Source organism: Pelodiscus sinensis, chromosome 22, assembly GCF_052426305.1.
Source record: "Pelodiscus sinensis isolate ZL-2025 chromosome 22, ASM5242630v1, whole genome shotgun sequence".
Lineage (NCBI taxonomy): Eukaryota > Metazoa > Chordata > Testudines > Trionychidae > Pelodiscus > Pelodiscus sinensis.
In genome coordinates, this window is record NC_143073.1 from 12,584,195 (window position 1) to 12,724,462 (window position 140,268).

Sequence of the window (140,268 nt, forward strand, 5' to 3'; positions counted from 1 at the left end):
CGGGAGCTTGCCCAGGACCGCAAGAGACGGGCACCCGCCTGGGCTAGTGCGGACATCGTGGACCTTGTCCACGATCTCCGCACTAGGCACAGGAAAGTGGCCATCTAGGGCAGGAGAGCTGCCAGCCTGGCCACCCAGGAGCAGGAGTGCATGAAAATCAAGGTGGTCCACTGAGACCCCCGACCCTGAGCCCTGAGCTTACAATGGCCGTCCTGGGTCAGACCAAAGGTCCATCTAGCCCAGTAGCCTGTCTGCCGACAGCGGCCAACCCTAGGGACCCTGGAGGGGATGGACTGGAGACAGTGACCAAGCCATTTGTCTCGTGCCATCCCTCTCCAGCCTTCCACAAACTTTGGGCAGGGACACCACTCCTACCCCCTGGCTAATAGCACTCCATGAACCCAACCTCCATGACTTGATCTCACTTCCCTTTAAACTCTGTTCTAGTTGTAGCCTTCACAGCCTCCTGCAGCAAGGAGTTCCACAGGTTGACTCTTTGCTTTGTGAAGAACAACTTTCTGTTACTAGTTTGAAGCCTGCTACCCATTCCTTTCCTTTGGTGTCCTCTAGTCCTTCTTTATGGGAACTAATGAAGAACTTTTCTGTATGCACCCTCTCCACCCAACTCCTGCTTTTAGAGACCTCTATCCTGTTCCCCCTCCGTCTCCTCTTTCCTAAGCTGAAAAGTCCCAGTCTCTTTAGCCTCTCTTCATATGGGACCTGTTCCCAACCCCTGATCATTGTAGTTGCCCTCCCCTCTCCCAGCCTCTCTCTTCCCCTCTCCCACCTCCTTTTCCCAGTTTCCCCCAGTTTTGTTCAATAAAGACAGATTCCATTTTTGAACACAATTGTCCTTTATTTTGTACATCAAGAAAAGGGGCTAGGGAAGGGTAAGTGGAAGGAGGTGAGGGAGGAATGGGGTACGAGTCCCCGATGGGGAGGACTGGGCTGGCTCTGCGGGCTTCTGGGGGTGGAAGCTCTTCTGCAGCCCCCCAATTGTCCCCTCTTCCCAGATGGCAGCCTGCGGCAAGTGCAGTCGGTCTGATGGCCGAGTGCTGTGATGTGTCCAGTGTGGGTAGTCCGGGCACTCCAAGCCAGGACTGCTTTGTAAGCGGGGCACCCCTGAGAACTGTCTGTCTGGGGTGGGGGTCGGGTCCCTTTAAGCGCAGCCCTCGGCTAGCCTGAGACAGCATCTCCACGCTCTAAGTCCTCCTCTGATGCCCTGCCGGCACTGCTTCCGGCCATCCTTAAGCCTGGTTCAGGGTCCACTCTGTGTGGACATGCTAGTTCGAATTAGCAAAATGCTAATTCGAACTAGTTTTTTAGTCTAGATCCATTAGTTCGAATTAGCTTAGTTCGAATTAACTAATTCGAACTAAGTTAGTTCGAATTAACGTTGTAGTGTAGACATACCCTTACTTTAATTAGTTTGTTTTCACTTCACTTAAATCCCTCTTTTTATGCTTAATGAAAACATTTGGGGTATGTCTACACTACCACCCTAGTGGAACGAGGTGTACAGATAGTTCGGAATGGCTTGCTAATTCGAACTATCTAGCCCGTGCCGCGTGTAGCCGCGCGGCACGGGGTTCGAAGAAGCTGGCATTTAAAAATGGCGCCGTCCGGCTTATGCAAATGAAGCCCGGGAAATTCAAATCCCGGGCTTCATTTGCAAGTGCGGTATGCCTACATTACCCCACTAGTTCGAACTAGCGGGGTAGTGTAGACATACCCTTGTTTATTATCAAATCCCATGTAAATAATTGTTACCTGAGAAGGAACAACCACTGTGCATCTCTCTCTTTCATTGACTGAGAGTGAACTTATGAGCTTTCTCTGTGTAAAACATTTATATAAAATAAGAAGGATTTAGGTCTCTTTTGAGGGCTGTACTCTTGGATTCTGGCAATTCTCTGTAGATGAACACTCCCAGAGTTGAGCTGGTTTGGTATTTGTTATTTAGCTGGGGAATTGTTATCCCACCTCTTTCCCTTGTCTGGGGAAGACCAGAGCAGCTGGCCCAGCACAACACGGTGAAGGAGCACCCCAGAGAGTAGGTAGACAAGCTCAGTGACATGATCAGCACACTGGATGAGAACCCTGAGGGGACCCCTGTGATCCAACCTGTGATAGGGAGTGTGTCCGAAAATGGGAAGTGCTGGGTGCATAGACACATGCCCTGCACAGGAAGAAACAACAGCTGCAGGATTGTGACATGGCCACGAGATCCAAAGGGGAATTCCAGATTCCTCCCATGGAACGGGATTGGTTTAACATATTTTTCCTCTTACCTCCCCTCAGGGATAAATCAGGTCCCCCCACCTGCAGACTGGCATTCCCTGGGTGCAGGATTCGGGCAGAGCAGCCTCCCACCTCCCTTCTCTGTGTTCTGGTCTCTCTGCAGGTGAAAAACATGGTGAAGCTGCAACTGTGGCTCCTCGTCTTCACTGGCCTCTCAGGAGCCATCGCCCAGACAGGTAGGGGCAGCGCTGGCGGCATCGGGGGACAAGACCTAGCTGGACAGAGAACACCCAGCTGAGCGTGAGCTCCAGAGGGTAACTAAATGTCTGTCTCACACTACCAAAGACACTGAAACCTGTGAGAAACACCCAGCCGTGGCTACAGCCTTGTCCCCAGTCTGCTGTGCTAGACCTCAGGGTGCGATGCACACTCTGTTCCTAGGGGTGGCAGCAGCGCCCTGTCCAGGCCTGGTGGGGAGCATTGGTGGGGCTGTGTGCAGTGGGGGTGTGAGGGAGCCCTGTGCAAACACGTCTGGCTGGGGAGCCCCAGGCTCGCAGCACGTCTAGGTCACCAAATCTGGCTCCTCTGTGCAGCGCCGCCAGCTCCCGCCATGTTCTCACAGACGGGATTGGTCGGGCTGGAACCGTCGGCCCATTACGTGAGGTGCTCTAAAAAATTGGAGCCCTCTGATTGGCTGCGTGTCCCACTTGTCCAACTCCTGAGGCAGACAAACCAATCACAGCTTCTGCAGCCAAAGCCATCCTCACAGTGTGGGAGGGAGGCAGGGAACAGGACCCAGCAGCTCAGGGCTCCTCTGTCCCCTCCCCTCCCGAGAGCTACTAGGGGTGGGATTATACCTCTGTCCTGGTCCACTGCTGTACCTTCCGGAGAGGGGCCAGAGGGGTGTGAGGATCCCCTTGAGGCACCCCCAGCCTGCCAGGGGAGGGCATCCAGCTCTGCAGAGGGGGCTGAAGAGACCCAGGAGGAGCAAATATGGGGCGGGGCCTGCACTGAGAGGAGAGATTGGGGGACAGTGTTAATTACTGGGCAGGGGATGGGCAGGCCTGGGGGGAGCTGCTGGGGCCACGTAGAATTGGGAAAGGGGAAAGAATTGACTGTGACCCTTGCACAGGGATAGCAGGGTGGGCAGACCAAAAACGCAGGGTAACCCTTCCGCTAAAGCGCCTGATTTCGGGGCTGCAGTTCATAGTTTCTGGTGTGTAGCTGTTGGCAGTCCTGCCTATGCCTGGGGGGCTTTGAACGATGTTCCCCAGATTTTGTGTGTGTCCCTTGATGTGTCTGGCCTCTGCACGCCCTTTCCACACTCCTCCCTCTGCTAGTGAGGGGCAGGACGTGAGCCCGGCTGGCTGCGTAGATTCCAAGACTCAATCGCCCTGATTAGCACAGGAGAGACCTGCCCCAGACTAAGTTTGAGAGCAGAGCTCTGAGAAAACGTCCACTTTTGATTTGAACATGGCTGGCAACGGAGGCTCCACTATGACCCTCGGGTCTCTGCTCCCCATGAGTGTGTTTCTTATAAACACATCCTCTCCCCGGGCATCTGCTCCAGTAGCCGAGTGGGAGGAGGCTGCCCATTAGATGCAGTTTTCCAGTTAGTTTCACCAAAAATACCGGAACCCCCCCCCCCCCCCCAAAAAAAAAGTGCCAGGAAAGTTTTCTGAAGCAAAAAAAAAAAAAAAAAAAAAAAAGCTGGGCAGCTAAAATGCAGCAACCACTTCTTGAGAGATGTCTGAAGCACCTCTGGAGATTGTACCCACATCTAATTCCTACTCTTCAGCCTCCTGCCCCTCCTCTGAGTCCCCCTCCCTCACTCAACCTCCACCTCCTCCCAGAGCCTACAACCCTCCCACATTCTCAGATCCATAGGTCCAGCCCTGAGCCCCATCCTGTACATAAAAAATTGCCCCCTGGAGCTCACACCCCCTCTCTCACCAGAATCCTCTGCCCCAGTTCAGAGCTCCTTTCTGGACCATGAACCCTTCATTTTTAAAACCTTCCCTGAGCTGACATCCCCAGCACAGAGTCCATACACTCTCCTATGCTCCAACCCTCTGCTCTTGTCCGGAGCCCCCTCCCACGCTCTGAACTTTCAGTCTCAGCCTGGAGCTTCCTTCTGTACCCCAAATCCTTCATGCCCAGTCCCACCCCAGAGCCTGCACATTCAGCCAGAGCCTTCCTGTCTTCCTCTAACTCAACCCCCAGCCTCGGTCTGGTAAAAATGAGTGAGGGTGGGGGAGAGGGAGCAACAGTGTGTGGGGGCAGAGGTAGAGTGAATGGCGGTGTGCGTTGGAGAAGGGCTGAGGCAGGGGCAGGAAAAGGGTGTTCAGTTTTCTGCAATTAGAAATTTGGGAATCCCGTCTTACAGAGCTGAGTACAGTCCCAGGGTTGGGAAGCAGGCGGAGGCCCAGGGCTGCAGTAGCTAGCTGCTGGGGAACATTAGAAAGTTGCATTAATAAGAACCTGTTGGCATGATGAGATCTCAGCCGTTGCCTTTCACGTCCCCACACAGATCTCGAAGGACAAGTCTTTGTTTTTCCCAAGGAATCTGCTGATGCCCACGTGATCTTGAACATGAATCACAACGGTCCCCTGCAGAACTTCACTGTGTGTCTCAGATACTTCACGGACCTGACCCGGCCCTACAGCCTCTTCTCCTATGCGACCAAAGCCAAGGACAATGAGATCCACCTCTTCAAAGATGAACCTGGGGTGCTCTTGCTGGTTGTTGGGGGGAAATGGGTGGACTTTAAATTCCCAGAAAATACAGGCACCAGCAGAGGCTGGAAGCACATCTGTGCCAGCTGGGAATCTGCCACAGGTATAGCTGAGGTCTGGGTGAATGGCAATCCCTTACCTAGGAAGGGGCTGCAGAAAGGTTACTCTGTCAGCAACCAGGGTATGATTGTCCTGGGGCAGGACCAGGACTCCTTTGGGGGTGGGTTTGATGCCTCGCAGTCATTTGTAGGGGAACTTACTGATGTGTGTATGTGGGACCTGGCCACCGCGAGGGATGCTGTGCGGGCTGCCAGCGCTGATTCGCAGTTGCCACCCTCTGTCCTGAGCTGGGGTGCTCTGCAGTATCAGATTAAGGGCTATGTGGTATTGAAACCCCTGCTGAGATAAGGGCCCTATTGAAATGCAGCCTGGCCTTAGGAACCGGTGTCTGACCATCTAACTCCAGACCCCAGGGGTGCACAGCAGAGAATGGCTATGAACATAAGTCTGTGGCTTCTGAGCAAAACTAGCATTAACCTCTACTCTTGTGATTCCTCCCCCTGGTGCCTGTTTCATTTGGGTATTTCCCTGTGTCCAAATCCTGGTCTGACTTTGTGTCCCAATAAATGAACTGATTTGCTGCCGTGCAGCCTGTGGCATATTGAGAATCCCAGCACAGCCTCAGTCGGTGCAATCTGAGGCTCTGTCTAGACTGCAGGCTTCTTTCGGATGACTCTTTTTTGGGAAGGGAACTTCCAAAAAAAGTCTTCTGAAAGAGAGCGTCCACATGGAAAAGCGCACCGAAAAAGTGATCTGCTTTTTCGAAAGATAGGGTCCACACTAAAGAGACGCTATCTTGCATTTCAGCTGTGATTACTGTGGACGGAGTGGACACCGGGGCACCTGTGCTTTTTCTTCTTTCCTCTTCTTTCGAAAGAACTCCCTGTGATGTACCGGGCTGCGTCTGGGCATTGCTGAGGGTGTCAGCTCAGAGCAAATTACTCAAAACCAGGGCTACGTACATCCTTCAAGTGGAGTCATGTCCCAAAATAGGCCACAAATCAGTCACACAAAGCGCTTCAGCTGCCAATCTGGGCAGCAGAAAGCCTCAGGAGCGAAGCCCTGGTTAGCAGGAAGCCCTCCAACACCTCAGCTGCCCTGTGCCACAAGCAGCCCCGGGCCCAACACACAATTGAGGGGTTATAAAACCCGATCTGATCAACTCTAAACAGATGCTACTCATGTACTTCCCGGCTCTCTGTCCCTAGCAAGGATGCATCTGGAATCAGGAGCAAGATTGAAGACAAGATGAGGATGCCTTCATGGCACTTTTATATCCCTGGTGTCTCCCAAGCTGGAGCTGGTCACGTGATCAAGTGACCTCTCTGTGATTCACATGCCAGCAGCCATGAGGTACTGGCTAGTCTGCAGGTTTCCAGACACATTCCTCGGGTGCGTATTGGCCACTCAGAGAGTCATTATCCATGTAGCAGGGCTAGTTAGCACAGCCATTCACTGAACAATCCTTCCTCACCATACCCAGTCCAGGCCCATTGCGCCCTCCCAGAACATTTACAGTACAAGAACAGAGCCCATATTCATAACTTCACGTACAAACATCAGACAAGTACATGAGTAGCAGACATAGACTCAGCAGAGCACAAGCTTTCATTTGACACCTCACATGGCCCACTCTGTACAGACTTTGGGGTAAACATCATCCATGGATGCAACAGTGATCTGTCTGCTCATTTAAAATCCAATAACGTGACACTCCCTCTTCCCCGTCTTTCAGAAAAACACTCTTCCTCGTAGAAAGAGGAATACCAATGCTGGAAAAATCCCTCCGTTCTTTTGATTTACTTTCAGAAGAACGCAACTGTAATGTGAACATAAACTCTAGTGTAGACATACTCTCAGAAAGGAACCCGGCTTGTGTCCTGTCTCTTCAATGGGCTCTGAGAGTTCAAGGCTCCTAATGTTCAAAGGAGTCAGCTGTTCCTTGGAAGAACGAACCCAGAAGATCCTGATCAATATTGAACACCCTCACTGGTGTTTAATGATAGAAGTGGGGCGGGGCCTGAACTGAGAGGAGAGGTTGGGGGACAGTGTTAATTTCTGGGCAGGGGATGGGTAGGCCTGGGGGAGCTGCAGGGACCAAGTAGAATTGGGAGAGGAGATAAAATTGACTGTGACCCAGTCAGGGATGGCAGGTGGGGCAGACTGAAAATGCAGGGTAACCCCTTCTGCTAAAGGTGCCTGATTTTGCAGTTCATGGTCTCTGGTATGTGGAAGTTGGCAGCCATGCCCGTGGTTGGGGCCTTTGGACAACGTTCCCTTGACGCTGTGTTCCCCCCCCCCCCCCCCCCCCGGTGTGTCTGTCCTCTCCACAGCCTTTCCACACTCCTCCCTTTGTTAGCGAGGGGCAGGACGTGAGCCACGCTGGGTTTATGGAGTCCAAGGCTCCATCTCCCCGATTTGCACAGGAGAGACCTGCCCCACGCTAATTTTGACAGCAGAGGGTTGAGAAAAGCTTCCCATTCTTGTTTTAAACAAGGCCGGCAATGGAGGCTCCACTATGAGCCTTGGGTGTCTGTTCCCCATAAATGTGTTTCTGATAAACATGCCCCTTCCCCCGGGGCATCTACTTTAGCTGCCGAGTGGGAGGAGGCTGCCTGCAAGATGCAGTGGCCGGGGAAAAGGCTGAGGGGAGCAGGGCTTTGGGGAGAAGCAACACTGGGATGTGGCAGGCCTGGCCTTTGACCCAGGGGCCTATGAGGGTGAGGAAGGGGAGACCTGGCCACACCTCCTGACTTAAACTGGTGTTGCGGGCCAGGCAAGAGCAGCTTCGGCTGAGATAAGTGTGGTCCCAGGCCTGACACAGCAAGAGCTGCACCCAAAGATTTCCCCTGTCAGTCGGGCTGCTAGGCATCCAGTTTTCGATCAGGACACCCGGGTGACCCTGGTGACTCTGGCTAACACTGCCAACCAGCCGGTTAAGTGATCTGTCTGCAGCAGGGAAGGAGCCAGCATGTCTAGCTCATAGGCAGAGTGGCTGCCATGTGGCTCCGTGTGCTGCCCCCACCTGCAGGCACCACCCTGAATGCCAGTACCGGAGCTTCCAGCTGCCTGGACCCACAGCCACTGGGTCTGACAGAGGTGGGGCCTGCAGGCCGGGGCAGCACACGGAGCCACCTGGCTGCACTTCTGCCTAGAGGCTGGAGGGAGAAGCTTCCACTTCTTGGGAGATGTCTGAGGTAAGAACCTCTGAAGCCTGGACCCCCAATCCTCTCCTACTCCTCAATCTCCTGCTGCAGCCTGCTACCCTCCAACATTCTGAACCCCTCAGCTCCAGTCCAGAGCCCCGTCCTCAGTGTTTCTATATCGTATTGCCAACCTTTCCAAGGCCAGCACTAAAAATTTCCCAAATCTGATGAAAAATTCCCAGATTATTTTTTGTGTGTTATAAAGGCTATTTTATGTATAGTTAATTCATTGGTTTTATTACTTTTATTTTGATATATATATAATTATTAACTCGAAATATATGACAATAATTTTGATGATTACACGATGCACCCTATAATTAAAAATATAATTTTATTAAAGCTGAGCTTTTCAGCCAAAAATACTTATTTGTTATGTATCCAAATATCCTTAATTACTTCATGGATGGTATTTCATAAAATGAAAGAATAATAAAACATTTTAATTATTGTACTCCTGCAAGATAAAATCAGTACAGTATAGACTTCAGTATACATTTCAGCTATATATGATAAATAAAGGAACTCGTCAAATATAAAACATTTTCATTTCATATAAAATGAATAGAATATTTAATACATAATACTGAACTTTCACAATGAGTTTTACTCATCAGATGAGTCATGACTTGACTCCTCACTAGAAATGTCATCACCAACATTAATATATTTATTAGTCTGACCGCCAGTTTTTCTGGCACATTCGTAAATATTTTTATTATGTAAACTTAAATGCTTCTTCATAATTACAAAACTAGAACATTTCTTTTTTTTTTTTACTTTAAAAGCTGATCTGACAATTACACTACAATTAAGTGTTTTAGTTTTCATACTATTCCTTTTCTTAGTTTTAATGTCTATAACCATTGAAAAAATTCTCTCACATTCTGCTTTTGAATGTGGCAATGCTAAAACCTTTTGAGCTAATTTACAAATGTTTGACAACAAACATTTTCCAGAAAAATCTTTCATTTTAGAAATTTCATGCCACATTTAATCAATAGGCTTATTCTTTAAACATTCAGTTTGAGTTGATTCTAAAGAAAATGGCAAGGCTCTGGGTTCACTCTGAGCAGAGCTCACATCTATCTTAAATATTGCACAAAGTTTTGTGATTTTTTTTCTTTATTTACATCAACATCAAGACACATTTTAGAATCTAGAAATCCAACCTCTGAGAAAACAACTGAGTCAAGTGGCAGCCTGCGCTGCATTTCTTGACAACAAGTGATGTAATAATGCTGAATTACTTTTCTTAAATTCATAGCTACACTAGGATCAATACATTTTAAGTACTCCTCACACTCTGGATCAGGATACATTTAATTAATTTTGATAAAATTAGAGGGGTGCGACACATTAACTTTCATTAATTCACGTTTTAGGAAATGTGGTTTTAAGTAATTTGTTGCAATTACTTTGAAAAGTTTCACTGACTCTGGTTTAATGCAATGAATGAGTGGAGATTTGCTTTGAAAGAGAGCATTGAATTTGTTCATGTCATCCAAAACATATTTCAAAAATAGTAGGCAGGCTTTAAGTTCTGGATTACATATTGCATCATATATTTCTTTTGCTTTTGGACTTTTTTGATCAATACACTCAAGGGCTGTGTCTAGACTGGCAAGTTTTTCCACAAAATCATCTGATTTTGCAGAAAAACTTGCCAGCTGTCTACACTGGCCGCTTGAATTTCCACAAGAACACTGACGATCTCATGTAAGATCGTCAGTGTTCTTGCAGGAATACTATGCTGCTCCCGTTCGGGCAAAAGTCTTTTTCCGAAAGACTTTTGCGCAAAAGGGCCAGTGTAAACATCATAGTACTGTTTTCCGCAAAAAAGCCCCGATCACGAAAATGGCGATCAGGGCTTTTTTGCGGAAAACTGCATCTAGATTGGCCACGGATGCTTTTCTGCAAAAAGTGCTTTTGCGGAAAAGCATCCTGCCAATCTAGACATGCTTTTCCGTTAAAAGCATTTCCGGAAAATCATGCTAGTGTAGACGTAGCCAAGTTGTATATAGTTAATCAGGGCTTTCTTCGACACTAATATTCTATTTACACAAGGGTGAACAGCTAACCACCTTGTTTGACTTGGTTTTAACATAGATAACTTTACATGGAGAAAATACTCAACCATCTCCTCAATTTCTTCTTTCTTTTTAACACTGTAACAAAAAACAGGACTATGTAGCGCTTTAAAGACTAACAAGATGGTTTATTAAGTCATGAGCTTTCGTGGGCCAGACCCACTTCCTCAGAGGAAGTGGGTCTGGCCCACAAAAGCTCATGACCTAATAAACCATCTTGTTAGTCTTTAAAGCGCTACATAGTCCTGTTTTTTGTTTCAGCTACACCAGACTAACATGGCTACATTTCTATCACTTTTTAACACTGTATGCTGGATAGCTAGTGATATTTGTTATAAACTGCTCTACGAAATCAGGCAAAACTGTAGAAGCTGACTTGATATCAGGGCTAATGTATGGCAAATACATCTCAGCAAAATAACATTTGGAACATCCTCTCATGTCTACACTGCCACCCTCGTTTGACAGGGTGGCAGTGTAGACATACCCTAAATTTAGAGAAAAAGGAATTCTTTGCTCCTATCATCAAATTTGCACCATCACAAGCAACACCCAAAATATTATACAATGAGATATTTTTTTTAACATTGACTCCTTGAATTTAGTATAAATGCCTTCTGCTGTACAATTTTTAGCATCAAGTTCAATGAGTTCTAATAATTGACAGGTAACTTTACCATTAGTTGGCTTTATGTACTGTACATAAGGTAGACTAATCTTGCCAGAGGTAGACTAATCTACAAATACACAAAAGTCATTTTCTTTTAACATTTCAACAAGTTCCTCAGTTTCAGTTTTAGCCAAAACATTGTTAATGATAGCTGTACACTTGTCTTTTTTCAATGTAACTGCCTCAGCAATTTTTCAATCAGGAAAACAATTTTGCACTCAGTAAAATGCTCTACAGATTGAACACAGACATTGTGCTCTGCAAAGTAAGAAGTAATTCTTATTTTAGCAGTTTTAACTTGTTCTTCAAATTTTTGAGCTTTATTAACATCAGTCATTTGCTCACTAAACATATGATCAATTTTTTTTGTGTTAGCTAATGTCTCTAAATTTTGCTTGTGTTTTTTACCATAAGCATGCTTGTGTAAATCATCTGTACCAGCTTGAATTTTTACATCACAACACTTACAATGAGCTAAATAATCGCTTCCATCTACTTTTTCAAGTCAGCCTTTGTATTTACCATCTAGCAGCCATGAATCTTGGAATCTTTTCTTGAAATTTGATGCTTTTTCTTTAGGAGGCATTTCACCGTGAGCCTTCAGTACTTTGTCTGGAATGCCATCCCTTTTTCTTCTTTTCTCTTGTGTGCTATCTTTGTCTCTGCAATTTCTTTTCCTTTTATCACTTGTCTTGCTGTTATCTTTATTCATTTTTTTAAATGCAAGTATAAAAAATGAAAAGACGTTTAAAACAAAATATGATTATTAGAAAAATATATGTATAATTTTTATGTAAATCAGAAGCAGAGTACAAAATATTTACCTAAAGCAAGAGTGAATATTTTAAATATTAGAAGGAAGATGCCATCACATGGGACACAAAAATTCCAACCTTATGATGGTCCAAGTTCTAATCTCTTTCTCTCATTAAACCAGAAACAGAGTACATAATCCTTTACAGAACAGTGTCTTACAGATCTAACAACACCCTTTTTATTGGTAAAAACTACAGTATAATGTAACAATAATAAAAACATGTACCTAATGAATGAACATCGAACATCGCTCCATCAGCGTGTTTTGTGCTGTTGACGCTGCTGTTGTGGTTGGTATACACTTGTCTGTCGCCGGTGTCAAGTAGTTCATTAAGTCACCGCCATGTACGGGAGAGCTGTGCAGCACATGACAGAGGGTAAAAGTCGCGTGACAATGTTGACCGAGAGCAGTTTTTGATAAATTTGAATTGTCCGCAAATTTTTATTCCAAAGTAACGACAAAATAAAAGAAATTTTAATTTCATTGAAAATTTCCCAGGATTTAACACTTTTCAAGAAAATTCCCAAATTCCCATTTTGACACATTTTACTCATAAATTTCCAGAATTCGGGAAATTTCCCAGAATATAGAAGCACTGCCCGCCCTGTACATAAAAAATTGTGCCTTGGAGCCTACTCTCCCTCCCTCAACACAATCTCCTGCCCCAGCTCAGAGCTCCATTATGGACCATGAACCCCTCATTTCTAATACCATCCCCGAGCCGAGATCTCCGGCACAGAGTCCATACCCCCTCCTATGATCCAATCCTTTGCCCCAGACTGGAGCCTCCTTCATGCTCTGAATTTTCAGTCCAAGCCTGGAGCTCCCTTTGGTACCACAAATCCCTCATGCCCAGCCCCACCCCGGCAGGGCAAGGGTATTTCTGTTTTCTGCAATTAGAAATTTGGAAATCCTGTCTGACAGTGCTGTGTACAGTCTGGGGCTGGGAAGCAGGACGAGGCCCAGAGCTGGAGTACATGAAGCATAAAGGATCTGCCATCAAAGGGTTCTGGGATCAGCAAACAGCTGATCGGTACAGCACAGCGGCCATTTTGATTTACATCGCTGCTTCATTTCCCTTTCTCATCCTGCCTCATCTACATGGCTCCGTCGATGGAGCAGTGTAGTCTAGACACACCCAAACGGTCACTGTTCCACAGCAAGATGGAATCCATTGGGTACAACTTGGAACTGGGATATGACTTATGCCCCCTTAAATCTTCACGCCGAGCTGTCTCTCACAATGCACGTACAACAACCCCCTATGGGAGCTCTTATCCCTCAGTATGACGGCAGGTGACACTCCAGACACCGCTAGATCAAATGAATGCTCCCTGAGCCTCTCACAAGAAATCACAAAGAGAAAGATCCCAGTAAATCTCCCAACTGCCTAACCAGGCACCTCAGAACTGTGCTGTTTTGTCTCGCTCAGAAGCCTGACCAGTGTAATTTCATTACCTTGCCTGACCTTCCCTCAATGTGGAGAGGGCACACACCCACCTTTGAACCTGAGCTCAGATTTCCCAAAAACTTCAATCAAAACTCAGCTGTAGAGTTGAGTCACAGGCTGAGCCCTACCCCGTTGTGGGTGCCTTTCTTACAGCACTCTCAAACCCTGGTTTCCAAATCCCCTGCTGAGTAATGGTCACCTGACACCAGTGCTTTTTTTGTAAAAATAAAGCTGCTGGAACGTGCAGCATGAGTGCTCCCAAGGCTGGCTGGGGGCTGTGCCAGAGGAAAGCATCGCAGTGTGAGTGCTCCCAAAAAAAAGGTGCCGGTACGCCATACAAAAAAAGTATTGCCAAAAATTCCTGCGAGTGCATCACCACTGAGCAGCAGAGACTCTCAAGCTTAGAAGGTCTTTCAGTAATAACCACACTGCACACAGTCATAACTTCAAACACACACTCATGCTTGAACTGACCGACGGATTTTAGTAGCTCACAACCTTTGATATGCTATTTTACATGGCAGGCTTTGTCTGAAATAGACCATAACTCTATGACAAGGGTGAATATTGGGGATCCAGGGTACTGCATGGAAGTACAAGGTGCTATGCCGAGTCTGTGCCAGAAGTGCCCCCTTTCTCTCCATAAAATCCCTGAGCCTGGCACCAAGTCCCGTTTTGGGGCCTGCCAGACCTAGAATGCTGGTGCAGTTATTGGTAGTTACGGCTCATGGAAGGGATTGTGAGGGAAGGGAAACGGTTGGCTCTGGATACACTGCTGCAGTTTAGCTACAATCCAGGCACAGGTCAGTTGCTTTTCCTTCCACATACTGCTCTGTAGCCTTTGCCTTTATTTGAAGCCAACTAGTGTAGGACACGGGATTGGCTTTGGCCATTACAACCTGAGTTCAACAAAGTTCTCTCTGATTGCCTTAGCTCCAGAGCCTATAGGGACACATGGAGCCACAGGCAAGTCACATCGACCATCACAAGAACAAGCTCCGTTGTCTTGTATCAATTGTATTAAAGTTACCAACAAAGCTACAAAAGTCCCAACTCCTAGATAGATCCATGCCCCACATCGAACCAATGTGGAAAAATCCCTGTGATATTATACTTTGTATTAAGATCTTGTCCTTTTAGATATATCTTTAAGTGTTCTTATAGAATCTCTGTAACATTTCTCCTAAAGCTTTGTATTAAGATATATAGATCTCGTAAGAAAAAATGTCTTTCGAGCTCTCCCCTTTCCTTGATTGTCCTGTTGAAATGAATGAGGTGTGAATGGAGACGGAAAGGGGAGCACCTCCAGCAGCAGTTGCAAGGGTGGAGAAGGTCTGGGAGCCAGACCCAAGACAATACCTGTAAAGTGAGCTCATTAGGAAGACTGGACAGACAGACGCATTGGGAGTCCAGCAGCAAGTGCCTGCCCTTGGAAGAACTCTCTTTGAAGCGTGATAGAGATGTAGCCGTGTTAGTTTGGGGTAGCTGAAGCAAAATGCAGGACAATGTCGCACTTTAAAGACTAACAAGATGGTTTATTAGATGATGAGCTTTCGTGGGCCAGACCCACTTTTTGATCTGAGGAAGTGGGTCTGGCCCACAAAAGCTCATCATCTAATAAACCATCTTGTTAGTCTTTAAAGTGCTACATTGTCCTGCATTTCTCTTTGAAGCAGCATTAAGAAAGGTGAGGTGATGACTAATTGGCTGCATGAGAGGGATAAATAGGAGGCATCTTGCAGAGGAACCCCAGGTTTTCGTCTTGTTAACATGGGAGCATCGATCCGGATCGGCAGAAGCCCAGCTCCACCCCCTCCCCCATCTAACTCACCTGGCCAGTGCGGTTAGAGGGAGCAACTTTTGGTAACAACAAGATGGAGTTTGCTTGTGTGTGTGAGAGTGCATGAGTGTGATGTATCATATGCATATGATAAGTATTGATTATTCTATGTGTGATCAATAAATGTGGCGTGTTGCCTTATCCCTCTGAAAAAGATCCCAAGTACTTCTTTTAAGTACAACAGTTGAACCACAGACAGACTCACAGCCTAGGTAGTGTGCGAGTCTGATGTCTCTCTCATGGATTGAGCATCAGGAGAGGAATGTTTCCTGCTGGAATTTGCCATAGGAAGCTCAGTTTGCCTGGGCAACGCCTTTGACAATGGGAGTCTGTCTGTATCAACATTCTGCGCCTGCCCATGTTAGTGACCACTCCTTCAGTCAAGCTAGAGAGCAACCTGGTCTCTCCTCCCCACACCAAACAGGAGCTGCCCAGGTAAGCGTCCCACACCGCAATCACCTGCCTCACTCTGAGCTGTCTCCACTCCTGTAGCTCCCACCTGTGTGAAGCAGACAGGACCAGTTGCAAACCTGATTGAGGTTGGCACTGATTGTATAAGCAGAAGAGGCCGACAGACACAACCAGAGATTGTCAGAAATGAGACGTCTGGGAAAGGAGCAGCAGCATTCTCAGATTGGAGCCTAGAGGTTTTTGAGGCCCCAGCAGTCCTGGTGGCCATGGTCTGATGTCCTCTCTGGACCCTTGCTTTGCTCTTCCTGATTCCTAAATTGTCCATCCCTGGCCTGGGTGTATGGAAAACGTTTCCTAAAGTTTGGAGGCAAATGGCTTGCACAAGGCAGAGGTGAGTTTTGGCAAAGGGCTCCCGCAAGAAATAACCAAAGGGGTGTGGCCAGCCATCAGCATCTTATTCTTAGGTCCCGTCAGAGATGGGTTCTGGTCCCCCTTGATAGAGCTCTGCTAATTCGCTGCCTTGGCAATCACTCAGCTGAGCCTGGCCTCGGGAATCTCAGACTTTGCCTTTTTGCAGCCCAAAGTCCATTGACAAAAAGCTTTTGGATTTTGCTCCTGCTTATTCCCATGGCACATTTACACAGCAGTGTGGTTATGGGTCTCAGTGACTCGGATGGGGGGCACTGTCGTTTGGAGTTCCTCCCAGAGACTGGGAGTGGTGCTGCCATCTTTTTCCCAACCTTGGTACCACTTGTTGGCTGCTGACTTGGTTAAGGGAAATCTTCAGTGCTCCTCTGACCACAGCAGGGAGTTGCCTCTCAAGGGGAGAGTCGCACACCTCCGACCCTAGGAGCAGGGCTAGATTAAGAAAGGAGCTTTAAGTTGTTCCTAGCCGGCCTTTCCTGGCAAGGTGAGAGGAAAGTGGCTCCTTCCACTGCCGTTCCTTCACTGCCCCTTCCGGCTGGAGCTGTGTCACAATGAGCACAGGGAAGCTCTGTCCCTACAGCTGCCATTGGCCTGTAATTATGGCCAATAGGAGCTGCAGGGGGGTGGTGCCTGGAGGAAAGCACATAAAAAATCATGGACTTAATGAAGACACTGGATTTAAGATTAATTCCAGCTACCTGAAATCCAGTAGCCATCCCTCTTCCTCCAATCTGCAGAGGGGATAACTGCCCTCTTCATCGTGAATGGTTTCCTATGACATGTTAATTCCTTATGCCCAACAAGCCGCCCCACCTTGTATTTACCCGTAACACTCAGAATGCCTTCCCCAGTGCTAAAGAATTCTGTGGTAGCACCAAAGGTTGTCCTTGTCCCCAACAGAAACTGGTCAGGTACAAGCTATTATTATCTGTCTCATATCCATGCACTAACATGGTTACAACAACATTGCTAAGAGCTAGACAGTCGGGATGATAGGCTCAATTAGAGCTTTGGAAATGGAGTCAGGGATTTCTACTGGTCTCCACTAGCGTTAGTATAGTAGCCATATACTAACCTCCAGACAGCTTTGCAGAGGAATCAAAACTCACACTTGAAATAGGTCAGTAATGAGAAGGTGAATTAATAGATGGGATGATGCAGGCTGAAGATCAGGAGTGCCTGTGTGAATGGGGAGTGGGTCACTATGTGCCCCTCTTTGAATGAAAATATGGTTTCAAATATTAATATGTAAAACTCAAATACGCTTTCTGCAAAACAGGTCAAGTAACTATCAATCAAGAGCCTGAGCCTCTCTCAGTGTGTATATTCTATTTGGGAGCGTGTGTCCTTCTTGTACCTGAAGCTAGAAACATGAAGTGCAACCTGCTTATTTGGAGTGAGAACCATTAGTGGAACTTCAGGGATTAATGGCCCCATGCTCAAGGCAATGATCTGTGAATGCCTTTGTTTGTCCTTGTGACGGGGCATGCCAGCCCCGCACTGAACAAGGGGAAGTAGAGCACGCCTATGGGGTGGAATATGCCCCTCCTCCACGACCTTGCTGGGCATGTTCCCAGTGCAGCCTGGGTATAAAAGCTTTCAGTGTAGTTCAGTTGGGGCTGACTTTGGGAGGGGAAGGAGATCCAGCGAGAGCACCAGAGCAGCTACTGCCGCCGGATCTGCCGACACCGTCCGGAAGACAATCTCTACTGCCTTGCTGGACACGACATGCAGCTAATCTCGCTGCCATCACCGCACACACAATTGCCATAGGACCAACCAACTCAGCCACTGATGCAGGTCCTGCACATGACGGTAGGGTCCGCGGTAGCCAGTGGGACGGGGTAGGAAGCAGCCTAGGGCAGGGCACAGGAAGAGACCTGGAGGGCTTGGCATGTTTTGGGGAGAGCTCCCTGCCGAGCTAGTGGTGGGAACCACCCACCACTGATAGGGCCTTGGGCTGGGGCCCGGAGGAGAGGGAGGGCCTGGGCCCCCCTACTCAACCCCTGGCTGCGTAGCTCCCAGACTTGGAGCTGAGCAACAGTGATTTGGCCTCAGAGCCTGCGGAACTGCGACTAGGCCTCTGGGCCTGCAGAACTGTGACTGGGCCTCTGGGTTTGCGGGACAGTGATTTGGCCTTGGGGCCTGCAAAGCAGAACCCGGAGCCCTGGGGTGCTGGGTCAGGGAGAAATCCGGGGTAAGGCCATCTGGTACAGTCCTAAAAACTCAAACTATGATTGGTTCTGCAAAGACATGTGATCATGCCACCTGCTGCTTTGAGTCTCCAGATGGTTGAAACAAAAATACTGAATACCCTCCCCTCCCCCCCACACCAAAAAAAAAAAAAAAAAAGGAAAAAATTCTGTTGAAGAGAAAAAAAGTGTGTGTGTGGGGGGGAGAGACCAAAGTTTTTGAGCAAAAAAATAAATACATAAATTAAAATAAAACAGCATTAAAACAGCACGTCCCCTTTAAGAGTGAATGCAGGGATAGGAATAGGGGAGATGTTGAGCACTAAGACCCAGGGGAAGCATTGCTTCCCCTTGCAGCCTTGCGGAACCAGGTAAGCATTGGGTCTGGGGTAAGGGGGCTGGGGGTTTTGGGAGCCAGCGGGAGGTTTGGGGGTGGGGGGAGGCCAGGTCCTAAGTGTTTGTAGGGTTGCCAGGTGCCTGGCATTTTCGCCTCCTGGCCGTTGAAAAAATCAGAAAATACTGGATATTTTAGGTGTCCAGTATTCTCTGAATTTTTTTACTGGACAGGAGACAAAAATACTGGACTGTCCGGGTGAATACCAGACTCCTGGCAACCCTACTGCTGCTGGAATCCATCTTGAATCTGATATTTTCCCCTGGAGAGGGGGAGAGAAAGCAAAGAGTTCTTCCCATGGGGAAATTTGGTTAAAGAATGGGAAACGCCATCTTTAGATTTCTTTATTTTGCCTTTTATTTATTCGCTGCACTCGATCTTCCAGAGTGTGATTTAGTGGGTCTAGTAAAGACAAGCTACATCAAACACTCTGGGTGCCCCTGTTGACAGTGGTACTCCTCACATCACGAGCAGTACTGGAATTCAACAGGAGCTGCAGAAGCTCAGTAGAGCTTCACCGTGTGTCTCAGATACTTCACAGACTTGACCCGGCCCTACAGTCGCTTCTCCTATGCAACCAGAGCCACAGACAACGAGATCCTCTTCTTCAAAGACAAACCTGGGGTGTTCTCACTGCACTGCCTGTTGGAGGGCAAGAGGTGGTCTTCATATTCCCAGAAAACACAGGCTCAGGCAAAGGCTGGGTGCATGTCTCTGCCAGCTGGGAATCTGCCACAGGCATAGCGGAGCTCTGGTTGACTGGCAATCCCTTATCTACAAGGGGCTGCAGAAAGGCTACTCTGTCTGCAACCAGGATATGATTATCTTGGGGCAGGAGCAGGCCATCTGCAAGATCAGCAGAGGCGGAGGTTAACAGCCTTCCATGGTTGAGATATGGTCTCACCCAGATGGTTTCCTGGGACTGAAAAAGGGGATCTTAGATCTGGACTTTTCACCCACACAGCATGGTAAGGAAAATACCCTCAGACTCAGCAGATGTATTATTAAACATAAGTCCCAAATAATTGGTTCAGGCTGAGTTGAGTAATCAGGACACAGGTTACAATAGACAACCACAAAAGCCCATGGAAACAAATTGACGTATATGATAATAAGTTAAGAGCAATTATACATTGACCAATACGAAAAGAACACTCCCCTACTGAATATGCATAAAACATGTTATCGTCAGCGTCACTTAGCACTTAGTAAAAAAGTGGGATCCCAGCCAAGGGGCGAGAGAGAGAGGAGCAGATGTCGTCCTTGGAAGGGCCAGAAGGATGGCCCCTGGTGATGGGAAAGGTGAAAATAATGAGAAAGATGATGGGCTAACACCTTAGATTGTTCTAGAAGAAGTGATGTAAGTACATGGTAAGGAAATATGGATGGACATTTCCTGTTTTATGGAACTGAGGTGTTTGTGACTCTGCTAACCATATTAATAAACTGTAAATATTGTAAATATACAAGCGTTTCCATATTGTGAGAGTTGCCACTGTGCACATCAGGGTTCCCAATCATAGTATCATTGAATACTGGGCCTGATCCTGGGACAAAGACCCTGTCAACTCTAAGGTGGGTAATTAGAATTTAAACATAATATTAGATCGGGTTACAACAGTGAGATGGGACTCATGGGGTCCATCTCGGAACTGGGGTACGACTATACCTCCTTAACTCCTCAGACTAAGCTGTCTCTCACAATGCATGAGCAGCAACCCCCTGCGGGAACTCTTATCACTCAGTATGACAGCAGGTGACACAGTTAGATCGCATGAATGCTACCTGAGACCTTCACAGATCACACAGAGAAAGATCGCAGTAAATCTCCCAACCTCCTAGCCTGGCACCTCAATTGTACTGTCTTGTCCTGCTCAGAAGCCTGACCAGTGTAAGTTCATTGCCCCTCCTGGCATGGCGCGGATGCTCTGAAAAAGTGATGCTGGTGCACCCTACCGGTGTGTACCGTCACAAAAAAACCCACTGACTAACACTGCTGCGAGTGGATCACCACTGAGCAGTAGAGACCCTCAAGCTTACAAGGTCTTTTAGTAACATCCACACTGCACACAGTCACTACTTAAAACACACACTCATACTTAGACTGACCGATGGGTTTTAGCAGCTCATGACCTTTCATGTGCTATTTTACAGGGCAGGCGTTGTATGAAATAGAGCATAACTCTACGACAAGGGTGAATGTTGGGGCTTAAGGGTGCGTGGAGGTAAAGGGTGCCACACCAAGTCTGTGCCAGGAATTCTCCCTTTCTCTCCATAAAATCCCTGAGCCCTGTGTAATTTCAACTCCCTTGGTCTCCAAATTCCCATTCTGGGGCCTGTCATACCTAGTTTGCTGGCTATTGCTAGACTATTGGTAGTTACGGCTCAAGGAAGAGATCATGACAGAAGGGAAACGTGGTTGGCTCTGGATACCCTACTACAGTTTGGCTACAATCTAGGCCCAACTCAGTCCCTTTCCCTTCACACACTGCTCTGTAGCCTTTGCCTTTATTTGAAGCCAAGTAGTGCAGGACATCATCGCGGGATTGGCTTTGGCCGTTACAACTTGAGTTCAACAAAGTTCTCTCTGATTGCCTTAGCTGTAGAGCCCATAGGGACACATGAAGCCACAGGCAAGTTACATCGACCATCACAAGATCAAGCTCCATTGTCTTGTATCAATTGTATTAAAGCTATCAGCAAAGATACGAAAGTCCCAGCATCCACAGCTCCTAGATAGATCCATGCCCCACGTCGAACCACAGACAGACTCACAGCCTAGGTAGTGTGCGAGTCTGATGTCTCTCTCATGGATTGAGCATCTGGATGGGAATGGTTCCTGCTGGAATCTGCCTTAGGAAGCTCAGTTTGCCTGGACACCCCCTTTGTATAACAGGAGCCTGTCTGTACTGACATTCTGCGCTTGTCCATGAAAGTGACCATCCCACCAGTCAAGCTAGAGAGCCTCCCCCCACACCAAACAGGAGCTGCCCAAGGTAAGCATCCCGCACTGCAATCACCTGCCCCACCCTGAGCCCTCTCCATCTCTGTAGCTCCCTCCTGTATGCAACAGACAGGACCAGTTGCAAAGCTGATTGAGGTTGGCACTGATTGGATAAGCAGAAGAGGGCGACTGACTCAACCAGAGATGGTCAGAAATGAGACATCCGGGAAGGGAGCAGCAGCATTCTCAGATTGGAAGCCTAGAGGCTGCTGAGGCCCCAGCAGTCCTGGTGGCCATGGTCTGATGTCCTCTCTGGACCCTTGCTGTGCTCTCCCTGAGTCCTAAATTGTTCACCCCTGGCCTGTGTGTAGGGAAAAAGCTCCCTACAGTCTAGAGGCAAATGGCTTCCACAAGGCAGAGGTGAGTTATGGCAAAGGGCTCCCTAAAGAAATGACCAAAGGGGTGTGGCCAGCCATCAGAATCTCAACCTCGGGTCCAATCAGAAATGAGTTCTAGTTCTCCCGATACGGATCTACTAATTCACTGCCTTGGCAATTGCTGAGCTGAGCCTGGCCTTGGAAATCTCAAAATCCATTGACAAAAACGTTAGGATTTTGCTCCTGCTTATTCCCATGGAACGTTTACACAGCAGTGTGGTTATGGGTCCCAGTGACTGGGATGGGGGCACTGTCCTTCAGAGTTCCTCCCAGAGACTGGAAGTGGTGCTGCCATCTTTTCCCCACTCCTGGCACCTGTTGTGGTGGTGCCTGGAGCACATCAAAAATCATGGACTTAATGATGACACTGAATTTAAAGTTAATTCCAGCAACCTGCCCCCACTAACCTCCCGCCTCCTTTCCCTAACATTTGCAGAGGGGGAATTCAATGGGAGCATTTGCTTCCATCAGCCTCCCACCGTGGAAGGGTGCCAAAGTTTGAATTAAGGTACGTTGACTTCTGCTACACAATGAACACACCTAGAGTTGTGTACCTTACTTCAAACTTCCACGTTAGTAGAGACATGGCTTAGTAACTTCTTTTGATCTGTATGTTTTCGTTTCACTTACATCCCACCTTTTATGTCCAATGAAAACACTTGTTTATATTCACATCCAGTGTAAATAATTGTTACCTGAGCGGGATGCACCACTGCGCATCTCTCTCTTTCACTGATAAATAGAGTGAACTTATGAGCTTTCTCTGTGTAAAATATTTATACAAAATAAGAAGGATTCAGGTCCCTTTTGAGGGCTAAACTCTTGTTTTAGCTGAGCTGGTTTGGTGTTTGTTATTTAGTTGCTCTGCTAGTGGGCTTTTACTCCACATTTGTGCCTTGTCTGGGGATGACCAGAGCATCTGGTCCAACAGAACAGGGTGGAAGAGCACCCAGAGGGTAGGCAGGTAAGCTCAGTGGCATGAAGCAAACTGGGTGACCCCTGTGATAGGGATGTGACCCCCGTGTCATAGGAAGTGTCTCAGTAATTGGGAAGTGCTGGGTGCACAGACATCTGCCCCGCAGAGGAAGAAACAACAGCTGCAAGATGGTGACATGAGCACAAGACCCAACGGGGATTTCCAGACACCTCTCTTTGGATGGAATTGGTTGAACATATTTCTCCTCCCACCTCCCCTCAGGGATAAATCAGGTCCCCGCGCCTGCAGACTGGCATTGCCTGGGCACAGGCTTTGGGCAGAGCAGCCTCCCACCTCCTTTCTCAGCGTTCTGGTCACTCTGCACGTGAAAAACATGGCGAAGCTGCAACTGTGCCTCCTCGTCCTCCTTGGCCTCTCAGGAGCCATCGCCCAGACAGGTAGGGGCAGTGCTGGCTGCGCCAGGTGTCAAGCCCTGGCTGGGCAGGGAGTGACCCAGCTGAGCGTGGGCTCCAGGATTAACAGAATGGCTGCCTCACACTACCAAGGACACTGGGTCCCGTCAGAAACACGCGGCCATGGCTACAGTCCTGTCCCAAGCCTGCTGTGCTAGACTTCAGGGTGCAGTGCACTGGCTGTTCCTAGGGGTGGCAGCAGCGCCCTGTCCAGGGCCTGGTGGGAAGCATTGGTGGGGCTGTGTGCAGTGGGGGTGTGAGGGAGCCCTGTGCCAACACCTCTGGCTGGGGAGCCCCAGGCTCGCAGCACGTCTGGGTCACCAAATCTGGCTCCCCTGCGAAGTGCCACCAGCTCCCGCCACGTTCTCACAGACGGGATTGGTCGGGCTGGAGCCGTCGGCCCATTACGTGAGGTGTTCTAAAAATTGGAGCCCTCTGATTGGCTGCATGTCCCACTTGTCCAACTCCTGAGGTAGACAAATCAATCACAACTTCTGCAGCCAGAGCTCCCCGCCATGACGACTGAAAGCCACCCTCGCAGTGGGGGAGAGAGAAAGGGAACAGGCCCCAGCAGCTCAGGTCTCCTCTGTCCCCTCCCCTCCTGAGAGCTACGAGGGGTGAGATTATACTACAATCCTGGTCCACTGCTGTCCCTTCCAGAGAGGGGCCAGAAGGGTGTGAAAATCCCTTTGAGGCACACCCAGCCTGCCAGGGGAGGGCATCCAGGTCTGGAGAGGGGGATGAAGAGACCCAGGAGGAGCAACGGTGGTGGCGGGGACAGCGTTAATTACTGGGTAGGCAATGGGCAGGCCTGGGGGAGCTGCAGGGGCCAAGTAGAATTGGGAGAGGAGATGAAATTGACTGTGACCCACTCGCAGTGTGTCAGGTGGGGCAGACCGAAAGCACAGGTAACCCTTCCTCTAAAGGTGCCTGATTTTGGGGCTGCAGTTCATGGTCCCTGGTGTGTGGAAGTTGGCAGACTCTGTGTATGTCCCTCTGGGTATGTCTACACTACAAAGTTAATTCGAACTAACGGACGTTAGTTCGAATTAACTTTAATAGGCGCTACACTAGCGCTCCGTTAGTTCGAATTTAAATCGAACTAGCGGAGTACTTAGTTCGAACTAGGAAAACCTCATTTTACGAGGATTAAGCCTAGTTCGAACTAACTAGTTCGAATTAAGGGATGTGTAGCCCTTAATTCGAACTAGTGGGAGGCTAGCCCTCCCCAGGTTTCCCTGGTGGCCACTCTGGGCACCACCAGGGAAACTCTTCTGCCCCCCTCCCAGCCCTGGAGCCCTTAAAGGAGCACAGGCTGGCTACGGTGCCCGTGCCAGGTGCAAGCCTGCCAGCACCCAGCCAGCAGACCCTGCACCTGGCACGGATCGAGACACCCACCCGATGCCCCCCAGCCCTCCCCCTCTTCCCAGGACCAGGCTGGCGGCTCCCGGGAGCTTGCCCGGGACCGCAAGAGGCGGGCACCTACCTGGGCTAGTGCAGACATCGTGGACCTCATCCACGATCTCCGCACTAGGCACAGGAAAGTGGCCGGCTAGGGCAGGAGAGCTGCCAGCCTGGCCACCCAGGAGCAGGTTTGCATGAAAATCAGGGTGGTCCACTGAGACCCCCGACCCTGAGCCCTGAGCTTAGAATGGCCGTACTGGGTCAGACCAAAGGTCCATCTAGTCCAGTAGCCTGTCTGCCGAAAGCAGCCAACCCTAGGTACCCTGGAGGGGATGGACCAAAGACAGTGACCAAGCCATTTGTCTCATGCCATCCCTCTCCAGCCTTCCACGAACTTTGGGCAGGGACACCATTTCTACCCCCTGGCTAATACCACTCCATGGACCCAACCTCCATGACTTGATCAAACTTCTCTTTAAACTCTGTTCTAGTTCTAGCCTTCACAGCCTCCTGCAGCAAGGAGTTCCACAGGTTGACTCTTTGCTTTGTGAAGAACAACTTTCTGTTATTAGTTTGAAGCCTGCTACCCATTCCTTTCCTTTGGTGTCCTCTAGTCCTTCTATTATGAAGAACTTTTCTGTATGCACCCTCTCCACCCCACTCATGCTTTTATAGACCTCTATCATATCCCCCCTCCATCTCCTCTTTTCTAAGCTGAAAAGTCCCAGTCTCTTTAGGCTCTCTTCATATGGGACCTGTTCCAAACCCCTCATCATTGTAGTTGCCCTCCCCTCTCCCACCATCTCCCTTCCCCTCTCCCACCCTCTCTCTTCCCCTCTCCCACCTCCTTTTCCCAGTCTCCCCCAGTTTTGTTCAATAAAGAGAGATTCTATTTTTGAACACAATTGTCCTTTATTTTGTACATCAGGAAGGGGGGCTAGGGAGGGGTAAGTGGAAGGAGGTGAGGGAGGAATGGGGTACAAGCCCCCGATGGGGAGGACTGGGCTAGCTCTGCGGGCTTCTGGGGATGGAACCTCTCCTGCAGCCCCCCAATTGCCTCCTCTCCCCAGATGGCAGCCTGCGGCAAGTGCAGCTGGTCTGATGGCCGAGTGCTGTGATGTGCCCAGTGTGGGTACTCCGGGCAATCCAAGCCAGGACTGCTTTGCAAGCGGGGCACCCCTGAGAACTGTCTGTCCGTGGTAGGGGTCGGGTCCCTTTAAGCACAGCCCTCGGCTAGCCTGAGACAGCAGCTCCACACTCTAAGTCCTCATCTGATGCCCTGCCGGCACTGCTTCCGGCCATCCTTAACCCCGGTTCAGGATCCACTCTGTGTGGACATGCTAGTTCGAATTAGCAAAACGCTAATTCGAACTAGTTTTTTAGTCTGGATGTGTTAGTTTGGATTAGCTTAGTTCGAATTAACTAATTCGAACTAAGTTAGTTCGAATTAGCGCTGTAGTGTAGACATACCCTCTGGTGTGTCTGGCCTCTCCACACCCTTTCCACACTCCTCCTTTTGCTAGCGAGGGGCAGGACGTGAGCCACACTGGGTGAGTCCAAGACTCCATCTTCCCGATTTGTACTGGAGAGACCGGCCCAATGCTAATTTTGACAGCAGAGGGTTGAGAAAAGCTTCCCATTCTTGATTTAAAGAAGGCCGGCAATGGAGGCTCCACTATGAGCCTTGGGTGTCTGTTCTCCATGAATGTGTTTCTGATAAACACGCCCTTCCCCCTGGGGCATCTGCTCTAGCTGCTGAGTGGGAGGACGCTGTCAGTGAGATTCAGTGGCCAGGGGAAAGGCTGAAGGGAGCAGGACTTTGGGGAGAAGTAACACTGGGATGTGGCAGGCCTGGCCTTTGACCCAGGGGCCTATGAGGGTGAGGAAGGGGAGACCGGGCCACACCTCCTGACTTAAACTGGTGCTGTGGGCCGGGACAGAGCAGCTTCTGCTGAGTTAAATGTGGGCCCAAGCCTAACCCAGCAAAGCCACTCCCAGTCAGGCTGCCAGGCATCCAGTTTTCGATCAGGACACCCGGGTGACCCTGGTGACTCTGGCTAACACTGCCAACCAGCTGGTTAAGTGATCTGTCTGCAGCAGGGAAGCAGTCAGCACGTCTGGTTCATAGGCAGAACGGCTGCCATGTGGCTCCGTGTGCTGCCCCCACCTGCAAGCACCACCCTGAATGCCAGCACCGGAACTTCCAGAGGCCTGGACCCACAGCCACTGGGTCTGACAGAGGTGGGGCCTGCAGGCCGGGGCAGCACACGGAGCCACCTGGCTACACTTCTGCCTAGAGGCTGGAGGGAAAAGCTTCCACTTCTTGGGAGATGTCTGAGGGAAGAGCCTCTGGAACCAGCACCCCCCAACCCGCTGATACCCCTCAGTCTCTTGCCCCTGCTCTGAGCCCCACACCGTCACGCATCCTTCTTTCAGCGCCTGCGACACTCCCACATTCTGAACCCCTCTGCTCCAATCCTGAGCCCCGTCATGTACATAAAAAATTGTGCCCTGGAGGCCACGCCCCCTCCCTCACCACAATCCCTGCCCCAGTTCAGAGCTCCATTCTGGACCGTGATTCCCTCATTTCTAATACCGTCCCCGAGCCGAGATCCCCGGGACAGAGTCCATACCCCCTCCTATGCACCAAACCTTTACCCCAGCCTGGAGCCTCCTTCCATGCTCTGAACTTTCAGTCCCAGCCTGGAGTTCACTTTGGTACCATAAATCCCTCATGCCCAGCCCCACCCCAAAGCCTTCCCGCCCTCCCGCATCCCATCCCCCTGCCTTGGCCTGGTGAAAATGAGTGAGGGTAGGGGAGAATGAGCAACGGTGTGCATGTTGGGGAATGGAGTGCATGGGAGTGGGCATTGGAGAAGGGCGGAGGCAGGGGTAAGGCAAGGGTGTTTTGATTTTCTGCACTTAGAAATTTGGGAATCCTGTCTGACAGTGCTGTGTACACTCTGGGGCTTGGAAGCAGGGCGAGGCCCTGGGCTGGAGTAGCTAGCCACTGGGGAACATTAGAAAGTTGCATTAATAAGAACCTGTCAGAATGATGAGATCTCAGCTGTTGCCTTTCACATCTGCACACAGATCTCCATGGGCAGGTGTTTATTTTCCCCAAGGGATCTGCTGATGCCCACGTGATCCTGAATATGAATCACAACCGTCCTCTGCAGATGTTCACCGTGTGCCTCAGATACTTTACAGACCTGACCCGGCCCTACAGCCTCTTCTCCTATGCGACCTGGGCCACAGACAACGAGATCCTCCTCTTCAAAGACAAACCTGGGGTGCTCTCGCTGACTGTTGGGGGCGAAGAGGTGGTCTTCACTTTCCCAGAAAACACAGGCTCAAGAGGATCCTGGGAGCACATTTGTGCCAGCTGGGAATCTGCTACTGGCATAGCCGAGCTCTGGGTGAATGGCAATCCCTTACCTAGGAAGGGGCTGCAGAAAGGCTACTCTGTCAGCAACCAGGGTGTGATTGTCCTGGGGCAGGAGCAGGACTGCGTCGGAGGTGGGTTTTCTGCCAAACAGTCATTTGTAGGGGAACTTACTGATGTATTTATGTGGGACCTGGCCACCGCGACGGACGCTGTGTGGACTACCAGCGCTGATTCGCAGTTGCCTCCCTCTGTCCTGAACTGGGGCACTTTGCAGTATCAGATTAAGGGCTATGTGGTATTGAAACCCCTGCTGAGATAAGGGGCCTATTGAAATGGATCCTGGCCTTGAGAACTGGGGTCTGGCCATTTAACTCTAGACCCCATGGGAGCATGGCAGAGAATAGCGATGCACATAGGCCTGTAGCTTCTGAGCAAAACTAGCATTAACTTCTCCTCTTGTGACTCCTCCCCCTGGTGCTTGTGTCATTTGGGTATTTTCCTGTGTCCAAAGCCTGGTCTGACTTTGTATCCCAATAAATGAACTGATTTGCTTCCCTGCAGCGTGTGGCGTAGTGAGAAGCCTAGCCCAACCCAGCCCAGTGGGTGCAGTCTCAGAAAGGGAGCCCGGCTTGTATCCCGTTCTGTCCGTGGGCTCTGAGAGTTTTCAGCTCCTAATGTTCAAAGATGTCAGCTCTTCCTTGGGAGAACCAGCCCAGAAGATCTGATCGATATTAAACACTTTCACTGATGTTTTATCACAAAAATAGTCCTTGTTCCACATTGAGATGGGACCCATGGGGAACTGAGGTGTGATTATGCCCCCTCTACTCTTCAGCCCAAGCTGTCTCTCACAATGCACCAGCAGCAACCCGCTACGGGAACTCTTATCACTCAGTATGACAGCAGGTGACACTCCAGACACAGCTAGAGCACACGAATGCTGCCTGAGACTCTCACAAATCAGACAGAGAAAGACCCGAGTAAATCTCCCAACCCACTAGCCTGGCACCTCAGAACTGGTGGCTTCATTTGGCGTTGGCCATTACAGTCTCAAGTTCAGAATTCTCTGACTCTGGCTTAGAGTTCTCTCTTCTTTCCTTAGTTCTAGATCCCATAGGGCCACATGGAGTCATAGGCAAGTCACATCAACCATTACAAGAACAAGTGCCATTGTTTTGTATCAATTGTATTAAAGTTACCAGCAAAGATACGAAAGTCTCATAGTCCCAAAGCTCCTAGATAGATTCACATCCTACGTCTAGCCACAGACAGACTCACTGCCTAGGTAGCGTACGAGTCTGATGTGTCTTTCATGGATTGAGCATCAGGATGGGAATGGATCCTGGTGGAATTTGCAGAGGAAGCCCAGTTTGCTTGTGTCGTGTAGTTCGGCTTTTGGATATGAGAGGAGCCAGTAAAAACACCTCAGATAAACTCTTGTTATCTTTATTATGCACAGAATAGTAAGGAAAGCAGTGCAAGGTTACACAGGTTTGTTTCAATAAACAAGATAGTTACCAGACAATAATATAACACCTACACCTAGGACAATACCCAAGATACTTGATTTTAAGGGTAGAGAGACACGTGCTTATTTTTATAAATCACACACAGTTCCACCGTTAAGACCCTTATGATTGTCAGATGATTGTGAGAAGGTAGGTCATGTCCTCGTCTGATGAAACAAACAAGGACATGACCTACCTTCTCAATGCATCAGTTGGTGGGAACAGGCACAGCTTCTAATTGCAGCAAGGTCATCAAGTCCAGCCCCCTGCTCTAGGCAGGACCAATCCCAACTAAATCAACCCAGCCAGGGCTTTGTTAAGCCGAGACTTAAACACCTCTAGGGATGGAGACTCCACTACTTCCGTAGGTAACCCATTCCAGTGCTTCACCACCATCCTAGTGAAATAGTTTTTCTTAATATCCAACCTTGACCTCTCCCACCACAACTTGAGACCATTGTTCCTTGTTCTACCATCTGTTACCACTGAGAACAGCCTTTCTCCATCCTCTTTGGAACCTCCCTTCAAGAAGTTGAAGGTTGCTATCAAATCCCCCCTCACTCTTCACTTCTGAAGACTAAACAGACCCAACTCCCTCAGCCTATCCTCATAGATCAATGTCGCCCTGCTACCTGCTCTATCTGCTGCCAGCTTAAGCTTTTTATGGTGTATGACAGTTAGAATTGCCTGCCTTTTTTAAAGCAAGACTGCACCATAGGTGAATTGCAGCAGGCTATTAGAACATATTTCAATAGTATCCCACTTAGGTACCAGTTGGTTGTCCAGTTTACAGGGTAAACCTCAATAATCTTGGATACTGCTTGAATTTGCAGCTTAGCAACACCACTTCTTGGGCAGTAAGGGCAATGGCATTGCAACAACACTCACACACAGGGGAAGAAGAATTACTTCCATCGCTCCAAACAACTATTGTGGTAGACTCTACACACAAACCCTCCCAGGAATTAAACATAACTATGGTATTTTCCTGATAAGACACAAGCACTAACTTCAGTATTGTCTAAACTACAGGGGTCTGAGAATAAGTGCTTAGTTTTACAATACCACTCATGCTTTTCCCACTTTGACAACCACGGTGATCACGTAAGTCATTTGATGGTAGAAGCCACTTGGTTGTCACTCTAGGTGCCCAGATACAACCCATTACAATCATGTGGACAGGGGCATACTGATAAGCAGGAACCACTTTAGTTTTCATGGGCACTGATTGAGCGTAAATATAGCCTGATAACCTGCGGGCACTTGAGGAAATAAACAGCAGCTTGCATTGTCTACACCATGTGGATAGTGACTGTGACAGGATCACATTGTGCCCGTTCTGCACCCACTCAGCTTGTCTCTCCTATTGGTAAATTGCAAAGGTCTGTGTACTAACACAGGCAATAGCCGTCTCTTCCTTTGTAGGCATGCCCTTTAAAGCTTGCTGGAGCATCTGAAATACTCCCGCAACTTTATGCAGAGGCTGGAGGGTGACTTGGAGGGTGTCAATGTGTGGAATGAAATCCAGCACTGTCCTGTACCACACCTTCCATATCTTGATGATTTAGCTGCCCCAATTTAGCCAATTTGTTTTTCACTGTTTCCAGGGCTACCAAATTTACTATTCCAGTACCCAGTCTAGCACCTCCCAAAACCAACCCCAAGTCTCCTTTGGCCTGTTGAATGCCTTCCTTATTTGTTATCCAGGCATTAAGTATGAGATTAGCCCATTTGCTAATTGGAATGCATTTGGGAAATATTAATATTCCATTTTAGGGTGACAAAATACTCAATAACCTCCAGTTAAAATACTACACAATCCTCAGGCATAGCATGCCCCAGGAGAGTGGGTACTTCTCCTGGGTTAGTGGGTTCAGTAGAAAGATAATACCGTGCTGTCTCCTCCCCATGCCAAACCCCATTTGTGTCCCTATGTCCACCCAATTAATTGTGCCCAATCACTGTTCATGGATCTCCCACATGCTTGTTCCCAAATATTTACACCAGTGGTTCCCAATTTTATTTGGCCACGGAACCCTTTTAAACTCAAAAGAATTTTGTGGAACCCCTAATAGCAGTCTTATATATGGAGCTAAAAAAGTAGACCACAAATAAGTAAGGATAATAATAAAAAAATGCTAAACAAGGTCATGAGATCGACACAAATGAAAACTGGTTTCAATAAAATTCATAAATGCTTAATATTTATTATTATTTTAATAACAACATGTTATTGTAATGGAATTTTCTCGCGGAACCCTTATTTTCACTTCGCGGAACACCATTTGGGAAACACTGATTTACACTATTGGGTTTCTGGGCACAGTCAACTGAACCATTCACACCTGCAATTTATAACCATGAATGTAAGCTGTAATCCATTTATGATAGAATGATTGCAAGTCCCATATACAGTCCCAGTCTGATTGTTTACTACTTCAGTAACATATTTGGCATCTTCTGTCCATAATGTCCAGTTTAGGTTATTTAAGACTGAGATATTAAATTCAAAAACAAGGTTGCCAGTTCTATTTGGGATATGAACACCCTCATGTTGTGTTCCCCAAATTGAAGCTGGTGATATTTGATCCGGGTGAACCCAAATGCATCCTGTAACTCCAAAGGGGAATTAGTGGTAAAGTCAGTAGTCCAGGTTACTTGATCAGTTGACTGCTCATAGTAAATTACCAAGGTTCTCACCCCATAAAGTCGCTGGGCCGTGGGAGGACAGGTTAGACTGACAGATATCAGGTATGGAGCAGGAAACGTTCTTTCAATCTCCTGTGCCCAAAAGGGCATATGCTGACTGACAATCATGTCCACCAATCAGAGATAGAGAATTAGCAGCATCTGATAAAAGAACACAAAACTATTCTCGGGGTTTCAGTCTTATCCCCGGCACAGAGATTACGTTATTTTCAGGGGTTAGAACCCAATAGGTGCATCCTGAACCTATTGCGATAACAACTCCAGGCTTCCATGTAGCAGCTTTGATATCTAAGTACATAACCTGCTTACGAGCCCAACCAGGGCTTTACAGCTGGGAGAGCATATGTTGTTTCTCATTGCTGTCCTTGGGTGCGCTTTAGAAATGGGGACCCTCCTTTGATCCACCTATGATCCATTTGCCACACCACTTCGAGCAGTCGTCCCACTCCTTCCTTTGGTCCTTACAGGCCAGGTGCAGCTTAGCCTTTAAAATTCCATTGCTGCGTTCCACCTTTCCAGCAGCCTGGGGGTAGTAAGGTATGCGGAAAACCCACTTGATTCCTGTCTGTGCAGCCCATTCTTGCACAGCTCCAGCAGTAAAATGTGAACCGTTATCACTCTGAGTTTCCCTAGGAGTCCCGTGCTGGTAGAAAATCTTTCGTTGCAGACCCAGTAAGGTACTGTGGGTGTTAGCTTTGCTGGTAGGCCACACCTCCACCCACCCTGAATACACATCCAATGTAATCAATTTGCCAGGCAAAATTAATTTTACTTTAAGATATTTTCCCCATAGGAATCTGAGCTTGCTGCTGCCGTTCTATTACAGCCACATACACCTGACATACACATAGTACGTTATGTACATGTAGCTCCGATACCTTAATCCCCTTGTCTTTTAGCCACTGCCAGGTGGACTGCGCTCCCAAGTGCCCAATCTTCTCATGCCCCCACTTAATTAATATGTCCTGGGTTTGAGTGCCAATTGTAATGGCATGGATCTGAGCAGCCTTGTCAGCTTGATTATTAAACTTCCAAGGCTCAGTGCTATGCTGTGGGCATCCATATGTCCAATTTCAATGGATAGGTTTCCAGCATGTTGTGCTAGGTGTTCCTAAATCTCTGCCCCCCAAATCAGGCGATTGTGCCTGCTCCATCCAGCAGCCTGCCGCTCCGGAGCCCAGACTACCAACCCGTTTGCTACAGCCCATGAGTCAGTGTGCACTATCACTCGGGGCTACTGTCTACAAATAGCTTCCTCAATTGCTAACTGTACCCCTTTAAATTCTGCATTCTGGCTTGACTGGCCCTCCCCCTCTTCCCATACCTGGTTCCCAGACTCAGTGTGAAAGGCTACGACTCGCCAGGGATGACTCCTCCCACCAGCCTGCAAGAGCTGTCTGTGAAAAAGGCAAAGTGCTTCTCCTCGCTGCTTAACTCAGCAAATGCCTTTGCCCATGCTGCCAGTGGAGGCAGATCCATCTTGAGGGGCCTGGGAATGACCAATTGTTCGGAGGTAATGGGCCATGTCGCCATTAGTTCTACTAACTGGGGGCTACTTCCCTTACCCAATCTGGCCCGATCCTGGAAAAAGGCCTTCTACTTAATCCATGTTGAAGCTAGTGCTCTTCCTTGGGGCTTTTCATTTCCAAATGGGGTTCCCAATATTGGATACTGGGGTACACGCTGTAATGGTACTGCCCCTACCATTCCCTCCACTCTGCCTGTTTTTCCAGAGGGGTATAATTTTCCTCACTACCTTTCCAAACTAGACTCCAAAGTCCCAGGAGGATTCCTCGTGACTCTCCAGGAATTTTCTGCCATAAACTCCAATATGGGCCTGCTTCAGTGTAGCCACTATATACCCTAGCATTAGCCTGATCCTGCCAGGGTCCTAAAGCAATTTGTTTGGCAATAGCTTGTTTCAGGCTATTAACAGCTTTTGTTGCTTACTTCCCCATTCAAACTCATTTTTCTTTTTTATCACCTGGTACAAAGGTCTACTTACATGGGCTGCATTCGGGATGTGATTTCTCCAAAACCTAATGGCTTCCCAAAACTTTTGTAATTCCTGCTTGCTGGAAGGTGCTTGCCAGCTCAAAATGTTATCAATGACAGCATTTGGGATTACACATCTGCCGCTGGACCAGAGAATGCCCAAAAATGTAACCTCCTGAGCAGGTCCCTGAATTTTACTAGCTTTAAACCTAAATCCACTGCATCAGGTGTAACAGAATAGCCTGCCCTGCTACATACTCTTCCACTGGGGTGTCCCCCCCAATCATGATGTCATCTACATAATGCCAGACTTTTACCCCTTCAGGGAGAGCTGTCCCGGCTAACTCCTCAGCAATAATACCATGGCACAGCGTAAGGCTATGCACCTACCCCTGCGGCAGTTGGGTAAATGCATACTGCACTCCTCCCCACTGGACTCCAAATTGTCCCCAGGATTTTTCATGGAAGGGGATGGCAAAAAATGCATTGGCAATCTCTATCACCACCATCCATTGGGCTCTAGCACACTCTATACCAGGGGTGGGCAATAATTTTTAATGGGGGGGGGGTCACTCCAAGTTTTTGGCAAGTGGTTAAGGGCTGCATGTCTACTGAGGGGTTTGGGATCTGGTACAGAGGTTAGGTGCAGAAGGGAGCTTGGGGTAGGAGACTGGGTGCAGGATGGGGGGTGGAGTCAGAGAGGGAGTTTGGGTGAAGGAGGGGGTTGTGATCTGGGGCAGAGGCTTGGGGTGCAGAGTCCAGGAGGGGGTATGGGTGCAGGAGGGGATTCTGGCCTGAGAAAGGAGCTCTAGGGGGGTGCAGGGTCTGAGAGGGAGTTGTGACCTGTGTGAAGGGGGTGCAGAGGGTTTGGGTGATGACTTGGGGCAGGGGATTGGGTGCAGGGGCAGGGAGGGGGTATCGGTGCCAGACAGGATTCTGGCCTGGAGGGAAGGCTGTAGGAGGGGGTGCAGGGTCTGGGAGGGAGCCGTGACCTGGAGGAAAGGGGTACAGAGGGTTTAGGTGGCTGCCTGGGGCAGGTAGGTGGAGGAGAAGGTGGGTGCCAAAGGCAGTCTCTGGCTGGGAGGCCCTTACCTAGGCAGCTGCCACTCAGCAGCCCAGCAGGCACCTGAAGGCTGCAGTTGCAAGCTGCTCCAGGTGACTCTGCTCCTGGCAAGGTGGGGGGGGGGGGAGGGAGGAGGAAGGTGGAGGCTTCCTTGGCTGTCCCTGCTGCCAGCAAAATCTCAGGACTGCTATTGGTCAGAAACTAGCCAATGGGAACTGAGATATTTTGTTGAGGGGGCGGGCAGAGCACAAAGCCACCCTCCTCTCTCCCAGAATAGAGCTGCTTCATTCAAAGCAGCTTGGAAGCCACGGCCCAGAGCCAGTGGCTTGGCAGGCCACATCTGGCCCGCTGGCAGCCTCTTGCCCACCCCTGCTCTATACTGTCAATAATCTCTTTAATGTGTGAGACTGCAGTGTTTAGTGGCTGGGTTTGCTCATTAAGGCTTCTAAAGTCCACTGTCAATCTCCAGGTATCATCTGGCTTTTGCACCAGCCAGATAGGGCTGTCACATTCTGCCTGCTGCTTTGCAACAATTCCTTCACTTTCTAGCTCATCGAGAATACCTTGGATTCCTCCTTTAGCATCAGGGGCCATTTTATACCGTTTCATTTGTACATTTTTCTTGGGAGGAGGAACAAAGAGAGGGCTTCTTTTTACCTGCCCATACACGTTCTCCTTTCCCTGATATAGTCCCTCCAATTGATTTAGTTGTGGGACTGCTGTAATACTGGCAATAGCTTTTCCAGTTGATCTTCCAGAGTGCAATTTAGCGGGTCTAGTAAAGACCAGCTATATGGAACATTGCGGGTGCCCTTCTTGACAATGGTACTCCTCATAACGCAAGAAGTAATGGAATTGAACAGGAATGTTTCTCCGATCAGACTCCCGCTGTGGAAATGGCGCCAAAGTTAAGATTAAGGTACTGTGACTCCTGCTACACAATTAATACACCTGGAGTTCTGTATCTTACTTCAAACTTCCACGTTAGTAGAGACATGGCCTTAGTAATTTACTTTGATCTGTTTTCACTTCACTTTAATTCCACTTTTTATGCTTAATGAAAACACTTGTTTATTATCAAATCCAGTGTAAATAATTGGTACCTGAGAGGGAACAACCACTGTGCATCTCTCTCTTTCATTGATAAAGAGAGTGAACTTATGAGCTTTCTCTGTGTAAAACATGTATACAAAATAAGAATGATTTAGGTCCCTTTTGAAGTTTGAACTTTTGGATTCTGGCAAGTCTCTGTACCTGAACTCTCCCAAATCTGAGCTTGTTTGGTGTTTGTTATTTAGCTGGGGAGTTATTATCCTCTCTGTGCCTTCTCTGGGGAAGGCCAGAGCATCTGGTCCAGCAGAACAGGGTAGAGGGGCACACCACATGATAGGCAGGTAAGCTCAGTGGCATGAACAGCACACTGGGTGACAACCCTGAGATGACCCCTGTGTTCCAACCTGTCACAGGAAGTGTCTCTGAAAATGGGAAATTCTGGGTGCACAGACATCTGCCCTGCACAGGAAGAAACAACAGCTGCAGGATGGTGACATGAGCACAAGATCCGAAGGGGAATTCCAGACACCTCCCATGGAACGGGATTGCCTGAGCACATTTCTCCTCCCACCTTCCCTCAGGGATAAATCAGGCCCCCGCGCCTGCAGACTGGCATTGCATGAGCGAAGGTTTCGGGCAGAGCAGCCTCCCACCTCCCTTCTTGTCATTCCGCTCTCTCTGCAGGTGAAAAACATGGTGAAGCTGCAACTGTGGCTCCTCGTCCTCGCTGGCCTCTCAGGAGCCATCGCCGAGACAGGTAGGGGCAGCGCTGGCTGTGCTGGGGGACAAGGCCTGGCTGGGCAGAGAATGACCCAGCTGAGCGTGGACTCCAGGGGTAACTGAATGGCTGCCTCACATTGCCAAGGACACTGGGCCCAGTCAGAAACACCCCAGGTGTGGCTACAGCCCTGCTCCGAGTCTGGTGCCAGGCTTCAGGGTGCGGTGCACTGGCCGTTCTTAGGGATGGCAGCCGCGCCCTGTCCAGGTCCTGGTGGGAAGCATTGGTGGGGCTGTGTGCAGTGGGAGTGTGAGGGAGCCCTGTGCAAACACCTCCAGCTGGGGAGCCCCAGGTTTGCAGCACGTCTGGGTCACCAAATCTGGCTCCCCTGCAAAGCACAGCCAGCTCCCACCATGTTCTCACAGACGGGATTGGTCGGGCTGGAGCCATCAGACCATTACATGAGATGCTCTAAAAAACTGGAGCCCTCTGATTGGCTGCGTATCTTACTTGCCACCTCCCATGGCAGACGAACCAATCACAGATTCTACAGCCAGAGCTCCCCGGCATGACGACCCAAAGCCATCCTCACAGTGGGGGAGAGAGAAGAGAACAGGCCCCAGCAGCTCAGGACTCCTCTGCCGCCTCCCCTTCTGAGTGCCATTGGAGGATGGGATTATACCACTGACTTGGTCCACGGTTGTCCCTTCCAGGGAGGGGCAGAAGGGTATAAAATCCCCATGAGGCTCCCCCAGCTTGCCAGGGGAGGGCATCCAGGTCTGGAGAGGGGGCTGCAGAGACCCAGGAGGAGCAAAAGTGGGGCGGGGCCTACACTGAGAGGAGAGATTGGGGGACAGTGTTAATTACTGGGCAGGGGATGGGCAGGCCTGGGGGGAGCTGCTGGGGCCATGTAGATTTAGGAGAGGGGATAGAATTGACTGTGACCCTCACACAGGGATGGCAGGGCGGACAGACCAAAACGCAGGGTAACCCTTCCGCTAAAGCGCCTGATTTCGGGGCTGCAGCTCATAGATTTTGGTGTGTAGCTGTTGGCAGTCCTGCCTATGCCTGGGGGGCTTTGGACGATGTGTGTGTCCCTTGATGTGTCTGGCCTCTGCACGCCCTTTCCACACTCCTCCCTCTGCTAGTGAGGGGCAGGAAGTGAGCCCGGCTGGCTGCATAGATTCCAAGACTCAATCGCCCTGATTAGCACAGGAGAGACCTGCCCCAGACTAAGTTTGAGAGCAGAGCTTTGAGAAAACTTCCACTCTTGATTTGAACATGGCTGGCAACGGAGGTTCCACTATGACCCTCGGGTCTCTGCTCCCCATGAGTGTGTTTCTTATAAACACATCGGGTATGTCTACACTACCCCGCTAGTTCGAACTAGCGGGGTAATGTATGCATACCGCACTTGCTAATGAAGCCCGGGATTTGAATTTCCCGGGCTTCATTAGCACAAGCGGGGAGCCGCCATTTTTAAATCCCCGCTGCTTCGAACCCCGTGTAGCGCGGCTACACGGGGCTCGAACTAGGTAGTTCGGACTAGGGTCCTATTCCGAACTACCGGTACTCCTCGTGAAACGAGGTGTACCGGTAGTTCGGAATAGGCACCCTAGTCCGAACTACCTGGTTCGAGCCCCGTGTAGCCGCGCTACACGGGGTTCGAAGCAGCGGGGATTTAAAAATGGCGGCTCCCCGCTTATGCTAATGAAGCCCGGGAAATTCAAATCCCGGGCTTCATTAGCAAGTGCGGTATGCATACATTACCCTCCTAGTTCGAACTAGGAGGGTAGTGTAGACATACCCATCCTGTCCCCGGGCATCTGCTCCCGTAGCCGAGTGGGAGGAGGCTGCCCGTTAGATGCAGTTTTCCAGTTAGTTTCACCAAAAATACAGGACCCACTCCCCCCCAAAAAAGTGCCAGGAAAATTTTCTGGGGAAAAAAAAATGCAGGTACCACTTTTTGAGAGATGTCTGAAGCACCTCTGGAAATGCACCCCCAACCAATTCCTACTCTTCAGCCTCCTGCCTCAGCCCTGAGCTCCCTGAGCTCCCTCAACCTCCTCCTAAACCCTACAACCCTCCCACATTCTTAAACCCTCAGCTCCAGTCCTGAGCCTCATCCTGTACATAAAAAATTGCACCCTGGAGCTCACACCCCCTCTCTCACCAGAATCCCCTGCCCCAGCTCAGAGCTCCTTTCTGGACCGTGAACCCCTCATTTCTAATACCATCCCTGAGCTGACATCCCCGGCACAGAGTCCGTACACTCTCCTATGCTCCAACCCTCTGCTCTTGTAAGGAGCCGCCTCCCACACTCTGAACTTTCAGTCCCAGCCTGGAGCTCCCTTCTGTACCCCAAATCCTTCATGCCCAGCCCTGCCCTAGAGCCTGCACATGCTGCCAGAGCCCTCTCACCTCCCACATCCCAACCTCCTGCCTTGGCCTGGTGAAAATGGGTGAGGCTGGGGAGAGGGAGCAACAGTGTGTGGGGACAGGGATAGAGTGAATGTGGGTAGGCCTTGGGGAAGGGCTGAGGTGGGGCAGGAAAAGGGTGTTCAGTTTTCTGCAATTAGAAATTTGGGAATCCCGTCTTACAGAGCTGAGTACAGTCCCAGGGCTGGGAAGCAGGCGGAGGCCCAGGGCTGGAGTATCTAGCTGCTGGGGAACATTAGAAAGTTGCATTAATAAGAACCTGTTGGCATGATGAGATCTCAGCCGTTGCCTTTCATGTCCCCACACAGATCTCGAAGGACAAGTCTTTGTTTTTCCCAAGGAATCTGCTGATGCCCATGTGATCCTGAACATGAATCACCACGGTCCCCTTCAGAACTTCACTGTGTGTCTCAGATACTTTACAGACCTGACCCGGGCCTACAGCCTCTTCTCCTATGCGACCAGAACCAAGGACAATGAGATCCTCCTCTTCAAAGAGAAACCTGGGGTGCTCTCGCTGACTGTTGGGGGGAAATGGGTGGTCTTCACATTCCCAGAAAGCTCAGGCACAAGAAGAGGCTGGGAGCACGTCTGTGCCAGCTGGGAATCTGCCACCGGCATAGCCGAGCTCTGGGTGAACTGGAATCCCTTACCTAGGAAGGGGCTGCAGAAAGGCTACTCTGTCAGCAACCAAGGTATGATTGTCCTGGGGCAGGACCAGGACTCCTTTGGGGGTGGGTTTGATGCCTCACAGTCATTTGTAGGGGAACTCACTGACGTGTATATGTGGGACCTGGCCACCGCGACGGACGCTGTGTGGGCTGCCAGCGCTGGTTCACAGTTGTCTCCATCTGTCCTGAGCTGGGGCGCTTTGCAGTATCAGATTAAGGGCTATGTGGTATTGAAACCCCTGCTGAGACAAGGACCCTATTGAAATGGAGCCTGGCCTTAGGAACCAAGGTCTGACCATCTAAGTCCAGACTCCAGGGATGCACGGCAGAGATTAGCGCTGTATAGAGATTTGTGGCTTCCGAGCAAAACTAGCATTAACCTCTACTCTTGTGACTCCTCCCCTCTGGTGCTTGTGTCATTTGGGTATTTCCCTCTGTCCAAAACCTGGTCTGGCTTTGTATCCCAATAAATGAACTGATTTGCTTCCATGCAGCCTATGGTGTCGTGAGAATCCCAGCACAGTGGTGCAGTCTCAGAAAGTGAACCCAGCTTTTGTCCCGATCTGTCTGTGGGCTCTGAGACTTCTATTCTCTTCACATGCAAAGGAGTCAGCTCTTCCTTGGGAGAACCAACCCCGAAGATCCTGATCGATATTATACACCCTCACTGGTGTTTAACGACACAAACTGTCCTTGTTCCACAGCGAGATGGGACTCCTGGGGTACAACTTGGAGCTGGGATACGACTATGCCCCCTTAACTCTTCAGCCCAAGCTGTCTCTCACAATGAACAAGCAGCAACCCCCTATGGAAATTCTTATCACTCAGTATGATGGCAGGTGACACTCCAGACACAGCTAGATCGCATGAATGCTGCCTGAGCCTCTCACAAGAAATCACACAGAGAAAGACCCCAGCAAATCTCCCAGGCTCCTTGCCTGGCATTTCAGAACTGGTGGCTTCATTTGGCGTTGGCCATTACACTCTCAAGTTCAACAAAGTTCTCTCTGTTTGCCTTAACTCTAGAGCCTATAGGGACACATGGAGCCACAGGCAAGTCACATCAACCATCACAAGAACAAGCTCCATTGTCTTGTATCAATTGTATTAAAGTTACCAGCAAAGATAGGAAAGTCTCATACTCCCAAAGCTCCTAGATAGATCCACGCCCCACGTCTCAGCACAGACAGATTCACAGCCTAGGTAGTGTGCGAGTCTGATGTCTCTCTCATGGATTGAGCATCAGGACGGGAATGGATTCTGCTGGAATTTGCCATAAGAAGCCCAGTTTGCCTATGTCATGTGGTTCGGCTTTTGGATATGAGAGGAGCCAGTAAAAACACCTCAGATCAAGTCTTGTTAACTTTATTATGCACAGAATAATAAAGGAAAGCAGTGCAAGGTTACACAGGTTTGTTTCAATACACAGGATAGTTTGCACAGACAATAATGTGACACCTACACCTTGGACAATACCAAAGGTACTGTATTTTAAGGATAGAAATATACAAGTACTTATTTCTAGACAGTTCCATCACTAAGGGTACGTCTACACTACAACGTTAATTCGAACTAACTTAGTTTGAATTAGTTAATTCGAACGGATCCAGACTAAAAAACTAGTTCGAATTAGTGTTTTGCTAATTCGAACTAGCATGTCCACATTAAGTGGACCCTGAACCGGGGTTAAGGATGTCCGAAAGCAGTGCCGGCAGGGCATCAGAGGAGGACTTAGAGTGTGGAGCTGCTGTCTCAGGCTAGCTGAGGGCTGTGCTTAGAGGGACCCGACCCCCACCACGGACAGACAGTTCTCAGGGGTGCCCCGCTTGCAAAGCAGTCCTGGCTTGGATTGACCGGACTACCCACACTGGGCACATCACACCACTCAGCCATCAGCCCAGCTGCACTTGCTGCAGGCCGCCATCTGGGGAGAGGGGGCAATTGGAGGGCTGCAGGAGAGCTTCCACACCCAGAAGCCCACAGAGCCAGCCCAGTCCTCCCCATCGGGGGCTCGTGCCCCATTCCTCCCTCACCTCCTTCCACTTACCCTTCCCTAGCCCCTCTTCTTGATGTACAAAATAAAGGACAATTGTGTTCAAAACTAGAATCTGTCTTTATTGAACAAAACTGGGGGAAACTGGGAAAAGGAGGTGGGAGAGGGGAAGAGACAGGCTGGGAGGGGGAGGGCAACTACAATGATCAGGGGTTGGGAACAGGTCCCATATGAAGAGAGGCTAAAGAGACTGGGACTTTTCAGCTTAGAAAAGAGGAGACGGAGGGGGGACAGGATAGAGGTCTCTAAAAGCATGAGTGGGGTGGAGAGGGTGCAACAAGAAAAGTTCTTCATTAGTTCCCATAATAGAAGGACTAGAGGACACCAAAGGAAAGGAATGGGTAGCAGGCTTCAAACTAGTAACAGAAAGTTGTTCTTCACAAAGCAAAGAGTCAACCTGTGGAACTCCTTGCTGCAGGAGGCTGTGAAGGCTACAACTAGAACAGAGTTTAAAGGGAAGTGAGATCAAGTCATGGAGGTTGGGTCCATGGAGTGGTATTAGCCAGGGGGTAGGAGTGGTGTCCCTGCCCAAGGTTTGTGGAAGGCTGGAGAGGGATGGCATGAGACAACTGGCTTGGTCACTGTCTTCGGTCCATCCCCTCCAGGGTTCCTAGGGTTGGCCGCTGTCGGCAGGCAGGCTACTGGGCTAGATGGACCTTTGGTCTGACCCAGGATGGCCATTGTAAGCTCAGGGCTCAGGGTCGGGGGTCTCAGTGGACCCCCTTGATTCTCTTGCACACCTGCTCCTGGGTGGCCAGGCTGGCAGCTCTCCTGCCCTAGCCGGCCACTTTCCTGTGCCTAGTGCGGAGATCGTGGACGAGGTCCACGATGTCCGCACTAGCCCAGGTGGGTGCCCGTCTCTTGCGGTCCAGGGCAAGCTCCCGGGAGCCACCAGCCTGGTCCTGGGAAGAGGGGGAGGGCTGGGGGGCATCGGGTGGGTGGCTCGATCCGTGCCAGGTGCAGGGTCTACTGGCTGGGTGCTGGCAGGCTTGCACCTGGCATGGGCACCGTAGCCAGCCAGTGCCCCTTTAAGAGGTCCGGGGCCGGGAGGGGGGCAGACGAGTTTCCCTGGTGTTGGCCAGAGTGGCCACCAGGGAAACCTGGGGAGGGCTAGCCTCCCACTAGTTCGAATTAAGGGGCTACACAGCCCTTAATTCGAACTAGTAAATTCGAACTAGGCTTAATCCTTGTGGAATGAGGATTACCTAGTTCGAACTAAGCGCTCTGTTAGTTAGAATTAAATTCGAACTAGCGGAGCGCTAGTGTAGCGCCTATGAAAGTTAGTTCGAACTAACGTCCGTTAGTTCGAACTAACTTTGTAGTGTAGACATACACTAAGACCCTTACTATTATCAGATGATTGTCAGACGGGAAGTTGTGGCCTTGTTTCCCCCCACACAGAGGCGTCCACAATACATCAGTTGGTAGGAACAGGCTCAGATTCTACTTGCGAGTAAGGTAGTAGGGACCCCTTATGATTGTCAGATGATTGTCAGACGGGAGGTTGTGGCCTCGCTGTTTCCCCACATGTAGAGGTGTCCATAATGCATCAGTTGGTAGAAACTGGCACAGCTTTTAGTTGCAACAAGTAAGGTAGTAGGGACCCCTTACTGAATCCCTCCCACCAATTACCTTTTCTACACCTACTTTTATAGCAAAGCGAGACTTGACTTGGTTGTTCTAGTAAAATCTACCAATTAATTATGTATTGTATCTGCCCCTCTTTTGTACACATCCTGCTAATCAAACTAGACTATAGTTAATTGATAGTTTTATGTCCGCATCAGTGATTTTTGCTCATTAGCATTGTTATGTACTAGTACCAGGTTACTCCCAATGTTCTTGGCAGGGTTTCTCTATCCCAATACTCTCAGCGCACTATTGTTTAATGCACTCCTGACTTTCACAGGTCAACCTTCAGCCTGACCCACATACACTGGGCTTGAATCAGGCCAAGTTTGCTTTGTTAGAAGCCTCTCTTTGGTGAAGGCAGCCATTGCTAGTGCGGTTCATGCAGGGCTGGAAACTGCAGATGCTATTATTCTGGATGCTCCCCTACAGCCTGGGCACACACTTTGTACAATGAGAGTCTGTCTGTACCGACATTCTGTGCTTGCCCATGAAAGTGACCATCCCGCCAGTCAAGCTGCAGAACCACCTGTTCCCAACCACACCAAACAGGAGCAGCCCAGGTAAGTGTTCCACACCTAATCTCCTGCCTCAGCCGTGAGCCCTCCCCACCACCCTACCTCCCTCCTGTGAGCAACAGATGGGGCCAGTTGCAAAGCTGATTGAGGTTGGCACTGATTGGGTAAGCAGAAGAGGCCGAGAGAGGCAACCAGAGATTGTCAGAAATGAGACATCCGGGAAGGGAGCAGCAGCATTCTCAGATTGGAGCCTAGAGGTTGCTGAGGCCCCAGCAGTCCTGGTGGCCATGATCTGATGTTTTCTCAGGACCCTTGGTGTGCTTTCCATGATTCCTAAATTGTTCACCCCTGGCCTGTGTGTAGGGAAAAAGCTCCCTAAAGACCAGAGGCAAATGGCTTGCACAAGGCAGAGGTGAGTTCTGGCAAAGGGCTCCCCAAAGGAATAACCAAAGGGGTGTGGCCAGCCATCAGCATCCCATCCTCGGGTCCAATCAGAGATGGATTATGATTCCTCTTGATACAGATCTGCTAATCTACTGCTTTGGCAATCACTCAGCTAAGCCTGGCCTTGGGAATCTCAAACTTTGGCTTTTTACAGCTCAAACTCCATTGACAAAAAATTTGGATTTTCATCATCATCATCCTCAACAACCATGGGCTCAATGTTTATTGGTGCCTAAAGCCTCCCTCACTATTTCCTTCCATCTTTCCCTGTCCAGTGTGGAATGGATAAATTTCTGTAGACTAGCTCTGCACCAATCTACTATATCACCTACCCATTCTCAGTGGGGTTCACCTCTCCTATTCGGACCATCCATTATGTTGAATATTTTGCTCCTGCTTATTCCCATTGTACATTTACACAGCAGTGTGATTTTGGGTCCCAGTGACTGTGATGGGGGACATTGTCCTTTGGGACATTGTCCTCTTTGAATGGAAATATCATTTTGAATATTAATATGTAAAACTCAAACATGCTTTCTGCAAAACAGGTCAAGTAGCATAAGCATCCCTCAGTGTTTTGGGAGTGTGCGTGTTTGGGAGTGTGCGTGTTTCTTGTACTTGAATCTAGAAATATGAAGTGCAAACCTGCTTATTTGGAGTGAGAGCCATTAGCCATACTTCAGGTCTTAATGGCCCCATACTCAAGGCAACGATCTGTGAATGGCTTTTTTTTGTCCTATAGTCTCAAATTGTGGTTGGTCCTACAAAGACATGTGATCATGCCACCTGCTGCTGGAATCCTTCTTGAAACTCATATTTTCCCCTGGAGAGGGGGAGAGAAAGCAAAGGGTTCTTCCCCTGGGGAAATTCTGTTTAAAGAATGGGAAGCCATCACCACCATCTTCAGATTTGTTTCTTTTGCCTTAGACCACATGTTCACTTCCGGATGATCAACACTGCAGTTGATCTTCCAAAGTGTGATTTAGTGGGTTCACTAAAGACCAGCTACATCGAACACTGTGGGTGCCTCTGTTGACAATGGTACTCCTCACATCCCGAGCAGCAATGGAATTCAACGGGAGCATTTACTCTCATCAGACTCCTGCTGTGGAGTTGGCGTTAAAGTTCAAATTAAGGAATTTTGACTCCTGCTACACAATTAACACAGCTGGAGTTGTGTACCTTACTTCAACTTCTGCTTTCATAGAGACATGGCCTTAGTAACTTATTTTGATCTGTTTTTGCTTCACTTACCTCCCACTTATTGTGCTTAATGAAAACACTTGTTTATTATCAAATCCAGTGTAAATAATTGTTACCTGAGAGGGAACAACCACTGTGCATTTCTCTCTTTCATTGATAGAGTGAACTTATGAGCTTTCTCTGTATAAAATATTTACACAAAATAAGAAGGATTTAGGTCCCTTTTGTGGACTGTACTATTGGATTCTGGCAAGTCTCTGTAGCTGAACTCTCCCAGAGTTGAGCTGGTTTGGTGTTTGTTATTTAGCTGGGGAGTTGTTATCCCACCTGTGTGCCTTGTCTGGGGAAGACCAGAACATCTGTCTCAGCACAACAAGGTGGAGGGGCACCCCAGAGGGTAGGCAGGCTAGCTCAGTGGCATGATCAGCACACTGGGTGACAAATCTGAGTGGACCCCTGTGATCCAAACTGTCACAGATAGTGTATCTGCAAAAGTGCTGTTCTTGGTACACAGACATCTGCCCTGCATAAGACGAAACAACAGCTGCAGGATGGTGACATGAGCACCAGATCCAAAGGGGAATTCCAGACTCCACCTCTGGGATGGGATTGGTTGAAGACATTTTTCCTCCCACTTCCCCTCAGGGATAAATCAGGTCCCGGTGCCTGCAGACTGGCATTGCCTGGGCACAGGATTTGGGCAGAGCAACCTCCCACCTCCCTTCTCTGTTTTCTGGTCTCTTTGCAGGTGAAAAACATGGTGAAGCTGCAACTGTGGCTCCTCGTCCTCGCTGGCCTCTCAGGAGCCATCGCCCAGACAGGTAGGGGCAGCGCTGGCTGCACCGGCGGACAAGGCCTGGCTGGGCAGAGAATGACCCAGCTGAGCGTGGGCTCCAGGGGGTAACTGAATGGCTGCCTCACATTGCCAAGGACACTGGGCCGAGTCAGAAACACCTGACTGTGGCTGCAGCCCTTTCCTGAGCCTGCTGTGTCACTCAGGTGTGGTGCATTGGGTTTTCCTAGGGGCGGCAGTGCCTGGTGGGAAGCATTGGTGGGGCTGTGTGCAGTGGGGGTGTGAGGGAGCCCTGTGCAAACACCTCTGGCTGGAGAGCTGCAGGCTCGCAGCACGTCTAGGTCACCAAATCTGGCTTCTCTGCGCAGCGCCACCAGCTCCCGCCATGTTCTCACAGATGGGATTGCTTGCGATGGAGATGTTGGCCCATTACACAAGATGCTCTAAAAATATCTGAGCTCTCTGATTGGCTGCGTGTCCCACTTGCCCACATCCTGCGGCAGATGGACCAATCACAGCTTCTGCAGCCAGAGCTCCCCGCCATGACGACACAAAGTCATCCTCACAGTGGGGGAGGTAGGAAGGGAACAGGCCAAAGCAGCTCAGGGAGGGGTGGGAGTATACCCTCTCCCATCCTGGGAGCTATGAGGGGTGGGATTATACCACTGATTTGGTTCACTGGTGTCCCTTCTGGGGAGGGGCCAGAAGAGAGTGAAAATTCCCTTGAGGTACCCCCCCCGCCTGTCTGGAGAGGGGGCTGAAGAGACCCAGGAGGAGCAAAAGGGTGGCGGGGCCTGCATTGAGAGGAGAGATTGGGGGTCAGAGTTGTTTACTGGGCAGGGGATGGGCAGGTCTGGGGGGAGCTGCAGGGGCCAAGTTCAAGAGACAGAAGGGATAGAATTGACTGTGACCCATACACAGGGATGGAGAGGTGGGCAGATCAAAAATGCAGGGTAACCCATCCAGTAAAGCACCTAATTTCAGGGCTGCAGTTCATGGTTTCTGGTGTGTGGATGTTGGCAGTCCTGCCTAAGGCTGGGGGGTTTGGATGACATCCCCCGGACTATGTGTTTGTCCCTGGTGTGTCTGGCCTCTTCACAGCCTTTCTACACTCCTCCCTCTGCTAGTGAGCCAGGCTGGCTGCGTGGATTCCAAGACCTAATTGCTCCAATTTGCACAGGCCAGAGACTTTCCCCACACAAATTTTGAGAACAGAGCTTTGAGAAAACTTCCACTCTTGATTTAAACACGGCCAGCAATGGAGGTTCCACTATGCCCATTGGGTGTCTGCTCTTGGGTTGCTGCTCTTGAGTGTGTTTCTTATAGACATGTCCCTGCCCCCGGATTGTTTGCTTCAGCAGTCGATTGGGAGGAGGCTGCCCATGAAATGCAGTTAGAGTTGCCAGATAGACTCATCAAAAATACCGGACCCCCACCCAAAAAAAGTGCCAGGAAAATTTTGTTGAGAGAGAGAAAAAAAAAAAAAGCAAATAAGCTGGGCCACAGAAATGCTATTGTGGCCCCTTTAAGAACCACAGCCACTTTCCCCGCCATGTGTCCGCCAGGAAAAATACCGGACATTTTCGATTTCTTTACTGGACAGAAGGTACAAATACCGGAAATACTGGACTGTTTAGTACTGGACACCTGGCAACCCGACATGCAGTGGCTGGGAGAAAGGGTGGGGGAGCAGGGCTTTGGGGAGAAGCACACTGGGATGTGGCAGGCATTACCTTTGACCCAGGGGCCTATGAGGGTGAGGGAGGAGACACCTGGCTACACCCCTAGACAGGTGCAGTGACCCAGGACAGAGCAGCTTAGGCAGAGATAAGCGTGGGCCCAGGCCTGAAACTACAAGAGGCGCACTGAAAGATTTCCTGACAGTTGGACTGCCAGGCATCCAATTTTCAACCAGAACACCTGGGTGACTGAGGACACTGGTGGCTCCGGTTAACACGGCCAACTGGCCCGTTAAGTGTTCTGTCTGCAGCAGGGAAGCCACCAGTATGTCTGGCTCATAGGCAGAGGTGCAGGCAGGTGGCTCTCTGTGCTGCCTCCCCTGTAGGCACTCACCTGCCCCAATTCCAGCTCCTGTGCCTCCTTTGGCTGGGACCCACAGCCAGTAGGTCTGACAGAGGTGGGGCCTGCAGGTCGGGGCAGCACACAGAGCCACTTGGCTGCACCTCTGCCTAGAGGCTGGACGGAGAAGTTACCACTTCTTGGGAGATGTCTGAGGTAAGCACCTCTGGAGCCTATCCCCAAATCCCCTCCTATTCCTCAGTCACCTGCCCCAGCCCTGAGCCGCCTCCCTCACCCAATCCCCTACCAGGGCCTGAAACCCTCCCATCCTGGAGCCCGTACCCCCTCCCTCACCACAATCCTCTGTCCCAGCCCAGAGCTCCTTTCTGGACCCTGAACCCTGGAATACCATCCCTGAGCTGACATCCCCAGCACACAGAGCCCGTACCCTCTCCTATGCTCCAACCCCCTGTCCCAACACGGAGCCCCATCCTACGCTCTGAACCTTCAGTTTCAGCCTGGAGCTCCCTTCTGTAGCCCAAACTCCTCATGCCGAGCCCCACCCCAGAGCCCGCACATGAAGCCAGAACCTGCCTGCCCTCCCGCATCCCAGCCCCCTGCCTCATCCTGGTGAAAATGAGTGAGGGTGGGGAAGAGGGAGCAACGGTGTGTATGAGGAATTAAGTGAATGTGGGTGGTACTTAGAGAAGGGCTGAGGCAGGGGTAGGGAAGGGGTGTTCAGTTCTCTGCATTTAGAAATTTGGGAATCCTGTCTGACAGAGCTGAGTACAGTCCCAGGGTTGGGAAGCAAGGGGAGGCCCAGGGTTGGAGTACCAGCTACTGGAAGACATTAGAAAGAATTGCATTAATAAGAACCTGTTGGTATGATGAGATTTCTGCCGTTACCTTTCACGTCTCCACACAGATCTCCAAGGGCAGGTGTTTGTTTTTCCCAAGGAATCTGCTGATGCCCACGTTGTCCTGAAGATGAATCACAACGGTCCTCTGCAGAACTTCACCGTGTGTTTCAGATACTTCACGGACCTGACCCGGCCCTACAGCCTCTTCTCCTATGCGACCAGAGCCAAGGACAACGAGATCCTCCTCTTCAAAGAGAAACCAGGATTGATCTCGCTATTTGTTGGGGGGGAACAGGTGGTCTTTACATGCCCAGAAAACACTGGCACAAGAAGAGGCTGGGAGCACGTCTGTGCCAGCTGGGAATCTGCCACCGGCATAGCCGAGCTCTGGGTGAACTGGAATCCCTTACCTAGGAAGGGGCTGCAGAAAGGCTACTCTGTCAGCAACCAGGGTGTGATTGTCCTGGGGCAAGAGCAGGACTCTGTTGGGGGTGGGTTTGATGCCAAGCAGTCATTTGTAGGGGAACTTACTGACGTGTATATGTGGGAACTGGCCACCGCAACAAAAGCCATGCGGGCTGCCAGCGGTGATTTGCGTTTGCCCCCTTCCCTCTTGAGCTGGAGCGCTTTGCAGTATCAGATTAAGGGCTATGTGGTATTGAAACCCCTGCTGAGATAAGGGCCCTATTAAAATGAGGTCTGGCCTTGAAAACCGGGACCTGGCCATCTGGCTCTCAACTCTAGGGCTGCGTCTAGACTGGCAAGTTTTTCCGCAAAAGCAGCCACTTCTGCGGAATAACTTGCCAGCTGTCTACACTGGCCGCTTTGAATTTGCGCAAGAACACTGATGATCTCATGTAAGATTGTCAGTGTTCTTCCACAAATACAATGACTCTCCTGTTCGGGAAAAAGCCCTCTTGCGCAAATGCTTTTGCGCAAGAGGGCCAGTGTAGACAACTGAGAACCGTTTTGTCCAAAAATCCCCGATGGTGAAAATGGTGATCGGGGCTTTTTTGTGCAAAACTACATCTAGATTGGCATGGACGCTTTTCCACAAAAAGTGCTTTTGCGCAAAAGTGTTCTTGCCAATCTAGACGCTCTTTTCCACAAATGCTTTTCCCTGAAAAACTTTTCCGTTAAAAGCATTTGCAGAAAATCATACCAGTCTAGACGCAGCCTAGGGTTGCATGGCAGAGATTAGGGGTGCATATAGACTTGTGGCTTCTGAGCAAAACTAGCATTAACCTCTACTGTTGTGACTCCTCCCCCTGGTGCTTGTGTCATTTGGGGTATTTCCCTCTGTCCAAAGCCTGGTCTGACTTTGTATCCCAATAAATGAACTGATTTGCTGCCCTGCAGTCTGTGGTGTAGTGAGAAACCCAGCACAATCCCAGTGAGTGCAGTCTCAGAAAGGGAACTCAGCTTGTGTCCTATTTTGTCTGTGGCTGTCAGAGTTCTAGGCTTGTAACGTTCAGAAAAGTCAGCCCTTTCTTGGGAGAAACAACCAAGAGGATCCTGTTCCATATCAAACACACTCACTGGAATGACATGGTCCCCATTCCACAGTGAGACAGGACCCAGGGGGTACAACTTGGAAGTAGGGTTCTGCTGTGCCTCCTTATCTCTTCAGCCCGAGTTGTCTCTCACAATGCATAAGCAACAACCCTCTACAGGCACTGTTATCACTCAGTGTGACAGCAGGCGATGCTCCAGACACAGCTAGATCATATGAATGCTCTCTGATCCTCTCACAAATCACATAGAGAAAGGCTCTAGTAAATCTCTCAAGCTGCAAGACTGGCAGCTCAGAACTGTGCTGTGTTGTCCTGCTCAGAAGCCTAACCAATGTAAGATCATTACCGCGCCTGTCCTTCCCTCAATGTGGAGAGGGCAAACACCCACCTTTGAACCGGAGCTTAGATTTCCCAGGCACTTCAATCAAAACTCAGTTGTAGAGTTGAGTCACAGGCGGAGTGATCCCCCGTTGTGGGTGCCTCTCTTACAACATTGTCAAACCCTTGTTTCCATTTCCCCTGCTGACTAATGGTCACCTAGCACTCATAGGAGTGGATCAACCCTTAGTAGTAGAGACTCTCAAGCTTACAAAGTCTTTCAGTAATAATCACACAGCACACAGTTATAACTTTAAATACATACTCATACTTGGACTGACCGATGGGTTTTAGCTGCTCACCACCTTTCAAATGCTGTTTTACAGGGCAGGCTTTGTATGAAATAGACCATAACTCTACGACAAAGGTGAATATTAGGGCTCCAGAGTACAGCATGAGGTACAGGGTGCCACACCGAGCCTGTGCCAGGAATGATCCCTTTTTCTCCATAAAATCCCTTAGCCTCATGTGAAGTCCCTTGGCCTCCAAATTCACTTTTTGGAGCCAGTCATACCTAGAATTCTAGTGCCGTTATTGGTAATGACGGTTCATGGAAGGGAACATGACGGAAGGGAAACATGGTTGGCTCTGGATACCCTGCTGCAGTTTGGCTACAATCCTGGCACAAGTCAGTCACCTTCTCTTCCACACACCGCTCTGTGGTTTTGCCTTTATTTGAAGACTAGTGTAGGACATCGTCATAGGATTGTCTTATATCTATTGTATTAAAGTTACCAACAATTATATGAGAGTCCCATCACCCACCGCTCCTAGATAGATCCATGCCCCACTTTGAACCACAGACAGACTCACTGTCTAAGTAGTGTGCGAGTCTTACATCTCTTGCTCATGGACTGAGCATCAGGATGGGAACGGTTCCTGCTGGAATCTGCCATAGGAAGCCCAGTTAGCCTTGGCACCTGCTTTGTACAATGGGAGTCTGTCTGTACCAACATTCTGCACTTGCTCATGAAAGTGACCATCCTACCAGTCAAGCTGCAGAGCTTCCTGTTCCCTCCCCCCACACCAAACAGGAGCTGCTCCAGGTAAGATTGCTCACACCCAATATCCTACCTCAGCCCTGAGCCCTCCCCCCACTCCTAGCTCCAGCCTGTGAGCAACAGACGGGACCAGCTGCAAAGCTGATTGAGGTTGGCACTGATTGGATAAGCAGAAGAGGCCGACAGACACAACCAGAGATTGTCAGAAATGAGACATCAGGGAAGGGGGCAGCAGCATTAGAACATAAGAACATAAGAATGGCCATACTAGGTCAGACCAAAGGTCCATCCAGCCCAGTACCCTGTCTGCCAACAGTGGCCAATGCCAAGTGTCCCAGAGGGAGTGAATTGAACAGGTAATGATCAAGTGATCTCTCTCCTGCCCTCCATCTCCAGCCTCGGACAAACAGAGGCTAGGGACACCATTCCTTACCCATCCTGGCTAATAGCCATTAATGGACTTAACCTCCATGAATTTATCTAGTTCTCCTTTAAACCCTGGTATAGTCCTAGCCTCACAACCTCCTCAGGCAAGGAGTTCCACAGATTGACTATGCGCTACGTGAAGAACTTCCTTTTATTTGTTTTAAACCTGCTGCCTATTAGTTTTATTTGGTGGCCCCTAGTTCTTATATTATGGGAACAAGTAAATCACTTTTCCTTATTCACTTTCTCCACACCACTCATGATTTTCTATACCTCTTATCATATTCCCCCTTTGTCTCCTCTTTTCCAAGCTGAAAAGTTCCAGTCTCTTTAATCTCTCCTCATATGGGACCCATTCCAAACCCTTAATCATTTTAGTTGCCCTTCTCTGAACCTTTTCTAATGCCAGTATACCATTTTTGAGATGAGGAGACCAGATCTGTATGCAGTATTCAAGATGTGGGCGTATCATGGATTTATATAAGGGCAATAAGATATTCTCCATCTTATTCTCTATCCCTTTTTAAATAAATCCTAACATCCTGTTTGCTTTTCTGACTGCCACTGCACACTGCGTGGACGTCTTCAGAGAACTATCCACGATGACTCCAAGATTTCTTTCCTGATTAGTTGTAGCTAAATTAGCCCACATCATACTATATGTATAGTTGGGATTATTTTTTCCAATGTGCATTATTTTACATTTATCCACATTCAGTTTCATTTGCCATTTTGCTTTTGAGTTCTCACTTAGTTTTGTGAGATCTTTTTGAAGTTCTTCACAGTCTGCTTTGGTCTTAACTACCTTGAGCAGTTTAGTATCGTCTGCAAACTTTGTCACCTCACTGTTTACCCCTTTCTCTAGATCATTTATGAATAAGTTGAATAGGATTAGTCCTAGGACTGACCCTTGGGGAACACTACTAGTTACACCTCTCCATTCTGAAAATTTACCATTTATTCCTATCCTTTGTTTCCTGTCTTTTAACCAGTTCTCAGTCCATGAAAGGATCTTCCCTCTTATCCCAGGACAATTTAATTTACTTAAAAGCCTTTGGTGAGGGACCTTGTCAAAGGCTTTCTGGAAATCTAAGTACACTATATCTACTGGATCCCCCTTGTCCACATGTTTGCTGACTCCTTTAAAGAACTCTGTGGGTATGTCTACACTACCACCCTAGTTCGAACTAGGGTGGTTAATGTAGGCAACCAAAGTTGCAAATGAAGCCCAGGATTTGAATTTCCTGGGCTTCATTTGTATCTTGCCGGGTGCCGCCATTTTTAAATCCCCGCTAGTTCGGACTCCGTGCCCACGGCTACACGCGGCATAGAGTAGGTAGTTCGGATTAGGCTTCATATTCCGAACTACTGTTACTCCTCGTTCGAACTAGGGTGGTAGTGCAGACATACCCTCATAGATTAGTAAGACATGATTTCCCTTTACAGAAACCATGTTGACTTTTGCCCAACAAATTATGTTCTTCTATGTGTCTGACAATCTTATTCTTTACTATTGTTTCAACTAATTTGCTCAGTGCTAATGTTAGACTTACTGGTCTGTAATTTCTGGGATTGCCTCTAGAGCCCTTTTAAAATGTTGTAACATTAGATATCTTCCAGTCGCTGGGTACAGAAGCTGATTTAAAGGATAGGTTACAAACCATAGTTAATAGTTCCACAATTTTACATCTGAGTTCTTTCAGAACTTTTAGGTGAATGCCATCTGGTCCCAGTGAATTATTACTGTTAACTTTATCAATTAATTCCAAAACCTCCTCTAATGACACTTCAGTCTGTGACAAGTCCTCAGATTTTTCACCTACAAAGGAGGGGTCATGTTTGAGAATCTCCCTAATATCCTCAACTGTGAAGACTGAAGCAAAAAATTCATTTAGTTTCTCTGCAATTACTTTATCATCTTTAAGTGCTCCTCTTGTATCTCGACCGTTCAGGGGCCCCACTGGTTGTTTAGCAGGCTTCCTGCTTCTGATGTACTTAAAAAACATTTTTTATTGCCTTTTTAGTTTTTGGCTAGCTGTTCTTCAAACTCCTTTTTGGCTTTTCTTATTACATTTTTACACTTAATTTGGCAGTGTTTATGCTCCTTTCTATTTACCTCACTAGGATTTGACTTCCACTTTTTAAAAGATGCCTTTTTTTCTCTCACTGCTTCTTTTACACAGTTGTTAAGCCATGGTGGCTCTCTTTTAGTTCTTCGGCTATGTTTTTTAATTTGGGATATACATTTAAGTTGGGCCTCTATTACGGTGTCTTTGAAAAGTGTCCATGCAGCTTGCAGGGATTTTACTTTAGTCACTGTACCTTTTAATTTCTGTTTAACTAACCTCCTCATTTTTGCATAGTTCCCCTTTTTGAAATTAAATGCCACAGTGTTGGGCTGCTGAGATGTTCTTCCCCCCACAGGAATGTTAAATGTTATTATATTATGGTCACTATTTGCAATAATCCCCGTTATAAGTCCTGTTATAGTTACCGCTTGGACCAGATCCTGCTCGCCACTCAGGACTAAATCGAGAATTTCCTCTCCCCTTGTGGGTTCCTGTACCAGCTGCTCCAAGAAGCAGTAGTTTAAGGTATCAAGAAATTTTGTCTCTGCATCTCGTCCTGAGGTGACATGTACCCACTCAATATGGGGATAGTTGAAATCCTCCACTGTTATTGAGTTCTTTATTTTGATAGCCTCTCTAAGGGTATGTCTACACTACCACCCTAGTTCGAACTAGGGTGGTTAATGTAGGCATTCAAACTTGCAAATGAAGCTCGGGATTTAAATATCCCGGGCTTTATTTGCATGTTCCCAGGCGCCGCCATTTTTAAATGCCCCGTAGTTCAAACTACCTACCCGCGGCTACATGCAGCACGGACTAGGTAGTTCGCATTAAAGCTCCTAATGTGAACTACCATTCCTCCTCGTGCAATGAAGAGTAACGGTAGTTCAAATTAGGAGCTTTATTTTGAACTACCTAGTCCATGCCATGTGTAGCCGCGGGCAGGTAGTTTGAACTATGGGGCATTTAAAAATGGCGGCGCCCGGGAACATGCAAATAAAGCCCGGGATATATAAACCCCAGGCTTCATTTGCAAGTTCGAATGCCAGTGTAGACATATCCTAATCTCCTTTAGCATTTCATAGTCACTATTACTATCCTGGCCAGGTGGTCGATAATAGATCCCTACTGTTATATTCTTATTAGAACATTCTTGGACTGTCAGCCTAGTGGTTGCTGAGGCCCCAGCATTCTGGTGGCCATGGTCTAATGTCCTCTCTGGGCCCTTGCTGTTGTCTCCCTGATTCCTAAATTGTTCACCCCTGGCCTGGGTGTAGGGAAAAAGCTCCCTAAAGTCTAGAGGCAAATGGCTTACACAAGGCAGAGGTGAGGTCTGGAAAAGGGCTCCTCAAAGAAATGACCAAAGGGGTGTGGCCAGCCATCAGCATCCCATTCTCGGGTCCAATCAGAAATGGGTTCTGGTCCCCCTTGATACAGATCTGCTAATCCACAGCTTTGGCAATCACTTAGCTAAGCCTGACCTTGGAAATCTCAAACTTTGGGTTTTTTCAGCCCTAAGTCTATGGACAAAAACTTTTGGATGTTGCTCCTTCTTATTCCTATGGCACATTTACACAGCAGTGTGGTTATGGGTCCCAGTGACTGTGATGGGAGGCACTGTCCTTCGGAGTTCCTCCCAGAGACTGGGAGTGGTGCTGCCATCTGTTTCCCACTCCTGGCTCCACTTATTGGCTGTTGGCATGGTTACGGCAAATCTTCAATGTTCTTCTGGTCCCAGCAGGGAGTTTCCTCTTCCAGAGGAGAGAGAAACACCTCTGATCCTAGGAGTAGAGCTTGATTAAGAAAGGAGCTTTAGGCTATTCCAAGCCAGCCCTTCCTGGTAGGGTGATGGGGAAGTGGCTCCGAGCACTGCCATTCCTTCCCTGGCCCTTCTGGCGGGAGCTGTGGCACCATGAGCACAGGGAAGCTCTGTCCCCAGAGCTGCCATTGGCCGGGAATCACAGCCAATAGGAGCTGCAGGAGGGTGGTGCTTGGAGGAGAACACACCAAAAATCATGGACTTAATGAAGACACTGGATTTAAGGTTAATTCCAGTAACCTGCCTCCACTAAAGCCCCTCCCCCTTTCCCTACCATCTGCAGAGGGGGTATCTGCCCTGTTCATCTTGAATGGTTTCCTACAAAACATTAACTCCTCATGCCCAATAAGCTGCCCCACTATGTATTTAGCCATAACGCTTAAACTACCTTTCCCGGAGCCCATGAGTTCACAGGAAGTACCAAAGGCTGACCTTGTCTCCAACAGAAACTGGTCAGGTACAACCTATTACCTATTATCCTCTTTATCTGTCTCATATCCTTGCTCTACCGTGGCTACAATAACATTGCTAAGAACTAGATATTTGTATTGAGAGGCCCAGTTAGAGCTCTGGAAATCAAGACAGGAGTTTCTACTGGTCTCCATCGGTGTTTGATGAAGCCATAGACAGCCAGATTGCTTTGCAGAAGAATAAAAAATCACACTGAAAATAGGTCAGTGTCCAGGAGGTGACTTGATAGATGGGATGGTGCAGGCTGAAGATCAGGAGTACCTGTATGAATGGGGAGTGGGTCACTATGCACCCCTCTTTGAATGGAAATATGGTTTTGAATATTAACATGCAAAATAGGTCAAGTAACTTATCAGTCAAGAACCCGAGCATCCATCAGTGTGTATATTCTATTTGGGAGCATGTGTCCTTCTTATACCTGAAGCTAGAAATATGAAGTGCAAACCTGCTTATTTGGAGCGAGAGCCATTTGCCAGACTTCAGGGTTTAATGGCCCCTGCTTAAGGCAACGATCTGTGAATGGCTTTTTATTGTCCTATAAGCCCAAACTGTGGTTGGTCCTACAAAGACATGTGATCATACCACCTGCTGCTGCTGGAATCCATCTTGAATCTGATATTTTCCCCTAGAGAGGGGGAGAGAAAGCAAAGGGTTCTTCCCCTGGGGAAATTCTGTTTAAGGAATGGGAAGCCATCACCACCATCTTCAGATTTGTTTCCTTTGCCTCAGGCCACATCTTCACTTCCTGGATGATCGATGCTGCTGTCGATCTTTCTGCGTGTGATTTAGTGGGCGTAGTAAAGGCCAGCGACAATGAACACTGTGGGTGTGCCTGTTGACAATGGTACTCCTCACATTGCGAGAAGTAAGGAATTGAACGGGAGAATTTACTCCCATTAGACTCTCACTGTAGAGATGGCGCCAAAGTTCGAATCAAAGCACTTTGACTCCTGCTACACAATGAACACACCAGGGCTGTGTCTAGACTGCACCCCTTTTGCGGAAAAGGGATGCAGATTAGACAAAGCGCAATTGCAAATGAAGCGGGGATTTAAATCTTCCCCGCTTCATTTGCATGAACATGGCTGCCGCTTTTTTCCGGCTCGGGGCTTTGCCTGCAAAAAGCTCCAGTCTAGACGGGGATCTTTCGGAAAATAAAGCCTTTTCCAAAAGATCCCTTATTCCTGATTTTAAGAGGAATAAGGGATCTTTGGAAAAGGCTTTATTTTCCGAAAGATCCCCGTCTAGACTGGAGCTTTTTGCTGGCAAAGCCCTGAGCCAGAAAAAAGCGGCAGCCATGTTCATGCAAATGAAGCGGGGAAGATTTAAATCCCCTCTTCATTTGCATTTGCGCTTTGTCTAATCTGAATCCCTTTTCTGCAAAAGGGGTGCAGTCTAGACACAGCCCTGGAGTTGTGTACCTTACTTCAAACTTCCACATTAGTAGAGACATGGCTTTAGTAACTTACTTTGATCTGTTTGCACCTCTCTTAAATCCCACTTTTTATGCTTAATGAAAACACTTGTTTTTATCAAATCCAGTGTAAATAATTGTTACCTGAGAGGGAACAACCACTGTGCATCTCCCTCTTTCATTGATAAAGAGAGTGAACTTATGAGCTTTCTCTGTATAAAATATTTATTCTAAATAAGAAGGACTTAGGTCCCTTTTGAGGGTTGTACTCTTGGATTCTGGCAAGTCTCTGTAGCTGAACCCTTCCAGAGCTGAGCTGGTTTGGTGTTTGTTATTTAGCTGGGGAGTTGTTATCCCACCCATGTGCCTTGTCTGGGGAAGACCAGAGCATCTGGCCCAGCAGAACAGGGTTGTGGGGCAACCAGAAGGTACTGGCAAGGGGCATGATCGGCACACTGGGGTGACAGCCCTAAGGGGACCCCTTTGATCCAACTTGTGACAGGGAGTTTTTCTGTCAATGGGCAGTGCTGGGTACACAGTTATCTACCCTGCACAGGAAGAAACAATGTCTGCAGGATGGTGACATGATGAGCTCTGGATCCAAAGGGGAATTCCAGACTCCACCCCTGGGATGGGATTGGCTGAGCACATTTCTCCTCCCACCTCCCCTCAGGGATAAATCAGGTCCCCGTGCCTGCATCCTGGCATTGCCTGGACACAGGTTCCAGGCAGAGAAGCCTCCCACCTCCCTTCTCTGTTTTCTGGTCACTCTGCCAGTGAAAAACATGGTGAAGCCGCAACTGTGGCTCCTCGTCTTCACTGGCCTCTCAGGAGCTGTCGCCCAGACAGGTAGGGGCAGCGCCGGCTGCACCAGGGGACAAGGCCTGGCTGGGCAGAGAACGACCCAGCTGAGCGTGGCCTCCGAGGGGTAAATGAACCCTGCTGCCTCATATTACCAAGGACAGTGGAACCTGTCAGAAACACCCAGCTGTGGCTACAGCCCTGTTCTGAGTCTCCTGTGTCAGGCTTCAGGGTGCGGTGCACTGGCTGTTCCTAGGGGTGGCAGCAGCGCCCTGTTCAGAGCCTGGTGGGAAGCATTGGTGGGACTTTGTGCATTGGGGGTCTGAGGGAGCTCTGTCTGAGCTCCCTCTGGCTGGGGAGCCCCAGGTCTGCAGCACGTCTGGGTCACCAAATCTGGCTCCTCTGCGCAGCGCCGCCAGCTCCCGCCATGTTCTCACAGACGGGATTGGTCAGACCCAGACCCGTCAGCCCATCACACAAGATGCTCTAGGAAATCAGATCCCTCTGATTGGCTGCCTGTCCCATTTGCCCACCTCCTGTGGCAGAAGAACCAATCACAGATTCTTCAGGAATGGTTCTCCCCACATAACAACCGAGAGCCATCTTCACGGGGGGTGGGCGGGGGGAGCTCGGAAGGAAGGGGCAGACACCAGCTGCTCAGTGCAAGTCTAGTCCCTTCCCTCCTGGGAGCTATTGGGGAATGGGATGGTACCTCTGCTTTGGCCACAGCAGCACCCTCATGGGAAGGACTAGAGGGGTGTGATCCTGCCAGGGGAGCGGATGCTTTTGCAGCCACATTCATGTCTGGCAAGAGAGCTGAAGAGACCCAGGAGGAGCAAAAGTTGGGCTGGGGGCCATACTCAGAGGGCGGAATTGGAGACAGCATTAATTGCTGGGCAGGGGACAGGCAAACCTGATGGGAGCTGCAGGGGCCAAGTACAATTGGAAGAGGGAGATAAAATTAACTGTGAGAAATAAGGGTGGTGGGGCAGGCAGAGCAAAAATGCAGGGGAACACTTCCACTATACGCGCTTGATTTCGGGGCTGCAATTCATGGTTGCTGACATGTGGAGGTTGACATCTGGGGGGGGGTTGGATGATGTTCCCCAGACTCTGTGTGTGTCCTCTGGCGTGTCTGGCCTCTCCACGCCTTTTCCACACTTCTCCCTCTGCCACTGGGGTGCAGGACGTGAGGCAGGCCAGGTCCGTAGATTCCAGAATTGGATCACCCCGATTTGCACAAGCCAGAGACCTGCCTCGCACTAATATCGAGACTAGAGTCTTGAGAAAACTTCCACTCTTGGGCCGGCAATGGAGGCTCCAGCATGACCCTTTAACGTCATCTCCCTCTGTTGCCCTCCTCCCTACATGAATGTGTTTCTTATAAACACGCCCCTCCCCCCGGAGGCTGCCCGTGAGATGCAGTGGCCAGGGGAAAGACTGAGGGGAGCAGGGCTTTGGGGAGAAGCAACACTGGGATGTGGCAGGCCTGGCCTTTGACCCAGGGGCCTATGAGGATGAGGTAGGGGAGACCTGGCTACACCCTGATAATTCTAGCTGGTGCGGCGGCCTAGGACAGAGCAGTTTCGGCAGAGATAAGTGTAGGCCCAGGCCTGACACAGCAAGAGCTGCACCCAAAGATTCCCCGAACTGCCAGGTGTCCAGTATTCATCTAGGACAGCTGGGTAAACAAGGACCCTGGTGGCTGTGGCTAACACCACCGACCGGCCCGTTAAGTGTGGTGTCTGCAGCAGGGAAGGAGCCAGCATGTCCGGCTTATACGCAGAGGCACAGCCAGGTGGTTCCCTGTGCCCCCCCACCTGCAGGCACATCCTCCCCTCTTCCCCGAAGGCCAGCTCCTGTGCTACCATTGGCCGGGACCCACAGCCAGTGGGTCTGACAGAGGTGGGGCCTGCAGGCCAGGGCAGCACATGGAGCCACCGGGCTGCACCTCTGCCTATAGGCTGGAAGGAGAAGCTACCACTTCTTGGAGATTGCACCCCCAACCGCCTCCTACCCCTCAGCTGCCTGCCCCAGCCCTGAGCCCCCTCCCTCACCTAGCACCTCTTATAGCCTACAACCCTCCCACATTCGGAACCCCTCGGCTCCATCCTTGACCATCCGTCCTGTACACAAACTGCCTCCTAGAGATCACATCCTCTCCCTCACCACAATCCCCGAGCTCCTTTCTGGACCCTGAACCCCTCATTTCTAATATCCCTGAGCCGACATCCCCAGTACAGAGTCCGTACCCCCTCCTATGCCCCAAACCCCACCCAAAAGCCACATTCTATGCTCTGAACCTTCAGTCCCAGCCTGGAGCTCCCTTCTGTACCCCATAGCCCTCACGCCCAGCCCCGCCCCAGAGCCCGCACATGCAGTAAGAGCCTTCCTGCCCTTCTGCATCCCAACCCCCTGCTTCGGCCTGGTGAAAATGAGTGAGGGTGGGGGTAAGTGAGCAATGGTGTCTGTTGGGGAGGATGGAGTGCATGGGGATGGGCCTTGGAGAAAGGGAGGGTACCTGGGGAAGAGCTGAGGGAGGGGCAGGACAAGGGAGTTTCAGTTTCTGCAATTAGAATTTGGGAATCCTGTCTGACAGAGCTGTGTACAGTGCTGGGGTTGGGAAGCAGGCGGAGGCCCAGGGCTGGAGTACTAGCTGCTGGGGAACATTAGAAAGTTGCATTAATGAGAAGCTGTCAGCATGATGAGATCTCAGCCGTTGCTTTTCATGTCCCCGCACAGATCTCCAAGGGCAGGTGTTTGTTTTTCCCAAGGAATCTGCTGATGCCCACGTTGTCCTGGAGATGAATCACAACGGTCCCCTTCAGAACTTCACCATGTGTCTCAGATACTTCACGGACCTGACCCGGCCCTACAGCCTCTTCTCCTATGAGGCCAGGGACAAGGGCAACGAGATCCTCCTCTTCAAAGAGAAACCGGGATTGATCGCACTATTTGTTGGGGGGGAAAAGGTGTTCTTCACATTCCCAGAAAACACAGGCACAAGCAGAGGCTGGGAGCACGTCTGTGTCGGCTGGGAATCTGCCACAGGTATTGCCGAGCTCTGGGTGAACTGGAATCCCTTACCTAGGAAGGGGCTGCAGAAAGGCTACTCTGTCAGCAACCAGGGTGTGATTGTCCTGGGGCAGGACCAGGACTCGGTTGGGGGTGGGTTTGATGCCAAGCAGTCATTTGTAGGGGAACTTACTGATGTGTATATGTGGGACCTGGCCACTGTGACAGAAGCCATGCGGGCTGCCAGCGGTGATTTGCGTTTGCCTCCTTCCCTCCTGAGTTGGGGCGCTTTGCAGTATGAGATTAAGGGCTATGTGGTAGTGAAACCCCTGCTGAAATAAGGGCCCTATTGAAATGGAGCCTGGCCTTGGGAACCAGGGCTTCACCATCTGGCTCTAAACTCTAGGGGTGCACGACAGAGAATAGTGATGCACATTGGCCTGTGGCTTCTGAGCAAAACTGGCATTAACCTCTACTGTTGTGACTCCTCCCCCGGTGCGTGTGTCATTTGGGTATTTCCCTCTGTCCAAAGACTGGCCTGATTTTGTATCCCAATAAATGAACTGATTTGCTGCTCTGCAGTCTGAGGCATAGTGAGAATCCCAGCCCAGCCTAGCCCAGTGGGTGCAGTCTCAGAAAGCGAACCTGGCTTATGTCCTATTCAGTCCATGGGCTCTGAGAGTTCTAGGCTCCTCACCTTCAAAGGAGTCAGCTCTTCCTTGGGAGAAACAGCCAAGAGGATCCCGTTCAATATCAAACACACTCACTGGAATGACATGGTCCCCATTCCACAGAGACAGGACCCAGGGGGTACAGCTTGGAACTAGGGTACTGCTGTGCCTCCTTATCTCTTCACCCCGAGTTGTCTCTCACAATGCACAAGCAGCAACCCTCTACAGGCACTGTTATCAGTGTGACAGCAGGCGATGCTCCAGACACAGCTAGATCACATGAATGCTCCCTGAGCCTCTCAAAAATCACACAGAGAAAGGCTCGAGTAAATCTCTCGAGGCCCCAGCCTGGCACCTGAGGTCTGTGCTGTCTTATCGTGCTCAGAAACCTGACCAGTGTAAGTTCATTATCCCTTCTGTCCTTCCCTCAATTCAGAGAGAGCACACTCCCACATTTGAACCGGAGCTCAGATTTCCCAGGCACTTCAATCAAAGCTCATTTGTAGAAGTGATCCCCCGTCGTGGGTGCCTCTCTTACAACATGATCAAACCCTTGTTTCCATTTCCCCTGCTCATTAATGGTCACCTGACACTTCTGGGAGTGGATCACCCCTTAGCAGTAGAGATTCTCAAGCTAAGAAGAGTGATAGAAATGTAGCCGTGTTAGTCTGGGGTAGTTGAAGCAAAATGCAGGACAATGTAGCACTTTAAAGACTAACAAGATGGTTTATTAGATGATGAGCTTTCGTGGGCCAGATCACTATTTGATCTGAGGAAGTGGGTCTGGCCCACGAAAGCTCATCATCTAATAAACCATCTTGTTAGTCTTTAAAGTGCTACATTGTCCTGCATTTTGCTTCAAGCTATGAAGGTCTTTCAGTAACAACCACACCGCACACAGTCATAACTTCAAACACACACTCATACTTGGACTGACCGATGGGTTTTAGCACCTTTCATATGCTATTTTACAGGGCAGGATTTGTATGAAATAGACCATAACTCTGTGACAAGGATGAATATTGGGGCTCTAGGGTACAGTGTGGAAGAACAGGGTGCCACGCCGAACCTGTGCCAGGAAAAGTCCCTTTTTCTCCATAAAATCCCTAAGCCTCATGTAAAGTCCCTTGGCCTCCAAATTCCTATTTTGGAGGCAGTCACACCTAGAATCCTTGAGCCATCATTGGTAATTATGGTTCAGGGAAGGGATCTTGATGGAAGGGAAACAGTTGGCTCTGGATACCCTGCTGCAGTCTGGCTACAATCAAGGCACAGGTCCATCGCCTTCCCTTCCACACACTGCTCTGTAGCCTTTGCCTTTATTTGAAGCAAACTAGTGTAGGACATCGTCACGGGATTGGCTTTGGCTATTACAGTCTCAAGCTCAACAAAGTTCCCTCTTCTTGCCTTAGCTCCAGAGCCCATAGGGACACATGGAGCCACAGGCAAGTCACATTGACCATCACAAGAACAAGCTCCATTGTCTTGTATCAATTGTATTAAAGTTACCAACAAAGATACAAAAGTCCCAGCACCCACAGCTCCTAGGTAGATCCATGCCCCACGTCGAACCACAGACTCACGGCCTAAGGAGTGTGCGAGTCTGATGTTTCTCTCATGGATTGAGCATCAGGACGAGAATGGTTCCTGCTGGAATCTGCCATAGGAAGCTCAGTTTCCCTGGGCACCCGCTTTGTATAATGGGGGTCTGTCTGTACCGACATTCTCCTCTTTCCCATGAAAGTGACCATCCTCTTTTCCTTATTGGCCTGATGTCCCCTAGACACATAAGGGGCCCTGACTTTTACAAGTTTTTGGTTTTCTTTATTTTCATTATCACTGACACACACTGCTTGTATCCTGTGGTTAAGACACATGTGGAAGACAGATGTGTCTCTACAGAATTTTTACGAGTTCAGATCAATCTTCTGGGTAATTTTTTGCCATATAGCTACTAGCTCCCTCTTTCCCTTTAATCTTAGGCACTAGGTTTTCTTCAGTCACTTACTTATGCCAGCATATCTGATCTCCAAGACCTAAAAGAGCTAAGCTAATACATGGCTCCCTCTAAATATCGATCTGTCTTATCCTGGTATCATCCTACAATATAACCCTATTCCACATACAATGAGGCTACGTCTACACTGGCATGATTTTCCAGAAATGCTTTTAACGGAAAAGTTTTCCGTTAAAAGCATTTTCGGAAAAGCGTGTCTAGATTGGCAGGATGCTTTTCCGGAAAAGCACTTTTTGTGGAAAAGCGTCTGTGGCCAATCTAGATGCGCTTTTCCGCAAAAAAGTCCCGATCGCCATTTTCGCGATCGGGGCGTTTTTGTGGAAAACAGAAGTATGCTGTCTACACTGGCCCTTTCGGGCAAAAGTCTTTCGGAAAAAGACTTTTGCCCGAATGGGAGCAGCATAGTTTTTCCGGAAAAGCACTGATGATTTTACATTAGATCGTCGGTGCTTTTCCAGAAATTCAAGCGGCCAGTGTAGACAGCTGGCAAGTAGACACAGCCTGACTGTATATGACATAGCATGCTAGTTAATTATAATGTCACACAACAAATGTACAATCAACCAGGCCTGCCAACAGTGGAGGCAAAGGAGGCAGTTGCACTGGGATTTGGTGATTCAAAGGGGCCCAGGGCTCCCAGCCGCTGCTGTTGCTCCTGTGGTGACAGCTGGAGTCTCAGGCCCTTTAAATTGCCTACAGAGCACCACCTTGCATGCTCCATGCAGCTCTTAGGGGTGGGGGAAGGGCAATGCGCTCCAGGCTGCATGGAAGGCTGGCTGCACAAGCCTTACCCTGTCTGGGAGCTGGCCCACTCTCACCTTGCCCAGGGGACTGCCGAGGCTGTTGGCTCTCTGCAATCAACCAAAATCATTGGCTACATGTCTGAGACAATGTCTGACTGGGACGGCCTGGTCTCCTCTTGCCAGTACAAAGCTGCTCCCACCAATCAAGCTACAGAGACACCTATTTCTGCACCCCCTCACTTCAAACAGGAGCTGCCCAGGTAAGTGCCCTACACCCCAATTCCCTGCCCCAGCTCTGAGCCCTCTCCACTCCCCTAGCTGCTTCCAAGAGCCTATACCCTGACCCCCCTCCTGCACCCTAACTCCTGACCAGTTTCCAGCCTCCCACCCCAATCTCCTGCCCTGATCCCACTTCTGCTCCCCAAAACCCTTGGCCCAGCCTGGAGCCCCTTCCTGCCACCCAAACACCTCATCCCTAGCTCCACTCCAGATCCCACCCTCCCAGCCAGAGCCTCCCAACCTCGAGCCCCCTCCTACACTCCAAATTCCTCATCCCCCTCCCCACCACAGATTGTCCGTGTGCAGAATGAGTTTTGTTCTGTGCACTAATATGGAGAGGATGTGTCACGCATCCTCTCTCCACATTGATGCATATAACAAAATTCATTCCACACATGGACATAAAAAATTAAAGGGAAACACCGGTGAGAACCCTCACAAATCTGGCCTGGGGGTTTCCCAAAGTCCCAGTGGGAGCTGGAGATTTGCTTGGGGCCCCTACCCCTTCTCCAGCCCCACAAGCTGAGCATCATTGGGTCCTCAGGACACTGGAAATGAACAGGCCGTGTTTAACAACCATATAATCATTAGCCCCTTAGCTCAGGGTTCTCCAGTCAAGGAGGAGATGAGGCAGAGCCGCATTGTTCATGACAAAGGCCAAAATCATCTGGGGACAGCAGGGTGTCCCGCGTGTGCACAGCCGTGATTTCCCCAACAAACGACTGATTTCGGTCGAACCCACATGCAGGGGAGTCGTGCTCCTGCTCAGGACAAGCACAGCCTGGGCGCCGACCGAGGAGCCTTCCCTTCCCCCCACCTGTCACAGACGTCACACCCTGGCCTTGTGCCTGCTTTTTTTTGGGACTTTGAAGGTGACGTGTTCTCCCCCTGGGTACAGCGTGAACTCCCCAGGCTTGGAGCTGAAGAGGAAGAACTTGTTGGGCTTGGTTTTGGTAGAACTAGGAAAGGAGGCTGTAGGCCCGGGTCAGCCCACAGCCAAATCTTACACACCCGGTGAGGTGGGCAGTTCCTGTCACCGTGGGGAACACAGACTCTTGGCCATGCCGATCTGCCAGGGAGACACAAGTGGGCAGTGAGCCTGGGTTCTGTGCCAGTGTCACAGCCTGGCTCATGTCCTGACCTGCCCCATCAGTGCCCCAGGGCTGGGCAAGCCAGGCCAGAGCAGCACTTCAGCAGCCCCTCTCTCCCCTCCCCCCCAAAGCCCAGCATAGAGCTGGGAGCGATTGGGGCATGGGGCAAACCCTGGGAGATGAATTGGGCAGGGGATGAAGGGGTACTGGGGGGATTTGGATGGGGGCTGGTTTGGGCACAGGGTGCGGTGGGGTTGGTTGGTGCTTCGGGAGCAGTTTGGGCAGGACAGGCAGGGTGTGGGGGTGCTTGAGGCGAGGCTGCATCCTGCTGCTCATCTCCCTGGGTATGTCTACACTAGAAAGTTAGTTCGAACTAACGGACGTTAGTTCGAACTAACTTTCCTATGCGCTACACTAGCGCTCCATTAGTTCGAACTTAATTCGAACTAACGGAGCGCTTAGTTCGAACTAGGCAAACCTCATTTTACGAGGACTAACGCCTAGTTCGAACTAGCTAGTTCGAACTAAGGGCTGTGTAGCCCTTTAGTTCGAACTAGTGGGAGGCTAAGGCTTCCCAGGTTTCCCTGGTGGCCACTCTGGCCAACACCAGGGAAACTCTATTGCCCCCCTCCCGGCCCCGGAGCCCTTAAAGGGCCACGGGCTGGCTACTCACTTTGTGCCAGTTGCAAGGCTGCAAGCACCCGTGCCTGCACAGCCTGCACCTGCCACAGGATGAGCCAGCCATCCGAGGGCTCCCAGCCCTCCACTGCTCCCCACGACCAGCCTGGCGGCTCCCGGGAGCCTGCCCGGGGGCGCAAAAGGCGGGCGCCCGCCTGGTCAAGTGTGGAGATCGTGGACCTCATCGAGGTTTGGGGGGAAGCCTCAAATGTCCACGATCTCCGCACTAGCCACCGGAACGCGGCCGTCTATGGACGCATGGCTGCCAGCCTGGCCGCCAGGGGCCACCAGCGCAGCCGGGAGCAGGTGCGCTGCAAGATTAAAGACTTGCGGCAGTCCTACTCCCGGGCCTGCCTGCCAGGGGCTGACCCGGAGGCCTGCCCCCACTTCCATGCCCTGGACCGCATCCTGGGGCCTCATGCCGTCCCTGCCCCCCGGGACGTGATTGACCCCGGGGCAGAGGGACCGCTCCTGGACACCGAGGAGGAGGAAGAGGGCTCTGAGAGCCAGGAGCCTGCCGCCAGCCTTCCCAGGACCCGGGACCCCCGAGGCACCCCACAGAGCCGCTCGCCTGCATCATCAGAGGCCGGGGAGGCGTCCACCTGTGAGTACCCTCGTGTTCCCCTTATGTGTACGGGGGGCTGGGGCGAGAGGGAGCCCCGGGACTGTGCGCCTGGGCCTTGCCCACCACGGAGCAGCAGCTGGGGATCCTGCAGGGGCCCTGGCCTTGCAGAGGGGAGATGGGTTTCACACACCTGGGCCCCTGGGGTAATTGACCGCTGGTCTTCTTGCACCACAGCTGCAGCACCGGGGCCTGCAGGGCGCACCACACCGCCTGCAGCAGCCGCCCGCGCCCGGGCAAGCAGGACAGCCAGGAACCAGGAGGACTACCAGAGGCGGCATCTCCGGTTCCTGGACCGACAGCTCCGTCTCCAGGACCACTGGGTCCAGGAGGACCTCAGGCTGCGCCAGAGGAGTCTGGAGGCCCTGGAGGAGCAGGGCCGTGCCCTGCGAGGCCACCTCCAGAGCCTGCTGGACCGCTTTCCATTTCCTCCTCCCCCTGCTCCCCCTCTTGCTCCCCCTCTTGCTCCCCCTGCTCCCCCTCTTGCTCCCCCTCTTGCTCCCCCTCTTGCTCCCCCTCTTGCTCCCCCTGCTCCTCCTGCTTCCGCTCCTGCTTCCGCTCCTGCTTCACACCCCCTGTCCTCTCTGCCCCCCCCTCCACAACCATTCCCCACCGACGCCCCCGGACCCGCAGTGTGGCGAGACGGGAGAGGCACCCAGACTCCCACCCCTGAGCTTTCCTTTCCCTTCCTCCCTTCCCTCCCCTCCCCTCCCCTTCCAGCTCCCTCGTCCCAGGTTTCCCCCTCCCTTCTCCCACCTTCATTCCTCCCTCCCCCACCCCAGTTCTCTGAAATAAACAGACGTTTTTGTTTGAAAAACAGGTGTCTTTATTGTACAGTAGATAGGGAGGGGAAAGGGGAAGGGGGGGGGGGTAGGGTGGAAGAAGGCCCCGGTGGGGCATGCAGGGAGAGGTCAGTCCTCCTCCTCCTCCACCTGGAAGCTCTCCCGCAGGGCTTCCCGGATCCGGATGGCCCCCCGCTGGGCTTCCCGGACGGCGGCGGTGCGGGGCTGACCGTAGTGTCCAGCCATGCGGTCAGCCTCAGCCATCCAGGCTGGCAAGAAAGCCTCCCCCTTCCGCTCACACAAATTGTGGAGCACACAACATGCCGCCACCACGGGAGGGATGTTGTGCTCGGCCAGGTCCAGACGGGTGAGGAGGCATCGAAAGCGGGCTTTCAGTCGCCCGAAGGCCCCCTCCACCACGATGCGGGCCCTGCTCAGCCTGTTATTGAAGGCCTGGCGGGAGGGATTGAGGTGCCCCGTGTAGGGCTTCATGAGCCAGGGCTGCAGTGGGTAGGCGGCATCCCCCACCAGGCAGACGGGCATGTCCACGTCCCCGACCCTGATGTGGCGGTCGGGGAAGAAGGTCCCGTCCTGCAGCCGCTGGCACACGGAGGAGTTCCGGTACACCCGTGCGTCGTGTGCTTTGCCGGACCAGCCCACATTTATGTCCGTGAACTGTCCCCGGTGGTCACACACGGCCTGCAGGATGACGGAGAAGTACCCCTTGCGGTTCACGTACCGGGACGCCTGGTGTTCCGGGGCACGGATGGGGATGTGCGTCCCGTCGATGGCCCCCCCGCAGTTGGGGAAGCCGAGGGCGCCGAATCCCCGGATGACGGCGTCCGGGTCGGCGAGGCGGACCACCCTGCGGAGCAGCACCCGGTTGATGGCCTTGACCACCTGCGGAGAGAGACACAGCAAAGCGTCAATCAGTGGGGCGCCCGGGTGGCTGGGAGCATTCATGCCCTGGCAGTGCCCCGCGCCCCACTCCCGGAAGCAACCCCCCTGGCGGCGTGTAGTACGGCCGGGACAGCCCGACCCCTCCGGTGCGGGGCGCCTTCGCCTCCTCCTCCCCCCCCCTTTGTCCCTGGGGCGGCCCATCCCCTCCTCGCAGCCCTCTCCCCCCCGGCTCGGTGGCTGACGAGCGCCGTACCTGCATGAGCACTGCTCCGACAGTGGATCTCCCCACGCCGAACTGGTTCCCGACGGATCGGTAGCTGTCCGGCGTGGAGAGCTTCCAGAGGGCGATGGCCACCCGCTTCTGGAGGGGGATGGCGGGCCTCATGCGAGTGTCCCTTCTTTGCAGGGCAGGGGCGAGCCACTCGCAGAGCTCCAGGAAGGTGTCCCTCCTCATCCTAAAGTTCTGGGTCCACTGTCGGTCGTCCCAGTGCTCCAGGACGATGCGGTCCCACCAGTCTCTGCTGGTGTCCAGACGCCAGATGCGGCGGGGCACGCCGGTGCCGGGGCGCCGCCGCGGCTCCTCCACGGCCCCCAGGGCGGCCAGGCGGAGAGGCAGGGGGCTGACGTTCCCCAGGTGGTGCCAGGCAGCCTCGAGCCATTGCTGGCAGGCTTGCAGCAGCAAGTCCAGAACGTGCACCAGAAGGTGCAGGGCGAGCCGTGGCTCCATGTTGCCACCTGCGGCGGCCCCCCCGAAGGGAAGCACCGACACAGACGGGCACAGAGACCGACGCTTTGCTGTCCCTCGGCGAGGTTGGCAAGCAAGCAGGAAAAGCTGAGAACCGGCTGTCCAGGGGGGGTCCCTTTAAGCACGAGCCTCAGACAGCAGCCACACAAAGCAACTGCTGACCTGATGCCCTGCCAGAACCGGTTTCAGCTGCCCTTAAATGCCCCCCTGCGTCCAATCAGTGTGGACGCGCTAGTTCGAACTAGCAAAACGCTAGTTCGAACTAGTTTTTAGTTCTAGATGCGCTAGTTCGAACTAGCTTAGTTCGAATTAACTAATTCGAACTAAGTTAGTTCGAACTAGCGCTGTAGTGTAGACGTACCCCCAGAGTGCAGGGTCCGATTTCAGCCATTTCCAGAGAGGAGGGCGGGTCCCTGCAGATCCCTGCTTGCTGCCTGAGAAGGCCTCAGTCGTGTGTGTGCTGGGTTCACAGAACCCACCGACCAGGAGGGTGAATGAGACCCCTGCTCCCAGCCAGCCCCACCACACAGCTCGTGGGAGAGGGGCCCAGCTACAAGCCTGCACCAAGAACTTTGCAACTGGTGTATGTATCTGAGTCCTTTCGCCAGTGTTAACTTCACTCACCCACCTACCCTTTCTTCCTTACAATACCCCTTTAGATGTTGGATACTAAACGATTGACAACAGCCTAGCTTTTGGGGTCAGATTTGGGTTATAAAATGGCCCAGGCATGTGGCTGCTCCTTGGAAGAACCTTTCACTGCATGAGACTGGTTTCCATACCCTGTAAGGCGCACTAGTGATGGTGAAGCCGGGGAACTGGCGTGTCTGAGGGAATTGCTCATCTGACTTTTGTTAGCCAGCGGGGCGAGACAGAAGCGCCCTTTGTGACCAGTTTCGTGTGTCTTACAGTGGAGGACCAGCAGCTCTGTCTCTGAGCAATTCATCCTGAATGAGATACTCTCAGTAGCGCCACCCAGAGTGCCCCTTCTTCCATCCCCACTGCCAGAAGCACCACTTCTTGATCCGTTAACAGGTCAGGTTTTGGGGCCCTCGTTTCCTGGAGTAAAGAGATGTAGGTTCAGTGTCTCTCCACCCTATACGCTCATTATGTACTTTAGCAACAGTAGTCAATTCCATCTCTACCCCTCCCCCCAGGTCAGGCCTAACACCTCTGGGGCTCCTATGTTAAGAGCAGCTGCATCGTTATCAAGTGCTCAGTAAAGATACCCTGGAAGCACCTTCTTGGGCCCTCCTCCTTCCTGGGGGGAACAATTCTCTTAGGGAAGCGGGGGAGGGGTGTGCCTGGACTCCCAGCTACCCCCTTTTTCCCAGGCTGGATCCCACTTTACAGTGTGTTTGTATGGCTCCTTCTAGCACTTGGGCTCATTGGGCACCTGGGCTGGCCCAAAGCATCACCCCAAAGCCCCCACTTCTGGCACAAAGATTCGCACTTTATCCCGTAAATGTTCCACAACTCGTCAGGGCATAGAGAACGCTTCTGAGCAAAGAGATCAAACAACTGGTTATAACCCTCCGCCCCTTCAGACATTTTCTCACACGTTCTGTGGGATATTTGCTCTGACTTATGCCAGCACCTTTCTTGAGATGTCTCGATGTTAACCTAGCTCCCTCAGAAATAATTGGAAATCTTTGCAGAACAGCTGTTTTAAATTCAGACCATCTCAACCCTTCCTCTGTCAGCATTTCATTAACGACATGCAAAGCTTTACCCGGGATCTGTTCATATTTTTCAGTCATCTCCCTCTCCTTTTCCTCTTTTAGGGCCTCTTTCTCAGTCAGCTCCATGGTTCATCTGTGGGCAGCAGCTTCTCTCTTCTTTTTGCTTCTCCGCTTCTAGGGCTCATTGGAGAGCGACTGTTTCTTTTTTCTTGAGCTTCACAGCTCACCAGTGGGCTGCTTTCTGCTCTTTGAGTCTCATCTCTTTGGCATTCACATTCTTTATCGCTTTCTTCCTTCTCTAATCCAGCTGATTCTAGCTTTGTGGCTGTTTCGCGGGTGCCCATATTTATGCTTTACTGTTCCTACTTCCCTTACCAGAAATAAGCAAACAGAAAACAACAAACTAACTGCTCTTTGACTGCTCCCAAACACCACACTTGAGGCTCACTTCAAACCACTATATCAGCACTTCAGGTGAAAACCTCCTTTAAAATAACTAGCCCTGAATAAACCCCGCTTGCTGCACCACTGTGATGTACAGAGGTACAACCCAGACTAATGAGCAACTGTGTCACCTCTGAAATATGCAACCTCTCTGCCACACACCAATTACATGCCAGCTCTCACCAGCCTTGGTTATACTGCAGGGTAACCCCAACACACCCCCAGTCCTGTATTTCCCCCGAGAAATGTATGTCTTGTTCTGCCTAGTCTTCTCTTGGACAATGCCAGTTTATTAACTCCATTATTCCTTTGTGGACATAATATACCCAGCTTATTTTCTTAAACGGAGTTACTTAGACACTATTAGGGTATGTCTACACTAACGCCCTAGTTTGAACTAGGGAGGCTAATGTAGGCATTCGAAGTTGCAAATGAAGCCCAGGATTTAAATGTTTATTTGCATCTTCCTGTGAGGGCAACATTTTTAAATCACCCTTAGTCCGAACTGACTGCCCGCAGCCAGGGCCGGCCTGAGCCCTTTTGGCAGCCCGGGCCTGGGCGTGCGGCACCGCCTAGGGGCGCACGGCACATGCGCGGGCTGGCCACGGCCACTGGCACGCAGCCCAGGGCCTGTCCCTGGGTCGCACGGTGCATGCGCTGCCCAGCCCGGCCCGGTCACCGCTGCTGGTGCACACTCTGGGCCATGCAGGGCCCTACGGCTGTGGGGGGAAGGGTGCTGCTGGCTGGTGCTACGTGGCCGGCCAGTGGGAGCCGGGTGCGTGGCGCCTGATGGTAGCTGTAAGGGATGCCGCGTGCCCCTTACAGCTGCCATCAGGCGCCCCCCCATCGGTTGGCGCTATGGGCAGCTGCCCGGCTCACCCATGCCTCTGTCCAGCCCTGCCCTGCCGTGAGGTGTAACAGTTAACTTGAACTAAGGGCTTAGTTCAAGTTAACTTTTGACTGCCACGTGTAGCCGCGGGCAGTCAGTTCAGACTAAGGGGGATTTTAAAATGGCGCCTGGGATATTTAAATCCCAGGCTTCATTTGCAACTTCGAATGCCTACATTAACCACCCTAGTTCGAACTAGGGTGCTAGTGTAGACATACCCTTAGTTAGATGTTTCAGGGGGTAGCCATGTTAGTCTGTAACTGGAAAAACTTAGAGAACAACAAACAGTCTTACAGCACCTTAGGGTATGTCTACACTACCCTCCTAGTTCGAACTAGGAGGGTAATGTAGGCATACCGCACTTGCAAATGAAGCCCGGGATTTGAATTTCCCGGGCTTCATTTGCATAAGCGGGGAGCTGCCATTTTTAAAACCCCGCTGGTTTGAACCCCGTGCAGCGCGGCTACACGGGGCTCGAACTAGGTAGTTCGGACTAGGCTTCCCTTGTTCCACGAGGTGTACCCGTAGTTCGGAATAGGAAGCCTAGTCCGAACTACCTAGTTCGATCCCCGTGTAGCCGCGCTGCACGGGGTTCGAACCAGCGGGGTTTTAAAAATGGCGGCTCCCCACTTATGCAAATGAAGCCCGGGAAATTCAAATCCCGGGCTTCATTTGCAAGTGCAGTATGCCTACATTACCCCGCTAGTTCGAACTAGGAGGGTAGTGTAGACATACCCTTAGAGACTAACAAAAAACGTAGATGGTATCATGAGCTTTTGTAGGTACAACCTACTTCTTCAGATGAATGGACATCTGAAATTGTTCAGAAGTTATTAGATTAGAAGTTCATTGACTACAAAGAGAGAGATTTTAAGTGAGTACAAGTCACAAGTCAGAAAAGTCAGGTGCTTACAAGAAAAATAAGAACAAGACATGATAGTGGTCTTCAAATATTTGAAAGGCTGCCATAAGAAAGATGATAAAGTTGTTCTGTCTTCTCACAGAGGGCAGGACAAAAAGCAGTGGGCTCAAATCACAACATAGAGATTTAGATTAAATCTCAGGAAAATCTCCCTATCTGTAAGAACAGTAGGACAATGGAATGGTCTGAATTGGGAGGTTGTAGAAGATCGTTCCCTGGGGGGTTTCAAAAGGAGCCTGAGTAGCCGTCTTTCCTGTATGGTTTAGACACAACAAAGCCTAACTCTTGGCAGGGGGTTAGACTGGATGACCTCTGTAGTCCCTTTTCTAACCCTACAGGTCTATGATTCTACTCATACCTAACTTAACTATTTCGGATTCAAGCAAAGTTTCTCACCACAGCTATGTCTACACTGGCACGATCTTGCGCCAGAAGTATGCAAATGAGGCTAAGCGTGGAATATCACCGAGCCTCATTTGCATACCTAATGAGCTGCCATTTTTGTGGAAGAGGCTCTTGCGCCAGAAGGAGCATCTACACTGCCCCTTCTTGTGCAAGAAAAACCCTTTTGCGCAATGCCATTATTCCTGAAAATAATCAGTGTAGCGGCATTGCGCAAGAGGGTTTTTCTTGGGCAAGAAGGGGCAGTGTAGACAGCTCCTTCTGGCGCAAGAGCCTCTTCTGCAAAAATGACGGCTCATTAGGTATGCAAATGAGGCTTGGTGATATTCCACGCTTACCCTCATTTGTATACTTCTGGCGCAACGTCCCGTCAGTGTAGACATAGCCCACATGTTTTCAGCAGCATTACTGACCGAATCTCTCAGGACCCTTCCCCCAGGGTGTGTCTAGACTACAGGGCTTTGTCGACAAAAGTGGACTTTTGTCGACAAAACTATACCTGCGTCCACACTGCCTTTGAATTATGTCAACATAACGTCGACAAAACTCAGCAGTTTTGTCGACCTATGTAAACCTCATTCTACGAGGAATAACGCCTTTTGTCGATAGAGTTCTGTCAATAGAAGGCATTATTGCATCTACACTGTTCTTTGTGTCCACACTGTTATGTCGACAAAGTGGCTTGCTTTGTCGACAGAACTGGATGTAGTCTAGACGCTCTGTCGACAGAAGCTTTGTCGACAGTATCTGTTGACAAAATTTCTGTTGACAAAACCCTGTAGTCTAGACATACCCCCAGAGTCCAACTGATGCTTTCTTTGTTATTCCAGGTACAGTGAAAATGATAAGCTGCCAGGGGAGGGGATGTCTCTTAGGGTGTTTGTCCCTCCTTGTTATAATTTCAGTCCCTCTCTTTTAGAACATAAGAACTTAAGAATGGCCATACTCGATCAGACCAAAGGTCCATCTAGCCCAATACAGGAGGCCCCCGAACTGCAACCACCCACGTTCTGACCCCTTGCACTTACAACAATTTTTGTAAGAGCAGAAGGGGCCGGAAACCCTGGACTTATGTCCTCGGCCCACATTTACGACAGTGCATGGTGCCTATCATAAAAGCAGGTTCAAGTTATGACATCCCCGACTTGCGACGCTTCCCCCAGAACCAATCGCGTTGCAAGTTGGGGGCCTCCTCTATCCTGTCTTCCAACAGTGACCAATGCCAGTTGCCCCAGAGGGAGTGAACAGAACAGTTAATCATCAAGTGATCCCTCCCCTGTCACCCATTTCCATCCTCTGACAAACAGAGGATTCCTACTCTCGCTAATAAATACTGATGGACCTAACCTCCATGAATTTATCTAGCTCTTTTTTTAACTCTATTTACATCCTGGTTTTTCCAACATCCTCTGGCAAGGAGTTCCACAGGTTGACTGTTTGCTGTGTGAAGAAAAAAATATTTTTGTTTGTTTTAAACCTGCTACCTATTAATTTCATGTGGTGACTCCTAGTTCTTATGTTATGGGAACAAGTAAATAACTTTTTCTTATTCAATTTCTCCACATCTGTCATGATTTTACAGACCTCTATCATATACCTCCTTAGTCTTCTCATTTCTAAGCCGAAAAGCCCCAGTCTTTTTAACCTCTCTTCATATGGCACCCATTACAAATCCTTAATAATTTTTGTTGCCCTTTTCTGAAACTTTTAAAACATTTCGAGCTGGGCACTAGGAGAGGAAGGATCTATGTGGCAGGGTGTTCCCTGCTGACTTTTCCTCACCTGTTTGTTTCCCTTCTTCCTTGATGACTTTGTTTCCTGCTGAAATGCACTTGAAGGCCAACACTAATTTCTTTGTGTAGGACAGGCCTGTTGGGGCAGGGCCGTGGGGTTTGGAACATGTAACACTAAACAGGAGACTCTTACAACTTCACTCACAATGTTGCCACACACATTTTATCAGCAAATTTGCTGCATAGCAAATTCTGAGATTTCAAATGGCACCTCAAGAGGCATAGTTTGTGTAAAGATTAGTACAATAGTGTGTAAGCTGTGAATACAAGGGAGTTTTCCATCACACCACTTCCCAGCACTGCACTGTTAAACATGGCAATACCTGCCTCCCCACACTGCATGCCATCAGACATGGCAATACCTGCCTCCCCACACTGCACGCCATCAGACATGGCAATACCTGCCTCCCCACACTGCACGCCATCAGACATGGCAATACCTGCCTCCCCGCACTGCACGCCATCAGACATGGCAATACCTGCCTCCCCGCACTGCACGCCATCAGACATGGCAATACCTGCCTCCCCGCACTGCACGCCATCAGACATGGCAATACCTGCCTCCCCGCACTGCACGCCATCAGACATGGCAATACCTGCCTCCCCGCACTGCACGCCATCAGACATGGAAATACCTGCCTCCCCGCACTGCATGCCATCAGACATGGCAATACCTGCCTCCCCGCACTGCACGCCATCAGACATGGCAATACCTGCCTCCCCGCACTGCACGCCATCAGACATGGCAATACCTGCCTCCCCGCACTGCACGCCATCAGACATGGCAATACCTGCCTCCCCGCACTGCACGCCATCAGACATGGCAATACCTGCCTCCCCGCACTGCACGCCATCAGACATGGCAATACCTGCCTCCCCGCACTGCACGCCATCAGACATGGCAATACCTGCCTCCCCGCACTGCACGCCATCAGACATGGCAATACCTGCCTCCCCGCACTGCACGCCATCAGACATGGCAATACCTGCCTCCCCGCACTGCACGCCATCAGACATGGCAATACCTGCCTCCCCGCACTGCACGCCATCAGACATGGCAATACCTGCCTCCCCGCACTGCACGCCATCAGACATGGCAATACCTGCCTCCCCGCACTGCACGCCATCAGACATGGCAATACCTGCCTCCCCGCACTGCACGCCATCAGACATGGCAATACCTGCCTCCCCGCACTGCACGCCATCAGACATGGCAATACCTGCCTCCCCGCACTGCACGCCATCAGACATGGCAATACCTGCCTCCCCGCACTGCACGGCATCAGACATGGCAATACCTGCCTCCCCGCACTGCACGCCATCAGACATGGCAATACCTGCCTCCCCGCACTGCACGCCATCAGACATGGCAATACCTGCCTCCCCGCACTGCACGCCATCAGACATGGCAGTGCCTGCCTCCCCACACTGCACGCCATCAGACATGGCAATACCTGCCTCCCCACACTGCATGCCACTGCTGGAAGAACCCCTTCTCCAGGCTTAGCTGTCTCTCCCAGTCCCCTCTGCATGTGTCCTCATTGGAGGAGTGGAGGGCAGGTTTCTTCCTCCAACCTCCCCCAACTATATGTTTGAAGGCCCCATGAGCCCCTGCCCCCCATACCATGAAAACTCTCACCCACCTCCCGTCCCCAACACGTCCTCCCACGGTGAGCACATGTGCAAGGCCAATACATGTTCCAGGAGCCTTTGGCGCAATGGCTCTGGGACCCTAGCCCAGGGGGGCTCATTCTGAGCCAGATCCTACACCACTATGACTGGGCCAGGGCGCCAAGACCCTGCTCATGCAGCACAACTCAATCCGCTCATGGACCAGCCAAGGCTCCAGCCATAAGGCCCTTAAGTGCATTAAGGGACCCAGGGTGAGGAGCAGCTGCTGGCGCAGGGTGGCTGAGCTCAGGGACTGCAGCGGGCTGCTCGTTCTAGGATACGGACCTGACTCTGGCTTTGTGTTTATAGCACCCTGGAATGTCTGGGAGCAGACAGACCGACAGACCGACTTACTGACCAATCCCATTTCAGGGCAAAGAACACGGCATGGCCTGTGCAGGTTAGTCACATAAGCGCTGCTGAAAGCAAATATTTGCAGCTGTGGGAGAGGGGAGCTGCTGGGTGCCTGAGAGCCGGGTGGGATGGCTCTGGGTCCTGTACAAAACTAAAAAGTGAAACTCAGGTCAGGGACCTTAGCCTACGTAGTCCCGTGGCAACCGTGCTAGAAAATTCACACCATGAGGTAGGGTGTGTGTTGATTCAGACACACAAGAGTCAAAGTGTCCAGACAAGATACAACACTTGTTGGCATTGCTCCCAGGTGGGTCTGGAAACACAGCTCAAATCAAAACCAATTTGAGCCCTGTGGCAAGAGAGAGATCAGTTAGAGAAGGGTTACTCAACATGCGGCCCACAGCCCGTTTGTTTGTGGCCAGTAGATGATAGCTAAAACAAAAAAGTAGTCAATATAATGGTCTTCTGTTGATATGCATTTTAGTAGTTACATTATTGGACTGTCATTGCTCATTAAAAGTGCTGTCCTATGGGTTGAAATGGGGTCAATATTGCATTTTATTAATATCAGCAGGACTGACTTAAATGGGGCCTGTGTGTTATGTAGTCTTGGCTTAATCTATGTATTCACTAGCCAATTAGCCCGTCATAAGACGGGATTTTCAGGTCTCTCCTCCACGTCAGTCTTCTCTCCTGAGCCTCCGGTCTCTCGCTCCATGTTTGTCTCTCTCTCCTCCTCCTCCTGCCTTTCACCCCCCCCCCACCAGCTCTCCTCTGCCTCCTGCCTCTCTCTCTGTCTCTCTCTTTGGGTATGTCTACACTACCCCGCTAGTTCGAACTAGCGGGGTAATGTAGGCATACTGCACTTGCAAATGAAGCCCGGGATTTGAATTTCCCGGGCTTCATTTGCATAAGCGGGGCGCCGCCATTTTTAAATCCCGGCTGGTTCGAACCCCGTGCCGCGCGGCTACACGCGGCACGAACTAGGTAGTTCGAACTAGGCTTCCTAGTTCGAACTACCGTTACTCCTCCCAGACAGAGAGCGGGTGGGCCACATGACTGACTCTCCTTCACTTCACTGCAGCAGCCCGTGGCCCACTGGAGCTCCTCCTGTGGCCCCATAGCCCCCCTGCCTGCCCTCCTCCCCCACGTGACACTTGGGCGCCGGAGCATGGGAGCCCTGCATTTACTTGCTCCTCCCAGCACTCCCAGAGTGCATGAAGCACCTGATTCACCCTCTGCCTCCATTCCTCCCCCTCTCTCCCAGAGCTGGAACACCATGCATCAGCTGTTTGCTGTGTTCCAGCTCTGGGAGGGAGGAGGAGGAGCTGGAGAAGGGATTTGAACACCAGTTTTGCTAAGGAGGGGGCCCAGTTTACTTTCCTGGCCACCCCCAATTTGGGTGGTTTTGTGAGCCAGGTCACAACCCCTCATCAAGATGGTGGAGGGGTGAAGGGCTTACATCACCCAGCTGCAGTCCCAGAGAGAGGTGGGGCTTAGAACCTCCCTCAGGACCTGTTCTGAACCCCAACGCTGCATAAACGAAGCCTGTTAGGGGTCCTGATGTGACACCCTTCCAAAGCTCAGAGCTGGGTAGGTTCAGCATGGCTCCCAACCCCGCGGCCCACTGAGAACTGGGGTTTAACTGCAGCCACTCAGCCCTCTGAGGTGCCCTGTAGGAAGCCAGCTGCTGTGCAGAGCCACTGAGAACACCCCGTAGCAGGACAGCCACAATTCACAGGCATCGCATTTCATTGGCTCTCTCTCTGCTCACCTGTTACCCCCGATCTGAATCAGCTGGCTGGGCTAAGTGACGCTGGCATTAGCCATTCACGTGCTGGAGCAAATAAAGACCAGGACTTGTGATACTGCCAGGACCATTCGCTGCCTCTCTCGTCCCACATTGCCTTTAATGAACGGCTTTTTCTGTCCCAGGCCTCTCCCTCCGCCTGAACCTGCTATAAGCCCAACCCTCTCTTTATGACATCAGCTTGTTGCCATAGGAATGAGTGTGATGTCACAGGCTCTGGATTCTGAGCTGTAATAATTATCCTAGAACTGGAAGGGACCACGAGAGGTCATCAAGTCCAGTCCTCAGCCGTTCGCTGTCTGCCCCTTTAAACCAAGGAGACTGCTGGCCAGCAGCTACACTGAGATAGGGCCGGCCTATTATTGATACCACCTGACAGACCCACACACCTGTGACTGGGGCTGTGACCCAGAGGCAGAGAGAGTTGCTGCTTTCCCAGAACCTGAGTTCCGGGCAGAGAGACTGTGCCCAGCTCAGGCAGGGACAAACTGTCCCGCTTCCCCCATTTGTTTGCTCATGTCTCAACTAACAGGTCCCCTGGCCATGAGGTTCTCCTAACTCTGCCGTTTTCAGATCCACTCTCTGAACGGAGGGCGGAGGGCAGGTTCGAAGGGGCATTGAGTGCCCGAGCTGCAGAGAGGCATTTCTGCCCAGTGAAACCAGCCTGTTTCCAGGTCAGGTCTGGGAGAGGAAAGATTCACTGCTTAGAACTGGGTGAATGATTCAGCAGAGCCCAGGAATCCCTCGCAGAATTCACTGGTGCTGCTTTGCTTCCTGTGCACAGCCGAGTGACAGCTCGGCCCACCTGGGAGGGAGCAGAAAGGGAATTTTTAAGCAACCAATAGAATATATTTGGGGAAAGCAAATTCTGAATTCACAGAAGTGAGCTTTTCTGGGGTTACACTGACCCAAGCAGGAAACAAGATCAAACCCTGAGGTCTGTGTGTCTAATCAAATTACCCTCATGCCTGCACTTCCACTGAGAACTAGTTGGCGAATAAATTGAAATAGCAAATAAAGCAGAGAACACTGAGAGCTATTAGCCAACAGGAAGAGGGGGAGAGGTTTGAGTCCCTTCCTCCCTCTGAGCACCCATTCCCTTTAGCAAATGTCAGCAAAATGACCTAGGACCACAGTCCCCAACAGGCTGGTGCCTGTCACAGCTGGATTAAATCCCCAATGCATTGAGTGAAAAAAACCCTCCTGTGTTCTGAGACTGTATCTGTTCTGCTTGCATTGCCAATTCCTTCCAAACCACGTCCTCACCTTCCCCTTTGCTCTCGAAACCCTTGTGTCTGGTCTCTGACATAATTTTACTGAAGTCACAAAACTCTCTGCCGCCACAAAAGTAAACAACACTTGTGCAGACTCCTCTCCAAAGCCAGCTGAGTGGTTGCTTCCAGTTTTCTAAGGTTCGTGGATAGATTGTTATCCCTTTAGACCTGAGGCTGTCTCTAGACTACACAGATATAGCGATTTGTGTATCTTTTTCTGCTTCGGAAGAGGCTTTTCCAACATTTGGCCCGTCTACACTGGGCCAAATGTTGGGAAAAAACCCTTTTCCAGAACATCCCTTCTTCCTTGTAAAACAAGGTTTACTGGGATGCTGAAAAAAAATGTCGGAAGAGCAGACGCATTCTTTGGGCGCGACAGAGTTTTTCCAGGATATCTCCAGTATCCCAGAAAAACTCTGCAGTCTAGTGAGCAACCAATGTTTGGGGCTTTGCCAGGCACGGAGGAGAAATTGATTCCACAAGTCTGGGAATCCTGTTTATTTACTCAGCAGGAACAAACAATAGCAGGCAGTTTCCTCACTTTCCATTACCAAGTCTGTCTCTCCAGCCAGCCCGGTGCCCCCATGCTTCTGTCTGTGAGATCTCTTCCCTGGCGCTGTCGGCTGCTAGGCTTTCACATGCAGATAAAGTGGGAATGGGGCCTTTCTCTGCACCCCCAGAAGTGGCAGGGCCAAGGACGGAGAGGCCTAGGGCAGTCAGCCTGCAGCACTGCCTGGATCACGGCTCTGGGCCCTCTCCCCAGGCCACAAAGTCACACAGAGTGGCAGAGTGGTACTCTCACGGCAGTTCAAACGGGGTGGAGCCCAGGCCTCTGGCTGCCACCGCGGCCAAAGTAGCAGCAGTGGCAGCTGGGAGCTCAGAGCCCCTTTGAATTGCTGGGCCCCTGTGCAATTGCCCCATTTGTCATCCCCCCCCACCATCGGCCGGACTGACAGTGCCACGGTCTGCAGGGAAACTCCTCAGTCCTCGTGGCTTAGCTTTGGCTCAGGCTCTGCTAAGGTGCCCAGGCCAATGGAGGTGTTCTCAGTTCCCTGTAAGCTGTGCATTTGTGTGGGCGCTCAGGAGGTATTCCAATGCTGATTAGCAGAGCGCCCACTGTTAGGTTTTGTTTCTGCTGGTGGTGCACATTCGCACATGCGTCAACACATGTACAATTTTATTCCATACATAGATGGAAAAAATCCGCACATGGCTGGAAAAGATTAGAGGGAACATTGGAGGTGGCTTTCAGTGGCTCAGCTATGGCAGCATTCAGAGATTCAGCCAGAAGGGACCACAGTGATCTTCTCGTCTGAGTCCCTGGATAACACAGACACCCCCCACCCCCGAGAGAATTTCTAGAGCAGAGCTGTGAGAGAAACACCCCAATCATTATCTGAAAATGGCCACCAGCCCTTGGGAAATCGATGCCTTGGTTAATGATTCTCCCTGTTAGACATTTCCACCTTATGTTCAGCCTTAATTTGTCTGGCGTCAGCTTCCAGCCATTGGATGGTGTTTCTTGGCTACGTGGATGAGCCCATTATTAAATACCAGAGGATTAACCTGGCATTGCCTGGGTCGTTGTGTGGGGGTGAGGTGCTGCTGTCAGGGCAGGGGGTTGGGAAACGAGGAGTACCGGTAGTTCGGAATAGGCACCCTAGTCCGAACTACCTAGTTCGAGCCCCGTGTAGCCGCGCTACACGGGGTTCGAAGCAGCGGGGATTTAAAAATGGCGGCTCCCCGCTTATGCTAATGAAGCCCGGGAAATTCAAATCCCGGGCTTCATTAGCAAGTGCGGTATGCATACATTACCCTCCTAGTTCAAACTAGGAGGGTAGTGTAGACATACCCTATGGCTGCTTTCACATCTCCTCTTCCCAGTACCTCTTAACTACCACCTGGGTAGCCAGTGTGAACCAGACAGCAAATTCCTGCCGTAACCCGGACAAACCTTACTGCGTGAAGTCGAAGCTTTGTAGGAGCCCTCTGCATGGAAAATGCAAATGTGTATGTGTCATCACGGGGGCTGGTTTGTGACTTGTCTAGGAGATGTGAGCAACAAAAGCCTCAGGACGTGTTCTGAGCTTTAATGGATTTATGGAATGATGGGCAAAGACAAGAATGAACTGTCGGATGAGTTGGTTTCCTAGGAAATACTTGGAAGCAGAGAAATACGAACAATCCACCTACAAATCTATCCTCCTGAAGCTGCAGCTTAGGCTGAGACCCAGTGTCTGGCCGACGATCACTTATTCATGGTCATTGCAAAGACTGTCTCAGGATAAGGAAGGGCCATACCAATTCATGGGGTGCCTGTTCTAACCTTTATGACCACAGGAGAACCCCTGGGTTAGCAACATGGGGTCCTCTCGTTGCTAGTGGCAGCTCCCAATGGCCATCCTGGGAATTAACCCTGCCAGGGATGCTCCAGTTGTGTCATCCCCCATCCTGTCTTGCTTTGTGGCCCCGCTCACTCCTGGACCTGCAGTCTCCTCTTTGTGGCTTGGACCTCCAGCTAGGTCGCTGAAGGCTGCCCCTTCTGGGGAATTCACAGTCTTTCCCTACTGGCTGGCTGGCATCCCCAACACCCCACTGCCCAGTGGCTGGGGAACCAGGCCCACTTCACCACACGGGTCCAGCTCGGGGACTCCATAACTCACAGCCACCATCTCTATACCATCCCTTGTGGCTGTGTCCCTGGGCTTCTTTCTACCTAAGGGTATGTCTACACTAGCCTCCTAGTTCAAATTAGGGAGGCTAATGTAGGCATTCGAACTTGCAAGCTAGGCCTTCACCCGCCACCCATGGCCTGCCTGTCCCTGCAAAGGTAAGTCTGTTCCTCTAACCAGGCCTTTCCAATCAGTCGTCAAGCTACTAGGTGAATTCGAGCATCTGGCCTGCATTAACCCCTTCCCCTCCTACGTGGCCCCAGGTGCTCTCTGGTAAGCGTAGCAGCATGAAGGGAGAGAGGTTCCTTTGTTGCTTTTTATGCATTTCCTCTGTAATTCTTTATACCCGAAGACATGTGGCTGCTGCCCCGTTTTCTGTTCTCCATGGGGAAAGGGGAGGCAGGCCTGCTCTGGCAGTCTGGCTGTGCTGCGGAAGAGACAGCATAGCTGGGAGCTGGGCAGCCTGGAAAGACCCAGGCAGGAGGGGAAGAGAGGCAACAGCTGGAGAGCGAGAGCCTTTGCTGGACTCCAATTGGGTGTGCGTCACTCTTGAAGGAGGGATTCAGACTCTTTGTTATGGAGGGTTGCGACGGCACATCAAGGACCACCGTCCATCCCCCTCCGATCCTGCACCCCCGTAGCAGCAAGATGAGACTCCACCAGCCAGTAGCATAGAGAGGGTTTATTGCTTCTCCAGGATACAGTCCAGCATGGGAGAGATGTGGGTATAAGGAGTCAGGGCCAGGCAGCCACAGACCCCTTGGGGCAGGGGTGCCAAGGCTCCTGGACTCCCAGCACTCCGCTTAGCCTCTTCTCTCCAAGTTTGCCCCAGCCAAACTGACTCTTCTGCAAACCACTCCCGTCCTTTGTCCAAACTCCTTCCCTCGCCGATGAGAACTGGTTGGGTCACTGTCTATGTGATCTGAGGTTCCTCTGGCGACCCCCCCACTGGGCAGTGCTTACAGACGCAGGCCAGTAGGGGTCACCCACAGTCCAAGCATATCAACCAGCAACGTACCAGCACTATATCACAAGGGGGAAAGCAGGGTCTAATGCCGGTACGTACAGCACTTCCTCTCTAGTACTGAGTGGAGAGCCTGGGAATTAATAGCCTCTGAATTAGGGTTTGAATGACAACTTATTTTAAAAGGAGCCCTTTGTGCAGTGGTAGATTAGCCAGGGAGCAGGGTCAGGGTGCAAGGCTCTGTCTGGCTTTGCCTACCCAGCTCTCATGCTGGAGAGTGGGTGAACAGGGCAAAACAATCCCCTCCACCCCACTCCCCAGCACTGGGCAGGCAGGGGAAGTCCCTGCACCCCAACCTCACTCCCCAGCAGGAACACTGGGAGGTAGGGTTGCCAAGTGTCCGGTTTTCGCCCAGACAGTCCACTATTTCTGGCTCCCACCCATTAAAAAAACCAGAAAATGTAAAATGTCCGGTATTTTGTGTTTCTCTTGGACGGAAGCCCAGCGGGGATATTTAAAGTCATAGCAACACTTTTTTTTTTTTTTGCTCAGCAACTTTGGCTCCCCGTTTTTTGCGGGGAGGGTTTGCTCAAGCAATTTTTTTTCCTGTCATGTTCGGGATTTTTTGTGAAAGTATCTGGCAACCATACTGGGAGGGGACAGACTGCAAGTAGAAGGGGTGAGTGGGGGGGTCCCATTTGCTCAGATTCAGGGTCACACAAATCCCTCATGTGCCTCTACCTGTAAGATATGTAACCATCCTCCCACAGCTTTTCTCCCAAAGGATCTGAGTAAGAGAAGCTCCTCAAGCAATCAATGGTACAATGAGAGTCCGCAGGAGCCGAGTTCAAATTCTGCTGTAGGCCTCGATATTGCTGCAGAAACTACCACAAAAGAACATTTTTAAGGTTGCAAAGTCAAGCGCTCCAAAGCTAGGAGGAAGTGCCAGACTTAACGAAGACTGTGCAGCAGGGAGAGGCCCTGTGTGCTAGAAACCTCGTATTCACTGGCCCTTTCTTAGGGCAACAGGCGGGAAGTGGCTGGAGAGACAGGGAATAGGGTAGTAGTAACCCCAGCCCCAGAGAGGGGAGCACTGTGTACAAGACAGGACTGGGAGGAATCTGAGCCTTTCCTTAACTCTCTGAGCTCCCTCACGGCACAGACTGGAGCACCTCAGCCCAGTTCGCCTCCAGACCAGAACCACCAGCTGATATAGCAAGAATCATGTTAGCAAGATGTCCCATGTTGATTTGATTCCAAGTGATGAAGCCTCCTCCATACCCCTCGCTAGATTGTTCTGCTGGTTAATTATCCCATTGCCGAAAGTATGACCCTTATTTTGACACTGAATTTCCTATGACAATTGAAATTTCTCAGATCTTGGAAAAGTCAAAATTTTCCACATGAAAAAAAGAATGCATTTATAACCTTGTGGTGCAAAGTAAATGTTCATCATCTCTACAACTGAATGAATCCCCAGCTCAGTAAAGGGTCATTTTTTGTAACGAAAGAACAATGAATTTACAAGTCTCGGGGGGTAGTCGTGTGAGTCTGTATCTGCAAAAGCAACAAGGAGTCCTGTGGCACCTTAAAGACCAAGGCCATATCTACACTAGGAAACTATTTTGAAATTAGTAAATTCGACTTAATAAACTCCCCATTTAACAAAATTGAACAAGCATGTCCACATTACAGAGAAACTTCGAAATTAGTCCGAGGCAGGCTGTGTTCATGTGGACACGCTACCTCAACTTAGAGCCCCAGGAAGCACTGGGAGTAATTAGTTCAAATTACTCTGGGGAGTAGTTATTTCGAAATAGTGGCACCGGAGCATCCACACTACTGCTATTTCAAAATAACTATTTTGGAATTAGTGTTACTCCTGATCAAAAGCAGGAGTATAAATTTCGAAATAATGGGCTTGGTACAGTAAAACTCCATTGATCCGGCATCTGATGGTCCGGCACTCCTGATGGTCCGGCACCATCAGGAACCCGGAAGTGCTCCGCAGCAGGACCATTGGAGCTGCTCTGCCCCCATCTTCCCCTATTCAGCCGCTGTTAAAACTGACCATCAGCTGAATCGGGGAAGCCGGAGGCACAGCAGCTGGGGCGCTGCCGGGTAGGTCCCCTAGCGCTGCCCCTGGGGGCTGCGGGACCAACCCGGCAGCACCTCAGGCGTCCTGATTCAGCCACTGCTGAAATTGACCAGCGGCTGATTCCAGGAAGCCGGAGGCAGAGCTGCTCTGCCTCAGGCTTCCTGGAGTCAGCTCTTGGTCAATTTCAGCAGTGGCTGACTTGGGGACGCCTGGGGCAGAGCAGCTGGGGTGCTGCTGGGTTGGTCCCGCACCGCTGCTCCTCGGCGCTACTGGATCAACCCGGCAGCACCCCAGCTGCTCTACCCCAGGCGTCCTGATTCAGCCGCTGCTGAAACTGATCAGCGGCTGACTCCGGGAAGCCCGGGGCAGAGCAGCTCTGCTTCGGGCGTCCTGGAGTCAGCTGCTGATCAGTATCAGCAATGTTTGACTTGGGGATGCCTGAGGCAGAGCATCTAGGGTGCTGCCGGGTTGATCCAGTAGCGCCAAGGAGTGGCGCTGCGGGACCAACCCAGCAGCACCCCAGCTGCTCTGCCCCAGGCGTCCCCAAGAGCAGCTGGGGTGCTGCCTGGTTGGTCTCACCGCGCCAAGGGTCGGCGTTACCCCGACCAACCCGGCAGCACTCCAGCTGCTCTGCCCCAGGCGTCTCCGATTCAGCTGCTGCTGGTCAGTTTCAGCAGCGGCTGAATCAGGGATGCCTGGGGCAGAGCCGGACTATTGGAAGGGGGGGCTATGAGGGGTCTGGGGTGGCCTTCATAGTCCCCCCCTTCCGATAGTCCGGCATATCTGATAATCCGGCACCCCCTGGGTCCCAAAGGTGCCGGATTATCGGAAGTTTACTGTAGTGTGGATGCTCCACTTATAAATTCAACCTGGGGGGAGAGTATTTCAAAATAAAGTCCTAGTGTAGACCAGGGCCAACAGATTTATTTGGGCGTAAGTTTTCATGGGCAAAAACCCACTTTGCCAGATGCATTCCTGGGGTCTTTGCTCATGAAAGCTTATGCCCAAATAAATCTGTTGGTATATTTAAGGTGCCACAGGACTCCTAATTTTTAATTAAATTGTAAACATTCTTAATTTACAAGTTTTATTTATGGAGGGAGAAATGTGCATTCTTATGTGAATTTATCTTCTGGATTTGTATTGTTCCATCTGCATAGGATTTCTCTGGCCGCTACAATGTGTCCTGAAACTGGAGTCTTTTAAACTTTTTTTTAACATATTTTCTTTGAAGTACTGATTATTTCACTTTTTTTACCATCTTTCAAACCACATCTTGAAAATTTTAACACATGCAAAAATCCTTTAGTTTATAATATGAAATTTCAGTGGCTGAATTTTTAAGAACTTTTTTTCCCATCAGAAATATTTAATTTTTATGATTACAGACTTAGCCAATGTAGCCTAAAATTTCTGTTTCCCTTCCTTGTAAGGGTTCTGATATTAAAACACCTTTGCCAGTTTCATTGTTGTGATGGCAGCGGTCTTGGACATAATCTTTCTGTGTTTTTCTTGCCTTTTCCAGTATTTGTCATTTGGACCAGACACAGATACCAGGCAAAGATGAGGAAGGAACAGCAGGAAACAGCAACTGTTGATGAAAACTGCCTTGATGCAGGCAGGCCTAGAGGAGCACAACCTGCTTTGTTCAAGAAAGCAGAGCGTGCCAGAGGCTATTGCTGCCCCCTTGCTAAGAAGTGACATAAATCACTCTGGCTGAACCACACAAGCACAAACCTGGCTGGAAATAGCAAAGGGCTCTGTGGTTGCTGGGGAATAAACTGAGGGCAACTCTTGCAGCCAGCCTGTCACCCACCTCTCGCCAGTAGAGAAGAACAAATAAATGAGGTACAGAGAAGTGCTGTCTGTTGCCCTGGGAAATGTCGCCGGTAGTAGCACACTACAGCATTTCTTCCCCCAAGTGGCTATAGCCTGGAGCTGCTCTTGTTCTCTATCCGTGTACCCCAGGGGTAGCTGCAGGGACAGAGTTAAGGTTTGCTTGTGCAGATCTCATGGATTTCAGAGGTTGAAGTTTAGCCGCTCTCCACATTCTGGAAGAGCAACAGGAATCGCTGGGCTACCCTAACTCTGGGGAATGACACTTTGGGGGCTGCTCATTTTCTTCGCAGGTTGGTTCAGGTTCTACAAATCCCAAACTAAGGAACAGTCCCATCCCCTGGTAGCCCCCTGGGGCAGGTCAGCTCTTTCCCTGATTACAGGCTGTTCTCCTCATCTCTGACTACAATGGGGAGCCTGTTAGGTTCATTGTACCAAAGGATTTTATAGCTGTCCAGGGCCTTTCCTGCCCCACTGCTGGAGGCTGCCTGGACTCAAGAACAAGGACAGACACCCAGTAACTTTGCTTCCTGTGAGGCCCTGACGTAGGGCTGCCTGACGACTGCATTGGAAGGCACGTGCTCTGCACAGTCAGTGGGGCCCAGATTGACGGGATTTAGACCCCAGCGAGCTCTCAGCTATTAGCAGGCTCATAGCAAAGTCAGAGCTCTAGAGGTTACCCAGTCCGGCTCTGCACTGAGGCAGGAGTCACTGAACCTAGGCCAGCTGTCAGGTGTTTGTCTCACCTGCACAGGTATTCCCTAGCCTGCCTCGGTAACCTGTTCACTGTCCCTTGGGCAGAAAGGGTTTTCCCCAATCTCAGACCTGACAAGAGAGGGGACAATTAAGGGGATAACAGGACAATTAAGGGGATAACAATGTCGCAGCAGCACGAGCCACCTGCCAATTCCTGGGTGGAGTGGAGCCTCTATGCCACTCCTCCTGGGCCCTAGGACACCGACCTGGCCTCCTTGGGTGGGAAGGGCACCCCCTTGCTACCATCACTTCATGTGGAGGCCAAGGCCACAGAGCAGGCCTGGGGCCACAGGGGGCCCTGTCAGGCAGTGGCAACAATTCAGATTGTGGGGGGAATTCCAGTCGCCACTCTTCCCACAGGGACCTCAGGTCTCAGCCTGGATCTGCTCTTTGTCCTATTCACATGGCAGCATTTCACCTGGCAAGAAACTATCAATAGCTGAGGTTGTGGAATCCTCATTCTTTGATTATGATCCTCACTTTCCTATTGTTGGTCTGGATGGGTATGTCTACACTACAGCACTAATTCGAACTACTTAATTCAAACTAGGTGATAGTCCTCGTAGAATGAGGTTTACCTAGTTTGAATTAAGTGCTCCGCTAGTTTGAATTAAGTTCAAACTAGCGGTTTGCCTGTGTAGCGCCTATTAAAGTTAATTCAAACTAATGGCTGTTAGTTCGAATTAACTTTGTAGTGTAGAAATACTCTTAGATTTCTATCTGGTTTTTAATTGTTTCCGTCTGCTATATAATTTTGCTAGGTGTCAATCAACTAAGGTGGTGGGGTATGACTGGTTAGGTAATTCTGTGACCGTATGTTATGACTGGTTAGTAAAATTATGCTAAAATAATTGGTTAAGGGAGAGTCACGTAGGAATCAAGTTTCACTATATAAACTGGGGTCCAAGAAGGAGACCAACAAGAAAGGAAAAAGAGGGAGGAAAGGAAAAAAGAGGAAAGAAACTGAAAGAAGAAGAAAGAAAGAAAGAAGGATCTCCAAGATACCAGAGCTGCCAGAACGCCTCTGCATGACTGTGATGTGCAGCAACCAAGATCTAGAGAAGCTAACCTTGCCTGGCCAACAGGGAAAGTCCGTCTGCCTTTATCAGGACTGGTGATCATGACTCTGTGTGCTTAGCATGTGTATTCTGCTTGCTTGGTAATTGTCAATAAATAGAGAGTAAGGGTATTACTGTGTAAGGCTCTTTCAGTGGTAGAAGAGCCTGCAGACCCGCAGGAAGTTATGCCCCGAGCCCTAGGATAAGGGTGAGTGTTTAAATTAACAGGGTTGCATCTTGAGCCCTAAGAATTGGGTAAGGATGGGTGTCCCTAGTGCGTGTGAATGAGAGAAAAATCTGTGTGGGTAACTGTCATGAGACAGACCCCAGGCAAGAGGCGCCGGAGGCCTGCCTTCCTTTATTTAGTGATCCCACCGCCCCCAACACAGTACTTGTATATAAAGTCTAAGCGTCTCTCTCCGGTGACCCCACTCGGTGGCCATCCCCACGGTCTTTTTCAAGATCCTCACAGTCACAAGACCACAAGGGGGCTCCTGCCCCACCTTGTGACTCCCCAGTCCACTTCCCTCCTGGGGATCTCCCGAGTCCCAGAGCAGCGCCCCATTACTAGACGGAACCCTTTTTACTTGCTGAGCTCCTCACAGGGTTTGACTGAAGTTGTAGCAAGCAAGGGGTGGGAAGGGGGTGACCTGGGCCCACCCACTCCACCAGGTTCCTGCCCAGGGCCCTTAAGGGCAGGGGGACATTCCTCGACTGGCTGGCGGGGGAACGCCGCCCAAAACACGCCAGCCCATGGGCTTTCCCTGCTAAGCCCCACTCTGGGCTGCTTACTACCCCTATCCCGTAGTCCTCTTCCGCTGCCTTGTCTCCCCTCCTGCCCTGTTCGGGGTGTGTCTGAGTCCTTTGCCTGGCCTCCCTTTATCCGGGCAGGCTGCATCTGCTCCCGCCAACTCACTGCCCTTCCCCATGGCTCGATCCTCCTTCTGCCTTCTTCCCCTCCTCTCATGCCAGGGGCCGGGCTTTTAAATTCCCCACGGTCACTGGCAGCGGCCCCATGCTCGGTTTCAGGGACGTCCTGATGTCGCGCTCCCCACCCCTTACTGCCTCACGCCAGGAGGCATCAGGACATACTTCTGCCTGCAGGCAAACACATCACGCCATGGCCGGGGAAACCCCCTCCCCCGCCCACCCCATCCTTGGAGTGAGCCTGGCTGGAGTGCGGGGCTCAGGCGCCTCATCACAGTAACATAGGGTATGTCTACACTACCCCGCTAGTTTGAACTAGGGGGTAATGTAGGCATACCGCAATTGCAAATGAAGCCCGGGATTTGAATTTCCCGGGCTTCATTTGCATAAGCGGGGCGCCGCCATTTTTAAATCCCCGCTCGTTCGAACCCCGTGCCGCGCGGCTACACGCGGCACGAACTAGGTAGTTCGAACTAGGCTTCCTAGTTCGAACTACCATTACTCCTCGTGGAATGAGGAGTAACGGTAGTTCGAACTAGGAAGCCTAGTTCGAACTACCTAGTTCGTGCCGCGTGTAGCCGCGCTGCACGGGGTTCGAACGAGCGGGGATTTAAAAATGGCGGCGCCCCGCTTATGCAAATGAAGCCCGGGAAATTCAAATCCCGGGCTTCATTTGCAATTGCGGTATGCCTACATTACCCCCTAGTTTGAACTAGCGGGGTAGTGTAGACATACCCATAGAGGGGTGACCAGGTCAAATTTCATGACACTGAATGCACGTTTCTTAGTGATGGGCAACCCAGGCTAGTGAGCGGATCACATGAATGGCCCTCCTTCATCTCAGTGGGTTGCAAGACTGTCATAACCAAAATGGTCTCCCGGGAGAGGGTAGTTTTGCTCACTGAGCTTGCGTGCCTAGAATTAGCAGGATGTGCGGACTGAATCGTAGCAGCACTTTGATTGGATGCAGAGGGAGCACACAGCTCTCACAATGTTGTGTGCAATCATCCCGCACCTCACTTCACGTGCCCTTGCGCATGTCACTTTAGTAATAACAGTAGGAAAAGAACTACGTGCACAGAAACCAGTGGAATCTGGCAACACTGCACGTGGGCAACAAGTCAACAAAAAGTCTTGCAGGCCACACATGGAACCCCGCTTGCAGCCCACAGGTTGCCCACCTCTGACATAACTCGAGCAATATTTTGGATTCTCCGGTGATAGCCAGATTGATGTTTTGTATGGACCTGCTGCTTTGCAGTTATTGGGCCATGGCGTCTCCCAGCACGGCAACCTATAGCACTTTGAGCAAGTGCAAATTGGCACCACTGCTGAGGGTTGCCAGTTTTGGTTGGACGTTGCAGGTTTCGTCACATGACCTAACCTTTAATGAAAGAATCATTTTTAATTTGTGGAAACATCAGGACAATCCCAGAGGGTTGGTCACCCTAGCCTCAGAATACATTAATGATGCCCTGTGTCATGACCAGGTTATGGGCAGCCAGACCAAGTTGGTCAGAGTTAGAGTCCACAGTCATGAGACAGAAATCAAGAGGCTGTTCAAAGATCAGGCAAATGGAGATCAGATCCACAAGTCAGACACCAGGAGTCAACCCAGGTCAGGATGGCAGGAGCAGCGCAGAGCTCAACCATTCAGACAGCTTCCTGTTCCTGCTGCTAGCTTAAGTAGGGCCAGCAGGCCAATCAGCTGCTCTGGAACTCTGTCAATAGGACCTTGGGGCGGAGCCTAACACCGGGGCAGAGCTTTATAGGTAAGCAGTTGTCAGAAGGCCACCAAGTGGACGGTTGGAGTATGGTTGCTCCTATGGTCCCAGATTCAAGGCCTGTGGATCATGACATCACCCCCTTTGTGAGGATGCTCTCTGTGTAACATAGGTCTAGGTTTCTCAGGGTGGCTCCTATAGAAGGCCCGAACCAGGGTGAGAGCATGAATGTTCATAGCTGGCTCCCAAGTGTGTTCCTCTGGGCCATACCATTCTCACTATACCAGGTACCACAATTTACCCCAGTTGACCTTAGACTCAAGGACTTCCTGGATAATGTAGTCCTCCTGCCCTCATATTTGCACCGGTGGGACAGCAATTGGGTCCCAAGGGGAAGTGTGCTCTCAGGGCAGGGTTTGAGAAGCAAGACGTAAAAGGCAGGGTGGATTCCGAGGAAGCTGGAGTTCAAAGGTGACCAAATTGTTTTGTTGCCAAATATGATACAGGCCAAGGAACCAGTGCTTTAGTTTCCAAGGTCTGTGGGGGGCGTGTTCTATAGAAAGCCATACCTTTTGCCCTATGGTGTAGACAAGGCCATGTTGCCTATGCTTGTCCACATGCTGCTGTTGTCCTCCTTTGCCTTCTCATGGTGAACCAAAGTCAGGATACAGAGCAAAGCAGATGCTCACCAGTTCACAGTCTAAAAAGGCACATGATCTTGCCAAGGCTGTTGCTAACTTAATAGGGCACTAGATATTTAAGTACAAATATTCCAGGTAGTAGAGATACATCCCAAGCTAGTGCAAGAAAAGACAATTTGATGTAACAATGAATAGGGGTGTTGTGTTCCAGATATTAAGAGCAAGGGGAGATAACAAACAAATATCACAAGATACATAAGTGGGAAGGTAGGTTGTTTATCCTGGTTCATTCTCAGTCTATACACATTAGAGTACCCTGCCTTAACCCTTTGTCTGGCCGACAACTGACTGATCTGTGTCCATTGTAACTAGAATACCTGTGTAAGTGTACCCATTGACATAGATGTGGGAAGCTAGTACCATGCCTCATTGACAATAAACCTGGTCGAGCTCCTTTGCCACTGCACTGAGTCTGTGGTTTCTCTTAATGAGTTACACTGAGGTCTGCTGAATGAGCAGGCTGCCTTGTCTGCTGCTAGCAATGATAACACTGGAGCTCCAAGGACAGACATGTGGAGCAGCCTGAACAGTGTTACTGCGGCGGCACATTTCCAGTCTTCAGCCCTAACAAATATTGGTAACCAGGGGCTGTGACAATTATTATGGCTATTCCTGGACGGACAAGGAATCCCAAAGAACTGGTATATGTCAACTGAATGGGTATAATAGAGAGTGGGACCTAGAATCCCAGTGCGAATAGAGCAGCACAAGGAGGAGAATAAACGAACTCAGCCTGCTGCTAACTAGTCAAGCCCATATGGTTCCATGCATGCTGAGCCTGAATGAACCTGACCAGGGAGGTTGGGCCCAGCAAGTCATTAAAGAGACAGTGAAGGAGGTAACACCACTTGGGGACTCAGTACGAGCTATGGCATACTACACCTATTTGTAAGGACAACATCCTGCCAGGGGAGCCTGGAAGGAATCACACCTCTCAGAGTCAGATGAAGACCCATACTCTGTGACCAAGGGTGAGGATGGAGAAGAAAGTGACAGAGGCTGTGACAGATAGCATGAATTGGGAATCACGGATGACTGATCTCTTTGCACCCTCTTGTCTGTCAACACCACTAATTCAATAAAAAGAAAATAGACCAATTGGTGCCAATTGCCCAGCTAACAGCTAAGAAACAAGCAATTGGGGGTGATTCTCTTCTGGCAGGGGGGACAGCTTGGTGGTCTGTACCAGAGATGAGCTTGTACGTCCTGGTTCATACTTTATGCCTAATATTGATGGTAGTCCAAATGTTAACCACCAGTGTGATCTTGGGAAAATGCTAGTGGGTTATCAACTTGAAAAGGAAAGCACAGAAAGACAGGGATGTGAGGCAAAGGAAACGAATGCTGATATTAAAAGAAAGTTTTGGGGGAATGTAGTTAAGGCCTGGCCCACCCTGAATACTTAACCCATGGAGGGAGACCTCATGTTTGAAAGCTGGGCTTAGGGAAGGAAATACATGATGAGGTTGAAAACAGAACATTGGTGCTCAATAAGGAAAGTAAATAAGTCACTAGGCTAAAATCACAGACTGTCTGAGCCAACTAAAATAAGAGAGAAAACACTTAGGGATCTATTCACTGGGAACCAGATAAGAAGGAACAAAGAACATGGAGATGGGGTAGAAAGCAAGTCAAATCATGGGGAGAGTATGGACCGCACATGTTGTGCAGGAATCATCATTACCAAGTAACCAAGGCAAGACAAAAATGTGTGATGCAGCATCAAGTAAATGCTCTGAGATGTGTCATTTATATAAAGGGGATGGCTTCTGTGTAACTTTGGAGCTGCCCTATACCCTGCATTCATCTCCTCTGTGTTTGAGTTTAATAGAATCTGCATAGCCCTATCATTTGTACAGATACATTTCCTGTTAGTACCAGTCATAATTTGGGCCCAGTGATACTGCATCCTAACTAAGTCACGTGTTACTCAAAAGAACTTTGTTCAGTGTCAGATTACCAATATTGAATCCCGACTGCAATATTTGATACATTGTCTACTGCCCATTCAGTAGGTCATCTGGAAAACAGCATCTACAAGGAACAACTGGACCTTACTGGTGTGCCACAGAACAATGCAAACTGAAAGGACACCACACAGCGTATAGTCAACCTGTGGAACTCCTTGCCAAAGGAGGCTGTGAAGGCTAGGACTATAACAGAGTTTAAAGAGAAGCTAGATAATTTCATGGAGGTTAGGTCCATAAAAGGCTATTAGCCAGGGGATAGAAATGGTGTCCCTGGCCTCTGTTTGGCAGAGGCTGGAGAAGGATGGCAGGAGACAAATTGCTTGATCATTGTCTTCGGTCCACCCTCTCTGGGGCACCTGGTGCTGGCCACTGTCGGCAGACAGACTACTGGGCTAGATGGACCTTTCGTCTGACCCAGTATGGCCATTCTTATTTTCTTATGTTCTATGTTCACACACAGCTTAGTACACCAGGAATGTTGTTGAGAACACAACTCCAGTGGGTGGCCACAATGACTCTGGCCAATACAATGGATCAGAAAAGCTAGTCCACTCCTGTTTCCTGCCCAGCAAAACTTTTCAGATGGTGACAGCCAGCAGTAAGGGCAACCTATAGGATGGATGGAAGTACCGTGAAGTAACTAATTTCAAGGAATTTATATGTGAAGGCCTCATTTGTGATGTCACTCTTCCAGATTCCTGTTTTACTCCTCATGTCCATAGAACTGTGGAATGTTTTGTAAGTACCTATCCCAGCTTTTACAAATGAATTTAAAACTACACCCCTCAAAATCTGTTGGAAACCAAAATGTAGACACCGTGTAGATTCAAACAGGAGGGTTTATTACACACAGTGCTGGTGGAGTGTCACCTTGCCACTTGGGCTCAGCAAACACTGCTAAGCAATTGATTACAATAGATTATATAGGGAGCCAATGGGCAGAGAGAAAGTGACGGGGTAGGAGTTCCTGAGCCCCTGGATAGGTTCTAGCAGCAAGGTATAATAAGCACAGTAAGCCAATAGTCTAGAAGATTACATAGTAGCTCCACCCATGGCTCACATTAACATAGTTGCTAAACACACGTATATGCCCCTTCTCTCCCCTCCCCCCCCCCGCCCCCGAAGGATTGCCTTACAAGGCATAGCTATATTCCAATTGGGATTTATAGGAGCAATGACAGCACCTTTCCAACAGGTGTGGTTCATAGGTGCTTTCCTGGGGTATAAAACAAAAAGATAGCGTAAGGCACACAGCAAACAATTGTTTGGTAGTTCTGCGAGTTTGAATTCTTACAGGGGGTGCTATCGTACAGCCTTTTCCTGAGTTCGTGGTTGGCCTTGGGAGGCAGCTGTTTGCCCAATTCCCAGGCATACTGTGAGGCATCTTGCAGAGCCATAACCTTGGGTTTGTGTGAGACTCATGATAATGATAGCCAATTATTGCTCTCCATTTGGTGTTATGCTACCAGCTTATTTCATTTGTGATAAACAGACGGGGTTGTGTCTATGCTCGTCCTGCTTCCCCAGAGCCATCTAGTGTTTCTTCATGGCTCAGCTAGGCCTTGTGTCTCTGCTCCGACTGGACAGCAGGGCCTCTGAGGGAAAGCTTAACCAGAGACTGTAGTTTAAGGTCTTACCTATATATCAATGGGCTATTGGCTATTTATCTCTACAAAATCCCAGAAAAAAGCATGCCCATGCTAACAATATGGGACTGAGCTCCACTGACTGAAGGAAACTGTCCACAATGTGTAGACCATTGGACACAGGGAGTATGAATGTATGGATGGGTAAAACAAAATGACCATAAAATAGGGGGGGGGGGTACGTCTAAACTACATGGCTCCGTCGACGGTAAAAGCTGGTGTATCTCGCTTGAACCCTGTGTCCAGCCAAGGCCCATTGCTGACTGAGCTGACGCCATGGTAACAAGCGTGTACCCGGAGGCCTAGACCCAGGGAGCTGGTCCCATGCTTTGTTGACAATAAACCTGGTTGAGTGCCTTCACCACTGAACCATTCTCTTTCACCACTGAGTCTGCTCTTTATGAGTAACACTGAGGTCTGCTGAATGATCAGGCTGCCATGTCTGCTGCTAATAGTGATAACGTTGGCGCTCCAAGGAGAGATGCAATGGGCAGCCTCAACAGTATTACTGAGACAACAACCTTCCAGGCTTCAGCACTTAACAACAGAGATCAGCATTTGCGGGTCGAGGGACCACGTTTCTCTCCTCTTCACCCTCACAGCCGCCAGTCTATGTGGATAGCAAGATCCCGAAGGGCAGCTAGGCCCGTAGGCTGTGGCTGAGGCAGTGGGTATTTGCTACTCAGAATCCTGGGTTCCGAGCTCAACAGTCCAAATCTTTTTAGTTTCACTTTTTACAGATGCCTCTCCATAGAAAATCATAGAATCATAGAACACTAGAACTGGAAGGGACCTTGAGAGGTCATCGAGTCCTGTCCCCTGCCCTGACGACAGGACCCAGTACTGTCTAGACCATCCCTGATGGACATTTATCTAACCTGCTCTTAAATATCTCCAGAAATGGAGATTCTACAACTTCCCTAGGCAACTTATTTAAGTGTTTTACCACCCTGACAGTTAGGAACTTTTTCCTAATGTCCAACCTAAACCTCCCTTGCTGCAGTTCTTGGCTTCTTGTTCTATCCTCAGAGGCCAAGAACAACAATTTTTCTCCCTCCTCCTTGTGATACCCTCCTAGATACCTGAAAACTGCAGTCATGTCCCCTCAGTCTTCTCTTTTACAAACTAAAGAAGCCCAATTCTTTCAGTCTTCCTTCATAGGTCATGTTCTCAAAACCTTTAATTGTTCTTGTTGCTCTTCTCTGGACCCTCTCCAATTTCTCCACATCTTTCTTGAAATATGGTGCCCAGAACTGGACACAATACTCCAACAGAGGCCTAATCAGTGCAGAGTAGAGTGGAAGAATGACTTTTTGTGTTTCATGTCTCCATACCTCTGATGATCTTAGCTGCCCAGCCCAGTTCCACTGTATCTTTTTTGAGATTGGGAGACCAGAATGTCACATAGACATGGGCACATCATGGATTTATATAGTGCCGTTCTCTCTTACGTCCATCCCTTTCCTCATGCAAGTGTGCCATTTCCAGGGAGGTAGGGGGGCAGATGAGCCCCTCCCTAGTTTAAAACCCCTGGATTTCATATTTTAGGTCTGCTTAAAGCTGCATGCCCTGACTCAAGCAGCAGGTCTTAACTGCAACAGAGTTTGTTTGAGCCACTTGCATCTTTGCCTTTGGGGCAGAGAGTTTGTTATAAAAAGAGGAAGGCAGGTGATTAAGAATAACACAAGACTGGGCATTCCAGTAATTGATGGATCATTAGATCATCATGAAAACATCCGCAGGTACTTAAAAGATTAGGGGGGGAAAGAGCAGGAATGAGTGTTGTGCTGCTGGGATTTGCATTTCGACCTGTATTGTTAAACATACAAATGTTCTTGGAAAAGGGGTGAACAGGGACTAATCCAAAGCTGCCTGCAAAGAGCTACAAAGGGATTTCACAAAATTGGGTAATTGGGCAACACAAGGGCAAATGGAATTCAGTGTTGATAAGTGCAATGTGATGCAGACAGAAAAATATAATCCTAACTATAGATGCAAAATAGCTGTTACCACTCAAGAGAGAGATCTTGGAATCACTGTGGATAAGTCCCTGAAAACATCTGTTCAATGTGCAGTGGCAGTCTAAAAACTAAAAAGCTAACAGAATTTTGGGAATCATTAGGAAAAGAATAGATACTAAGACAAAATATCTTATTGCCTCTACATAAAGTCAGTGTATGCCCACATCCTGAATACTGTATGCAGATCTGGTCACCCCATCTAAAAAATATATATATTGGATTTGGAAAGGTAGAGAAAGGGCAACAGAAATTATTAGGGAATAAGGAATAACTTCCATATGAGGAGAGATGATCAAGTCGGGGACTTTTCAGCTTGGAAAAGAAATGACTAAAGCTGCGTTTCTCAAACTGTGGGTCCTGAGTCCCCGGGGAGGGGGGTCGTGAGCAACTTAGAGGAGGGTTGAGCTATCACAAAGTTTGAGAACCCCTGGACTAAAGGATGGGGGAGAGGATATGTCAGTTGTCCAGAAAATCAGGAACGGTGTGGAAAAATAGAAAAAGTAAATTATCTTTTCACAATCAACCTGTGAAACTCTTTGCCAGGAGATGGTGGAAAAGCCCAAACTGTAACAGGATTCCAATAAAAACAAAAGTTCAAGGAAGAGAGGTCCATCAATGGCTACTAGCCAGAATGGGCAGGGATGGTGTCCCTAACTTCTGTTTGCCAGAAGCTGGGAATGAGTAAGAGAGGATGGATCATGACGATTACCTCTTCCTTTTATTCTTTCTTAAGCACCTGGCATTAGCCATTGTTAGAAGACAGGACACTGGGCTAGAGGAACCTTTGGTCTGACCCAGCATAGTTCTGATGTTCTTATATAGAACTGAAATGCCTCCTTGCTATAACCCACTAGACCCCATTCCCCTTCCAGAGCTGAGATAGAGTCCAGGAGTCCCAATGGGGCCTCTCTCTCTCCACAGAGTTAGTAGCAAGGTAAGAATATACATTACAATTTGTAAGGCTAACCAGTGTCCCTTAATAGACTTGCCACAAGATGTCATAATATGTTAGTGTTAGAGCTGAGTGGGTCTAATATTTATTTTATTTATTTATTTTATATAGGAATTAGATACAGTGCTCCTGTCAGCGAACTGCTAAGTTGTCTGCCAAAAAAATTGCAGAGTTTTTCAGTGCCTTGGTAGCCCCTAGATAAGAGATGAGGTGTGTGTGGGGAGAGTAGATGGGACTGGGCTTGTACTGAGCATGATCAGTAACACTGCTGAAGTCTCTGTCCTCAATCTGCCCCCCCATGCTCTTGTTCTCCCCCTTTCCATCACAGTATGCACAGGTCGCCCCCCGCCCAAAAATCTGAACTGGCCCCCTGTCCTCATGGTTCCTAACATCTTGTTAGCCTTTTTGATTGTTGCTGTGCATAGAGTGGAAGCTTTCAGAGAACTATCCACAATGACTCCATGATCTCTTTCTTGAGTGGCAACAGCTAATATATAACCCATCATATATATAGTAGCCCAATGTCTGTGACTCTGTAATGCTGGCTGTTCCCTCTGGGCAGCGCTGTGCATGAGTCACGTCCTTTGCCTCCTGCCGTGACGCTCGGCTGACTTCTGTGCCGCTCAGCTGGGCCGCCGCGGGGAAGCAAGTGGCGCAAGTAGCCGTTTGGGCGCCGTGGTCCCCGTGCAGCACCCCCGTGAAGTCAGCCGAGCGCCACAGCAGGAGGTGAAGGAGGGCGGGGCAGTGACGTGCGGCATGACAGCGGCTCCAGGCCCCATCCCCTGGCCATGAACGTGATCACCCCGCCCCCTTTCACCTCCCGCAGTGGGGCCCAGCTGAGTGGCGCAGAAGTCAGCTGAGCCCCACTGCATGGGAACAAGAGGCACAAGCGACCGTTTGGGCTCCACGCTCCCCATGCAGCACAGGGAGCGTGGAGCCCAAACAGCCGTTTGGACTCTGTGGTCCCCCGAGTGAGAGGCAGGAGGGGGAGGAGAAAAGAAAGAGAGAGACAGAGAGAGAGGCAGGAGGCAGAGGAGAGCTGATGGGGGTGGGGGGAAGAGGCAGTAGGAGGAGGAGAGAAAGAGAGACGTGGAGGAGAGACCTGAAAATCCCATTTTATGATGGGCTAATTGGCTAGTTATTATATACGTGCCATTGGAATTATTATTTTGCCAATGTGCATGACTTTGCCCTTGTCAATGTTACATTTCATCCGCCATTTTGTTGCCCGGTTACCCAGTTTTGTGAGATCACTCTGCAGCTCTTTGCAATCAGCTTTGGACTTAGGTATCTTAAATCACTTTTTAGCATCTGCAAACATTACCACTTCTCTGTGCACCGCCTTTCCCAGATCATAGGATCACAGAAATATAGGACAGGAAAGGAAATGGATAAGCCATCTACTCCAGCCCCTTGTCCCGAGGCAGGGCTAAATATAATCTAGGCCACAGGACTGTCCCTAGAGGGCTGTGGGGCCTGGGGGGGGTCAACCCCCCTCCACTCAAGGGCTCGCCTCCATCCCACCTCTTCCCACCCCCACTCAACTTACACCCTACCCCCATTCTGCCACTTCCCCCCAAACCTTTGCCCTCTCCTGTCCCAAGCAATGCCAGCCTCCGCACTGCCCAGGCTCCACATCTCCCTGAAGCAGTTTCGGGGGTGGGGGGGAGCAGAGAGGAGTGGGGTGCTGCCACACCCATGTCTCCCTGAAGCACAGGACACGCCTCCCCATAGTGTGGGGTCTGAAGTGATAGCACCAAACCATCCTATGGCTGGAGTAGCTTTACTCGACCACCAATTACATTGATTCCACAAACTCACTAGTAATTTCTTCCTGTGGTTAACCTCCCTGACAGGAATTTTTTTCCTAATGTCCAACCTAAATCTCCCATGGTGCAATTTAAGCCCATTGCTTCTTGTCCTTTCCACAGTGGATATGGAGATCAATTCACTACTTTCCCCTTTATAACAACCTTTTACATACTTGGAGATTGTTTTTCTGTTCCTCTTCAGTCATCTCTTCTGCAAACTAAACAAACACAATTTCTCAATCTTTTCTAATAGGATGTGTTTTTTTAGACTTTTAATCACTTTTGTTGCTCTCCTCTGGACTTTCTCCAATCTAGCTATATATTTCCTGAAGTATGGTGCCCAGAATCGGACACAGCACTCCAATTGAGGCCTAATCAGTGCTGAGTAAAGTGGAAAAATTGCTTCTTGTGTCTTTCTTAGAACACTGCTATTAATACAACCCTGAATGGCATTCACTTTTTTTTATAACTTTGTTGATTCATGTTTGTGACTCACTCTATCCCCAAATCTTTTCTGCAGTACCCCTTCCTAGGCAATCATTTTCCATTTTCAAGATGTGTAACTGATTATTCCTTCTAAATTCCTGTGAAGTGGAATACTTTAAGAACATAACATCAGAACGGCCATTCTGGGTCAGACCAAAGCTCCATCTAGCTCAGTATCTTGTCTGCCGACAGTGGTCGATGCCAGGTGTCCCAGAGGGAGTGAACCGAACAGGTAATGATCAAGTGATCTCTCTCCTACCATCCAGCTCCACCCTCTGACAAACAGAGGCTAGGGACACCATTACGTACCCATACTGGCTAATAGCCATTAATGGACTTAACCTCCATGAATTTATCTAGTTCTCTTTTAAACCCTGTTATAGTCCTAGCCTCACAAACTCCTCAGGCAAGGAGTTCCACAGGTTGAATGTGCGCTGTGTGAAGAAGAACGTCCTTTTATTTGTTTTAAATCTGCTGCTCATTAATTTCATTTGGTGGCCTCTAGTTCTTTATATTATGGGAACAAGTAAATAACTTTTCCTTATTCACTTTCTCCACACCACTCATGATTTTCTATACCTCTATCATATCCCCCCTTAGTCTCCTCTTTTCCAAGCTGAAAAGTCCTAGCCTCTTTAATCTCTCTTCATATGGGACCTATTCCAACCCCCCTAATCATTTTAGTTGCCCTTCTCTGAACTTCTACTTTGCATTTCTCCTCACTGAATTTCATCCTCTCTAGGTCAGACCATTTTTCCACTTTCTAACCCTGTCCTCCACAGCGCTTGCAACTCCATTTGGTATCACCCACCTCGTTATCAATGTTCTTTCTGTGCCATTCTCCAAATCATTTATGAAGATACAGAATAGAATCAGACCCAGGACAGATCCCTGTGTAACTCCACTCAATATGCCCTTCCAGCTTGAGGGTGAACCATTGAGAACTATTCTCTCAGTATGGTCTTCCAACCCATGGTGCACCTACCTCATAGTAAGCTCCAGTGCTCCTAGCTGAGCGCTTGGGAGGCCACCCAGGAGAGATTCAAATGCTGCCCAGCTGATTAGAAGAGCATGCAGAACCACCAGCATGCGTTTCTACTGGTGGTGCACATATACACCTGCCTCCGTGCTCATAACAAACTTTATTCTGCACATGGATAGAAAAAATAGAGGAAACGTTGGTAGGCTCCTCTAGGCTCTATCTCCCTAGTTTATCTGAAATGCCCAATGTGAGACAGTGTCAAATTATATGTTAAATTTTGTTCAACATATGCCATGTGGAAAACACATAATGTGCTAATCATAACTGTCCTGGTGAAATATGTGTGACAGCCCTGTATGTAAAGTTATAAGATTCTTCTGTATGGCATTGCAGAGTCATATTCCAAGTTCAGAAAAGCAGGCAGAAACCAGCTTCTAAGAGACAAAAGGCAAACTGATGCCTCGGCCAGGTGCCAACATAATCAAGTGGACGATCATGGGGTGACGAGGACATTCTTTGGCAGGAAGAAGGGTGTGAATGAGAAATTTACATCTTGTCAAAAGAACAGCTGGAGCTGCCCATGCAGACAGACTTTCTGCTCCTGCACCTCAGCTGGAGATGGTTTTAAAAGGGGAAAATAATAAGTGAGAACAAAGGACACAAATCATCTCTCCCTTTATCTCCACGCGTGGCATTGACAACATTTGAAAGACAAACAGAAGCATCACTGGCAGGGGGAGGGATCCTGACGGGAATGATGGATTTTCTATGAGCTTGTGTTGTCCAGGAGGGTGCTGGGCAGTCAAAGATGCACATTTCTGGGGACTTGGACTGTGGTGGTGTCACTCTGTAACAGAATTCATGGCTGGCTAGTTATAGAACTCAAACAATACAACTGGAATCTGTGTGTGGGCACACCAGGAGGGGATGCCCTCACACTGAAGCAGTGTAAAAGGCACCCCTAGTTGGAAAACTGGGGGGACCCAGCTGTTCCACAGTCCACGTTGTACCATTGGGAATATCACATATTGGAAATATCTCTATATAAAACCATGAAGTGTAGGAGCATAAGCTTTCGTGGGCAAAGACTGCATCTGACAAAGTGGGTCTTTGCCCACGAAAGCTTATGCTCCTACACTTCAGTTAGTCTATAAGGTGCCACAGGACTCCTCGCCGAGTTTGAATGATAATTTATACTATCATGTGCCGAAAGTGTCCATCTGCTATGTATAGTGGACAAACGTCTCAGACACTTCGTCAAAGGATCAATGCCCACAAAACAGATATTAGACAGGATCACAAAGAAAAAACAGTTTCTTGCCATTTCATCCAGAAAGGACATTGTCTCAATGACTTAATTACCTGCATCCTGCTTCAAAGACCTTTTAAATCTGCACTTGAAAGGGAATCCTCTGAACTATCATTCATGCTAAAATTCGACACTTTACGCGTGGGTCTCAACAAACACTCTAGTTATCTTACCCATTACAAAGATAGCTTCCCCAATTATCACCTCTAATATCATTAGCCCACAGACATTTACCTCCCCCCCCCCCCGCATCCCCCTTCTGTTCTGAAATTTGATTTGTCCTTTTCATATGTGTTCATTTTTTTAAATTGTATCCTTTGGTCTATATGGTTGTGACTATTTTCTTCCACTATTTGATCTGAGAAAGTGGGTCTGGCCCACGAAAGCTCATCATCTAATTAACCATCTTGTTAGTCTTTAAAGTGCTACATAGTCCTGTATTTTGCTTTACTTATGCTGATTTGACTATGTGACCTGTTCAATTGCTACTAACCTTCCTGGTGAAAACTGAAACAAAAATGATATTGGACGCTTTGGCTATTGCTGTGTTCTCTTGTTATTGTCTTTCCTTCCTTATGGAGCAAGAGGTCTACTTTGTCCTTGGTCTTCCTCTCCAACTCACCTGATGAAGTGGATTTTATCCACGAAAGCTCATGACCTAATAGATTTGTTAGTCTCTATGGTGCCACAGGGTGGCTTTTCTTCTTATGTGTTTGTAAAATATTTTTTCTTACCCCTTATGTCTTCCTAGCTAGTTGAACCTTTTTTTGAACCTTGGCCTTCCTAATTTTCTCCTTGTAGTCTTGTGTTGCTTTTAATTTATTCATCTGTCATAATTTGGCCTTATTTCCCCTTTGTGTACATCTCTTTTATGAGCATCAGGACACTAAAGATCTCCTGGTTCATTTATGAACATACTGATCCTTGGGAGGTTCACTTTTTACCTCTTCCTGCTGTGAAAACTGACCATGTATTCCTAGCATTTGTTTTTTAGCTTTTAGCCAGTCCCTGTTGACTAGTCAACCTTCTGTTTTACAAACTGGATGAGAGTCACTGCCAAAGTAAGCTGGTGCGTCCTGGTGCGGAACACTGGTAAGAAACTGGCCAGCTGGGGCAGTCTCTAGGATGCTGCCGGCAAAGATTCGCTGTTTGACAAGTACAATATTTGATACTTTCATTTATGATACGCTATATTAATATTTTTATAGAGAGAAAATAATTCATTTCCGTCTAATGCGGCGCCCCTTAAAGCAACCGCCTAGTTTGCCGACATGGTCATGCTAGCCCTGGCCCAGAGCTACACACACACACACATGCATATGCACACGCACACCCCTTCTCTGAGCCCCCTCCACACCCCATTCCCCTCCTTGAGCCCCCACACTCCTCTGCTCTGACTCTTGCACTCCCACATCGCTGCCCTGAGCCCCCGCTCACATCAACTGCCCTGATTCCTGCATCCCCACACCCTCCATACCCTCCCCTGAGCTCTGCCCCCCCCAAACTATCTGCCCTGAGTTCTGCATCCCCCATATCCAACCCCTATCCTGAGCTCTTTGCACTCCATCCCACACTTAAATTTCTTACAGGTACTGTCTTATTGTAACCCCCACCCCATCTCCCTGTCCTGACCCTCCCCAAGGGCCAGTGTGTGAAATACAACAGTACCTGTAAGAAATCCAAGTTACTTTCACCCCTCACTTCCCCAGGGGCCTGCCCGGATGGACTCATGGTGTGGAAGGGGATGCTGAACGCGCCAAGGTCTGTCCCTGGCAGGTCCAAGCTGTGTAAGCTTCATGCCCCAGTGGCAGTGTGCAATGCAGAGAGGAGACGCCGCTGCAGAGTCCTGACTGGCTTCATACTGGACAACTCCAGGGCATCCTCCCCACAACTCCCCGACAGCCTCCCACTGTCCAGACGTGCAAACACCATTCAGACCTGCTACGCATCCTCCAGATCTCCTGGAACAGCACCATGTCTGTTTGTCTCTCACAAAGCCCCGGTCTTCTTCATGACAAACTTATGTTGCAAAAACTACGTCACTTAGGTGTGGAAAATACCATGCATGGGCTTCTCCCATTGCTGATAGCGACCGCCTCACAGAATACCTATGTCAAGGGGAGAAACTCATCTGTATGGCGCCGCGGCAGCTGGGTAAGCGTAGACCACCCCTAACACAAACACTGAGTCATGAATGTTTTCCTGGCAGAATTGGTGAGTTCAGACCATAGTGACACAAGGGCTGGTTAGTTGTTGCTTTGCAGGGATCTGGGAGCTGCTCATTTCTTTGTGAAAATGTTTTCCGATGCTGCAGTCATCCTGAAGTTGAGTGTGCTGGGCTGCGTTCTCAGGGGCGTGCTGCCAGGGCGCCAAGGCCAGTGTGTCTGAGTGAGGAAGGCCAGGAGAGGGAAAAGGCTGATTTGGGTAATGACAGAAAACAAGGAATATGGGGAAATTCTGAGCATTGCAGAAGGAAGTGGAAGTGATGGGCGGGGGTTGGGGGGGAGTGGGGAAGTGCTGGTATAAGCATGTGTGTCTTTGTGTGTGCAAACACACTCCTTCAACATGAGGTTGGCAGGGAGTTCCTATCCCAGTGCGATGACAAGCTACAGAATGCCCCAGCAAGGTTGCCAGATTCTGCTTGTTTTCATCTGCATAGTTTTTTCCTACCGCTATTACAATAGTGACACGGACTTAAAGCAAGGGCCCATGAAGGGAGGTGAGGTGCATGCAAATTGCACACACCATTGACTTTAAAACCAACAAGTGGTCCTGTGGCACCTTAGAAATATAGAGAGAATCATGAGCTTTCGTGCGCAAAACCCACTCCATCTGATGAAATGGGTTTTGCTAACGAAAGTCCACGATTATCTATATATTTCTAAGGGGCCACAGGACCACTCGTTGTTTTTAAAGTTAGGGTACGTCTACACTACAGCACTAATTCGAACTAACTTAATTCAAATTAGTTAATTCGAACTAAGCTAATTCGAACTCGTGCATCTAGACCTAAAAACTAGTTCGAATTAGCATTTTGCTAATTCGAACTAGCGTGTCCACATTGAGTGGACCCTGATCCGAGGTTAGGATGGCCGGAAGCAGTGCCAGCAGGGCATCAGGTTAGGACTTAGAGCGTGGAGATGCTGCCTCAGGCTAGCCGAGGGCTGTGCTTAAAGGGACCCGACCCCCACTCCGGACAAACAGTTTTCAGGGGTGCCCCGTTTGCAAAGCAGTCCTGTCTTGGAGTGCCCGGAGTGCCCACGCTCGGCACATCACTGCACTCGGCCATCAGCCCGGCTACACTTGCCGCAGGCTGCCATCCGGAGTGGGGGGGGCACTTTCAGTGAGGTGCTAACATCAGATATTCTGGGGGCTTGGAGAGGACGCTGTTGGCAGAAGAGCGCAAGGCACCCAGCCTCCGAGTACAAAGGCGGATACCTGTAGGAGTTTGTTCAGGGAGATGGGTGCAGGAGGTGGGGGGAGAAGGGCCCACGCTGTGTAACTTTTCCACTTTGAATTCATTTCCCAGCAGCAGCCCTTCAGCCAGGTTGCGGGGCCCCCATTACAGGGGTCCCTGAATCACTTGGGAAATGGAAAGAGATCTCTAAAGTCCTGAACAGGAGAGCGTTAGCCCAGTGGAGACAGCGCAGGCCTGGGAGGCCAGAGAGGAAGGATTTTCATAGAGCTCTGCCCCTGGTCTGTTATGTGACCTTGAGTAAGTCGCTTTCCCCCTCCGTGGCTCAGTTTCCCCGTCTGACCAGAATAATCCTGGCGCCCTTCGGAAGCTCGCTTAGGCACTGTTATTGCGCCACCTCCCTGCTCCTGGATGGAGTTTCCGCCGGGCTTTTTCTTGCTCCAGCCATGATTGGCTTCCTGCCCCAGATCTCTGGCTTGACCGCTGTGCGGTGGGCACAGCAGGGCGCTGCGAGGAGGGTCTCGTGTAGCCCCCCCAGGCCTGCAGGCCGGGTCTTTGGTTCTGAGTTAGACACAAGTACTTTTCCAGCCGCCGCGTAAAGCCCCCCGGGCAAGTTCTCCCCCCAGCTCCAGTGCTCAGCGAAATAGTGACCCCCCCACACCCGGGCAAGTCTTCTCCGCGGCCCCGGCGCTCAGCAAAATAGCGACCCCCCCCACATCCGGGAAAGTCCTCCCCGCGGCCCTGGTGCAGTGACAGAAAGTGAAACTCTCCATTTTTTGCGACTGTTGCAGTTTCTGTCATGCATACATGGAATTCGGTGCTACTGCTCGGGACTTGCTACCTTTGCTGGTTGCAAATTCAGAGGGACTGGGTATTGTGGTCGAAAACACTCACAATTTGCTCCCTCCTTGATAACGGACTCAGGGGATGCTGGTGTTTTGCCTTGGGAGGGGGCCTTTTGTTCCTGGTCCATGGGTTGCAAATTACGAGGGACTGGGTATTGTGGTCAAAAACACTCACAATTCGCTTCTTGTACGGCATCTTTCCCCACCCCCTACAGTTTGAGGCTGGGCTCCCCTATGCACTAACCTGCCAGTCGAGATGGAAGAGGGTTGGGCTTGGAGCAGAGAGGCAGGGAGGAGGTTCCAGGTGCCGGTGGCAGGCGGAGTAGGAGCACTGGGGGGGGGGGGGGCAGAATGGGATTAAATTGGCACCTCCATAGCATGGTGCCCAGGGGCAACTGACCCCTCCGGCCACCTCGTTACACCACTGCCCCCTCGCGTGCAGATCTATCCTCTTATGCATGTGCAAGATCTGTGAGAGCCGTCCCATGAATCTGCAGTTCGTGTCTGTGGCGCCAGCTTCTGGGTGGTGTCTCAATGCTGCCACATTCACCTCCAAAGAGGGGGCTTCCCAAAGCAGGCCCTTGCTGCAGACCCCCAAGGCATCCACAGGCCCAGTCTCCTTTTAATGGGCCCACTTCCCAGGGCTTGTTGATCTTGGATCTGGCTTCCATCCCCTCTCCAACCTTTGCAACTGCCCAGAGGTGCTCACCTTCCGCCTTATCCATTCCCACCTCATTCACCCCACAGGGACAGTCTCTGCCTCTGTCCTAGGGACTATTCTACCAAGACGTAATACAAAGTTTCCATGTAAAAGGACTCAATACAAAGCTAAAAACTTCAATGAGAAAATGATTAATACAGAGACGTGTCTACATCTGCTGCAGGGAGACACCTCTGCCTGCCTCCACCCCTCTCCCCCAGAGTCTACAGCCCCACTGCAAAGCAGGGGAGGGGAAGAAAAGAGGCTGAGGCCCATCCAACAGGACTGAAGCAGTCATGAGCAAGCCATGCTAGGGAGCCATTCTCCGGTCCATTGCTGGTGCTGTGTTGCTTCAGGCACGCTGAAATGCAGTCACCTCTAGGGTGGGCTGGACAGCTGTTTAACACCTGCAGTCTCAGGGCAGGCAGGGGGCACTGCAGGCTGCCTTCCTGCAGGGCCCCCATCAGAACTACTGAGCCCTCCTGGCTTAGGAAAAGAATAAACAGGAGGACTGGAAATTAACCCGCCCAGTCGCACGTCCTCTAGGCAGGGAATGAGCCATCTATATTGGGCCCCAGCTGGAGTATCCTGTCCAGTTCTGGGCGCCACATTTCAGGAAACGTGGAGAAAGTGGAGAAAGTCCAAAGAAGATCAACACAAATGATGAAAGGTCTAGAGAACATGAAATATGAGGCAAGGCTGAAGAAATTGGCCTTATTTACCTTGGAAAAGAGAAGACCGAAAAGGGACATGAGAGCAGCTTTCAAGTATCTAAGGGTATGTCTACACTAGCCCCCTAGTTCGAACTAGGGAGGCTAATGTAGGCAATCGAAGTTGCAAATGAAGCCCAGGATTTAAATATCCCGGGCTTCATTTGCATCTTCCCGGGCGCCTCCATTTTTAAATGTCCCTTAGTCCGAACTCCGTGCCCGCGGCTACACGCGGCACGGAGTAGGTAGTTCGAATTAGGAATTCTAATTCAAACTACCGTTACTCCTTGTGGAATGAGGTGTACTGGTAGTTCGAATTAGAGATTCTAATTCGAACTACCTACTCCGTGCCGCGTGTAGCCACGGGCACGGAGTTCAGACTAAGGGACATTTAAAAATGGCGGCGTCCAGGAAGATGCAAATGAAGCCCGGGATATTTAAATCCCGGGCTTCATTTGCAAACTTTGAATGCCTACATTAGCCTCCTTAGTTCGCACTAGGGGGCTAGTGTACACATATCCTTAAAGAGTATCATAAGGAGGAGGAAGAAAAATTGTTCTCCTTGGCCTCTGAGATTAGGATGAGAAGCAATGGACTTAAATTGCAGCAAGGGAGGTTTAGGTTGGACATTAGGAAAAACTTCCTGTCTGTCGGGATGGTTAAACACTGGAGTAAATTGCCTAGGGAGATTGCGAAATCTCCATCACTGGAGATATTTAAAACCACATTAGACAGACACCTGTCAGGGATGAACTAGGGCAACTCCACTTTGGAAGCCCCAGGGGCCACACTGATACTTACAGAACATGGTGACAGCCTCAACTCAAGTGTGGTTGAATATGCAAGCAAATATATACAAATAGTTTCTCTCACGCTGATAGGCATGAATGCAAAGATTAAGGCAAGACTACACAACATACAGGCCCCATTTAAGTCAGTTCTACTGATATTAATAAAATGTAATATTTACCCAATTTCTACCCATGTGACAGCACTTTTCATGAGCAATGACAGTCCAAGAATTTAACTACTAAAATGCATCTCAAGAGAAGATCATTACACTGACCACTTTTTTGTTTTGGCTCCCACTCGCCGGCCACGTGTTGATCCCCACAGAATCCCAAACTGCACCACGGGGCGCAAACAAACTGGCCGTGGACAGCATGCAGTCCACGGGCCATGTGTTGAGCGGCCCTGGGTGATTGGTCCGGCCGTGAGGGCAGGGGACTGGACTCGATGACCTCTCGAGGTCGCTTCCAGCTCTAGTGTTCTTTGATTCTACACTGCCCGCATGGGGTTAGATGGGGGCTGGTGCCCCCTAGAAGGGACGGATCTCCAGAGCCCATCCATACCTCCGTGATCCAGCCTCTACCCCCTGCCCTGGAACTGAACCAGAACCAGTGCCTCCTAGAGAGGCCCAGTGAGATTTTGGTGCTAGGGCCCTCAAGTGGATCCCTTGCACTGGGGGTCAGGTCAGGCCCTGTTTTCTCCCACACTGTGGGGACCCAGGGGCCAGGCCCTGTGGTGCCTCTAGGCTGGTGTTGCAGCATGAGGGGAGTGAATTGGCTAGTTCTGAAGCATTCCCCCCATAGGCCTCAGCAAGCCTGGGGGCAGGGCTGAGCGGATGGGAGAAGCAGGGGCAGGAGGTGGCTGCCGGATATCCATCTCTGCCCTTCGCTGTCTCCTTTGAGCAGGGGTGGCTTGATCGCAGCACAAGCTAGACAGGGTGTGATTGCTGAAGCCCCCCCACCCTGCGGTTGTTCCCCACATTAATCAGATTGCAGCGAGCCAGGTTATGCTGGTCTGTGCTGCACTCACATCTTTGCGACCCATGTAGACAGCCCCTGAACCACTGGAAACTGAGCTTCTAGTCCAGCCTGGTGTGTGACCTCAGGCATGTCACAGCCCCCACTGTGCCTCAGTTTCCCCAGCTGTAAAATGGGAACAATGTGGGCCTCCTTGCTAAAGCCCTCTAGGGGTGTGTCTAAACTACATGGCTCCATCAACGGAGCCATGTAGATGAGGCTGATGGGCAGAGGGAAATGAAGCCGCAATTTAAATAATCGCGGCTTCATTTAAATTTAAATGGCTGCCGTGCTCTGCCAACCAGCTGACAATCAGCTGTTTGTTGGCAGATCAGGGCAGTCTAGACGCTCCCCCGTCGACATGAAAGCCCTTTGTCGACATCCCCCCGTATGCCTCGAGGGATGAGGTTTGCCGGGGAGGTCGACAAAGGGCTTTCATGTCGACGGGGGAGCATCTAGACTGCTCTGATCTGCCGACAAACAGCTGATCGTCAGCTGGCTGGCAGAGTGCGACAGCCATTTAAATTTAAATGAAGCCGCGATTATTTAAATTGCGGCTTCATTTCCCTCTGCCCATCAGCCTCATCTACATGGCTCCGTCGATGGAGCCATGTAGTTTAGACACGCCATGAGGCTACGTCTACCCTGGCATGATTTTCTGAAAATGCTTTTAACAGAAAAGTTTTCCGTTAAAAGCATTTTCGGAAAAGCGCATCTAGATTGGCAGGATGCTTTTCTGCAAAAGCACTTTTTGTGGAAAAGCGTCCGTGGCCAATCTAGACGTGCTTTTCCGCAAAAAAACCCCGATCGCCATTTTCTCGATCAGGGCTTTTTTGCGGAAAACAGTACTGTGCTGTCTACACTGGCCCTTTTGCGGAAAAGTCTTTCGGAAAAAGACTTTTGCCCAAACGGGAGCAGCATAGTATTTCCGGAAAATCACTGATGATCTTACATGAGATCGTCAGTGTTTTTCCAGAAATTCAAGTGGCCAGTGTAGACAGCTGGCAAGTTTTTCTGCAAAATCAGATGATTTTGCGGAAAAACTTGCCAGTCGAGACACAGCCTGAGTGTTACCAGTGGGCTGGCAAGGACAAGTCTTGCCTGGGTCACGCGGGCTTGGTACCATTCCAGTGCGCGGATGGTGCCATCAGTTGCTTGATAGCGTTTTGTGTCTGGATGCAATCAAGTGAGGCAGTCCAGTGACAGGCGGGTGAGTGGCTGGAAGTCAGTGGGTAGGGAACTGGGTGCCAGGCGGCAGGTCACTGGCAAATTCAGTGTACGGGGAAGGGGCTCCCCACGCCTCCACTCCCAGCACTTGCGGGCGGAGTTCACAAATGACAAAGCTCTTCTCCCTTCCCCACCAGCCAAGCCATCACTTTACTCTGGGTCTTTAACATGTGCTGTCCCTTGCCTTGGCTGGGCACTGCTGCACAAAATGTGGGGTTGGGGGGCACAAGCACTCAGACCCGTCATCCCCCACCCTGCTGTTCTTGCCCCAAGGCCCCCCCCCACACACTGTCCCACCCACCCAAAATGCTTCTGAGCTACCTCTTCCTCTCAAGATCCACCCTCACTTGTGCTCTCCCCCTGCCATTGCCTGCCCTGACATGCCTCTGGCCCCCCACCCCCTGCTCCAAGCCCCTTGGCCCTGGCCTGCCTGACCAGGGGCTGCCGCTGGAGACTGGCAGGTTTTCTACCAGCTGATGCCAGAGCCAGGCACCCCAAGCACCTCCCACAACCAAATCCCCCTCCCTCAGAGACAGGCAAACCCAGAGCCCCCCGCCCCCACCACCCAAATCCCCTTCCTTCAGAGACAAGCAACCCCAGAGCCTTCCACTAAATTTCCCTCCTTCAGAGCTAAGCAACCCAGCACCTCCTCCCCAGTCAAATCCCCCTTTGCTATGCCTCTGCTGTAGGATTAAAAACTCCTAATTACAAATCAAAGTACAAAAATCATAGCAAGTGCTACAATAGACACAGAGCTGGAATTCCTAAAACCAATAACAACTACTTAACATTTTTGGATGATCATGTGAGGGTCTCTGAGTGGTGTGGCACTGGGTGTAGGAGGTCAGAGGGGTGCTGGGTGGGGGGCAGGGGTAGCATGGTGCGGCATGGGCCCACCCCCAAGGGGAAGAAGCATAATGGCAGCAGCGCAGGGCCAAGAGGTCACTCTGTGTCTGGCGGATGCCAGTTTGTAAACAGTGCCCTTTTACTGGGCTGGGTGGAGCAGGGTTGTCCCTGCGGTGACATGACCCATTGCCCCTGGCCAGCCCCTCACTCTGAGGCAGTGGTCACCAGACAGTCGATCGGGATCTACTGGTAGATCTTGGAGCCCCTGACAGGTGATCCTGATGGGTTTGGCCAAGAGGCTATCAAGTGCCAGCACTTCAGCTGCCCCTCCTGGCACTGCTGCACATCTCCTGCCCTCTGCCTTGGAGCTACCCCTCCCTCCGAGAGTCTCCTGCTTTCTGTGCTTTCTCTCCCATTCTTTCTCCTTTCTCCACGGAGCAGAGAGGGGGCACGACAAGACTAGGGATGGAGTTTGCTGGCTGCTTTAGGGAGTGGTTCAGGGCCAGGGCGCGGGTGAGCCTGCCTTAGCCCCACTGCATCACCACCCAGGAGCCACCAGCAGTGCCCAAATGGAGCCCACATCCCAAACTCCTACCCTAGTCATGAACCCCCTCCTATACCCAAGCCCTTATCGTAGCTCTGAGCACCTCTGCATCCAAACACCCTCCCAAAGCCTGCACCTAGAAACCCCTCCTATGTCCACCTGCCTGTCCCAAGAGCAGCTCAGAGCCCTTATCACACTACAGATCCCTTAATCCAAGACCAAAGCCTGCGCCCCCAACCCTCTGCCCCAGGCTGATGAAAGTGAGTGAGGATGGGCAAGAGAGGGAGGATAGAGGGAGCAGGGGCGGGGCCTTGCAGAAGGGGTAGGAAGGAAGCGGGGCCAGGGTATTTATATATGAGGTAGATCTTGGATTGCACTTAAATTCAAAAAGTGATCTCGTGCTTAAAAAGGTTGGAGACCCCTGCTCTGAGGACTCTGCCCCATGTCCCCATTGCCCCCATGAGGGCCCACAAAAGGTTAACCTGTTTGGGGCGCAGGCTCTGGGATGGAGTTTGGGTGCAGGAGGGGTGCAGGCTAGGGGGAGTTTGGGTGGGGGATGCGGGCTCTGCCCTGGGGCAGGGGATTGCCGTACAGGAGGGGGTATGGATGTGCGGGCTCTGGGAGGGAGTTTAGCACCTCAGCACAGTACAGAAGAGAAAGGAGCTGCAGTGACTTCATATCGACATAGAAACTGAGAGAAGAATCTTAAATACTCCAAACGTGAGAGGCAGAGTTTGAGGCAGGAACTGGCTGTACAATATTTCACACTTGTATACATTCAGGCTACGTCTACACTGGCATGATTTTCTGAAAATGCTTTTAACAGAAAAGTTTTCCATTAAAAGCATTTTCGGAAAAGCGCGTCTAGATTGGCAGGATGCTTTTCCGCAAAAGCATTTTTGCGGAAAAGCATCCGTGGCCAATCTAGACACGCTTTTCTGCAAAAAAGCCCCGATCGCCATTTTCGCAATCGGGGCTTTTTTGCGGAAAACACTACTGTGCTGTTTACACTGGCCCTTTTGCGCAAAAGTCTTTCAGAAAAAGACTTTTGCCCAAACGGGAGCAGCATAGTATTTCCGGAAAATCACTGACCATCTTACATGAGATCGTCAGTGTTTTTCCGGAAATTCAAGTGGCCAGTGTAGACAGCTGGCAAGTTTTTCTGCAAATCAGAGGATTTTGCAGAAAAACTTGCCAGTCTAGACGCAGCCGCTGTGTCTAAGCATTGACGTCTAGGGATTGGGAGGCCTGTGCCTTTAAGATCTCAAACCCAGGAGCCCGCCCCCTGCTCGGGGGCTGACATGCAGCGTCCAGGGAAGAGAAAGAAAAAACCCTTTGCAACCCGATATTTACAAGGACAGCAGGAGGCTCGTACTGCGGGGTAACTGCCCCCTCCTCTCCCCCTCCCGAAACGGGTCTGGTAGTGTTAGTCCTCCCCCCCCCCACTTAACCCCGGCTACCACCCCCCCCCCCAATTTTTCCCCTCTAGCCCCTCTTCTGACGCTACCTACAGTAGCTTGATCCCTCCAGCCGGCAAATGTCTGCCCCCTGCTCAGACCATGACCCCCCCCCCCCCCCCGTTGCAATTTGCCCCCCTTCATCATTTTAAACCCCTCCAAAGAGGAGGAAGCAAATTCTACGAGGGCAGCGGCTACAGCGAAGGCTACTGAGTTTGCTCAGTCCGGGTGCGCGTGCTCAGTGCACCCAAAGTCGCAAATTTGGTGAAGTTACGCGGCCGTGGCCTCCGCCTGCTGCAGCCCGAAGGGCGAGTCGGGAGGGGGGGGGGCGCGGTCTCGGGGGGCGCCTGCTGCGCCAGGCGGGAGCAGCTGTGAGTGGCAGGCTGCGGTGTGGGGGCGCCTGGCGGGGGGCAGCAGTGCCAGGCTCCGGGCTGGGGGGGGGGGGTCAGGCAGAGTGGGTGCCCGCCCTGCCAGGCTCCAGGGGCTGGGGGTGCCGGACTGGGGGAGTTGTGGGTGCTGGGAAGGGGGGCAGGTGCCAGATCAAGGGTTCTAGCTGAATTGGGCTCAGTCCTTTGCCCGACTTGGGGTGCTGTGGATGCCGGGCTATGGGGGTGCAAGTGTTAGGCAGGAGGTGGTACGCTGGGAGGTGCCAGGCTCAGGGGTGCGTGGCCATGCCCGCCAGGCATTGCCCCTCCCGGCTTCCTGTCTCACTGACCTGCCTCAAACCCTCAGCCCTGTGGTTTATGACTCCAGGGTATGTCTACACTACCCCGCTAGTTCGAACTAGCGGGGTAATGTATGCATACCGCACTTGCTAATGAAGCCCGGGATTTGAATTTCCCGGGCTTCATTAGCATAAGCGGGGAGCCGCCATTTTTAAATCCCCGCTGCTTCGAACCCCGTGTAGCGCGGCTACACGGGGCTCGAACTAGGTAGTTCGGACTAGGGTGCCTATTCCGAACTACCGGTACACCTCGTTTCACGAGGAGTACCGGTAGTTCGGAATAGGACCCTAGTCCGAACTACCTAGTTCGAGCCCCGTGTAGCCGCGCTACACGGGGTTCGAAGCAGCGGGGATTTAAAAATGGCGGCTCCCCGCTTATGCTAATGAAGCCCGGGAAATTCAAATCCCGGGCTTCATTAGCAAGTGCGGTATGCATACATTACCCTCCTAGTTCGAACTAGGAGGGTAGTGTAGACATACCCCCAGAGTGGCCCCAGCTGTCCAGTGCTAGGCATAGACTTTCCACCATGGCATCCTAAAAGGCAGCAGCCCCAATGGGTCTGGTTGCCCATCCAGCGCCAGGATCGCTGCCCCATCCATTGTCCAGGCATCACACGGGCTGCAGGCACCAGAGGCTGAATTCTGTGGTCACCGACCACGACCAGAAGGGACCACTGTGATCACCCCTGTATGACACAGGGCAGCACTGAGCAGGGAGGGTGGAAAATCCCATGTGAGTGGATGTCCCCGGAGTGTCCCCTGACCACTGCAGTTAGCACAGGCACAGAAATCCAGGCCCTGCTGCAATGGGCAGACTTGAAATGTGAGCAGAGGGGACTGCTTATTCTGCTCTCATAAAACCAAACACGGCAACAGACCTCCTTTAAAGCAAGGTGCAGAGCTCACCAGTGCATGATATTACTGTAGCAAGTAAGGAGCAAGCGGTTTAAAGGGGTAAATGCCCCGTGGGGCCAAGATGACATTTTCTGAGAGATATCCCAAAGGTTCTGGCTAAATAATTATTCTGAGAGCTTGAAGAAAATGACACCGTGAGAGTGTTTGATAATCCGTCTAGGATGTGCCACTGGCTTGTCCGTGCCACTTGGTGCGGAACAGCTGCTCTGCTGGGCCTGACAGGGCCTGAGTCCCTCCCTCTCCTTGCATTGCTAAAGCATGTATAGGGGAAGCCACCTGGGAGCTGCTGGAGGCCAGTGCAGCCACAGGTCATTGCGTTCTCAGCCGGGGGTGCTGGCACACTGAGGCAGGCAGAGTTGTACCTGGGGCAGGGAGTCTGGGTGTCGTTTTCCCCTGCTTCACCCACCCTGGGGATCTGAGGGAAACTGAGGCTCCCCATGCTGCTGGCTGGCTGAAATGTGCCCATTGTGCAGTTGCCAGGAGGTGACGCGGGGTGACACTGGTAGCCCAGCCGAGCCCTGGGGCTCCATGGGGTGAGCTTCTTCTGTGGAACAGTGAAAACGAGAGCCGGGGCCTAGCAGTAATTTAGGGCTTGTCTGCCCTTTGCCCCCTGTTTAATCTGACTCCAAAAAGCGTCAATCGTTTTCCTAGAGGAGACCGAGACGACGCGCGGGGTTTATAAGGACCAGGGCTCCATTTCTGTGCCTTGGGACTCGACGGATGGGCTGGGCCGGGCCAGGGTCGCTTTCCTCTGGCGCTTGTCACAGCAGGGCCCGAGCCCCAGTTGCACACAAGGAGCACACCTGAGCAGAGCCGGGAACAGCAGGGGGCTGTGGGTGCATGTGGCGAGTGGGGGGGGGGGACAACTACATGGGGAGCGCTTTCAAAAATCTCTCTCTGGTACCCCAGCCAGGAGCATGGTTTGGTCCCCGTCTCAGGCAGGGCGCTGAGTGGCTAGGGCCTATTCCTAGTGCCCAGTGGGAGCCCTGGGGACCCCGGCTGGCTAGGGAAGGAGTCCTCCTTTGGCCCTGCATGGCCTGGTGAGGGGAGGGCAGCAGGAAGGAATGCAGAAGCACTTCCTGGAGGAGGAACCAGCAGAGATCACAGCACTGACGGGCTGGCCTCTGTCAGGTGCTGCTCGACAGCTTGGGGCCAGGCACCATCCACGGGCTGGGCACCTTGCTCCCCCTTGTCTGTGACTGTCTGAAACCCCGGCCAGATACTCCAGCTTTTTTAGGGGCCACTGTGGCACCCGGATGCCTTCTATCTGGGCCGGATTTGCCTGGCTTCAGCTTCCGGCCGTGGGATTGTGTTAGACCTTTCTCTGCTAGATCAGCGCTTTGTTCCCCACATAGGGTTAGGAGCCACCCCTTCACCTTTCCTTTGTGAAGCTAAATACTACGTGCTCCTGCCGTCTCTCAGGCTGGCTTTCTGATTGGTCAAGTCATCCCCGTGGCTCTGCACTGACCCCTCTCCAGTTCATCTACACGTGTCTGGGTTCCTGGGTCTCTTAGCTCTGCACCCGTTCGCACAGCGCAGTGACTACAGCTGGATCTGCCTGGGATGCTGGGAGGGCTGTGGGCTGGCAGCTCCCTACCCAGCCCCATTGAATGAGAGGCCGACTAGCCCGGCCCTGGCTTGAGTATCTAGCCCTCCGCTGCCACCTGGCATGCTGGGCCAGCTCAAGCAGCTGGAGTCTGTGTTGGACACGTGGGGCAGGGCTGGTGCCACCATGCAAGTGCCTGGCCCCCTTGCCAGGTAGCTATCTGCAGAGCGCATAGAGCGACAAGGGAGGAGATGGTGCCTCCTTCCCCCTCACCTCCCGCCCCCCACTGCCCTGGAGCAGCAGAGGTTGGAGCCAAGGATGGGGTTGGAGGGAGGCCCTGGGCCAGGTTGGAGATAGGGATATAAGAGGCTTACCAGGGCTTATCAGCCTGCTTACAAGGTAACCGGTTAACCAGCCTGGCCAGCTGGACCCAGAATGTGGTGATTAACCAGTTACACACAAGGGCTGTGTCTAGACTGGCCAGTTTTTCCGGAAAATCAGCCGCTTTTCCGGAAAAACTTGCCAGCTGTCTAGACTGGCTGCTTGAATTTCCGCAAAAGCACTGACTTCCTACTGTAAGAAATCAGTGCTTTTTGTGGAAATACTATGCTGCTCCCATTCGGGCAAAAGTCCCTTTTGCGCAAAAGGGCCAGTGTAGACAGCTCAGATTTGTTTTCTGCAAAAAAGCCCCGATCACAAAAATGGCCATCGGGGCTTTTTGGCGGAAAAGCTAGTGCTTTTGCGGAAAAGCGTCCGTGCCAATCTAGACGCTCTTTTCCGAAAATGCTTTTAACGGAAAACTTTTCCGTTAAAAGCATTTTCGGAAAATCATGCCAGTGTAGACGTAGCCAAGGTTTACCCGGTTAACTATTTCAAAGGATTTTACATCTCTAGCTGGAGATGCATGGGGCGGCAGGGTGCTAGGAACTTGCTGGCGCACAGGGCGCTTTCTAACACTGCTGTGTCTGCCTGCAGCACCGATGGCATCGGCCGTCCCTCCGAACTTCTCCTGGGTGGTGCCTGGCAAGCTGGCAGGGCTGGCCATGCCGCGACTGCCCGCACACTATCAATACATGCACGAGCACGGCATCCGGCACCTGGTGTCGCTGAGTGAGCGCAGCCCCCCCTACCACGACACCTGCCCTGGCATCGTGGTCCATCGTCTCCGCATCCCTGACTTCTGCGCCCCCTCGCTGGAGCTGATCAAGCGCTTCCTGCAGATCACCGAGGACGCCAACGCCAAGGGAGAGGTCTGGTCCGTCTGCCTCCGTTCCCCCAGTGCAGTGTAATTGGCTGCTGGTCTGGGGTCACCAAGTGCCCCGTCTCCCCCTGTGCCCTTCCCTTTTTGCTGGAGTCCTGCAGCCTGCTGGGCCCCAACCCAACCCTCGAGAGCAGCGACGATCTGGCAGGTGGCCATGGGCTCAGGACTCGCACCCCCCTCTGCCGAGGCAGGGAGGCTTTACTGGCCTTCCAGCCCCGCAGCCCCTCGTGGGAGCCACAGGTGGCTTGCTGATGTGGGTGGGGAGAGCCTCGCGGGCTGGATCTGGCTCGCAGGAGAGGGAAGCGGTTCCACGCGCTGCTGCTTCCCCTCTCCCTGGCTGGGGAACCACTTGCCTGGAGGCTTTCTCTGCTGCTCCCTTTGGCTAGAATCACAGCCAGTGCAGCAGCAGGCAGGAGCCAGGTAAGCACCCCCATCGCCCTCATGCCCAGACCCTGCACCCCTACCTCTCACCCCCCCTCCCACCAAGACCTTGCACCCCACCCTGCTCCTGCACCTTCCCTCCCAGACCCCCACCTCCACCCTGCTCCTACTTCTGTATCCTCCCTCCCAGACCCCCACCTCCATCCCACTCCTGCTACCTCCCTCCCAGACCCCCACCTCCATCCCACTCCTGTACCCTTCCTCCCAGACCCCCACCTCCATCCCACTCCTGTACCCTCCCTCCCAGACCCCCACCTCCATCCCACTCCTGCTACCTCCCTCAGACCCCCACCTCCATCCCACTCCTGTATCCTCCCTCCCAGACCCCCACCTCCACCCCCTCCCACTCCTGTACCCTCCCTCCCAGACCCCCACCTCCATCCCACTCCTGCTACCTCCCTCCCAGACCCCCACCTCCATCCCACTCCTGCTACCTCCCTCCCAGACCCCCACCTCCATCCCACTCCTGCTACCTCCCTCCCAGACCCCCACCTCCATCCCACTCCTGCTACCTCCCTCCCAGACCCCCACCTCCATCCCACTCCTGTATCCTCCCTCCCAGACCCCCACCTCCATCCTACTCCTGTATCCTCCCTCCCAGACCCCCACCTCCATCCCACTCCTGTATCCTCCCTCCCAGACCCCCACCTCCATCCCACTCCTGTATCCTCCCTCCCAGACCCCCACCTCCATCCCACTCCTGTATCCTCCCTCCCAGACCCCCACCTCCATCCCACTCCTGCTACCTCCCTCCCAGACCCCCACCTCCATCCCACTCCTGTACCCTCCCTCCCAGACCCCCACCTCCATCCCACTCCTGCTACCTCCCTCCCAGACCCCCACCTCCATCCCACTCCTGCTACCTCCCTCCCAGACCCCCACCTCCATCCCACTCCTGTACCCTCCCTCCCAGACCCCCACCTCCATCCCACTCCTGTATCCTCCCTCCCAGACCCCCACCTCCATCCCACTCCTGTATCCTCCCTCCCAGACCCCCACCTCCATCCCACTCCTGCTACCTCCCTCCCAGACCTCCACCTCCATCCCACTCCTGTACCCTCCCTCCCAGACCCCCACCTCCATCCCACTCCTGTATCCTCCCTCCCAGACCCCCACCTCCACCCCACTCCTGTACCCTCCCTTCCAGACCCCCACCTCCACCCCGCTCCTGTACCCTCCCTTCCAGACCCCCACCTCCACCCCGCTCCTGTACCCTCCCTTCCAGACCCCCACCTTCACCCCGCTCCTGTACCCTCCCTCCCAGACCCCTCACCTCCACCCTGCTCCTGCAGTGTCCCTCTCAGACCCCCACCTCCATCCCCTCCCACTCCTGCATCCTCCCTCCCAGATCCCCCACTCTGTTCCTATTCCAGACCCCCAATCCCCACTCCACTCCACTCCTGCACCCTCTCTCCCAGACCCCCTACCTCCATGCCACTCCTGCATCCTCCCTCCCTCCCAGATCTCCCATGTCCACCCTGCTTCTGCACCCAACCTGCTGGCGAGACTCCATACCCTCACATCCTCCTGCACCCATTTTGTCATCATGGGCGGTTGGCTGGTGGTCTGCGGAAAGGTCTGTGTTGAGCGGGCCAAAAAAGTTGAGAGCCACTCCACTAGGCCTCTGGTCAGCTCTTACCACCTCCTCCTGCCTGTGACACATGTGACAAGGGCTGTGTAGCCTGCCCCCTCACTGTGCTGGGTCTGGGGAAAGAACGTAGGGAGCTGGAAGCTCCCACCGGGCTGAGCCTCAAGGGCAAGGCCGTGGCGTTGGAATGGGGGGAGGTGTCTGAAAAGGATTGGGCACAGTGCAGGGCTGCGTTGGGCTTTAAAACTGGGCCTGAGCAGACCTCTGCTTTGAGCCCCAACTCCACCCAGTGCCCCAGGGAAGGTCTTTGGGCCAGCAGGCAGGAACTGCTGCCCCCTGAGGCAAGTCCCAGGAGAAAGGACCAAGCTCTGAGCCAGCAGTGCTGGAGTTTCCCCTTCCTGGTGTACCCACTGGGCCTGCCCCCCACCCACTCCGCAATGAGGACAGCCCTGGTCCTAGAGCCGGTGTCTCCGGGCCACATGCTGGGCTGGGACCTGGCCCGAGGTTCAGGCTGGACACACCCGGCTGTGCCATTCTGACTCTATGCAGGAGGGAGCAGGGCTGAAGGCGACTCGCCCCCCTGGGCGGAGGTGGGAATTGGTGGCGGGGATTCTGCCACGTGGACAGTGACTGTGGCTCTCCATGGCTGCCCATGTCCAGAAGTATGAAGACTGGCACAGTCTGTGCCACAGCAAGCCTCTGCCTAGGGCACAGGGCTGGCGAATAACTGGCCCATAGCACCTGCTGGGCCCCTGGCTGCCTGTAATCTGCCAGGGAGGGCCCTGGCACAGCTGGCTCTCTCATGTCCCCCAGGGCGTGAGGGGTCTTTCAGCTCCTTCCTCCTCCCTTTCCCACTGCATAGGGGCAGGGCCAAGTGCCGTTCCGCACCAGCGTGGAGGCTGGGGGCACTGCGCCATTCCTGCCCTGCCCCACCCTCTGGGCTCTGACAGCCCGTCAGGGGATCCTGCTGTCCAGGCAGCCGTCACTGCGAACAGGGCTTGGGCCAGCGCAGCACGAGCAGCTTGCCAGCCCCTGGGTATGTCCCACGGCTGCTGCCACCCCAGAGGATGCCTTGTGCTAGGTGGGCAGAGTGCAGCCTCAGGGCTTCTCTCTGCTGCTCCCTGCAACGTATCAGGGTCTGCTGATCACCAGGCCGGCCAGGGCGCTCCATCTGGGGCACCCAGCTCTGCCTTTCAGTCCTGGAGAGGGGGCGCCCCTCCTGCCCTGGGCCTGTTCCCGGCGGAGGGGAGTGAGTGGGGGTGAAGGTACCAGGCCTGGCCCAACCCTGCGCTGTGCTCTTCCCCCAGGCGGTGGCGGTGCACTGCTTGCTGGGGTTTGGCAGGACGGGAACTCTGCTGGCCTGCTACCTGGTGAAGGCCCAGAGGCTCACCGGGGTCGATGCCATCCACGAGATCCGGAGACTCCGGCCCGGAGCCATCGAGACGCACGAGCAGGAGAAAGCCGTGATCCAGTTCCACCACCACATCAAATAGCCCCGACCGGCGCCCCCGCTCGGCTCCTGACACCCGCTGTGGGCGCCGACTGGGCCTGTGGCTGGGTGCTCCTTTGCCCAGGAGGGGACCTTCCCTGCTCCTCTCGGCAGTGTCTGCCTGCGCTGGGCCCGGGCACGCCTCAGCCCCCTTTATGCAAGGCCAAAAGGTCGAGATTTGAATTGGCGAGGGGTGAGGCGCCCCCACCTCTGGGATCTTTGCCTTGGGTGAGTCGGCCCCCTAGGGAGTGGGGCTGGGCCCTGCAGGGCTGCCGGGAGGCTACCCAGGCCTGCAGGGCGCAGGGTGGAGCCGGTCCTGGCAAGCACTGGAGGGGTGGGGGGCTTTATTCTTCTGAGCTGCTGCCAAAGTGCTACCCCCCCCAATAAAAGAAGTTGGTGCTGGCTCCCCTGGTGGTCTCTGTGTGGGGCGCTGCATGCTGGGTGGAGGCAGGGGAGGGGTTTGCTCCTACTACTCCCATGGAACCGCGGCGTTTCTTGTGAGCATGTCCAGAGCTGCACAGAGGTGAGGGGGGCTGGGGAGCTGCTGGGGCAGACCACGTGCTGCTGGCTCTAGGGGTTGTGACTGCATGAGAGGCGGCCCCCACCCTGCGTGGGATTCACTGTGGATGCAGAGGCCATGGGTCCAGGGCAGCCGGGTGCAGTCTGGTCCTGCTGGGCACTCCAGTGCTGCAGGCCCAGCTGTGGGAGGATCGGCTGCTGCATGACAGCTTTCCCAGCCCGCGACCAAGCTTCTCCAAGGCCAGCACAAGACTGGGAGCCTCAAGCCAGATGGGAGGGGCACTTCCCACCTGGCACCCAGCGTCATCCCCTCCCGCAAGTCACACCTGCTGCTAAGGCCGGGAAGGACTTGCCATGGGAGAGGAGTGACTGGAAAGCAGCCAGGGTGTCCTCCCTCTACTGTGCAGGGTGGAGGGGGAGGCTGTGAGAGGGTTCTATGCCACTCTCTTTGCCCCAAAGCCCCCACATCAGACATCATAGCCTGGATGCCACCGTGCTTCACGCAGCTGTCCGGGGCGGGAGCAGAGAGAGGCTGTGCCAGCTGCTGAGCCCAGGAGCGAAACTACTGCGGTGGTGGTGGGGGGGGGGGTCTCAGACATCCACCCACCACAGAACTGGCTCAAGTCCCCACCCTGTAACCTGGGGAATTCACACACCATCCCTGGGTGCCTCTTTCTTCCCCACTCACAGCACAGGGTCTGAGCGTAGATAAGAAACATTGAATAGAAGGGAGGGCAGTAACTTGGCATTCATTTGGGGAAACACCACAAACAGGGTTCAGAAACATTAAACCACGAGGAAAGAGCCCCTCCTCAAGTAGGTTGGGCTGTGTCCTTTTCTGCTCAGGTTCTGATGTCCAGCAGTGTCATTGTCCCCGTCCCGTGCCCAACCCTTCTCTGCACCCCACTCACAGTCGCTGCACTTGGTCAGGGCCGACCCAGAGTTCAGAGATGCAGCCGCAGAGTTTGCCTCCCCACTCAGGATGGGAGGTGAAGAGGCACCTTACCTGTTCTGCTGGTCACTCGCCATCTGCCTGCTCACTGTTCTCCGCTGCTGCCCTCCTGGCCATTCATCTCCTCTCTTCCCTGCTGGCCATTCATCTCCCCTCTTCCCCGCCTCCTTGCTGACTGCTCATCGTACCACCACTGCTCTGTTGATCACTTGTCACAGCTCTCCATCAGCTGGCAGCTCACTGCTTCCGCCTGCTTGTGGTGGATTTGGCTTAGGGCAAAAACCCTGATGATTTCAGCTCTCAGTAGTTCCAACTCTTGGCCCAAAGCACAGCCCAGCCGCAAGAAATTCCAGCATCCGCTGGAGTAAATTTAAAAGAACAAAAGAGACTCCTTAGGGAACCTATTCTAGCTCTACTGTTGAGTCACTGGGGAGAAAGAGGCTGAGCCAGTCTTAAAGCTCATGGCTGGCGGGCATATATCCTGCTGATTGACAGACATGTCCTTCCCACTTAACCTCACAGAACATTGGCCGTGGAGCCCTTGTCCATCCCAGGTCCTTTAAACTGACCGTGTCTCTCTGCTGGTGAACTGGGTTAAACACCGTTTGTCTTTGCTGCATTCCCACAATCATCGCAAGCCTTGGTGACCGTATTTCACAATTCCCACGTTCAGTATTGACATCATCTGTGACCCCACAATAGCCAAACATGAGAATGGGCAAAATGCCCCTGCCTCAGTTGACTGTCTAGCAAAGCGAGGTAAACTGGAGCGAACTATTTACATGCACACACCCAGAGAGTCTCATTCTTTAAACTGAGCGTGTCTCTCTCTTTGAGCCAGGCTAAGCACCACGTCTCTTTTTCATAGTCCCGCGATAATTACAGACATTGCAATTGGTATTAACACAATTTGCAAGCCCACACCACCAAGCTGATTACAATGAGCAAAACACGGCTCTGTCAAGTGAATATTTAACAATCCTAAGCAAAGCAGGAGCAAACAGTAATTACATACAACGAATAGTCATGTGGCACCTTATAGACACACTCAGGGTCTCTCCCCACTTCCAGCTCCCTGTAAGGGGCACATTCTTTCAGATCCTGCTTATGCACAGAAACATTCATAGCTGGAAGAGCTGAGACTGGTGGCCTTCACAGGTAGCTCTAGGCCAGTGCATTAGAGGGGCCTTTTGCTGTGTTTTTTTCTCAGATGCAGGAAGGCATGTAGAGCTGCCTGGCTGCACCATGCAAAGCATCTGGCAGGTCTGAAAAGAGTTTGGGCTGCTTTTCCCCTCTGGGAACCCTCCTGGCCTTTGCCCAATGGTGCCCCTGGAAACTATGGCCTCTCCAGCTCTCTGCCTTCGCTTTGCTCTGTGCAGGGAGTTGAGTCTTGGGAGCTAGAGGTGGCAAGTCACTTTCTAGTTGGAAGTATCCTCCTTTGTCTGTGGTCTGTTTGCTGTGCGCTGGCTGGATTGACGTTTATAGTCTGCTCTCTTTGGGGGCTGTGTGTGGAGCCAGGCGGCCTGCTAGGCAAAGCTGAGAGCTTCCCACGTCCTCTGACCCCTCATCCTTTTAGGGTCCCTTAACGAGGGGGAGGGGCCACTCTGGGAGAACAAAGGTTGAAAAAGCCAGCTCCTAAGTGACCACAGGCGCTAGTGACAAGGGATGTTTTGCCAGGGAGTTTAGAAAAGGAATGTGGGAACCAGAAACAGCCGATTAACAATCTCAGGTCAATTAACACCCCCCCCCCTCCAAAAACACCCCAGCCAGCCTGCAGGAGGAGAAGGAATGCAGGTGAAAGTCCAAGAATGGGGGAAGGGGGAAGTTCAGTTTATTGCTTTGAATGCAGCATGTAGATTACCTGCCTTGTGGGCCGGTGGGGTGTGTGTGTGCATTCGGTGCAAGGAGCTCACAGCCTGCAGAGACCATACGGGACCTGAGACAGAGCGGCTGAACTGGAGAAGCAAAAGGAGACAGAGATACAGACAGGAGGCTTTCTGGGCACAAAAGAGCAGTTCCATGCCCAGCCTGACAGCACCTGTGCTGCTAAGGAGGGTGAAAATCTTGGAAGGAGAACATGAGGCTGGAGCAGAAAGAAACAATCTCATAGTTGGGACCTTCCTTCCAGATGATGCCGTGGTGTCCTCTTGTACCTCTGCAGAGGTGCATAGCCCAGTTATTAGGAAGAGACAGGCAACAGTGATGGGGGACTCAGTTAATTAGAAATACAGATTGTGGGTTTGTGATAACCAGGAAAACTCCAGGGTGAATTGCTTGTTGGGTGTGAAGGTTGCGGATCTCACAAACCATCTAGACCAGAGGTTCCCAAACTTTTCTTATTGCACCCTCCCCTTCCAGACTTACCGGCTGCCCATGTATCTGTACCAGAATGCAGGTTTTATATGGCAACCCTTCAGTGCCCAAACAGGGTACAAATTATAATACACATAAACCCATGTAATATAAAGGTCTATAGTAGTAATATATATCATTTACAGGTTCAGTTTTAATGATCGCTTGTATTTAACCAATGTAAAGAATGGCTGAGTACCTCTCACCAGTAATGTGATGGATGAGGTTGGCTGAGCACAAGCACACGTCTGAAGCGCCTGGGGATAGTTTGAGGCATACGTTGTTTTCTATCCTGGAGCACTGATGTGACTTTGATTTCATTCCAGCGAGTGATGAAAATCCACTTTCACACACATCAGGGGTAGCAAACAGCACCAAAGACTTGGCCAGTCTCACAATTCGGGGAACTCAGCTAACATCTGGATCCAAAAGCCAGCCACTTGCCTTTGCTGGGACTCATACCAGGAGTTCACAGCCATTGAGGTGTCCGGGAGATTTTCTGGTTCTTTTATTGACAAATTTTGCAGCTTGGGTATTGCAGAAAACATTGCGAAAGGGTAGGGAACCCACATGGTTGCATGTCCTATTGAGGGAGAAAGTACTCTCAAAATTGCCTCACCAGTTCAGTGCAATGCTGCTTGGTGTCACCTTTAACACTGCCCTGAAACTGTAGTTCATTTGTTGTCAGGAATTCACGCCTGTTTGGGGACACATCAGTGTTGTTTTCCTCTATGCAGCGAGCCCAGAATGTCAGCTTTTTTCATCATTTGTCCTGGACATTGAAGACGGTTGCATTCAGCCCTTGACGTCCTCGATTTGATTCTTTCAGGAGAGAGAATGTATCTGACAAGCCGCCCAGCCGTGAGAGGCCGTGTCATGCAGACAGCGAGAGAGTGGGCATGGGTGGTCTCTAAAGAGTATCTTGACCTGCGTGAAGTTCAAAGAAACATGCCCTGTCACAGCCGTCAAACCATTGTGTGGAGCTGCAGATTGGCAAGATAGCTTCCCAGCTCATTCCATAGAGTGGGAAAAAGGTCTGGAATTCAAGGGTCAAACTTTCATAACATTTGACTTCTTTGTAACAACCAGCACTTCTTCAAGTTGGTGGGCCTGCTTTGGTCAGCAAACAGCATTTCCCTACGTCGCATTGGGAGCAACTGTTCTGATACGTCTCACTGCTCCACTGAACCTCCAGTCACTGGCTTTGCTCCACCAGTGTAGATGCCAATACGCCAAGACCAGATAAGACGTTGATTTATGACTCTTGTCAAGCAACTGGAAAAATCTCCTCAGCTGTTGTTCTGGTGGGGCGGTGACTGGCATATCCACCAGAAGGTGGTCGAGGATCCACCCGGCTGCGGAGCGAAGTCCTCACTGCTGGTGGCAGGGTTCACTAATTGAGTTAGGACATCATTGGCCGCCTCATCCATTCAGTGTGACACTGCAATATTGGAGAATGGCACCAACCGAGTGAATTTTGAGGCCTTCTTTCCAAGCCCAGCACTGGCCATAACTGAGGCCACACATGGTCCCAGCTGCTACGGTTTTCCTGACTTCACCACTTTGCGACTCACTCGTGATGCTTCAAGGGCCTTATGATTGTCATCAGGAGCAGCAGGATGCCTAATTTTCTTGCTCTCCATCAGCTGCACCTATGTCCGCTTGAAATATACCGGTGGTTTTTCCTTGTCCGTGTTTTGTTTCCAAGTGTCTGCATAGAAGAGATGGTTTTATTTGACAAGACTTCACCACACAGCACACACGGCCATGAGGGTACTCTCAGTCTCCAGCCCAAGTAAAACCCATTTCCATGGGCTTTTCATCTCTTTGTCAGAGATCCTGTTTTGTCCCTGATGTCAACGTTTCGCTTCACAGGCTGAGATCCGCCAGTTGAATCAGTAGTTGTCTCAATGAGTAATTTCAGCAAGTGCATTGATACTGGGAGGACAAATTTTATCCCTTTGCTTGTCATCACTGGTACTTTGTGTGTTCTTCTTAACACTACCTGTCTCTAGCTGTCTGCCCATATTTCACTGCTACATGCAGATACGATACAATGTGTACCACAAAAACAACCCCAACCTTCTGCACTCAGCTAGACTCAACAGTTGCTGGGCAACTGAACCCACGCTGTATTGTGATTGGAGGTGAGGGCTCTGTACATCAGTGTCTCTGTGTATGTGCGTTCTCATTGGTACATCTTGAAGTAAATGACCCACCATATTTTATATAACAAATTCCCATGGAGTGTTTCATCTGAGTAGCTTATGAAAATGCAATAAAGAAAATAATAAAAAACCACCCATGATGGATAGGAGGAGTGCTGGGCAGCATTTGGTGTCTAGAGGGTTAAATTCAGGTAACGAGCGGGTGTTGGCAGGGAGTCAGGGGGGCCAATGGGAGAGAGTCGTGAAGTTTGAATTGAAAATGTGTACCTGTTTGCTGTTTTCTTTGCGGGAGTTTTAAGCTAGGAGCTGAGGGAACAAGATGGATTGAACCAGGCAGAACTGCCATGCCTAAAAGGAATACCAGGCATGGAAATTGACTGGACCTTGAAGCATGGATTGTGAGTTGACAGGAAATTGTCTATTTAGTTGTGATCAGGTCATTTTCTTTGTTTTGTTGTTTGATTAATATTCTTTGTGCTGACTCCAAGTGCCCCTCCCCCCATACACTGTATTAGAGATGTAGCCCAGAGAAACAATTTTTTTCTGTGTTTTAATCTGTTGTTTTCTCAGCTGCTCTGTAACACCTAGCAACCAAGTATGCTTTATCAAGTATATCTTTTTGCTTTGTTAATGAAATCACCTTTTTTAAGACAATGATTTGATTCTTGTATCCTGGCAGGTCATAGGAGGGCAGTGTGTGTGTGCCTAAGACTGAGAGGTTGCAGTTTATTTTCTCTTTTTTTCTCTTTTGTGGTAAAAGAGCTTGGGGGTAACCCTTTGGAAGAAGTTCAAGTGCTTCTTCCTGAGTCTAAGAAGAAGTGGTTTTTTACATTTGATGATGGCAGCCTATTTCCCAAGGCCAGGGAATCGGTGATGTTGGGGAGCGTTTTCAGCAGAAGCCTAATGAGACAAAGGATTTTTAAAGTCTCTTGCTGCCTCCCACCTTCTGCACTCAGAGTGCCACAGTGGGGGATGGCCTTGACAGCACCATTGCACAATTTCTCCTGCATGTCCCCTAGAGATGTCTTGTGTGCCCCCCAAAGGTATAGGTACCATCATTTGGGACCCCTGACCTGGAGAGTGCTGGGAGGAGCCAGAAGCTGTGACACATGTAAGTACCACTGACATAGGAATAGGTAGGATAGAGGTTGTAGAAGCCAAATATAGGCTGCTAGGTAATGGATTACAGTCTATGAACTCCCTTGGGCCATTCTCTGAAATGCTTCCAGTTCCCCATGTTGGGCAAGTTTGAGGCAGAACTTCAGGGTCTTAATGCACGGATGGTGTAGGGAGGAGGGTTTTAGGTTTAGTAAGAACCAGGGAGCCTTTTGCAAAAGGGGAATCTATGCAGGGCTCCACCTAACCCAAAGCAGAAGCAATTTGCTGGCATGGAAAACTAAAAAGGTTATTGAGGGGTTTTAAATTAAGTGCTGGGGGGAAAGTCGCCAGGTGTGCAGGAGCAGACAGCTTGGCCACAGACCGCCCTCCCTTAAGCATGAGTGTATTAAATAGTATTTGTATGTTCGAGGGTATTCAAAGGTGTTCATATTTTAGCAAACAGCAGAGAATAGAAGTTGATAAAGAACAGGTAGGAAACAAAGAGAAAGAGCCAAACGAGAGTCCCAATCAGTAACGTCACATGAAGGAAGACAACTGAACATTGATAAATGGGGTAAGCATTTGAATACAAATGCTAGAAATCTAATTAGTAAGATGGGGGAGCCTGAGTGCCTAATATCAAATGAGGATGCTGATATAATAGGTGGAATGCAAATAATTAGTAGGACCCAGTCAAACCAAGCTGGAAGGACAGAGTCGGGTGGGCTGGTAGGGGAGTGGCATTATATATGGAAGAAAGCAAAGAATCAAATTCAAATGGGGTGGGGGAGCTCCCATCTTGCCGCCATCAGATCAGGTAAAGTGGCCCACCTGCTCCAAACCCCTCCCCTCCCAGCCTTTGGCCGCTGTGCCGGATGGGGACAAAGGGGAGTTCTACCATCCACCAGATCCACTGTTGTGGCCCCCGTAAAACCACCCCCAGGGCTGGGCAGCACAGCACTGGCCTCCCTAAGGAGTCGCCTGAAGGGTCAGACATGCTGGTCAGATGTGGGGGCCAGATAGCCCTCCCCATCAGGAGCCACTGGCCGGGGGACCGGGGTTGGACAACACAGCCATTGCCGCCTGGGAGGACCTGTTGTCCTCCCTGGGGGGAGCTGGCAGCTGGAGCCAGACAGCCCAGGCCTGCCTCCCTAGGAGGAGCCACCAGAGGTGGAGGGAAGACAGGCTGACTGGTCGGGGGCCAGACAATCTTCCATCCAGGAACTGCCAGCTGATGGGGGCTGGGCAGTGCAGCCCCATCCCCATGAGATAGCCACTCCCCGACCCCCCAGAGGAGTCACAACTAGAGCAGCACCACTCTCATTTCCCTGAATTCTGCACCTTCCACCATCCTGTCCTTAGCACCTCCCTCTCCCCCCCACTTCTCAGCCCCCTGCTCTGACTGCTGCATCCCCATCCACTGCCCTCAGCCATCACAAGGACCTAGGCAATGCCAGGTAAATCCTCTAGTAACTAATAATTGGTAAAAAGTTAACAATATATACTTACTATTCTGAGCTTACTGCTCTTTACAAGTGTCTGCCTCATCCTTTTCTTGTTTCCTCCACAGCGGGATGCTTCTCGGGGACTGTGTTTGCCAGATGAAGCGATTTTTTGAAGGATCTGCTTGTTTTTCAGCAACTTGTCATGAAAACGCAGCACAGTCTAGGGCAAAATTCACTCTTGCAAACAAAATAGCCTTCATGGGGAAAAGCACGGCGACATGATTTTTCAAGTGACCAAACTGCATTAATTACTTAAAAGACACATTAAATACAGGCTGTGGCAAAAAACAAACTCAACAGCCTTTGCCATATCTGAGTATTCTACTGCCTTATTGCCCATCTTTTGAAAAACATTCCTCCCCCTTTCAGAAATGGGGGTTTTCTGAGTCTTGCAGACAGATGTGACAGGAAATTGTAGGTTTTCCATCTGACCATTCATCAAAAAGATGATTTTGATCTATCAAACATCGAGTGGGAATTCTCGTGTGGCAAAGGCAAGAATGTTTTGTATTATACCCCACACTAGCATGCTTCTCAACAGGGCCCACTCAAGTGTTTCTGTGCATTCAAAGGCAGGTTTCCAGGGTTCCAACTGCTTCAGAGATGTTGAATAACAATTCTCAACTGCCTTGTAAAATTCCTGTTTAATTTCCCCACCCTCGACCAAAGACTGCAGCAGAGTCTCGGTGTGTGATGTGACTAATCTTTCTCTGAGCTTTGTGCTAAATTATTTTGAAGGTACGAATATGCAGTGCAACTTCTGTCACCGATGGGTTGTTTTTCTTGATTGCCTCTACCATCTTCAGAAAGGTGGCTGTTTGCTTACTAGCAAAAGTAAACCCCAGTTTTGTGCAAGGGTCACTTTCTTGAACAGTTTTGGGCATGTGTCTTGAGTGAGAAAATATGCCTTGTGCCCATAAAAAATCAACAAAATTCTGTCTAGTTCTAGAAGGGAATCGTGAGCTGCTCATCTTTACCAATTTAAAATACCCAAGGCCAACAAATTGGCAGAAGTCTTTCAACTCTTCAACTGGAACAGTGTAAAGTATTTATAAGCTTTCATGGCAAATCAAATGGAAGACACTCAGCTGCTGTTTGCAGGCAGTTCTGAGCGATGTAAGTACCACAACCAAAACCAAAGTTCTCTTTCCTGAGTTTGACTTGCAGTTTTTGCCTTATGTCATTTTCCCAGCACACTTAGCCCAAAGTCCAACAAGCTTTTCACTAAGAGAAGGGTTCTCAATTACTTACTATAGAAATCCTCACTGTGCATCAGAAGTTTCCCATGGTAGAGAAGAAAACTCATTAATGTTTGTGTTACCCCATCAGAGAGAGCAGCTAGGGACTGTGTGTGGCCAAGGGGTAGCTCAGGGTGCAGGGAGAGGGGAGCTAGGGGCTATGTGCAGACAGGAGGATGCCTCAGGGTTCAGAGAAGGGGGCTGTTTTCCAGGAGAGCTTTTGGTCCCTCTGTTCCCCGAGGGCTCTGCCAGCCATGGAGCTGGATTTCCCACCCCTGCAGCTCTTACTGGCTGTGTGAACAAAGGGGTCTGGGAGCTGAGGGGCAGCTTCAACCCCCTGCACCAGCATCAGTGGCAGGAGAGGAGGGAGCAGCGCTGTTGCCTCTGCCATGGCACCAGCCAGAGGAGCAGCTGCCCTGCCCTGCCTTGCTCCGGCTTCCCTTGTCCAAGCTGGCCAGTTGGTGGGGAGAGAGGAGGTGTGGGTCTGGCCTGAGGATTGCCCTGCACTTCCACTGAAGTTTGGGAGGGCAACATCCCCAGTGCTCCCCCCCCACCCCTAGCTCTGCCCATGGGCTTGGGGGATTCTGCTGCATGGGGAGCTCCAGGGGATCCAGGGTTCAGCGCTGCTGCTCTAAGCTTCAGTTCGGGGTGGGGGTCGGGGCATAAGCCCCTCAGCTCCTGCTTTCAGCCCTGCAGGGGTTGCCAGGGCTTGTGGCTTCAGCCCCTGTGGGAGGCGGAGCAGGGGAGTGGGGCTTCAGCTGGGGGGAGAGGCGCTGAGGATCAGGGCTTCAGCCTGTGTGGTCCTGGAAATTCAGGGAGCACCGGACGGATCAGGGCTTCAGCCTGAGCGCACTGGGAATTCAGTGTGGGAAGAGCCACCAAGTATCAAGGTTTCAGCCCCACAGCATATGCTGGGTTTGGTGGCTTCAGTCCCACAGCCTGAACGTGCTGGCAGACAACCCCCCAGGGAACCCCGCTTTAGGGTGCCCATGAGAGGGGTGACACACCCCTCACTCACCCCCCCTTACCCCACTATCACACACAGGCTGCCTCTCCTCCCATTGGCTGCCTGTCTTTCTGCCACTGCACCCTGCCTGAGCGCCACCTAATGGCTACAAGCAGGAGGCTGCTGCGGCTGCACTGACCATGACTGACCAGCAGGGGGAGCGCCAGAACTGGAAATAATGTATAATTCACACATTAAAAAAAAAAAAAAAAAAAAAAAAATAAAAAAGTCGGGACACCTGCCAGAGGGCTTCAAAATGGGACTCTCCCATTAAAAACAGGACGGAGTATATGAGATCTATATATCATAGAATCAGCAAAGCATAAGCTTTCATTAGACACCTCACTTAGCCCACCTTGCACAGAATTTGGAGCAAGCACACCACAGAGGGTGCCACAATGACCTGCCTGTTCCTATCAAAATCCAATAATGTCACAGGCAGGAAGGAACGGCAGCACGCGGAGCCACTTCCCTCCACCCTGCCAGGCAGGGCGGGCTTGGGACACCGCAAAGCCCCTTTCTTAATCTAGCCCTGCTGCTAGGATCGGAGGTGTGCATCTCTCCCCTGGAAGGGCAACTCCCTGCTGCGGCCGGAGGAGCACTGAAGATTTTCCTTAACCAAGTCAGCAGACAACAAGTGGTGCCAGGAGTGGGGAAAAGATGGCAGCACAACTCCCAGTCTCTGGGAGGAACTCCGAAGGACAGTGCCCCCATCCCAGTCACTGAGACCCATAACCACACTGCTGTGTAAATGTGCCATGGGAAGAATAAGCAGGAGCAAAATCCAAACGTTTTTGTCCTTGGACTTTGGGGTACAAAAGGCCAAAGTTTGAGATTCCCAAGGCCAGGTTTAGCTAAGTGATTGCCAAGGTAGTGGATTAGTATCAAGGGGGACCAGAACCCATCTCTGATTGGACCTGAGGATGGGACACTGATGGCTGGCCACACCCCTTTGGTCATTTCTTTGGGGAGCCCTTTGCCAAAACTCGCCTCTGCCTTGTGCAAGCCATTTGCCTCTGGACTTTAGGGAGCCTTTTCCCTTCACCCAGGGCAGGGGTGAACAATTTAGGAAGCAGGGAGAGCACAGCAAGGGTCCAGAGAGGACATCAGACCATGGCCACCAGGACTGCTGGGGCCTCAGCAACCTCTAGGCTCCAATCTGAGAATGCTGCTGCTCCCTTCCCGGATGTCTCATTTCTGACAATCTCTGGTTGCCTCTGTCAGCCTCTTCTGCTTAGCCAATGAATGCCAACCTCAATCATCTTTGCAACTGGTTGCATCTGTTGCACGCAGTAGGGAGCTAGGAGTGTGGGGAGGGCTCAGTCCTGGGGTAGAGGATTGGGTGCGGGCAATCTTACCTGGGCAGCTCCTGTTTGGTGTGTGTGTGTGTGTGTGTGTGGGTGTGTGTGTGGGGGGGAGGAGAAACAGGGGGCTCAGGATGGACCAGGAGATTGCAGTGTGGGCAATCTTACCTGGGCAGCTCCTGCTTGGTGGGGGGGAGGGGGAACAGGTGGTTCTGCAGCTTGACTGGTGGGATGTTCACTTTCATGGCCAAGCACAGAATGTCAGTACAGACAGACTCCCGTTGTACAATGGGGGTGCCCAGGCAAACTGAGCTTCCTAAGGCAGATTCCAGGAGGATCCATTCTGTCCTGATTCTCAATCCATGAGAGAGACGTCAGATTCGCACACTACTTAGTCTGTCTGTGGTTAGACGGGGTGTGTGTATCTATCTAGGAGCTGTGGGAACTGGGACTTTTGTATCTTTGTTGGTAACTTTAATACAATTGATAAAAAACAACAGAGCTTGTTCTTGTGATGGTCGATGTGACTTGCCTGTGGCTCCATGTGTCCCTATGGGCTCTAGATCTAAGGCAAACAGAGAGAACTTTGTTGACCTTGAGACTGTATGGGCCCAAGCCAATTCCGCGACGATGTCCTACACTAGTTGGCTTCAAATAAAGGCAAAGGCTACCAAGCAGTGTGTGAAGGGAAAGGGACTAACTTGGGCCTGGATTGTAGCCAGACTGCAGCAGGGTATCCAGAGCCAACCACGTTTTCCTTCCATCATGTTCGCTTCCATGAGCCGTAACTACCAATAACGGCAACAGAATTCTAGGTGTGACAGGCTTCAAAATGGGAATTTGGAGGCCAAGGGACTTGACATGACACTAATCTAAGGGATTTTATGGAGAGAAAGGAGGCATTCCTGGCACAGGCTAGGTGTGGCACGCTGTACCTCTGCATAGCACCCTGGAGCCCCAACATTCACCTTTGTCGTAGAGTCATGGTCTATTTCATACAAAGCCTGCCCTGTAAAATAGCATAGGAAAGGTCATGAGCTGCTAAAACCCATTGGACAGTCCAAGTATGAGTGTGTGTTTGAAGTTATGGCTGTGTGCTGTGTGGTTGTTCCTGAAAGACCTTTTAAGCTTGACAGTCTCTACTACTAAGGCATGACCACTGCATGTGGCGCATCACCTGCTGTCGTACTGAGTGAGAACAGTGCCCATTGGAGGTTGCAGCTTGTGCATTGTGAGTGACAACTTGAGCTGAAGAGCTAAGGGGCACAGAAGAACCCTGCTTCCAAGTTGTACCCATGTGTCCCCTCTCGCTGTGGAATGGGAACCATGTTATTCCAGTCAGTGTGTTTGATATTGAACGGGATCCTCTTGGCTGTTTCTCCCAAGGAAGAGCTGACTCCTGTGAACGTGAGGAGCCTAGAACTCTCAGGGTATGTCTAGACTACATGGTTCCGTCGACGGTGCCATGTAGATGAACTTTCCCTTGTCGACCACAGAGCGTTCAGACTACCACGCTGTGCCGCCAAACAGCTGATCGGCACAGCGCGGTGGCCATTTTGATGTAAATGAAGTGACAATTATTTAAATCACCGCTTCATTTCCCTATGTCTAGAAAGCTCATTTACATGGCTGTACTCTAGACATACTCTGAGAGCCCATAGACAGAACGGGACACAAGCCGAGTTCCCTTTCTTAGACTGCATCCACTGGGTTGGGCTGGGATTCTCACTACACCTCAGGCTGCAGGGAAGCAAATCAGTTCATTTATTGGGATACAAAGTCAGACCAGGCTTTGGACAGAGGGAAATACCCAAATGACACAAGCATCAGAGGGGAGGAGTCACAAGAATAGAGGTTAACACTAGGGGTACGTCTAGACTACCGCGTTTTGTCGACGGAAGTTTTGTCGACAGATACTGTCGACAAAACTTCCGTCAACAAAGAGCATCCAGACACATTGAGTTCTGTCGACAAAGCAAGCTGCTTTGTCGACAGAACTCCGTAGTCTGGACGCAACGTTACAGGCAATAACACCTTCTGTCGACAGAGTTCTGTCGACAGAAGGTGTTATGCCTCGTAAAATGAGGTTTACCAGCGTCGACAAAACTGCTGAGTTCTGTCGACGTTATGTCGACAGAACTCAGCGGTAGTGTAGACGCTGGTATAGTTTTGTCGACAAAAGTCCACTTTTGTCGACAAAACTAGGTAGTCTAGACACACCCTAGTTTTGCACAGAAGCCACAGAACTATGTG

The 140,268-nt window shown here is 50.8% G+C and overlaps 8 protein-coding genes and 1 long non-coding RNA gene across 10 annotated transcripts in view; 7 read left to right on the forward strand and 2 right to left on the reverse strand.

Annotated features, from left to right (window-relative positions):
- Positions 1 to 2,321: 2,321 nt before the first annotated feature.
- LOC102457250 (mucosal pentraxin-like) lies at positions 2,322 to 7,329 on the forward strand. The gene is made up of 2 exons (XM_006115238.4): positions 2,322 to 2,477; positions 4,772 to 7,329. Exons 1-2 carry the CDS (start codon positions 2,414 to 2,416, stop codon positions 5,383 to 5,385), a joined length of 678 nt encoding a protein of 225 aa, XP_006115300.2. The 5' UTR covers positions 2,322 to 2,413; the 3' UTR covers positions 5,386 to 7,329.
- A 3,242-nt stretch (positions 7,330 to 10,571) lies between these two features.
- LOC149521811 (uncharacterized) lies at positions 10,572 to 81,310 on the reverse strand. Its single transcript, XR_016347735.1, has 3 exons — positions 81,138 to 81,310; positions 12,046 to 12,175; positions 10,572 to 11,705 (listed from the first exon to the last, which is right to left on the reverse strand). It is a non-coding gene; the product is annotated as an uncharacterized LOC149521811 (long non-coding RNA).
- LOC102457008 (C-reactive protein-like) lies at positions 23,130 to 28,702 on the forward strand. The gene is made up of 2 exons (XM_006115237.4): positions 23,130 to 23,288; positions 27,801 to 28,702. Exons 1-2 carry the CDS (start codon positions 23,225 to 23,227, stop codon positions 28,412 to 28,414), a joined length of 678 nt encoding a protein of 225 aa, XP_006115299.2. The 5' UTR covers positions 23,130 to 23,224; the 3' UTR covers positions 28,415 to 28,702.
- LOC102456767 (serum amyloid P-component-like) lies at positions 37,018 to 42,289 on the forward strand. The gene is made up of 2 exons (XM_075907928.2): positions 37,018 to 37,180; positions 39,889 to 42,289. The coding sequence occupies exons 1-2, from the start codon at positions 37,117 to 37,119 to the stop codon at positions 40,512 to 40,514; spliced, it is 690 nt and encodes a 229-aa protein (XP_075764043.2). The 5' UTR covers positions 37,018 to 37,116; the 3' UTR covers positions 40,515 to 42,289.
- Positions 45,637 to 51,372, forward strand: LOC102456520 (serum amyloid P-component-like). The gene is made up of 2 exons (XM_025180786.3): positions 45,637 to 46,919; positions 49,836 to 51,372. The coding sequence occupies exons 1-2, from the start codon at positions 46,658 to 46,660 to the stop codon at positions 50,447 to 50,449; spliced, it is 876 nt and encodes a 291-aa protein (XP_025036571.3). The 5' UTR covers positions 45,637 to 46,657; the 3' UTR covers positions 50,450 to 51,372.
- On the forward strand, positions 59,553 to 63,259 carry LOC102445629 (serum amyloid P-component-like). The gene is made up of 2 exons (XM_006115187.5): positions 59,553 to 59,711; positions 62,406 to 63,259. The coding sequence occupies exons 1-2, from the start codon at positions 59,648 to 59,650 to the stop codon at positions 63,017 to 63,019; spliced, it is 678 nt and encodes a 225-aa protein (XP_006115249.2). The 5' UTR covers positions 59,553 to 59,647; the 3' UTR covers positions 63,020 to 63,259.
- LOC149521812 (uncharacterized) lies at positions 67,962 to 76,384 on the forward strand. Its single transcript, XM_089772696.1, has 3 exons — positions 67,962 to 68,761; positions 68,957 to 69,288; positions 76,376 to 76,384. The coding sequence occupies exons 1-3, from the start codon at positions 68,212 to 68,214 to the stop codon at positions 76,382 to 76,384; spliced, it is 891 nt and encodes a 296-aa protein (XP_089628822.1). The 5' UTR covers positions 67,962 to 68,211.
- Positions 81,311 to 117,676: 36,366 nt separating the features above from the next.
- On the forward strand, positions 117,677 to 126,277 carry DUSP23 (dual specificity phosphatase 23). 2 transcript variants are annotated; one of them, XM_075907244.2, is made up of 3 exons: positions 117,677 to 117,833; positions 122,070 to 122,344; positions 125,692 to 126,277. In XM_075907244.2, the coding sequence occupies exons 2-3, from the start codon at positions 122,075 to 122,077 to the stop codon at positions 125,875 to 125,877; spliced, it is 456 nt and encodes a 151-aa protein (XP_075763359.1). In that variant the 5' UTR covers positions 117,677 to 117,833; positions 122,070 to 122,074; the 3' UTR covers positions 125,878 to 126,277. The 2 variants fall into 2 exon arrangements, with proteins under 2 accessions (XP_075763359.1, XP_075763360.1); XM_075907245.2 differs by lacking the exon at positions 117,677 to 117,833 and adding an exon at positions 118,129 to 118,280.
- Positions 126,278 to 140,160: 13,883 nt separating this feature from the next.
- The window catches only part of LOC102456263 (mucosal pentraxin-like), a 2,258-nt gene continuing 2,150 nt past the window's right edge, over positions 140,161 to 140,268 (reverse strand). The window contains exon 2 of the mRNA XM_089772607.1: positions 140,161 to 140,268. This exon is cut by the window's right edge and continues 704 nt beyond it. The gene's annotated coding sequence lies outside the window, so the exon portion shown is untranslated.

Bases quoted from the DNA above. Each gene is read 5' to 3' on its own strand.
- LOC102457250 (XM_006115238.4), top strand. From the start codon at position 2,414: ATGGTGAAGCTGCAACTGTGGCTCCTCGTCTTCACTGGCCTCTCAGGA. The intron at 2,478-4,771 runs GTAGGGGCAGCG...GTCCCCACACAG, and splicing joins AGGAGCCATCGCCCAGACAG to ATCTCGAAGGACAAGTCTTT.
- LOC102457008 (XM_006115237.4), top strand. From the start codon at position 23,225: ATGGCGAAGCTGCAACTGTGCCTCCTCGTCCTCCTTGGCCTCTCAGGA. The intron at 23,289-27,800 runs GTAGGGGCAGTG...ATCTGCACACAG, and splicing joins AGGAGCCATCGCCCAGACAG to ATCTCCATGGGCAGGTGTTT.
- LOC102456767 (XM_075907928.2), top strand. From the start codon at position 37,117: ATGGTGAAGCTGCAACTGTGGCTCCTCGTCCTCGCTGGCCTCTCAGGA. The intron at 37,181-39,888 runs GTAGGGGCAGCG...GTCCCCACACAG, and splicing joins AGGAGCCATCGCCGAGACAG to ATCTCGAAGGACAAGTCTTT.
- LOC102456520 (XM_025180786.3), top strand. From the start codon at position 46,658: ATGAGCACCAGATCCAAAGGGGAATTCCAGACTCCACCTCTGGGATGG. The intron at 46,920-49,835 runs GTAGGGGCAGCG...GTCTCCACACAG, and splicing joins AGGAGCCATCGCCCAGACAG to ATCTCCAAGGGCAGGTGTTT.
- LOC102445629 (XM_006115187.5), top strand. From the start codon at position 59,648: ATGGTGAAGCCGCAACTGTGGCTCCTCGTCTTCACTGGCCTCTCAGGA. The intron at 59,712-62,405 runs GTAGGGGCAGCG...GTCCCCGCACAG, and splicing joins AGGAGCTGTCGCCCAGACAG to ATCTCCAAGGGCAGGTGTTT.
- LOC149521812 (XM_089772696.1), top strand. From the start codon at position 68,212: ATGAGCCAGCCATCCGAGGGCTCCCAGCCCTCCACTGCTCCCCACGAC. The intron at 68,762-68,956 runs GTGAGTACCCTC...CTTGCACCACAG, and splicing joins GGCCGGGGAGGCGTCCACCT to CTGCAGCACCGGGGCCTGCA.
- DUSP23 (XM_075907244.2), top strand. From the start codon at position 122,075: ATGGCATCGGCCGTCCCTCCGAACTTCTCCTGGGTGGTGCCTGGCAAG. The intron at 122,345-125,691 runs GTCTGGTCCGTC...CTCTTCCCCCAG, and splicing joins ACGCCAACGCCAAGGGAGAG to GCGGTGGCGGTGCACTGCTT.